This window comes from Elgaria multicarinata, chromosome 6, assembly GCF_023053635.1.
Source record: "Elgaria multicarinata webbii isolate HBS135686 ecotype San Diego chromosome 6, rElgMul1.1.pri, whole genome shotgun sequence".
Classification (NCBI taxonomy): Eukaryota; Metazoa; Chordata; class Lepidosauria; order Squamata; family Anguidae; genus Elgaria; species Elgaria multicarinata.
This window is the reverse complement of record NC_086176.1, coordinates 2,705,861-2,820,693: the sequence shown is the minus strand read 5'-3', so window position 1 is coordinate 2,820,693 and position 114,833 is coordinate 2,705,861. Positions and strand designations below refer to the sequence as shown.

General features: G+C 44.0%; 1 protein-coding gene across 1 annotated transcript; it reads left to right on the top strand.

The window, feature by feature from the left end:
- Positions 1-46,059: 46,059 nt before the first annotated feature.
- Positions 46,060-98,182, top strand: DUSP29 (dual specificity phosphatase 29). Its single transcript, XM_063128465.1, has 4 exons — positions 46,060-46,109; positions 78,292-78,516; positions 91,265-91,485; positions 97,886-98,182. The coding sequence occupies exons 2-4, from the start codon at positions 78,341-78,343 to the stop codon at positions 98,140-98,142; spliced, it is 654 nt and encodes a 217-aa protein (XP_062984535.1). The 5' UTR covers positions 46,060-46,109; positions 78,292-78,340; the 3' UTR covers positions 98,143-98,182.
- The last annotated feature ends 16,651 nt before the right edge of the window (positions 98,183-114,833 follow it).

Genomic DNA, 114,833 nt, shown 5'->3' with positions numbered 1-114,833 from the left:
TCAAACCAGCCAGTGTGGGCTGTCGGTTGGCTTTTATTTGCCGGTGCTACCAGAAAAGCCCTCAGTTCTGTAGTAATTTGTTGGAAGGCATCTAAATGATTTGCAGATTTATCCCAGAATACTTGGCGTAGGTTTATCATTTGCTGACTGTGTAATTTTTCGTGGATATCACTACTCAGTTTTATGGACCATTTTAGTCTTCTCTCTCCCAGCAATTCTCCAGTTAGAGTTACGGTTTCGGTCAATGCTGCTCGTTCAATTAGTGGGGATAATGATACTAGTATTGGGAGGTGGTCACTTTCAGGACGGTCCAGCACTTCGAAAGAGCTTACTGAAGGGAACAATGCTGGAGAGACCATTACATGGTCAATGGCACTGCCTCCTCCTCTGCACAGGTAAGTGAAGTGGCCTCTTGATTTGTCCAAGGGGCTCCCATGGAGAGTGTAGAAGTTGTGATGATATAGGAATTCTAGGAACTTTACTCCCTGCTTGTTATATTTACTATCGATGGAACTGTGAGCTATTAGAAAAATATCTTCCAACTCTATACCGAGTGGTTGCAGGAGCCCCTCTGAGACTGCTCCTATTCGTGCATTAAAATCCCCACAGATGAAGATAAGTGCACTCGGAAGCTTCTGGGATATCTGTTCCAGGAGGAATGTTAAATCCTTCCATGTTTTGTCGACTACCAGTAGGCAGTTTGTAGAGGGGAAGTAAATATTTATACAGAGGAGGATATTTCCATCTTCAGTTTTAATTTGTACGGGTAAAAGATGATTATTTTTTACTCCAAAGTCCACCATCTGAGATTCTCCTGCCAATTCTGTCGAAATAAAGGTTACTAAGCCCCCGCTCCCTCGGCCATTTTTGCTTGTCTTTATGGCTGGTTGGTTAAAGGATATATAGCCCTGGAGATGAGGGGGGTTATGTTCGCGGCACCAAGTTTCTTGCAGGCAGACTATGTCATATTGTTGGAGCATTCTAACGAATTCTTTGTCCACCAATTTATTTCCCCAGCCAGCTAAATTCCAAGATAGTATATTCAGCCCTTTTTGATTTGTGCCTAGTCAGAATTGATGTCTTCGGACTGATTTATAAGTCTCTGGCTCTTGAAAGTTTGTTCTTTTGTAACTATCCCAAGATCTGGGATTTTCTGGAGGTTTCGGCCTATGGGGATCAGCCCAGACTCTGTGGAAAGATTTTGATATGAGCTGATGATTTTGATCCTCAGGTCTCTTCAGATATCTCCCATGGCTTGTGTTTGAGTTGGAATGTGTGATCTTCCTTCCATTTCTGTAGTCGTATATTTGTATATTATTTGGGTAGGTGATAAAGGAAGGGATCTTATATCTGTGGTTCTCCCAGCTCCTGACCCCCTCATTTCCAGCTCTTGGGTGGATTTCTCTTCCTCTCTCTTGTAAAGATGGTGTGAAATTCATTTCTAGCCCACCTGAATCGTATCGAGGTTGTTTTAGTTCAAACAATAGCTCCTTGTCAGTGAACCTGTGCAGTAAGGACCAAAATTTACTCCGGATATCAGAGTCCGAAAAAGTTAATTCCAAACTGCCACTATCCCCATATTGTGACAAACGTTTACAACGTACATTACTTCCTATGTCCAGTGATGTCCCCAGAATAGACTGAATTTCTGCTATGAGTTCTTGTTCTAATCTTGTTATCCGCCCTGAGCTCCTGAGTGGCCAATTGTGTATGACTACCTGCAGATCATCTAGAGATCTCTCCCGAGGAGAGCCATTTTCCAGGGGAGAATTTGTCCCCCTATTCTCTAAGATTTGAGGTATAGCTGGTTGCCCTACCTTCTCAGCTGAGAAGGAGAGAGGCTCCTGTGAGATATCCAAGTCTAATGATGTATGATCTGGGCCTAATTGCAACATGGTACTGTTGTTCACTTGGGAAATGTCTAAATCCTCACCGGGAAACTCATCAATTAGCAGCAGTCTTGGATCGGATGGAGTTAAATTGAGAATGGAGAAGGAGCTATCAGAGCTGGCCTCGTGCTCCATTTGATTGGGGTGGGAAAGTGTTTCTGCATTGGTTTTCCAATCTTGAAATATATTATTTAGTTCTTTAGTCACTAAGTCGGTGGAGAGCCTGTCATCCTTTTGCTTGCTTCTGCCCTGGTAGTCCTCCAGGCTGTCTTCCATCTGCCTTCCCTGGGACGTCTGACCCGTCTGGGGTGCTGCAGCCAGAATACCAAGCTCTACTAATCCAACCAAAGTTCCAATAATGGCTTTCAGGCCATTACTTCCTGTTGTAGCACATCCATTCTGAGGAATATTTTCTCTGCTGTTTGTTTAGATAAAAAACATTGATCTCTTAATAACCCACACAAGGTGGTGGAGTCACTCTTTGGGTTTACTGAGTCAGCTTTGCCTAAACTCTTTCTGAGCGTGTTTAATGCCTCTTTATATAAGGGAGCTTGTATTTCTGAGGGTGAAAGACCCTCTATTCCTCTCTCTATGAGTACGGGATCATTTGTCTCATTTATTAAAAACTCATTAGAGGAATATATGGTTGAGACTTCCTCCTGAGAGGTAATGACCCCTACCATTGATTCTCTGAAGGCACCATTTGGTGTACCGTCTTCTTCGTTTAAAAATGAGACTGCGGTATCTGGATCTATCCAGTACTCATTCTCAGCTGACTCTGTTTCTCTTGACTTAAAGTCATAATAATCCAATATTGATTTCTGGACTAGGTTGGGCAGAGGTTCCTTACATGAGGCTTTCTGAAGCTGGGCTCGGGTGTTGACCATGTTATATGATGGTATTTTAATACTGATTTATCAGTTATCAACTTTCAGTATTAGAAGGAAGTAGGGGAGAAGGGAAAACAACACTAGAAACCTTCTGAATTGGAGCTGAATAGGGACAATTTATAGGACTAGAAAGTCTTGAACCACGACCACACTAACAATTCAAAGTTTGGGGCATGGCCGATAAAAACAACAACAACCCCAAAATAAACAGAATCAATAATATCAGTAATCAATAATAATAATAGCCTTAGCACAGTCTTAACACAGCTAAAACTCGAATTCTAATCTTAGGAATATGTCATATAAAATGAAGTTAAAAATTAAAAATGCATTTCTAAGTGTACATTAACCTTATTTCCATACTCGCAAACTGACAATTATAACTGAAGTGAGTCCTAGACGGGTATGAAGCATCCTGAAGCAATAATAGTTCTTAGATTGGCTCACTTCCCTCTTCCTTTAATGGTTGAGTTTTTTCTTGAGGAAAGGTCCAGCAGGAGTGAAATTCAGAAATTCCACCAGGCCTGTCCTATCCCAAGGGCTACTATTAACTTACAAGTGTGGAGTCAAAACTGACCCGTGCGAAACCAGCGATGCAAATTCAGGAAAGAATTTTCTCAGCTTCCAGATGGATAACTTTGTAACTTAATCTCCGAGGGGTAAACTGCATGAGGGTTCAAAAGGCGTTGGCATAAAACAGCCAAGAGTCTTGTCAATTCACCCCCTCTACTCGGCGTCCTGTCGTAGTTAAGATAAATGGTGTCAGGCAGCTTGGCTTGGCAGAGGTAAAACAACAAACAGTCCAACAGGTCGAGACCCTGATAAACTCCTCGGGTAGTAAATAACAGGTAACCAAATCCAAACGGCTCCTTAGGTCGGAGAGAAGGTTGGAGAGAAGGTTCCAGTTTGGAGGCAATTATTCGTTTTGACTTCACCGTCCGTTTTCGATAAGAATCCAATGGCAAAATAGCTCAATTGATAGTCATTAAATCAAAAATTCAGCCAGTCACCAAAAGACCTTGGGAGTTTGTTGGAGGGGATAAAATAATAACAAAAGTCCGGCTGGCAGATAAGACTGCGGTTGAAAAGCTCTTTCCCCAAAATGTCATTTTTGGGTGATCTCTAAGTGATTTAGATGAGTAGAGTAGATCCTTTACTCCCAGGTAGAGAGGAAAACCCATTTACCTAATAGAGTAAGTCCACTTACTCTTGTGTAAAGCAGGAGCTCCAACCTCTAATTAGACTCTAGCGCTGGAGCAGAAGTAATTGAAGGTATAAGAAGCAGGGAGAAAAGGGCAGGGGACGGAGCGCACGAACGCTCATGCACTGAAGGTGAGTTTTTAAAAATTAAATTTGCTTTCCCCGCCCCCCCCTCTAACCCTGATGGGCACAGCGCTCCTGAGGGGTGCTGCACCCCGTGCACGGCTCCTGGCTCTGAGGAAATGGGCCACACGTTCTGCGGTCTCAGGCTCAGCCCCAGACTGTGGAAAAACCGGGCCCAAATGGGAGGGCTCTATCCCGGGGCAAGGGAGTGATGATCCCTCCCTGATCCCGGGATCCCCTGTGCAATGCACAGGGACGCACAGGGACAATCCCAGGGTTTGCCCCGGGATGTAGCCTGGTGTAGCTAAGGCCTCAGTCAAAAGATGTGACTTTCCATCACAGGCATGTTCACAGCTCCCAGTTTAAAAGTGCCCCAAGGTTCAGGCCACAATCTGAATCTGAGGTCTTCTAGGATCTTCCCAAAATATGAGCCTGGGATCTTCTAAAATACTTATTTTACCATCACAGGGCAAGGTTAACCATGTCAAGACCAGATTGGCAACCATTGTACCACCATTTGCCACAAAAAGAACCACCCAGAACTGGGGGGAGGGGAGAAAATGTAGTTTGCAAGTTTGCTCTTAACTTTGTTGCACAGCAACAAAAATGACTTTCCCCCAAAAAACAAATTGACAAAAATACAAAGTTACAAAAGGTATTGTACAAAACTAATCATATAATATCTCAGATTATATTTGGCACGACCTAATAACAAAGCTAGAATATAATTCACCTCATAGACTATATGTTCAGGGGAGTAGCCTTGTTAGGCTGTTGTAGCAAAACTACAACAAACTACAACTTGTGGTGCTTTAAAGAGTAATAGATTTATTGTAGCATAAGCTTTTGAGGACTCCCAATGTTTTATGCTTATTATGAGTGTTGGGGGACAATGGTTTCCTGTCCCAATGCAGGTGTTAATTAACATAGTAAAACTGGAGTGATGGTGTAATCTCCAATTACTGCTGTTGAGCAGTAATTGCTTATCTTTAGCTTTGCAGTAAATTGTCACAGACTGTACTTTTTGCATTTCATTGCCATTTGGCCCCAATTTCCCCCACCCCCATATACCTATGTTTATATATATTTACCAATGAAGAATAATACTTTACACATCGAATGAAGTCAGATCTGAGGACACTTACGCTACAATAATTTTATTTGTTTTTAACTTACAGGTTTTATTATATCTCCTCCTATCTCAATATTGAACAAATGGAATCCAACTCGTTATAAAGAACAAATGGTCCTTTCCCTTAGTTTTATGTTGTACATTTTCTTAGTCAGTTATAAAATGTCCCAAACATTTCCCATACAGAATTGTTTCTTTTTGTGATCAGTTAAACACTTTCAAGATGAAGGCTGCAGTCCTATGTACCCTGACTTGTGGAGTAAGTCCCATTGTACTCAGTGGGATCTATTCCTGAGTAGATATGGATCAGGCTGTGTAATACATGATGTATTTTATGGTCTGGCAAAATAATGCTTGAGTTCATCAAGGGAAAAGCTCTCCATTCCATTTGGATCTTACTCAAGGATGCTTTTCTGAAATTAAAAAGAAAACTGTTCTATAATCAGGACATAGGCCTTATTTGATGTCACTGAAACCAACAGACAAGCACAGATTTGCTCCAGGTTGTCAAAAAGATTTGCCATAATCACTTGCAGACAGAGTAGATGCTCAATTGTTCACCCCCTTCTGTAAAAACCAAAATATATTCACTTGCTCTTCCTCAATAATACCCTCATATTTTGCTTCTAATCTCTTTGAGAAAATTACGAGTGGGGACCTTTGATGTATGTGCCAGCCGAAGTAACTAATTCCTTGTTAGTTGGTGGAATTGTGAGCATCTCCCATCTTTGTGTGGGTAGCTGATAATTACTCCTTCAAAGCACCCACAATGATGTTTAGCTCTTTGAAATTCCTATGCAGAGCTTCTGCTCTTTCAGCCGCTCTCCTAAGAGGTATTAAACATCTGTATGTATGTGAATGCCATCGCTTCATGCAGTTTTGCTGTCTTTCACAATCAACATATTTCTTTACCACTTCCAGTATTTATGGTATTTAACAAGGGAGACAACACCACTACTGCCAATCCCCAGTTGCAGACTCAACAAAAAAAATCCAACCCAGAGCTAGTTTGAACTGGAGATTCCACTAAAGTTCAAATATAAATGGCTTGTGTTACCATGAGTTCTTGATCACAAATACACATAAACATACACCTGTAAAATATGCACACTGATGAAAAAGGGTGAAAAAATACATATTTTATTTTTACACAAGAATTTACAGAAAGTAAAGACGAGTTAATACACTACCTCCAGGACTGGACTGGCAGACTATTGCCTTATGGTAGAGCAAGAAAAGACAGTGCCAGGGAGTTATGGCCTGCCAAACAAAGAGTGGGAAGGACGCCAAGTGATAGTGAAGCAGTTATTGGAGGCCTTTCCCCTAAGAAGAAAACTTGAGTTTCAATTATGCAGGGTGAGCCACTGGTGGTGCAGAACTGACAGATTCTGAGAGCTTTTCTACACAAGGCTGTTAATTGGCTGTTAATCCACTGCATCTACTTTCAGTTTCGTTGCAGAATTGAGATCTGAGCACTACATGAAGAGCACTTCCTTTCCTGCTTTACCACTAGGATGAAACTTTTGAGAAACAAATTGCCAGTCTTTCAAGGAAATGTAATGTAGTCGTGATGGGGGACTTCAATTACCCTGATATCTGTTGGGAACTCAATACTGCCAAAAGCGGCCGTTCCAAGAAATTCCTGACGTGTGTGGGTGATAACTTTCTCCTACAGAAAGTGGAGGAAGGAACTAGAGGATCAGCAATCCTTGACTTGATATTGACCAATAGGGATGACTTAGTGGATAAAGTGGCAGTTACGGGAACTCTGGGGGAAAGTGACCACGTCATTCCTGATTATGAAGGAGACAAAAGTTGAGTGTAGCCATACATGTACTCTGGATTTTAGGAAAGCTGATTTTAATAAACTCAGAACTATGATAAGCAAGGTCCCGTGGCAAGGGAGCCTAATGAGAAAAGGAGTGCAGGATGGGTGGGAGTATTTAAAAAAGGAAATTTTAAAGGCACAGTTACAAACAATTCCAACAAGGAGAAAAGATAGAAGACAACAGAGGAGACCAATGTGGCTCCACAAAAAGCTTAGAGATGACCTGAAAACAAAAAAGGATACATATAGGAAGTGGAAGGAAGGCCAGGCTACAAAAGAAGAGTACAGACAGGTGGCACAGAAGTGCCGAAATGGCATCAGGAAGGCTAAAGCTGAGAATGAGATGAGATTAGCAATGGATGCTAAAAGCAGTAAAAAAGCTTTCTTCAGATGTGTGAGTAGTAAAAGACAGAGGAAAGAAATGGTGGTTCAACTGCTTAATGAGGATGGCAAATTGATAACAGATGACAAAGAAAAGGCTGAAGTGCTCAAATCCTACTTTGCCTCAGTCTTCTCCCAAAAGCGGGTCTATGACCCCCCTGGAAAAAGTGAAGCAGAAGTTGAGGGGGCAGGATTGCAGTTTCGGATTGATAAACAAATGGTCAAAGAACACCTAATTTCCTTGAATAAGTTCAAATCTCCAGGGCCCGATGAACTGCATCCTAGAGTAATGAAGGAGCTAGCAGAAGAACTCTCAGAACCTTTGTCTATTATCTTTGCAAAATCATGGAAGATGGGTGAGGTGCTGGACGACTGGAGGAGGGCTAACGTTGTCCCTATCTTCAAAAAGGGCTCCTGGGTGCTGGGCTGCTGTGGACCTAAGGGACCTGGTGGAGCTGAGTGTTTGTCTGCCCCGCCCCCTGCAGGTATTAAAGTCTTCTGGCTGCTGGGGAGAAGCTGCTCCTGGGTGCTGGGCTGCTGTGGACCTAAGGGACCTGGTGGAGCTGAGTGTTTGTCTGCCCCGCCCCCTGCAGGTATTAAAGTCTTCTGGCTGCTGGGGAGAAGCTGCTCCTGGGTGCTGGGCTGCTGTGGACCTAAGGGACCTGGTGGAGCTGAGTGTTTGTCTGCCCCGCCCCCTGCAGGTATTAAAGTCTTCTGGCTGCTGGGGAGAAGCTGCTCCTGGGTGCTGGGCTGCTGTGGACCTAAGGGACCTGGTGGAGCTGAGTGTTTGTCTGCCCCGCCCCCTGCAGGTATTAAAGTCTTCTGGCTGCTGGGGAGAAGCTGCTCCTGGGTGCTGGGCTGCTGTGGACCTAAGGGACCTGGTGGAGCTGAGTGTTTGTCTGCCCCGCCCCCTGCAGGTATTAAAGTCTTCTGGCTGCTGGGGAGAAGCTGCTCCTGGGTGCTGGGCTGCTGTGGACCTAAGGGACCTGGTGGAGCTGAGTGTTTGTCTGCCCCGCCCCCTGCAGGTATTAAAGACTTCTGGCTGCTGGAGGCGCGAGCCGAAGGACGAGAGCCAAAGGGCTCTCGGCCTGAGGCCCTTTGGCGTGGGCGCGAAGCCAATCGAGTGGAACATTTACTCTGGAGGAAGAAACCCAGCCTTGGACCGATTCCTGAAGCCTAGCAAGTAGGGTGCTCAGGCATACTCCCTCTGATACAAATGCTCAAATAACCTATAGGACTGAACAAGAAGGAAAGAGGATTTTGTTGGCAGAGACGAAGCTCCAAACATAACCTCCCAAAGATAAGAGTTTTTAACTTCAATTTTATATGGACATTTTAACTTACTTTTTTCTCATTTATTCAATTTTAATGGTTCATCAAACAGGGAATCTGCTTGGCACTTAAGTGTGTTTTTACTATAATTTTTAAACAATTTTTAACAATTTTTTACAACAAATTGGAGGAGGTGAAGGGGAGGGTGAGGGAGCGAACAAACGAAGGGGAGTAAATAAGTTCTCCACCTTAGACTGGGTGAAAATTGGAATCATGGTGTTTACAAGAAGGATTTATAAAGATTTGGGTCTTACCCCTTGCCAACAATATCGTTCTCCAGAGCCACGGAAGAGACAAATTAAAATCACTCAGTTTTTTAAGCATGAGGAGGAAGGGGGAAAATCAGGAGAACTGTTTAAGTCCATGCAGGATGATTCCTCGCCAGAACTTAAAATGCTGGATTGGTCAGTAGATCTTAAAGGGGCCTTACAAGAACCTAAATCTACGATGTCTATATTAGATCTAGCATCACAGCTGGCCCTGGCTGAGATCCATGACTCCCTACTTGAAGCACAGCGGGTCGTCGAGGGAGAGGGAGAAGAAGTAATTAATGTAGAAGCTGAGGAAGAACCTGTGCAGAATCAATCATTTAATTGCGTAGCTAATATCTCAAGAAAGAATTACAACACAATCTCCTTGCAAACAGAGGATACAGGAAAGGAATTTCTTCAGATGGAAGGGCAGTTACTTATGATATCTAAAGAACTAGCCCTCATTAAAAACTTTTTGGCAGAAAGTAACAGGTTGTTAACAACTCTGACTGAATGCTTTAATTCGCAGGAGAGGAACCAGCTGGTAAAAGGTAATGATGATAGCAAAACTCAAATAGAGTCGTCAAACAAGAAGTTATGCAACTCCAGAAAGAACCAGTCTAAAGGAAATAAAAAAGTGGCTCAAAATGGGGAGCATAAGAAACAAAAGAAAAGCAAAAACATGAAATCATCTAAAAAGCAGGAGAAAAAAGTACGGTGTTGCCGGAGAAAGGATTTTCAGAGGTTGTTTGATTTGCTGGATGTATCTAAAAAGGCCAACCCTATCAAGCCTCGACAGAAAGAGCAGGAGGAAAGGGGAAAAAGGACAAAGAGCAAAGGATCACTTAAAGCCCTTACTAAACAATGTAGTGGTGAAGTAGATCTTGCTTTGAGTAATGTGTCCAGTGATCAGGATTTGGAACTGTTGCGAGATCCCTGGGAAGACGTTCTTTGTAAGGCTCAGGTAAAGTTGGAGGATGATATTCAAGGTATTAAGCAGGGTGCTGCTATTTTTCAGCCCGAACCAGTGCTGGTCTCTACTGTAAGAGCCAATTGGAATTTGGTGATGATCCCTTATAAGCTGGTGTTTGTGAACTATCCCAAACCGTGGGGCAATCTTGCCCAGTCAGCTCGTGTCTCACATTTTTTGCATATGGTAAACAGTATTATGCCAGGTGCATTGCACTTTAACAACATTGTGAATATAGAATACTTATATTATGATGGAATAAGAGCACGTGCTGTTGTTACATTTAGTGACCAGGGCATAGCAAGTTGTATTTATAGAGCAAAAAGGGAATTTTTAGTAAGTAATATAGTTTTAGCAAGATTTTTTGAAAATCAGGCCCCTTTGGCCCCTTTATTTGATGCTCTAGACAGGAAACCCAGTGAGAACATAATGGGAGTTAGGAATCACACTGAAAATCTAATTGATCTAAATTGGTCCTGTGACATCAATCAAGCTCCTACTCAGTTAGAGAAACAGGATAAATTGAGGATTAAAGTAAACCCAACAATGGGATCACAGCATTTTGATAATGGAAAGTTAGGTTTAGACATTGCAGAGGAGACTGCTCTCCTGAATTCTTTTCAGGTCTTGCCAGATTTTGCACAGGAAGAGATTTTGGAAAGGTTAGAATCATTGAAAAACCATCTAAGGGAAATAAATCTAGGGAAACCTAAGCCTTATGATGGAGGAGGACTTCAAAAAGAAGAAGAGCTAAAAATAGTGGTGGATGCAGGAGATAGTAGGATGGCTCAGATTTCAACAAGTAATTCAATAAAAATGAGCCCAGTTAATCTTTCAGGTTTGATCCAAAATAGAAATGAATGCATTGCTTCTAAACCCAAGAAAGGTGTCGACTCAAACAGCATAAACTGGCAAGCTATGAGGTTCCTGGAGGAAGGGGAGTTGGGATGTATTAATCAGCCCATTGTGACCACACATTCTAAGACAGACATCATTCATCCTTTGAGTTCTAATGTGAGTGTATTAAGTCCCTTTATGGAGGAATTGACGTGTCTGGATACGGAGTATATTCAACCCACTAATCAATTAGAAAAGGCAGTCAAAATTAGTTGATTAGGAGAGCTAATTGATTTAGGGAGGGAGGATTCATTGTCAGCTAGATTTTCATCTCATGCATATCTTAGTCCCCACAATCACACTAGCAGGCCAGTTAAATTTCTCTCATGGAATGTATCGGGCTGGAGGTCTTGTCAGCAGGGAGTTGACCTGAAGGAATTCCTTTTTGACTTTGATGTGATTGCCCTCCAAGAAACTTGGCTCATAAATAATGAGAATATCCTCCCAGGTTATATTGTTTGGAATGATCCTGCTCGGAAAATGAAGAATAAGGGCAGAGCAGTTGGAGGATTAGCAATTCTTGTCAAGGAAGATTTAGGTTGGGTTGGTGAGCTGGTGTGTAATAGTTTTGCTCCACAAAATAGTTTAGTAATTAGGTTAAAAACCCCAGGTTTATCATTATTATTAGTAAATATTTATATACCACCACTCAACTCACAGTATTATTTTCAGGATGTCTGGCTTCTTTTGGAACATTTGGTGGAGGATTTAGGTACGAGATTCCCGAATGATTTAATTATCATGTTGGGTGATTTTAATGCCAGAATTGGCTCCAATCCTTCACAATCTGCTGAGCGTTGGGGTCTTCATGAAGACCTCCAGGAGATCTATTACTGGTCCTCCAGAGATAGGAAAGTAAATAAGGCGGGTCGGAATTTGTTGGAGTTAACCTATAAATTAGGGCTTCAAATTTTAGGTCCCAGTGATACCGGGCTTCTTTATCCATATACATATTTTACACATTCAGCTGGCAGTGTTATAGATTACATTTGTGTCCCTAGACAGAATGTTCATCTGTTCCCAGGAATTAGGGTAACAACAAGAGAAGAGAGTGACCATCAACCCATTTCAACTCACTTAATTTTAGAATCAGATTGTAGATTAGTGACCCAGTTAGACAAGTATGTGTCAAGTAGGCTAGACATTGTTAGTGAGAAAAGAATAAGATGGGAGCATGTGAATACCCAGAATCTCAAATCCTGTCTGAAATCAAATGAGGGAATAGCCCTGGGAAATCTGATATGTGCTCTGGATACAAACATTGAGTCTGTGCTGTCTGCATACCAAACAATTTGTTCACAAATTAAACCCTGGTTACTAAAAAGGGACAGTAGAAATGGTCTGAGGAATATAAAAAGTACTTGGTTTGATGCAGATTGTAGAGTTTCAAGGAATAGACTGAGAAAACAAATGAGGATTGCTCGTGATACCTTGGACAATGAAGCACATGTACTTATGCTTAAACTTAGGCGAAATTATAAGAAATTACTCATAGATAAGAAAATTAATTATTATGCAAAAAGTTGGTTAGAGTTGGAACAGGCGGCCAGAAACAAAAATTCAGCAAGTTTTTGGCGTATGGTATCTGCCAGATTTAGAACAGACAATTATAGTGTAGAGATTCCTGTATCTGCTAAAGTATGGGAAGACTTTTATTTCGAACTATTTAGGGATAAGGCAAACGGGGAAGGAATAAATGTTGCAGAAGACATTGATGCCATTCCCAAATGGCCTCCAATTTTAAAACAAGAAATAAAGCCTCTCATTCTCATGTTAAAGAATAACAAGGCTCCTGGAGAAGATTTTTTGCCGCCAGAACTTTTTAAAGACAATGTTGACTGGTGGGCTTCTGTTCTTGCAGGCCTCTACACTCATATAAGTAATACTGGTCGTATACCTAATGGATGGAAACTTAGCATAGTAATTCCCTTATTTAAAAAAGGTGATCGCAGAGACCCCAGTAACTATAGACCTATCAGTTTAATAGATATCCCTGCAAAAATCTATGCCAGATTCTTATACCAAAAATTAGAGGAGTGGGCGGAACAAAATGCTATTTTGGTAGAAGAGCAGGCAGGTTTTAGGCAGGGAAGGTCTGTTATTGATAATTGTTTCACACTATCTCATTTGATATCTAAATACACCTCAAAGGGTGGACAGCTCTTCACAGCATTCATCGATTTAACTGCAGCCTTTGATTCAATTAATAGAAGTCTTCTCTGGGATAAGTTGGCTAAAACAAACATTGATCAGAGACTCCTTTTTCTTATAAAGATCCTCTATACAGATACCCGTTTAAAGGTTAGAACAGGGGTAAACCAAGCTTTAACAAACGACATTCCCACAAGTAAAGGAGTTCGTCAGGGTTGTATTCTTGCGCCATTCCTCTTCAATTTCTATGTTAATGATGTAGTTTCCGCACTACATAGTCAAGAGCTTCATATGCCAAGGATACTGGATAAATCGTTGAATATCCTCCTTTATGCGGATGATATGATTTTGTTTTCTACCACACAGGTTGGTTTGCGGAGGCTTCTGAGAAAATTTAGTTTATATTGCAGAGAAAATGATTTAACGATTAATGGTAAGAAATCAAAAGTGTTAGTCTTTGGAAAGAAAAAGAAGCGATATAAGTGGGTTTTGGATTCTAATGAAATTGACCAGGTGGATTCATTTATCTATCTTGGCTTAGAGTTTACTTCCTCAGGTTCTTGGGCACTGCAGTTAAAAAGAAACGAACTAAAGGCAACGGTGTGTGCAAAATCCTTGAACAAGCTCTTGAATTATAGACATCCTGGTTCTCTTTTGCCAGTAATTAATGTGTACAAGGCTAAAGTGTTGCCGATAATAATTTATGGGGCTGAAATCTGGGGCTTTTCTAAAAGTAGGGAAATAGAAAGGGTCCAAAACCGTTTCTTTCGTATGATTCTAGGGGTTGCATTTGCCTGTCCAGCATACGTGCTTAGATCGGAATTAGGTATCTTGGCTGTTTTAGACCAAATACATTGTAGGCTATTTAATTATTGGTTCAAGCTAGTGTCGATGAATGAAGCCAGGCTTCCAAAGATGTGTCTTCTCGAGCAGATGGCCAAACCTTTAAAAACTTCCTGGCTTTATAAATTTAGTAAGATGCTACCAAACTATGGCTTTAGTCTGCAGGCACTTAGCATTTCAAACACCAATATAAGAAATGCCATTAAACTCAGGATTTCAGATATTAGAAGGCAGTCTGATATAGCGGCAGTGTCAAAATCAAGGGCCATGAAATGGCTAGCCAAAACAAAATTCCATTTCAAAGAAGAAAAATATTTGTTTTTTGTTATGAAACGGGCCCATCGAGTAGCCTTTACCCGGCTTCGATTCGAGCTGATGGACACAATGATGTTACAGGGTAGATTCCAAGGTATTCCATCGAAAGATAGGCTATGTATATGTGGCAACCCTGAAATTGAAGATTTAACTCACTATTTACTTGAATGTTGTTTATATTCAAAATGTAGAGAACATTATCTATCTATGTTTTTAATACGCATGAGAGACTGGTCAGCCAAGGATAAATTGGCCTTTCTCCTACGCGGTTCTAACTATTTTGTGACCCAGAGGGTTGCTCTCTTCGCTCTTAAAGCAGCCAGTATAAGGAAAAAAGAATTAGAAAAAATGGATTAATTAATAAGTTTTTATCAAATGTTGCAATATATGTGGGGTTTTATTAACTGTTAGTCATATATAATGTATTAATTATGAACTGTATATTGTTTTAGAATTTTAAATCATAAATTTTAAGTATTTGTTTGTTTTTAATAATATGTGATTTTTTTGAAATGGTCAGTAGACTTATTCAATAAAGGTATTCATTCATTCATTCATCCCTATCTTCAAAAAGGGCAAAAAGGAGGAACCTGGGAACTACAGACCAGTCAGTCTATATCCCTGGAAAAATTCTGGAGCAGATTATAAAGAAGTCAATCTGTAAACACCTTGAAATCAATGCAGTGGTTACTAGAAGCCAACATGGATTTGTCGGGAACAAATCCTGTCAGACAAATTTGATCTCATTTTTTGATAGGATAACCTCCCTTCTGGACTGTGCGAATGCTGTGGACATCATATATCTTGACTTCAGCAAAGCTTTCGACAAAGTGCCCCATGATACTCTGATTAACAAACTAGCTAAAAGTGGGCTAGATGGAACAACTATTAGGTGGATTCACAGTTGGCTACAAAATCAGACTCAAAGAGTGCTTATCAATGGAACCTTCTCAAACTGGGGAGAGGCAACGAGTGGGGTACCATAGGGCCCAGTGCTCTTCAACATTTTTATTAATGATTTGGACGAGGAGGTGCAGGGAACGCTTATCAAATTTGCAGATGACACCAAATTAGGTGGGATAGCTAATACCCTGGAAGACAGAAACAAACTCCAAAGTGATCTTGATAGGCTGGAGTGCTGGGTTGAAAACAACAGAATGAAATTTAATAGGGATAAATGCCAAGTTCTACATTTAGGAAATAGAAACCAAAAGGCACAGTTACAAGATGGGGGATACTTGGCTCAGCAATACTACAAACGAGAAGGATCTTGGAATTGTTGTAGATCGCAAGCTGAATATGAGCCAACAGTGCTAGGGCGACCGTATGACCGGATTTGCCCAGATTTGTCCGGGTTTTTGATGGCAAATCCGGGAGGAGGAGGGGAAATCCGGGTTCTAATGCAAATTAACAAAAATGCTTATAACTCCATCATTTTTTAAGATGAAGACATGAAACTTGGCACAATGGTAGCTCTTATGAAGGGCTTTAGTTGTACCAAATTTAAAACAGATTCGTTCATCCATTGATTTTTTAGGATTTTTTAAAAAATTGAGGTTTTTTTAAAAAAATTAAATTGTCATTTTTAAAGATAAAGAGATGAAACTTTGCACCATGAAAAGTTTCATGGTGCAAAAGTTTCATGGTTGGTTATGTTAAGTAACCTTAAATAGTATATATACTTAAAGGTGTGTGAAGTAAAAGGTTTTAATGTTGTGTTGCATTATACCATGCCCTTTAGTTCAAAATGATTTGCGTGCCAAAATATTTTCTTTTGTATTTGCGAAAGTTAATCAAAAATTGATTATTACTTATTCTTGCAAGTTTTGTGCTTTTTGTTTTTTCTACAAAGCATCTGCTCTTAAAAATCGAAGGTGGCAAAAAAAAATTGGGTGTGTGTGCAAGTAGCTCTCCTTGCCTAGGGTACAAAATAGTCTGGCACCGGCTCTGCTCCCCCACCATCACATGTATATGAACCATGTCCCGGCTAATCCCTCAGTTCCTTGAGACCACAATTTTTGATTTCGAACTTAAGGATTCAGCTGAATCATCGGTACCAAAGCATATCGACACCGAAGTCAGGACAGTGACTGCACAGATGACCACTCGAAGATGACCACTCAAAGCAATCTGTCATTCTTCTTTGTGGTCTCTGTGCATCACACTTAATGGGGCAATTAGCAAGCTGACTTACTGGAGGTGGGTAAGGTGTCTCACTGGAGGACTGATGCCAGCATGGCCCTTCCGAATCGAGAGCTGGATCTGTATATTCATTTTATAATGACAGGTGAACGTCGATTTTGAAGCCCAAGTCACTGCTTTGCATGTCTGACAAGGAGACTCCTCTAGCAAAGGCTGTTGAAGTTGCCACTGCTCGAGTGGAGTGGGCTTTAACCTGTGGCAGTAGGACCCTCTTGGAGATCTGGTAGACTGGTATTACAGTCTGTCTGATCCATGCTGCTATTTGCTGCGACAAAATGGGTGAGCCCTTTTTCGGTTCACCATAACAGACAAATAGGCATTTAGTGGATCTAAAGGGTTCAGTCCTAGATTTGGAGAAGGCTAGTGCTCTCTTCATGTTCAGGATGTGGAATTTCTTCTCTAGGTCGGTCTTTGGTTCTGTAAAGAATGACGGTAGCAATATTCATAGAATCATAGAATAGCAGAGTTGGAAGGGGCCTACAAGGCCATCGAGTCTAACCCCCTGCTCAATGCAGGAATCCTTGGTTCATTGAGATGAAAGTCCATGTTACCTTGGGCAGGAAGGTAACGTTGGAGTGTAAGGATGCAGATTGCTTATGAAAAATTAGGTATGGTGGATCGATTCGTAGTGCTGCCAGTTCGCTAGCTCTTCTAGCTGAGGTAATTGCGACTAAAAATATTACCTTCCAGGATAGGAACTGGAGATTGCACATGGCCAAAGGTTCGAAAGGTTTGGTCATGAGTATTTTTAGTACGAGGGATAGGTCTGATGGTTGTGCCTGAGGTTTGAGCGGTGGAGAGAGGTTGTTTAGACCTCTGAGAAAGGAGCGTGCCAGCGGATGCGAGAAGATTGTGAAGCCATTGACTGGAGGGCATGAGCTGGAGATGGCTGCTAGGTAGACACGGATGGATGAGAGTTGTAGTCCTTTGTGGAACAGGTGAGTGAAGAAGCAAAGGACATTTGTGATAGAGCTGTTGTATGGGTCAAATTTGCTTTGAGTTGCCAATTTTCAAAAAGCTGTCCATTTAGCTGAGTATGACCTCCTAGTGGAAGGACATTTTGATGTGTTGAGGATTATTTGAACCTGTACTGGAGTGGGAGAATGTGTCCCAGGCCCTTAATCCTCCATGCCGTGAGTTTCAGAGCTGTTGAGTCTGGATGATGGACTCTGCCATTGCTGTGTGACAGTGGGTCATGGAGTGGTGGGAGGCAGATGTGGTGCCCCTGGGATAGTCTGAGGAGTGTTGGGAACCTGGTTTGCCTTGGCCACCATGGGGCGATGATGATGTAGTTTGTTTGGTCCCTGCTGATCTTGGATATTATCCTTGTTAGCAGAGGAAAGTGTGGGAAGATGTAGAAGAGTGTCCCTGTCCATTGAAGGGAAAAAGCGTTGCCTAGTGAAGATTGTCCAGTTCCTGCTCTGGAGCAAAGGCCTGGCAAGCCCAATTATCTCTTGTTGTGAACAAGTCCACTGTGGGTGTGTCCCATTTGTGAAATAGGTTGTGTAGGATGCATGTTGGAAGTTCCCATTCGTGGGACAAATGTAGCGATCGACTGAGGGAGTCGGCCAAGATATTGCTTGTTCCTGCTATGTGCACCGCAAACAGGCAGATATTCCTGGGGAAGATTTTCAAGGTGAGCTTCACTAATATTGAGGAGTGGGTTCCCCCTTGCTTATTTAGATACCAAAGTACCCACGTATTGCTGGTTAGGATCTGTATCTGCTTGCCTGAGATTTCCTGTTTGAAGGCAATCATTGCTTTCCATACTGCAAGGAGTTCTAGGGCATTGATATGGAGCTGACTTTCATGGTCTGACCAGCAGTCTTGTATTTGGAGGGGTCCACAGTGGGTTCCCCAGCCTTGTAGAGATGAGTCTGTCATTATGACTTTGTTGTGTGTGGCGTGAATGAATCGGATGCCTTGATTTAGGTTGCTTATGTCCATCCACCATCGTAGGGAATGGGCAATACTGGTCAGTATCGTTAGTGGACATCAACGGCCATCAGATTCGAAGTCAGCCATAGTTGGAGGCATCTCAGCCTCAGCCTGGAGCATTCCACCACAGACACTGTCGCTGCCATGTTCCATTTGTCTGTTCTTTCGAGGGTACATTGTGGGCTCTCCCACACTAGAGGCCTTCAAGAGGCAGCTGGACAACCATCTGTCAGGGATGCTTTAGGGTGGATTCCTGCATTGAGCAGGGGGTTGGACTCGATGGCCTTGTAGGCCCCTTCCAACTCTGCTATTCTATGATTCTATGATTCTACTCTTGCAAAGAAGGTATGAGGTTTCATTGATTAAGACCTGAGTTGGTGCCGTAGTCTTTACATACATACATACATACATACAAAGAATAAGAAAATGAAAAACAGAAGAATAAGAAAGAACAAACAATCTCAGCAGGTCGACGATAGACTGAGGAAGTCCCTGAAGAGGTAACCTTGATGGCGGTTGAAGAGGAGCTGAGGGATTAGGTGGGAACACAGTACATATACACACGACGGTGGGGAAGGAGTTCCCGCCTAAAACATTTCTCAGCTATCGGAAGCTCTAGATGAGACTCCGTGCAGGCACAGAGCCCCATTAGGCCGCATGAAGAAGAAAGACAGGTGCTGTGTTTGTACATGCTTATTGCTGAAATTTTATGGAAATGGGATTTCCTGGTGACTTTTTAAAATCTCCTGAGAGATATGCATGACTGTTAACCATGGCCCTGGCTAGACGAGGAGGTTGGAGGGCGATTGTCTCACGATTTTATGATTGTGAGATCGTCGCCCTCATCTACACATGGCTTGTGACATCGTGGCCACCATTTTGGATTTTTTTAAAGGAAAAGGAGTGCACAAGTGCTCGAACGAAAGGTAAGGTGTTTTTTGTTTTGTTTTTAAATTCGCCCTACCCCTACCCCACCCCTGATGGGCACAGAGCTCCTGAGGATGCTTTTGCAGTTAAATGATAATGAGCTCCATCCCATGTGGGAAAACATGCTCCCCACCGTCGCTTCTGCGTTCCTGGTTTTGTTGCTCAGTTACTTCCTGTTTCAAAACAGGCCCATTTAGTCAGGTGCTCTAATCATGCTGCTTCTCCTGCACACAGCAAGAGAGAGCAGCAACTTCTGCATTCAAAATTATACCAGACTTCCTTGAGAGATTTTTTGTCATGCAAGGAAAACCAGAAGGGGTGGAAGACGAGCAGGAGGCAGACGACGTCATATGAGGGACCTGCAAAAAATCCATGAGTGCCCAGTAATGAGTGTGCAATAAAACGCTAATTGGATGGAGCCCAATTTGGTACCTGTTTAAAGCATACACAGTCAAGATTTTAAAAGTTGAAAAGCTGCTCCAGTGAACTGAGGGGTGGCTAAGGTGGATTGCTGATGTCATGTGGACCAGCCAATCAGCACTGTGCACAGCTGGCTTTTGCTACAAACTGGCAAAAGCAGTTCTTTCTGAGTTCTGATTTGGAGAGATCATATATGTCTGAACAAAACATGGTGAATGAGTCTCCGCAGTGGCCCCACTGCTCAAATGATGTATATCTGGATGTACCCCAAATCCCAGAGTAAAGTTCTGATTGCAGAGATTATTTTTCTCTGGCTAGCAGATTTCCCTTTTTTATCACAAAATATGCTGTTATTGGGGACAGAAAGTTTCCCCCTCTCCCAACTGCATGGGAAGTTTTACAAGTACAATCACATAAGATTATCTTAATGGAGATAGCATGCCAAAGCCATTAGCTTGAAAAGCATATGTATACATTCATTTCCTTATCTTACGATAAACAACAGTCAAGTTAAATGTAAAGTAAATCCATATGGCTCTCTAGCACAGACATGCTGGCTTTAGATTCTTCATTTTACTTCTAGCACTGCTATAACTTTCCTGCATTATTGCAGATGTATCCAAGAGCAAGAATATTGGCTTTCAAAGAGCTTTACAAGGTACTCACAGCTTTCCATCTGGAGGATGTTCATTGCCCTCCACACCCGGCAGCGTTTCCATTAAAGTTCTGCCTTAGTGAATTGAGAATTTCTAGATTTAATTGAATTATGCAAAGCCATGCTACCCATACCTATGGAGAGCTGTGAGGCATATTTTATTTTGAATTAAAATTGGAGGCATATGTAAGGCCATTTCTACACCAAGCAGTATGAAAGCAGTATATGGTACAATATGTGTCATGGGCCCCAACAGTTGTCAGTGCACTTAAATACCACTATAAAGCAGTAGTGTGGCTCCTGCCTCTTATATACTTCTTTCATACCATTTTCATAGTGGAATATCCTGCTTGGTGTAGATGAGGCCTAAGTCTCCCAAATCAGATTAACTTCTGCAGAGGGGCAGCAGCCAGCCTCTTGAAAGTTTGGTCAATTCTGCTGTTGTCTCTCTGCGTCTGGGGTGATCTAGAACATCATCTCACAGGGGAAAACAGTGTTTGCTTACCATCGCTTCTCCACCCGTGTGTTTGTCCCTCATTACTTCCTCTTTTGAAAGAGGAGGTAAACAACTTGCACATGCCCCATTCAGTCAGCCATTTTTGTCACGCTGCTTCTGGGGTGGTTTGTTGTTGTTGTTGTTGTTGTTGTTGTTGTTGTTGTTACACGAAGAAGGCTAGAAGAGGTGGGAGGCGCACAGGAGGCAGATGACGTCATGAGAGTGCCAAGTAATGAGTGTGCAATAAAACACTCGTCTGATGGAACTCTTAATCAGTCAGTCACACCTGAGTGACTGCTGGCATCTGCACCATATTTATTTACGATCATGAAACCATATGTAGCAGAGGAGGCAGCCATGGTGGCAGAGGCAGCTGGGGTCATGACAGTCTCATCTGCCAGATGGGTGGAAAGGCGCAGCCTATTAAGAAGCTATTGCTACAGTGTACCTCCTCCATTTCTCCCAAGTCCTTCCTGTGTCTGGGAGGAGCCTTAGCCCCATCCCAGTGTGTATAGTCTGTGTTCCCAATAGGTAGGACTTGACCAGGCTATTATAGTGGGTCTTAGCCACTATATTGGGTTATTAACCTCACCCCAACATCACAATAGGAGGATTAAAGAATAAATAATGGATTGCACAGCAGTTTGCTCCTGTTAGTACAAGGATGGTTGTGTAATGTTAACTGTCCCCATTTTGTGCATGAGGTGGGTTGAAACTGACAGGCACAGCAACAACAAACAGCATTTGCACTGACATGGCAATTCTTCTAAATGCTTAAAAACATTATAATCCCATTTTCCCCATACAATAAAACTTCACAATCTGAAAGTGCATGCACTCCTCCTCCCTTGGCCCTTTGTATTTCATAGGAGGCAGGGACACAGCTGCTCTGCCAAAACACTGGATTTCTCCATTGTTTCTTATGGGCCATGGCTAGACCAGGTGATATCCCAGGGATCACCCTGGGATCATTCCTGTGCATCCACATGATGCACAGGGCATCCTGGGAGCAGGGAGGGACGATCCCTACCCTTTCTCCCCTCTTTTTCCATGGCCTCGGGATGATCATGAGACTGCAGAAAGTGTGGCTGGTTGTCCCAGCTCCTTGTGAGTAATTGCAAAGAGCTGAGAACCAGGCCAGGATCTCTTCTCGATCATCCCAGGGTACAGGACATGGAATAATGGGCTGAAGTTACAGGAAGCCAGATTCCAGTTGGACATCAGGGGGGATTCTACAGGTCGTACTGAGGGCGCTTCCATGCGCCCCCAGTGTGCCCCCAAAGCAATCGTGTAGCTTGCCTGGAAAAGAGATGAGGAAGAGGCGTCTTTGCCACCGCCGCCACCCACCTACGAGGAGGTAGGTGGGTGGCGGCGGTGGCGGCAGCAAGGACGCCTCTTCCTCGTCTCTTTTCCAGGCAAGCTACACGATCCCTTTGGGGGCGCACTGGGGGCACATGGAAGCGCCCTCAGTACGACCTGTAGAATCCTCCCTGGAAAAACTTTCTGACTGTTGGAAGAGTACGACAAGCCTCGTTCCCTGCTTAACGGGGAGCAATGAATTGTGAGGCCCGCTGGCCCGCAGCAAAGGGAGAAAGGCTGGTGGAGAGCAGTGCGGTGGTCCAACCACTGCAGCAGCACAGACCCAGCAGCAGCATTGCCTTCCGAGGAGGGGACTGCTGAGCAGTGCGATGGTGGGTGTGGCCGAAGAGGCAGACTCGGTAGAGTTAGATCTCTACTTTGATCTGCCTCCAGTTCAGTCTCAGGCAGTCCTCCCATGCGGTTTCAGGATTGCAGTTGCTTACTTTCCCAAGAGTAAATCCATAGGAGAAAGAGATCACTGAGCTCTCAAAAGAGCTCCAGAAAATGGGCTCAAAAAGGAGTAAACCACCACACACACACCCTGCTACAAAACAGGATCAGGCAAAAGACCTCAGAAAGCCAAGCGTGTAAGAGCAGCGCTGCCTCCGCCACCATCAAGATAAGGAGCATGCCTTCTGGGATGAAAAGCCGTGGAAGAGGAGCAAACTGTTTGCTGGGGGGTTTGCAGATCCAGGAGCAAGGGATGGAGGTGGTCCTGGGAGGAAAGGAAACCCTCGTGGGGGGAAGAAAGGAAGCAGGAGGGTGTGAGGCTGCAAAAGTTAATTAGGGCAGCAAAAAATTACAACTTTCTCTCCCCACCCCCGCTCAGGAAGCAACATGCTCCTTTCCCCCTTTTAATTTCTCACCAGCTCAGCCATGCTTAAACAAAGGGTATAATTCCCCCTGCTTGATACAGCATTTGGGAACTAATATTGGAAAGGGATAGGACACATGGCAGTGGCCATTTTAAAATGAAACCAGCCCCATGTTGATGGCAGCACAAGTACAAACAACAACAGTAACAGAGGCACGAGTTACTTTTAAGAGCTGCCTTAAAGTAGGCCTTCACCCCTAAGTAAGTTACCAGTCCCAAGCCCCACTGTTCTGCCCAAAAGGCTGGTAGGGGGCTGCCAGCTTTCACCACTCTGAGGAGGTGGCCAAACAATCCATCTCATGAAGCCTAGGCCATTCCTTTCCCCTCATGCCCCAAACTGTTTTCTGGGATTTAGTGGCTGCTCTTATTAGAAGCCCAAATGGAAAGAAATTATCACCCACTCTAGAGACAGGGCAGGCAATAAAGGACCCATATAAATCGACATTGCTGCACTCCCAATCCCCCCCCCCCATTAAATCCTCTCCTATAAAGTTTACTGGAGGGGCTGTGGATCAGTGGTAAAACACATGCTTGGCAATTGGTAAAATGGGGTAGGGTAAAGCCCTCAGGCTTAGCCACAACTAGGCACAAACCTACACACACCTGGGAATATACAAAAGCAACGCTCCTGCACCCCATTGTTGAGAAGAGAGAACTTGGAGGAGCTTCAGCACTCACTCAGACATAGGCGTGCGCAGCACATTTCATTAGGTCATTCGGCCAGGGATTATTTTTTTAAGGTAAACATTGGATATACAGTAATAAAGGACTTTTTTTCCATTCATCAAACAAATGAAATAAATGAAAACTGAAGTAAATTGTATTTTTTTTAATTAATAAGTAATCTGTACTTTAAAAATACACATTTTAAAATGGAGACTCTGAATACTACTTTTTTGCTGTAGTGATAAACAGTCAATTTTCACCATCTTTAAATTTAATCAGATAATGATCTAATCCAAACTTACTAAAACAGATTCGGGTTTCTTGATCTTCCTGTCCTAAAGAAGGAGGTGTGGCTCACCAGGTGTTATGGACTTAAATTCCTCAATAACATCATTATAATTAACTGACAAAACCAATTCTTGTTCAATGTACAAAACCATGAGTGAGTCAAGTCACTGTTGGGACATTGTACTTCTTAGTTTGGTTTTTACATGTGTTGGTTTCGAAAATGCTCTTTCTCATGAACAGCTTGTAACAGGTAAGATTGCAAAACATTGAATACATTTGTCAAAGGCCTGGAACATGGAAGACTGATCCGATTCCTTTAGCCCATCAAGCCATTCTCTGGTGGTGTTTGTAGTGCTACCTTTAGGAACAGATCCTTCATAACCCCAAAGCAGTCCAACTTCAGTTTCCAACTTCCAAGGACACTTTAAATTTTTTGGAAATGATTCTAATATCATCCCTGCCAATGTCTAAGCTCAGCAGCTTTCCCACTGAAGTCACAATTTCACAAGTCTCCTGTTCAAATCGCTGGCCAGTGCAAGTAATCATTGAGTCTAGGGGCTTTGCTAGACCTACCAGGTGTTCCGTCGTTGAGGAGCGGTGAAAGTGGATTTCCCCGTTCAGCCGTTACGCCTCATGATCCACACCTTTGTTAGATTTGTGGCGGAAGTTTGCGCCGGTTGTGCTGCTGCCGCCGCCTCGAGCATGGCTGCACAGCCACACCGGCCTGATTTCCGCGTTTTTTTTCCCCGCTCACCGCATGGTTTCCGCAAGTCCGAAAGACCGCAAACAGCGTAGATCGCTTGCGCAGCCATCAGCGATGCCGCCGCGGCACCAGCGGTGCCAGCTGAAGTGCTGCTGCTGCTGGTGGTGTTGCTGCTGTGTACCAGCCCCCTCAGGGGGTGTTGAGGGTCAACATTGATGCAGTCACTTCCTGATGGGGGTCGTGGCAGGTGTAATATGACCCAAGGTCAGTCGTCTGCATGGGCACTCTGTGCCTACATCTCCCATCATGCCTCTGAAGTGTCGGTTGCGATGACCACCTCTGTGCCCTCCCCCCATCCCACTGAGCCAACCCACATCTGGGCGTAGGCATGGCAGCAGCCCAGAAACAGCTGTGCCCTCTTCCAGCCGCGTACCCACACCAACAGGCACACAGCCCTTCATGCCTGGAGTGTCCCCCTCAGTCCCCGCTAGCCTTTACATCTTCGGCGCAGCGTACAGCACTGCCATTATGCGGCCGCTGTGGCTGCCCACCCGAGGAGTCACCAACTTCCCATGACTGTGGGATGCCCGCCTTTCCGAAAAGTGACCCACGCAGAGGTTGAAATAAGAAAAACAGGTGCACATCCCCCACCCATCCCCCACCCACCCCCAGCAGCACACCAGCCACTTTTCTGGTCCTCCGTTCCTGCGCAAACTGTCACTGTGGGAATAATAAAAAAAAGCTGCTCAGCTGCGCTGCCCCAGCTGGCAGACTGGGCGCAAATGGCAGAGGCGGCTTGACCGAAGCCGCTGGCCACTCCCCTTAGCACGCCTTTTCCTGACCAGTGTGGACCGCAGTGACCTCACATCCTCCCACACCTACTCCGAATTACCGCGGGCCGGCAGGAAAAGGCGCACTAGAACTCACTTTTTTAAAGTCGGGAGAAAGAGGCTTCACCGCAGGATAACGACGGATCCTCGTGAACGTCATCTGGAAGCCTCAACACGACTGCGGAAGGTAACGCGCGCTACAGCCTCGTCTAGTAACGCCCTAGGAGTGGGTAAAATGAAATTATTCTCTCCTGCTCCTCTTTTGTATCAAAGTGATGCTGGGACTCAAACGTGTCATCAATCCGAGTGGATATTCTTCTCTTCTTAACTGGGGGAATAGATTGTCATTGAAAATAGATTTAAAATGTTTTAGGTCACTTCTCATCGCAGCCAAAGAGTTACTCAAACTTTTCACCTCTGTCATTGCAGTCAGTAAGTTGAGTTCTGGAGCTTGAAGAGCCTTACTCACTTTTACCACCATCTGGAGAATAGGGTGCATCATATGAAGGGCAAAGATGAACTTGAATGAATTTAGTTCATGGATAAGGCCCTTGGCTTTTATTTTAGCATCAGCAAGGCGAGTTGTTTCATTTAACTCTTTTAAAGCTTGTAAAATGATGGAGTAGTTTTGTTTTGCAGCAGCCACTGCTTCTGCTCTGCATGCCCATCTTGTGTTTGACAGTGACTTCAAAGTCTTCAACTGGGATCCTACGTCTTGTGCAATTTTCTCCATTATTGCATGTCGCACAGCACTCTCCTCCATGAAAGCATAAAGAGTCTGAATAACACCAAAAAAATGAAAGACAGTTCTGTTTTGTTGACTTGAAGTGCATGCATCTACTAGGATGAGATTCAAGCAATGTGCATAGCAGTAAACATAGAGTATTTCACTGTTTAAATTTTTACATTTCATTTGAACTCCTGCAGTACATCCAGACATAGTAGATGCACCATCAAAACAGACAGACATCACTGAAGACCAGTCAGTTTTAAGAATCCCAAGGACGCGATCTAACGGGTCAAAAATAGATTGAGCATCAACTGCTAATAATCTCTGAACAGATACAAAACGTTTAACTGGACCATGTTTTTCATTGTCAAAATATCGCACCACAATGGACATCTGTTCATGGTGTCCACAGTCAGTAGTGTCGTCAGCAATTATTGAAAACATTTTTCCATTTAGTGAAGAAAGAATTTGTTGCACAACATTGTGACAGGCCACAATTAAATCATTTTGGATGTGATTGCTCAGATAGGTAGCATTTTGAGGAGAATGTTGCACATGCTCTGCCATTACGGGATCATATTTTTGGAGCATAGTGACAAGATTTAGAAATAAGCCTTTCTCAACACTGTCAGCTTTTTTATTGTGACCCCTGAATGGTCTCCCACCTTTTGCCAAACCCAGAACAATGACAATCAGACCCTCCATTATTCTTCAGTTATGGCAACGTTCTTCTTCTTGCTTAATCAGATAAGCCTGCTTGCTCTCATCCAACAATGCATCAACAGGTTTCCCTTCATTAAAACTTGACCATGAAGAAAGCTCAACACATGAGATTTTGACAGTTAGTGGTTTTTAAAAGTTTCGCTTGCCTTATACCAATTTCCAAAGCCCTTATGAATAAATGCTGAATCAGGGTGACCTTTGTTTGCTGGCCTATTAGAGGAGAAGCAAGGGCAGTAAAAACAGAATGCTGCATCCTTTGATGGGCTGTATTCTAGCCAACTATACTTTTCATACCAATCAGAATGAAAACTTCTTTTACTTTTTGCCATTTCAGTTTTAGGAAATATGCTCAATCTAGGCTGATAAGGATCTCTAGATAATTGGGACTGGCGTCCTAATCTATTTTTTGGAATATCACAGACTGGGTCATCAGGTAAAATGTCTGATGGCTTTGAAGAGGAACTACACTGACCTAAACTAACAGAGAAAGTCTGTTTCTGTTGTTCATTACTCAGTTCATTGCACACACTAGAACTAGTGGCAGCAATAACTTCATCTTCATGTAAGTTCTTCAGTAAGGAGTCAGAGCTATTTGCACTAGTATCAGCACATTCATTATAATTCAGTTTGTCTGTTCCTTTTTTTATCTTAACCACTAACCGATCCATATTTTAAAATTTGCTACTGTACCCCACGATTTCAGTGCACAAGTTGCTACACTTGATGGTCCTGAGTGCTCAGGACTGCAACTCCCATCTCTCCAAATCAGTCAGGGATAATGGGAGTTGTAATCCAAAGTCATAGGAGGCTGCTATATACTGTCAATAGGTCTCACCTTTTGAGTAGACCTGCATAGGACGGCACGGTAGACTAGTTTGCTTTCTCCATGCCTGTCCAAAGATCCAATTTCCTGGGCTGAATCTCCTGGGTCCCTTTAAACCCCCTGGCAAGAATAGCCTCTAAACACAGAACAGCATTTTACAACCTGGAACAAAATTCACAAGAGCTGAGAAAGGCTCTCACTGTTTGACCATTTAAGGGTTAAAGGAGATGAACTGCATAGTGTAAGAGCTAAGAAAGGCTCTCACTGTTTGGCCATTTAGCTCTTTCACTATCTTTAAGGGTTAAACTGAAAAGCCAACATTTTCTCATTGGAGTGCCTGCCCACAAATTCCTGCACACAGGAGGAAGCTGGCATCTGCAAATCTCGCCGGGCAGGAAGGAACCCGTAAGTCTATGGGATGGGAGCAGCAGCCGGCAGCAGACATTATATGGGGGGGACGGGACAGAGTGCAGCAGCCATAGAGGAGCTCGGGCCAGAGCGGCGGCGCCTCACTTGTCCTCTCTCCCTCAAGTTGCTCACGGCGCGGGCGGGGCAAACATGGCGGTGGCGGCGGATTAGGATGTTCAGCTGAACCCCTTGAACCTGTTGTCTGCATACCAATGCACTCAGACTTCAGTTTCCTAGAAGGAGGGAACTGGAGATTTGTGGCGTTTTGTTTACACTGGCCTCTACAGCGTCCATAACATTGCTTGTTCAATCAATCCCTGCACCCTATCAGCAGTCTAGGGAATTTCTTTGGTCTTAGATTCACCCTCCTACCCACCAGGCCTCACTTGGCCCCTCCCTTGGGCCTAGTAGAACAAAGGGTACCAAATCAGGAATCACAGAATTGGGGGGAAATCCTCAATCTCTTTGTACTCAGAAGCACTGAGTTGTAAAGGACCTCTGGAGGTAATTTAGACTAACCCGAAGAACATCACATTCTGGAGGAGTGCATAAAAATAATAGCAGCAGGGTTTAGCATCTGCCTTGAAGGATGCATCAGGTCCCAGGCGCAAGCATCCCCTCAATATGTAGGTATATAAAGATTAGGCATTCTAGATAAGAAATTAACAACAACGGTTTTTGTGAACAACCCAGAGAGCTTTGTCTATTGGGTGGTATAAAAATATAATAAATAAATAAATAACCCACCCATCCCAAATGCCATAGACTACATCTTATAGAAGATGTAGTCTATGGTATTTATTTATTATTTATTATTTATTTATTACATTTCAAGTATGGCCACACTTGAAATACTGTGTACAGTTTTGGTAACCACACTTGAAACCAAATATAAAGGGGCAATGACAAGGATCGGGGAGATGGAGCAACTCCCTTATGAGAAAAAAGATTTCAACTCTTTGGGGCTTTTTTAGGTTTGGAAGGAGGCAAGACATGACATGCATGGTGTGGACAAGTTAGAGGGGGAGGCAATTTCCTCCTCTCCTATAAGAGGAGAATGCAATAGGGTCATCCCATGAAGCTAATTTTGGGAGATTCAGGGCAGATTCAGGACTTCTCAACACAGCATATACTGTGTTGAGAAGTCCTATATACTGTGTTGAGAAGTCCAACACAGCATATAGTATGGAATTCACTTCTACAAAATGTAGTGATGAAAACCAATTGTGGATGGCTGTAAGAGGGGACTGAACAAATTCTTGGAGAGGATGACTATCAGTGGCTTCTAGCCCTGCAGGCAACTGGTTGGCTAGTATGTGAGTAGAATGCTGGACTGGATGGATCTTGGACTGATCCAGCACAGCTCTTAACATGTTCTTATGCAAACATTATAGGTATGGGTCAAAGGGGTATAAGCTTCAGAGAATCCAGACCCCGACACAGGCTCAGTACAGAGTCCACCTCAGATGAGGAGGCAAGGGCAAGTGAAAAGGAACAGCACCAGCCTTCCATGCAGTAGGTCCCTGAGCCAACTCTGACATTCTGCAATAAAAGTAAGAGATAGCAGAAGGCTGCACCTGTTGATAATTTGTGTCACAAAGGAAGAACAAGGTTTCTTCGTCCAGTTGCTGACACTCTGTCTAACCTATTTTAGATAGATAGATAGATAGACAGACAGATAGATATAGATAGATAGATCCACCTTCCCTCCATGACTTCTTCTCTGAATGCTCAGGCAATCAGCCTGCATAGGAAGTACAGCCCTCTGTACTGTTGGGCAACATAATCCCACATATCAGCCATGGAACTGAGCAAATAAGAAATGTCCGGAAGGGGCAGGGCTCAGACCAAAAGGGTCAGGAAGAGCCAGAAAATCAAAGAATCATAAAATCATAGAATAGCAGAGTTGGAAGGGGCCTACAAGGCCATCGCTTCCAACCCCCCGCTCAATGCAGCGATCCACCCTAAAGCATCTCTGACAGATGGTTGTCCAGCAGCCTCTTGAATGCCTCTAGTGTGGGAGAACCCACAACCTCCCTAGGTAACTGATTCCATTGCCGTACTGCTCTAACAGTCAGGAAGTTTTTCCTGATGTCCAGCTTCCTGTAACTTGAGCCCGTTATTCCATGTCCTGCACTCTGGGAGGATCGAGAAGAGATCCTGGCCCTCCCCTGTGTGACAACCTTTGAAGTATTTGAAGAGTGCTATCATGTCTCCCCTCAATCTTCTCTTCTCCAGACTAAACATGCCCAGTTCTTTCAGTCCCTCTTCATAGGGCTTTGTTTCCAGACCCCTGATCATCCTGGTCGCCCTCCTCTGAACACGCTCCAGCTTGTCTGCGTCCTTCTTGAATTGTGGAGCCCAGAACTGGATGCAATACTCTAGATGAGGCCTAACCAGGGCCGAATAGAGAGGAACCAGTACCTCACGTGATTTGGAAGCTATACTTCTATTAATGCAACCCAAAATAGCATTGGCCTTTCTTGCAGCCATATCGCACTGTTGGCTCATATTCAGCTTGCAATCTACAACAATTCCAAGATCCTTCTCGTTTGTAGTATTGCTGAGCAAAGTATCCCCCATCTTGTAACTGTGCCTTTGGTTTCTATTTCCTAAATGTAGAACTTGGCATTTATCCCTTGGAATTTCTTGGAAGGGCCTCTTTTGGCAGTATTTGTCTTCCAACAGATATCAGGGTAATTGAAGTCTCCCATCACTACTACATCACACTTCCTTGAAACACTGGCAATTTGTTTCTCAAAAGTTTCATCCTCCTCTTCTCCTTGATTGGGTGGTCGGTAGTAGACTCCGATTATCATGTTCTTTTTATTCCTTGCCCCATTTCTTTTAATCCAGATGCTCTCGATGGGGCTCCCAGTCTCATCCGCCTGTATTTCTGTGCAGGGATAGGTATTTTTAACGTATATTATTATTATTATTATTATTATTATTGTTATTATTATTTATTTATTTATTTATATAGCACCATCAATGTACATGGTGCTGTACAGAGTAAAACAGTAAATAGCAAGGCCCTGCCGCATAGGCTTACAATCTAATAAAATCATAGTAAAACAATAAGGAGGGGAAGAGAATGCCAAAAGGCACAGGGTAGAGTAAGCAGGCACAGGGTAGGGTAAAACTAACAGTATAAAGTCCGCACAACATCAAGTTTAAAAGCTTTAGGAAAAAGAAAAGTTTTTAGTTGAGCTTTAAAAGCTGCGATTGAACTTGTAGTTCTCAAATGTTCTGGAAGAGCGTTCCAGGCGTAAGGGGCAGCAGAAGAAAATGGACGAAGCCGAGCAAGGGAAGTAGAGGCCCTTGGGCAGGCGATAAACATGGCATCAGAGGAACGAAGAGCACGAGCGGGGCAATAGTGTGAGATGAGAGAGGAGAGATAGGAAGGAGCTAGACCGTGAAAAGCTTTGAAAGTTAACAGGAGAAGTTTATATTGGATTCTGAAGTGAATTGGAAGCCAATGAAGAGATTTCAGAAGGCCAGAGAGAAGAAGGTTGCAGTAGTCCAACCGTGAAATAACCAGCGCATGAACAAGCGTTTTGGCAGAAGAGACAGACAAAAATGATCGAATCCTGGCAATATTACACAGGAAAAAACGACAAGATTTAGCTACTGCCTCAATATGAGGAATAAAGGAGAGCGAGGAGACAAATACAAAGCCAAGGCTACGAGCTTCCTTGACCGGAGTAAGCGTAACATCATTGACAGTAAGAGAGAATGAGAGATGAGGAGAAGGTTTAGGAGGAAAAACAAGCAATTCAGTCTTTGCCATATTAAGTTTCAAACGACGATGAAGCAGCCAAGCTGAGATATCTGAAAGACATGCCGAGATACGATCGTGAACATCAGGAGAAAGTTCCGGAGATGACAGATATAGTTGTGTATCATCGGCGTACAGATGATATTGGAGGCCATGAGATTGAATAAGCTTGCCCAAGGGCAACATGTATAAGGAAAACAACAACGGGCCAAGCACTGAGCCTTGCGGAACCCCTACTGAAAGGGGAAAGGAGGAAGACGAGCTGCCATTAGCCAACACGCTGAAAGAGCGACCCGCTAGATAGTGCAACTCCGCATCCCTTTCTTTCTTCTGTACTTTTTGAACAAGTTATATCTCTTAATTGCTATATTCCAGTCATGGGAGTCATTCCACCAAGTTTCAGTTATACCTATCAGGTATTTGCCTTCATGTAATTAAAGTTCAAATTCATTCTGTTTGTTTTCCATGCTCTGGGCATTAGTATATAGACATCGAAGACCATGTGTTTTATAGTCTGGCTTTGTTCCTACATTGTTGCAGACACTATTTTGGGGCACTATTGGAGCTGTTCTCTGTACTGTGGTGCATTGGCCTTCATCCATTGTTGCCTCAAGGTTTACGTCTCCCGCCCCCGTAAGATTCAGTTTAAAGCCCTTCTGATCAAGTTCTTCATGCTGTTGCCGAGCACATTCTTTCCAGCCCTTGTGAGGTGCAACCCATCCCTTGCCCGCAATCCATCTTCCAAGTAGTGTAGCCCATTGTCCCAGAATCCAAAACTCTCACGTCGGCACCACCTTCGTAGCCAGTCGTTCACCTGGAGTATTTTTTTCCCCCTTTCTAATCCTCTTCCAAGAACTGGGATGGATGAGAAAACTACCTGGGCCCCAAAGTTCTTCAGTTTCCTTCCCAGAGCTTCAAAGTCTGAAATGATTTCTTCGTAGCTCTGCTTGACGACATCATTTGTTCCCACATGGATGAGAAGAAAGTGGTATGTGTCCGTGGGCTTTATGAGTTTCGGTAACCCTTCAGTCACATCTCTAATCTTTGCTCCAGGGAGACAGCACACCAGGCGAGTCCATGGGTCTTCAGCACATACATGAGTTTCAATCCCACACAGCAGGGAGGCTCCCACAACAACTACTCTTCTCTTCTTCTCGGTTGACCTACCTTCTGTCTCTTGTTCACTGTTGCACGGTGTCTACAGTAATTCTTCCTCTGCAAACTGTCCTCCAGTCTCATCCTCCAGTAGCTGAAAGCGGTTGCTTAACTTTAATGGTTCCACTGGTGCAGAATGCCTTCTAGCTATTCTGCTCCTAACTGTCACTCTTTCCCAGGGAGTTTCCTCTTCATTGGCTTTCCTCCCCTCAGCATACTCCACTTCTGCTTCAGCTGGCTGTTGCTCTTCAATCTCATGTGCTTCTTGTTGCTGTTGCAGTTCCACTGTTCTGTCTAAGAACTACGGGTGTGCACGGACCCCCCGCTCCGCTTCTCTTCCAGATCTGCGATTTGTGGATCGGGCCGCTTTGCTCCACCCTCGCTCTGCCTATGTCCGCTCTGCTCTGCTGCTAAGCTCCGGATCCGGATTGGAGCTCCGTTTTCCCCCCATAGGCTTGCATTAAGCTGAAAAAATTTACAAGTTTTTTTCTGTTAAAGTTAGAAACCTCAAGTTTGGTACCATGACACCTCATGGATGTATACACACGGACGCCAAGACTCAAGGCAATCCCATCATCCCCTGATTTTTGGGGAATTTATGAAAATTGGGCACCCTATTCATACCCCTTTCGATAGCTCCGTCAATTTGCACATTAGAAACCTCAAACTCACCACCATGATAGCTTATCCAGGGATACACATGCATGCCAAGACTCAAGGCATTCCCATCATCCCCTGATTTTTGGGGAATTTATGAAAATCGGGCACCCCATTCACACCCCTTTTGATAGCTCCCTCAATTTGTACGTTAGAAACCTCAAACTCACCACCATGATAGCTTATCCAGGGATACACATGCATGCTAAGACTCAAGGCAGTCCCATCATTCCCTGATTTTGGGGGAATTTATGAAAATCGGGCACCCCATTCACACCCCTTTCGATAGCTCCGTCAATTTGCACGTTAAAAACCTCAAACTCGGCACCATGATAGCTTATCCAGGGATACACATGCCCGCCAAGACTCAAGGCAGTCCCATCATCCCAATTTTTGGGGAATTTATGAAAATCGGGCACCCCATTTGCAGACGTGGACTGTTCTCTGACATTTGGACAGATAAAAAAAGGGAAGTGGGCACACTCACAGATGCCATCTAGACCCACAATCATGCCAAGGTACAAGGCAATCCCATCATCCCCTGATTTTTGGCAGAGCTTAAACCTGCAGACAGCTCAATGTGGCCACTTCAAAGTGAATCCCAACATGCCATGAATTGGGGAGTAGAGATCAACCTAAATATGAATCTTCTTCCACACTTGAAAAATGGATTTGGAACTTCCAAAAGTCTAATTGAGCGCAGGAAGGACTTCTCCCATGAGTCAAAGCCAGACACAAACCATCCCTGCGAGGCGGGCAGGGGAGGAGGGAGGGAAGGCAGGCAGGCAGGCAGCAGACATTTCTGGGGGCATAAGGAAGTGAGCCAAGGATAAGCCAGTAATGCATATAAAATGGAATAAATAAATAAATAAATAAATAAACAAAGGAGGGGTGGAATTAAAAGCAGCAGTGTTGCTGAATAAACAACAAGAAGAACTTTTTTAAAAAGGCTATATCTGTCTTTTACCAGTAATGGGGGGGGAGTGGATGTGCCCAAAGGGGGAAGCATCAGCCAATTTGACTGGTCCTGTCTAGGTACCAGTCTTTTAAGAAGCAAACGCTCACTTCAACTCATGATAGGCATTGCTCCACTGGGTTACTCTTTGGAGGGCTCTGATGGCCCTCCAAGTACAGGAGAGTGAGGGCACGTCCACATGCCCTCGGGGAGCTCATCCCCTTGCACCACATCTATTCAGTTGTTCTCCAAAGTTAGGGTGGGTAGCAGTGCTGTGTTTTTTCTATCTCTTATTATTGGCTTAGTATATGATTTCAGGTTGTGTTTGTGCATTTGGTGGGGCTACTGTTTTAAAAAACACTGGGAAAAGTCCGTTCAGACTAAGAAAGAGAAGTTCCCAGAATCCCAAGTTACCCGTTTTGCCTATCCCCTCCTCCAACTTTGGGATCATGTGATCATGACTGGGAGTTGACTGCCCCTCAGCAATCGAAAAGGTAATCTTTTCCCCGCCTTTACCCTACTTTTTTTAAAAAATCTAGCAAACGAACTGCACCACGCAGAGAGCTGAGAGTAGGCTCAAAATGACCTCCAGCCATGACTCTCTAAGCACAAGACATTTCAGAAAGATAGCTTCAAAAACAACATAGTTATCCCCTTTTCTTTTCCGCAATGCAATCCTATGGGCAAAATGTTTCAAAATGGCGATCGGATCGGTCCGCAGAAAGAGGATCGCTCCCAAAATGGGAGCTTCTCCTCGCCTTGCTTCTAGGGGTCCGCGGTCCACTTCTACTCCGCCTCTGGGCAAGGCAGAGCAGGCCAATTCGCTTCTGATTCTCCGGTTCTAATCGGAGTGGAGCACATGCCTACTAAGAACTCCTCATCTTCACTTATTCCTTGGGGGGTGGACACTCGCCGCTCAAGTCCTCTCACTTTTTCTTCCAAAAATGCCACCAGCTTGCACTTGTTGCAGGTGTACCTCATGTCAATCTCAGGCAGGAACATGAACATTGCACACATTTTGCAGGTCACCACCACTAGAGACTCCTTTCTGTCCATATTGTCTATTTCTGTTTTGTTTTTTCCTTTCTGATTATAGTGGAATTCCACTTGCCTGTGCTTTGTCCTGTCCTCTCTGAAGGTGCACAACTATATTAGTATGTCTTAAGAGAGAGAGAAAAAAATTAAAAAAATTTGTTGGTGTTTTTGTTTTCTGCTTTCTTTTCTTTTTCTTTCTTTCTTTTTTTATGGTTTTTAATTTTTTTTCTTTGTTTTTTTCGCTTAGAGACCTCCCCTGCTGATCTCCCGCATCAAAGTCCTGTTTGCTCCCCCTGTTTGCTTGCTCTCTGGGAGCTGGCTTCCTTTTCTAGCTTCTAGTTCAGCTGGGCCAGATGCTTTTCTCTGCTTCTGCTCAGCTCTGAGTCAGGAAGCAGAATGGACGAGTCTCGGATGGAGCTCCTGAGAGACAAGTGTGGAGGTGGCCAAAGCCCCAGACAGTCAAGGCAGCCAGGGGGAAAATGAATAAGGCCATGTGGCACCTTGTGCAAGCCCTTGTGGTTGGGAGACATCTGGCAGTGTCTAGAATTGGCTGCAACCTGAATAAGTGTGGCAGTGAGGCGGGGTTGGTAAGGGACACCCTTCCCCCACCTCTTGTGGCATGATTGGCATTGGGCTGGATCCACTGGTGAGGGGGAGCGGGATTGGCTTCCCTGCTCCCCCACGGTGAGGATTCCCATGAGGGATCTCGGGGACGTGGCGCCAAGACCAGACCAACATGGGGGCTGCGAGCTGGCCACGTCCGGGGAGGTGGAAAGGGTTTCACACTAGCGGTCCATGCCGTGGTGTGTCCCTGGCCCTACCATCCACCACCAGTGCTCCTGGCATGTGGGCCAGGAAGGGGAACCGGTCAGCAGGTGGGCTGGCTGATTACAGGATCCACATTCTATGCTGCTGCCAAGCCTATTCAAGTGAGTCAATAAAGTTGTGGCCAATTTATTATCCAGTTATGCCTGTGTGTCTAATTTGTTCTCGTCCCTTTGCCATCCGGACCCAATAAGTGCTGCTCTCACAATGGAACCAATTACCTAGGGAGGTTGTGGGCTCTCCCACACTACAGACATTCAAGAGGCAGCTGGACATCTGTCAGGTATGCTTTAGGGTGGATTCCTGCATTGAGCCTTATAGGCCTTATAGGCCCTTTCCAACTCTACTATTCTATGATTCTATGGTGGGAGTCTCCCTGAGAGAAAAACTCAGACACCAACTCCTCTTTTTAGATACATTTAGATGCACTCTTTATTTTAAGATTTACTATCATTATTAAAGCCTTTTAAATTATGCACTTTGCCTAGGAAATTTGTGATCTAGTCAAACTATTACATTGATCTCCACTTCCTTTTTCCTTTGACCATACTAGTCACATATCATGAGTGGGATATCCCAAAGGAATGTGTGAGTGTGTGTGTTTGTATTTCAGCTTTAGAAGCCTGAGCTGAGACTTAAATACTTGGCTACTGCTGGAAACAGCCACCTGCCCCGCAACCCAAGAGAATAACCACCAAGTTCCTGTGCCACAAGTTCAAAACTGCTCATCTTTTCCTAGATAGCTGATACAATAGTATCCTCTAAGCTAAAGAAGACAGATGCAATTTTAAGAGTGATAAAGGCAGTGCTGTCCCCTACCTTGAGAAAGAAAATAATCTTCCCTGTAGCAAGTTCTGAAGGAAAAACACAAACGGTTGGGCAGGTTTTTATGTGGATCTGGAAAAGCTGGGTGCATTGGGTCTCTATTGGCTGTTTGGAAATTGGAGAATGAATTCATATATCTTTCCATGCTTTTTATATAAACTGAAAAAAACTTTAGTCACCTCAACAACAGGGAAGGAAAGCAGTAAGACTGAGCATTGACACACTTCCTTGGGATAGAAAATAACTCACTGATCCAGTGAAGCAACTTGTGGACACCTACATTTGCAGCATTAGTTGCAAAGCCAGATTCAAACTACAGGAGTGGAGCCCATAAAAGCACATTCCTGGGCTGTGTCTTTGGCTGCTTGTTCACCCAAAACCCCATTGCCTTGCAGCTGCTGGGTGGGGGCAGAAGGGGGTGGGGGCTTTCAGCAGCACAATAGGGTGGGAAGGAGCTCATGGTTGCCTGTCAACAGATGCTTTAAAGAAGCCCTTTAAACAAAGGGCAGTCATTTGGAAAGAAAAGCGAGGGAAATGGAGCAAAATAAACATAATCCTAGAGCAGCTGCTATTCAGTGAAGTGTTTACAAGCCCAACCTCCACCTGGCATTCCCACACTTCCCACAACCTATCTGTGGCCGTGATCTGCTCCCAGAATGCCACAGGTCACTACGGACAGACAGAAGGAAGAGGGTGGTGACCTTGCAGCAAAGGGAAAAGTCACAATAAGTTTCAGGGAAATGCCCAATGGTGGCTGTGAGTTGACAGCTGCATTGTATAACCAATGCAGTTCACTGCGTAGCCACTTCAGGCTAAATAGGGCATACAGACAACCCATGGTTCAAAGGCTGCATTACATGCTTGAGACTTTGGTGAACTATTGACAGTCAGAAGAAACGATCAGTGGAAGCTGTTGGCTCCAATGTCAGTGGGGGTGGTGAATCTGTTCCAGGGTTTCAGTCAGACCCAGTCAGAACTCTAAAGGAGCTATTGAAGGTGCTTTGGCAAATACAGAACAGATTCACCACCCCACTGACATCAGAGTCACCAGCCTTCAGTGGAGATACTACTGAAGTAGTTTGAACAGGAGTTTGACAGGGGGAGTGTAGGGGAAGAGGAGACCAAGGAAAGGGGAAGAAGAGAAGCCTCAAGGAAACCCAGGAGGCTGCCAATTCAAAGAGGCCATGTGCTTGCCATGTGCTCCTGAGTGCTGAGTGAAGAGGGTCGGTGTGGATAGTTGCTGCAGGAGCTGAAGGGGGAGTGGCCTGATTGCTGATTGTACTTTGTACTTAGCAATCTGTGGCCTGATTGCTGTTGGCCTCCCAGTGACCTCATTCTGGTTCCTGACTTGGAGCTGAGCAGAAGCAGGGAAGAGCAGCTGGCCCAGCTCAAGTAGAAGCTAGAAAAGTAAGCCAGTTCCCAGGGAGCGAGCGAACAGGAGTTTGACAGGGGGAGTTTGGCAGGGGAGGTCAAGGGGGAGGTCTCTAAGAAAAAAAGAGGGGGGAACAAAGAAAAACATAAAGAGAAAAAAACCCCACAAAACCACTACCAAAAACAAACAAACAAACAAAAACAAACCAAAAGATCTTACTTTCCCTTAAGACATACTCATATAGTTGTGCACCTTCAGAGAGGACAGGACAAAGCAAAGGCAATTCCACTATAATCAAAAAGGAAAAAACCAAAGCAGAAATGGACAATATGGATGGAAAGGAGTCCCTAGAGGTGGTGACCTGCAAAGGGTGTGCAATGTTCGTGTTTCTGCCTGAGCTCAACATGGCATATACCTGCAACAAGTGCAAGCTGGTGGCACTTTTGGAAGAAAAAGTGAAAGGACTTGAGCGGCGAGTGTCCACTCTCCAAGGAATAAGAGAAGTCGAGGAGTTCTTAGACCGAACGGTGGAACTGCAACAGCAACAAGAAGCACATGAGATTGAAGAGCAACAGCCAGCTGAAGCAGAAGTGGAGTATGCTGAGGGGAGGAAAGCCAATGAAGAGGAAACTCCCTGGAAAAGAGTGACAGTTAGGAGCAGAAAAATTAGAAGGCATTCTGCACCGGTGGAACCATTAGAGTTAAGCAAACACTTTCAGCTTCTGGAGAATGAGACTGAAGGACAGTTTGCAGAGGAAGAAGAACAGGAGACACCATGCAACAGTGACCAAGAGGCAGAAGGTAGGTCAACCGAGAAGAAGAGAAGAGTAGTTGTTGTGGGAGACTCCCTGCTGCGTGGGATTGAAACCCAAGTATGTCGTGAAGACCCATGGACTCACCAGGTGTGCTGTCTCTCTGGAGCACAGATTAGAGATGTGACTGAAGGGTTACCGAAGCTCATAAAGTCCATGGACACATACCCCTTCTTCTCATCCATGTGGGAACAAATGATGTCGCCAAGCAGAGCTACGAAAAAATCATTTCAGACTTTGAAGCTCTGGGAAGGAAACTGAAGAACTTTGGGGCCCAGGTAGTTTTCTCATCCATCCTCCCGGTTCTTGGAAGAGGATTAGAAAGGGAAAGAAAAATACTCCAGATGAACGACTGGCTTCGAAGGTGGTGCCGTCGTGAGAGTTTTGGATTCTGGGACCACAGGCTACGCTACTTGGAACATGGACTGCTGGCAAGGGATGGGTTGCACCTCACAAGGGCTGGAAAGAATGAGTTCAGCCACAGCATGAAGAACTTGATCAGGAGGGCTTTAAACTGAATCTTACGGGGGCGGGAGACGTAAATTTCGAGGCAACAATGTATGAAGGCCAATGCACCACAGTACAGAGAACAGCTCCAATAGTGTCCCAAAATAGTGTCTGCAACAAGGTAGGAACAAAGCCAGACTATAAAACACATGGTCTTCGATGTCTATATACTAATGCCCAGAGCATGGGAAACAAACAGAACGAACTTGAACTCTTATTACATGAAGGCAAATACGACTTGACAGGTATAACTGAAACTTGGTGGGATGACTCCCATGACTGGAATATAGCAATTGAAGGATATAACTTGTTCAAAAAGAACAGAAGAAATAGAAAGGGAGGTGGAGTTGCACTATATGTTAAAAATACCTATCCCTGCACAGAAATACAGGCGGATGAGACTGGGAGCCCCGTCGAGAGCGTCTGGATTAAAATAAATGGGGCAAAGGAATAAAAAGGATATGACAATCAGAGTCTACTACCGACCACCCAATCAAGGAGAAGACGAGGACGAAACTTTTGAGAAACAAATTGCCAGTGTTTCAAGGAAGTGTGATGTAGTAGTGATGGGGGACTTCAATTACCCTGATATCTGTTGGGAGACCATTACTGCCAAAAGCGGCCCTTCCAAGAAATTCCTGACATGTGTGGGTGATAACTTTCTCCTACAGAAAGTAGAGGAAGGAGCTAGAGGATCGGCAATCCATGACTTGTTATTGACCAATAGGGATGACTTAGTGGATAAAGTGGCAGTTACGGGAACTCTGGGGGAAAGTGACCACGTCATACTTGAATTCTTGATTATGAAGGAGAAAAAAGTCGAGCGTAGCCATACACGTACTCTGGATTTTAGGAAAGCTGATTTTAATAAACTCAGAACTATGATAAGTAAGGTCCCGTGGCAAGGGAGCCTAATGAGAAAAGGAGTGCAGGATGGGTGGGAGTATTTAAAAAAGGAAATTTTAAAGGCACAGTTACAAACAATTCCAACCAGGAGAAAAGATAGAAGACAACAGAGGAAACCAATGTGGCTCCACAAAAAGCTTAGAGATGACCTGAAAACAAAAAAGGATACATATAGGAAGTGGAAGGAAGGCCAGGCTACAAAAGAAGAGTACAGACATGTGGCTCAGAAGTGCCAAAATGGCATCAGGAAGGCTAAAGCTGTGAATGAGCTGAGATTACCGAGGGATGCTAAAAGCAATAAAAGGCTTTCTTCAAATATGTGAGTAGTAAAAGACAGAGGAAAGAAATGGTGGTTCAATTGCTTAATGAGGATGGCAAATTGATAACAGATGACAAAGAAAAGGCTGAAGTGCTCAATTCCTACTTTGCCTCAGTCTTCTCCCAAAAGCGGGTCTATGACCCCCCTGGAAAAAGTGAAGCAGAAGTTGAGGGGGCAGGATTACAGTTTGAGATTGATAAACAAATGGTCAAAGAACACCTAATTTCCTTGAATGAGTTTAAATCTCCAGGGCCCGATGAACTGCATCCTAGAGTAATGAAGGAGCTAGCAGAAGAACTCTCAGAACCTTTGTCTATTATCTTTGCAAAATCATGGAAGACGGGTAAGGTGCCGGACGACTGGAGGGGGGCTAACGTTGTCCCTATCTTCAAAAAGGGCAAAAAGGAGGAACCTGGGAACTAGAGACCAGTCAGTCTGACATCCATCCCTGGGAAAATTCTGGAGCAGATTATAAAGAAGTCAATCTGTAAACACCTTGAAATCAATGCAGTGATTACTAAAAGCCAACATGGATTTGTCAGGAACAAATCCTGTCAGACTAATTTGATCTCATTTTTTGATAGGATAACCTTCCTTGTGGACCGTGGGAATGCTGTGGACGTCATATATCTTGACTTTAGCAAAGCTTTTGACAAAGTACCACATGACATTCTGATTAACAAACTAGCTAAAAGTGGGCTAGATGGAACAACTATTAGGTGGATTCACAGTTGGCTACAGAATCGGACTCAAAGAGTACTTATCAATGGAACCTTCTCAAACTGGGGAGAGGCAACGAGTGGGGTGCCGCAGGGCTCAGTCCTGGGCCCAGTGCCCTTCAACATTTTTATTAATGATTTGGATGAGGAGGTGCAGGGAACGCTGATCAAATTTGCAGATGACACAAAATTGGGTGGGATAGCTAATACCCTGGAAGACAGAAACAAACTTCAAAGTGATCTTGATAGGCTGGAGTGCTGGGCTGAAAACAACAGAATGAAATTTAATAGGGATAAATGCCAAGTTCTACATTTAGGGAATAGAAACGAAATGCACAGTTACAAGATGGGGACACTTGGCTCAGCAATACTACGAACGAGAAATATCTTGGAATTGTTGTAGACTGCAAGCTGAATATGAGCCAACAGTGCGACATGTCTGCAAGAAAGGCAAATGCTATTTTGGGCTGCATTAATAGAAGTATAGCTTCCAAATCACGTGAGGTACTGGTTCCTCTCTATTCGGCCCTGGTTAGGCCTCATCTAGAGTATTGTGTCCAGTTCTGGGCTCCACAATTCAAGAAGGATGCAGACAAGCTGGAGCGTGTTCAGAAGAGGGCAACCAGGATGATCAGGGGTCTGGAAACAAAGCCCTATGAAGAGAGACTGAAAGAACTGGGCATGTTTAGCCTGGAGAAGAGAAGATTGAGGGGAGACATGATAGCACTCTTCAAATACTTAAAAGGTTGTCACACAGAGGAGGGCCAGGAACTCTTCTCGATCCTCCCAGAGTGCAGGACACGGAATAATGGGCTCAAGTTACACGAAGCCAGATTCCGGCTGGACATCAGGAAAAACTTCCTGACTGTTAGAGCAGTGTGATGATGGAATCAGTTACCCAGGGAGGTTATGGGCTCTCCCACACTAGAGGCATTCAAGAGGCAGCTGGACAACCATCTGTCAGGGATGCTTTAGGGTGGATTCCTGCATTGAGCAGGGGGTTGGACTTGATGGCCTTGTAGGCCCCTTCCAACTCTGCTATTCTATGATTCTATGAAGTAAATAGACCAATAACATGCTATGAACTGTTGCTGTTACTGCTGCTGCTGCTGTTGTGCTACTATTACTACTACTACATAGAAGAACACTTAATCTGAAGTGGAAGTCAGAGGTTCCCTGACACAACCCAGACACAAGTTTTCTGCCTTAGTAAGAACTTGGCTACAGTGTCTTAATAGTTAGCATCTAAATGTAGGACATGTATTTCCTGATAAAGCAGATTTCTGTGTTATTTAAAAAAATGGGCTTGGCATAACTGTCACTTAATGAGTTTCAGCTTCTAAAATGTTTATATTTTTAAGGGAGCAAACAACAAGAAGAGAAAAAGCTTGCTGTAATAAACAGCACTGTTTCTGAACCAGAATATTTGTTCCTAGGAGCCAAAATCAACTCTGAAACATTTGGTTTAATTATAGCGAGGCAAAAGGAATATGTATTATTTTGACAGCAAGAGATAAACAAGATTATCCATTTTGGTTTCATATTCCAGACACTGAAAAAGATATAGAAAACCAACAAAAGGTCAAAATCTATTCATATAACCCATCTGGTCCCAAAAACTAAATATACTGGAACTTTTAAAATGGGACCATTTCATAATTCACATAAATGGAATCTTATGGCTGGAGGGTAGCTAAAGAACACCCAGTCTGACTATGGCTGGACCCTGCAAACAACCTAGCAAAAATAATAATCCCAGCAGCTCTTTATATGACATTTGACATGCTTCAGCCACTCAACAGAGCCTAACTATATTTGTGAAGTCCATCCAATTCTATCAAAAAGTGATAGCGCTTTGTTCATTTCCACATGTTATCAACAGGAAAGCATGCGAAGCCCTGTATTTCCAAAGCGAGGCTCTCTTTCAGATCCAAGACAAAGTGGGTTTATGAAATGGGATCCAAACAGAATCTTGACTTTGGTGCACACTCCAAATAAATTGTACATTTGATGAGATATTAATTTTCCTTTACCACTTTTATAGAGTGGGAGGAATGGTGACTTTCCCTATTGATCTTAATAGGGTCCCCCCAAATTACTATTAGGCTGCTACCAGTCAGGATGAACCTGAGATAAACTGAGATAAAAGTCTGAAAGTATGGGAGAGGCCCTGGAGCTTGACCATGTCATGTAAAGCACCCACAAACTTCCATGAATAATCAATCTCGATCACAGAATAAAAGCCTCATGCGAAGAGGCTCTCTTGTTCATAATGTGCACCCCTGTTCTAGACAACTTGTGGTTTTCCAGAAGTTTTGGCCTATAAATCCCATCAGCTGTAGCCAACATAGCCAATGGTGAGGGATAATGGGAGTTATAGGCCAACCCATCTGGAGGACCATCAGTTGCCCACCCCAGTCTAGAAAAACATATCTACTTATTTTTATGCAAGAGCAGCAGTTTCAGAATATTGATAATGGAGGGGAATCTTTATTTTTATATCTTCCTTGCAAGAAGTCTGGGAGCCCAGATTTTAGCTTTTAATATATATTTTCTCCCAGAAGGAGCACAAGTGTACATTTTGCAGATTGTGTGTGTTGGGGGAGGAGGCAATTATTCTGAAGTAGAGAGGGAGGGACGACATAAATTTTAATCCCAAAGTTTGGCACTTTTAACTACTGTGACCTGGGATTTTAAATCTAATTCTCCCATCAACAATTAACCGCAACTAAGTGCAACATATGGGGGAATTATATTTCAGTTTGTTTATTCTTAAAATCTCATTGTATACATTGTAGAAATACAACTATTTATCATCTCTGTTCCAGTAAAGAAAGAAACCTGGCAGAGGGTCCTATAAGTATCCCTAGCTTGAGCTCTATGTCGAGCAGGGGGTGCATCATCTCTTTTAGACAAAGGGCTGAATTCTATTTGGAGAAGATATCAGGGGCCCGTGTGCACAGGACCAAAAGCAAAAGAAGTGGGTCACCAAAATAAATAAAAATACTAGCATATTTTACCTTAAAACTCTCACAGCCATGAACTAAAGCTAAGGAGAGGCATTTCAACATTTTAGAATCAGGGGAAATGCTGCATAAATGCCAGAAAGCCAGCAAATGATAAGTGGTTGAAGGAAAGGGGAATCCTCCCATTGAAATGTCAGCCATCTTATTCAGTGGATTTGCATAAAGAGGCCCATGTACTCAGCCATGTGTGTACACCACGCTGTGGTGAAGGGGTGATTAAGGTCATCCATCCTGCCCACTCAGCAGAAGCTATTCATTGTGGCTAATAACAAGCCATCAAAAAAGGGCTACCTCATTTATTCACTCCAGATGATAATAAATAACCCTTTTCAGCCCCCACACTTAACATCTAGATCCCATCAATGGCACCTCTAGTTCAAAGGATGAAGACACAGGGCTTGCGGGGGGGGGGGGGAGGGAACCTTGGCCAATGTCCTGGAGAGCCACTGTCAATCAGAGCAAACAAGAGCGCGCTAGATGTTCAAGTAGTTTATCCTTCTTGTGTCCAAAAGAGTGCAAGGAGATGCAGACCCAGGGGCAGTGAAGGGAGCTGCGTAGGGTCCCTTCCTGGTTATATCTGCCCCTGAGTACCGTAGTTCATGTCCTCTAGGAGATGCAACCTGTTTGTACTGTGAAAGGGGGAATTGGCCTGGCCTCTGACCCAGGGCAGAGGGAGGCCCTCTTAGACACCATTACAGCCTGTGCAGCACACACGAGGCTCACCGACTGGAAGCGCAATCTGCTCCTGCAGCCTAGTTGTTGCTTTGCCAAGGCCAATGGTTTCAGGTCACATCAGGGAATAGTTTTAGTAGCAGATGTAAGGATTCTCCCCTTTGAGTGGGTATCACACAAGGTCAGTCAGCAAATCCTGCTCTAAAAATAGATGCCAGTTTCAAAGTTGGTAAGATTTCCTTTGTCGTCCCTGTCACACTCCAAAGATCCACGCTACCTACAGCTTCTGAATAAGCTCGCAGGTAAGCCAAGATGAGAGAATGAGGGTCTGCCTTTACCCAAATGCTCATCCTTTCGAGGATAGAAAAGCAGGGCCAAGGACAGAGTGTTTAGCTGTCCTTCCACAGCAGCTGGTGGCTTTTTAAAACAATTTTCAGGCAGCAGTAAGATTAGCATTAGATATTTATTCTCTGGGAAATAAAATGAGGTCATTCAACATTCCAAATTATTATATAATGAGCTGCTTTTTTATCCCATTGGCTGAAGCTTTTCAACGTTTATGTTCAGTTCATTGTTAAGCTGAAATCTGTCTTTGAGATTCTTAAATCTATGGGTTTGTGTGTGTGTGTTGTATTTGGATACCTTTTCCCTCTTCCATACAGCTCAGATCATTTTCTTTCAGTGACCCTTCACTTGCATCCAATCCTGATTGTTCCTCTTCTATTATAACTGGTTTGTGTCAGGAAATTTTTATGCCTGAAAAACCCTTTTTTCAAAAAGAGAGAGAGAAAAGAAAAGAAATTGGGAAAGGGTAAGGGAATAGGGCTTTAAGAGAGACTACGTTTGGCATTGTGTGAGTCAGTTAAAAACTGCAGCTGCATGAGACAAATAACCTTCCAGATTTGGGGGGGGGGCAGTCAATATCTGAGAAATTTCAAGAAGATGGGATTAAATTAATATTTCTTGGGAAAGTAAGAGGAAGCTGCATTCTAATGAGGCACTCTGATGGAATCAACCAGGATCAGTCTAAGAGGATTTCTTACTTATAGATTTTCAGTCATAGTTCTTACTTTAATTTCCAGTTCAATAGGGATGTCTTGGCTTTTATTATTATTATTATTTATTTATATAGCACCATCAATGTACATTGGGCTTTATTGGGACATCTAAGGGGTAGCCAGCTCCATGAAATAATTTTTATTTTGCTTTTGGAAACATTACATCTTTTGAATGGATAAACAATTTAAAATATAAACCAAGTGCTTTCCTCAGCTCCTAATGAATGTCAGAAAAGTCTTAAGGCCGTTCTTGGTGGCTGATAGGATTTGCAGATATCATGTGGTGGGTAACAAGAGTAGTATTTTAAGTTCTCCACAGCATGAGTGCCATTTTGGGAAGGGGAGGGAGTCACACCTGCTCTTACCTCTCTTGCCATGTTCACACTGACTATTGGTTTGCTTTTTTAAAAAGTTGGGTGACTGATCTGGATAGATAAACATAATGTGAGTATAAACAAAACAAAGGCTTTGGTCCTTCCTGTAGAAAATCTTGAATATATCCACAAGCAGCCCCTCGGATCTTATTAAGAGTCCTCCCCTTCTCCCCATCTCCTTCTCTCCATCCCCTGGAAATCTGAAATGGTGCCTCAGCTTCACCAACCAGAGCAGCCTGATCTACAGAATTAATCAGCTCTGGCAGATCCTATGGCCGTGTTCAGTCCCTGCCACGACAAAACCATGGCTCCCCAGCACCATCTAGAAGCTAACACACATGGCACCAGACACAATGGCACCACGTGATAGCTCCTCGCCTCAGCTCTTTCCTCTTGAAACTGTGTACAAGTTCATTAAACAAAAAACCTACAGTTTACAAAACCACGTTAAGGCTCTACAGTTTCCCCACCAAAAAGTAGGGAAATTGCGAGTTGAGTATCACAAGGCTTAAGGAGGCAGGAAGTGCCAGTGAAATTCTCATTCTTCCAAAGCAGATAAACCATGAGGACAGTATGGAGAATAGGATATGCAGAGGTGACTGTGGGGTTGTGGGAAATGGATGACAAACAACTTAGGGCTGCCTACTTCTTTTTTTGTTTACAGCAGCCCTTCCCCAATCTGGTGCCGTCCAAAGGTGTTGGACTACAACTCCCATCACTGTGGAGTGAGCCCTTTCAAAACAACCTGAACCACAAGACATTTCTCCTAATGCCTTGTGGGTCTGGAAAGCCAAGAGATGCTCATTTATTTCATTCATTCCTTGACTGTCAGCTAGTTTTTGACAGGGGGACCTCTTGAGGAGAGAATGCAGTGGAGATGCCAAGTCCTCTCTACGCCCAGCTCTCCAAAACTGCATGCAGAAAATCCCATTTTATTATCACAGTTCAGGTCAACACTTTGAGGGGTGGTGTCACAACTTCTGTGCACTTGAAGCAGAATTTCAGCAGGTGCAGTGATATAAAAATACACCACCAGTTGGATTTCAGCCTGATCTGTAAGACTCAGGCCTCTTGTGAAAAGCTCTGGAGAAAAACAGCAATTCTTGCATGTGTACTACTCTCCCCTTTTCTCTGGTATATACTTCCCTGCTCCTGTAACTAGAGGAAGCTGGAGAAACCTAGTTATGTGGAGCCAAACTACAAATTATGTGAAATGTGCTTCTCTGCCCTAGCTACTATCTGTCCTGGATAGAAGCTACCTTAGTGCCGGTAGGAGCTTTCCTCCCAGTGCAAATAGCAGCTTTAGAAGGGGGAAGATTTTCATTGGGATGCAGGGATGGGTGGGGTAGGGAGAGAATTACTCCTCTCCACACACACCCATAGTCTCACTCCAGATCACATATACCCACATGGCTTCAATTCTTAGAAAATGTGAAAGCCTCACATAATGAGCATAATGATTCCCCCGCACAGGGGGAAATCACATTTCCTTACCGTCACTTCTCCACCAGAATGTTTATCCCTCATTACTTCCTCTTTCTAAAGAGGAATTAAATGACATGCATGTGGCCATTCAGTAGGCCATTTTGATCGTGCCACTTCTCCTGCACACAGCAGGAGCAGCAATTTCCGTCTTTAAAAATAAGTTGAACTTACAGGGGAAGTTTTTTGTTGCGCCAAGAAGGCTAGAAGGGGTGGGAGGGTGCAAATGATGTTGTGAGAGGGACCCGCGAGTGCCCAGCAACAACCATGCAATAAAATGCTGGTCTGATGACGCCCAATGTGTAGTTTGATCCTTAGCATATACACTGCTTGTAGTAAGTCGAATAATTCAGGCCAAACTACTGAACTATTTATCTGGATTCACATAAAAAGAGGTTATATTCTCATTGACATTGTCTGGGCATCAAATGCCATGCTATGCCAAAATTCAGAGAAGCAGCTGTGTTTTCTATAGAAAAAAAAGTAGCACTCTTTATGCTGTTCTTTTTTGACATCCCTTAATACCAAGCCAGTAGCTCCATGGCTTGGCAGCTGCTAAATATGATACATTCCTGCTCAGTATCTTAAGGAAAGGCATTTTTCCTTAGCTAGTCTTCCTTCTTTCATGCACATAGACCCGGTTCACATAATCATCGCAGCCCACCATGTGTTGTTTAAGCTGCTGTGGTGCATACCAAGCAGTTTTTGAATATTCAAACAGCACCATTTTGTGTTGTCCAAACCAAGGCTGCAGGGATTGTGCAAGGGTTAAACCCTCGCATAACCCTGAAACAAGCCATGGGTTATGCGAGGATTGCTTAACCCTCTTACAGCCACCACTGCCTGTGTTCAGATGATATGACCAGCTATCGCTGTGGCTTGGATATTCAAAATTGGCACCCTCATGCACCAGGAGCATGCACCACAGCCCACTGTGGCTTAAATAACCCATGGCGGGCAGTCTGATGATGAGAACCAGCCCATAGTTTTAAAAGCAAATTTGCAGGCAGAGATCTGCTTTACACACATGTTTGGTTTTGAACAGCAACAATTGGCTCATTTGTCTTCAGAAAAGGCATAAAACAGGAACCATCTTTTGAAAGATTTCTTCTAAGCAGGGAAGGAAACCTCCAAAGTAATCCCAAGAGTTTTTGCTTAAGTATAGTATGTTGGGTTATTGTGCCAGAACTTTTCTCTCTCTGGAACTCTGTTTGTGCTCAGAAACAAACACACATCACGCAGGTCTTACACAGCAGAGCTGGTTTATTTCCTTCAGGCTTCTGTGCAGTTCAATTCAGATCAGTTCAGATCAGCACACTGAGGCATACACAGAGAGCAGTGATCATAGAGCAGTGATCGGAGAGCAGTGATCAGTTCCATTTTACACAAGTGAGAAACTATATACACATCTTACACAATTCTTATCTACATTACATACAGCTGTGATGAGGCTAACTTAGAATCTTGGCAAGGTTCCCAGAACAGCCTCTATCTCAAGGTAATTGCCCACAGATAGACTTTCTCTGTTTAACCCTGAGATAGCCATACACACACAATTTTAATGACTAAGCAAGTATTTCTTTTCATATACTTAACATAGTACTCCCCACTTCTTGCTGCAGTGAAAAGTTCCTGGGGTAGACTATTTAGTTTCTTTGGATGAGAGCAAACTGGAGATTTATGATGTCTTTAATATTTGCTTTATTTACAAATAGTCACACTGTGTCAGGGTCTGGGGTGTGGGTGGAAAGACCTCAGCGCGGGAACACCAGGACTGGGATGGATGGCAGTGGAACCGGCAAACAGAGTCCAGGCAGGACAAAAGGCAAGGTCCAGAGGCAAGCAAGGTTCGGATTCCAGAGGCAAACAGAGTTCAAGCAGGGCCAGAGGCAAAAGGCATAGTCAGGAGAAACAGAAGGTCAGGCAAGGCAAGGTCCAGGATTTGCAGGTAGTCAGGTACTTCAGCAAGCACAGGAGACCATGTTGCTGTGGCAAAGCTGGAGTGGAAATGCAGTTCTTATATAGCCCTTTCCTGGCTGCTCGATATGAGCCTGGATCCTGCAACTACTCTGTGGCCGGCAAGGTGCACTGCAGCCACCAGGTGGTGCTGCAGGACAGAACCTGAAAGTACCCCCTCCCCCAGAGGACAGGGGTTCCATCCCCCATTTAGGGTCCAGGCTTGTCTAGGTGTCTCTGGTGGAATGCTTGGAGTTTAGCGGGTGCGTGGATGTGGTCCGCCAGTTCCCAGGACTGTTCCTCTGGACCATAACCCTCCCAGTCCACGAGGTAGAACAGTTGTCTGTGGCGCCATTTGGAGTCTAGGATCCAGGCTACCTGGAACTCCTCGTGGTCATCGATCTGGACGGGTGGCAGCAGCGGGTTGGTGCGCTCGGGAAACGGATTTGCAAAGTAGGGCTTCAACTGGGATATGTGGAACACTGGATGGATCCTGAGAGTGTGGGGAAGATCCAATTTGTACACGTCCAGGTTTACTTGTTGCAGAATCGTGAAGGGCCCCTGATATTTGAAGTCCAGTTTGGCAAAGGGGTGGCCGGATCGGCGGTGCTCCATGGAGAGCCAGACTTTATCTCCGGGCTGAAGCGGGGGGCCTGACTGGTATCATCGATCTGCGTGCTCCTTGTAGGCTGCCTTGGCCTTCTCCAGATGCCACACGAGTTCTGCTTGTGTGATGGAACAAAGGAGGCTGCAAGCATGCAGGGGTAATCCTGCAGGTAGTATCCTAAGTTGGCATAAAAGGGACTCTGTCCCATGGAGGCATGGCAGGCATTGTTATACGTGAACTTGGCTAGCGGCAAAAGTTCCACCCAGTCATCCTGGTGGTAACTTAAAAAGCAGCAGAGGTATTGCTCCAGGACCTGGTTTACTCGCTCGGTTTGTCCATCTGTCTGTGGATGGTAGGCCAAGGATAGTCAAAGAGTTCGAGGAAGGCTGCCCAGAACTGTGAAGTAAACGGCGTTCCTCGATCAGAGACTACTGCTTCAGGGAGACCATGGAGCTGGAACATGTGGTTGAGTACCAGGTGTGCAGTCTGGCGGGCGCTGGGTGTTGGATCCTGGAATGGATCCTGGTTATGTTTTCCATTGATTTGTTAATTGCTGAGGATCTGGAGGAACAGAAGACTCAGCAGAAACTTAAAGGTCAACTCTACACCTGGACATTGAGTGTCATAATTGAATAATTGTCTAACTGATTGTCTTCAATTAAGGGTTGCAAGGAGTTGCATCATTGTACAGGTTGTCTATAAAAGTAAATGTATTTTCAAGTTCCTGTATAACTTCCATGTCCCTCATGTGAGCTGTATTGACTGACCGTTTGTAAGTATTTGTATCTGTATTGCCATAACTAAATTATATATTTATTTGCCAGTAAAAAGGTTTATTACTGTCTTAATTCTCTGTCTTAATTCACGTCTTTGCTGACTTTGCTGAGAACCGCTGTAATCTCTGCTAGTTTCTGTAAGGGCCCAGACAGAAACTTAACACAAAAGGTTATGTGCCAGAAGCCCAGTCTGTGCAATAACTAAACAGCTTATAAAGCCATAACTCAACAGGTTATGGGCCCAGTACCCCAAGCTGAGCCATAACGCATGAGTTTTTCTCAGCAAGTGCAGTACGACTGAAGAATTAAGCTGTGGTTGATTAAATTCCTGAGTGTCTTTATAAAAGTCGTTGGAACAGACAGTGAGAAGCTATTTCGGATAGCGGTGTCTGGAAAATCACATGGAAAAGGACTGGCAAGAGTGGTTTGAATTTAAGAGGGCACTGAGGAATCTGAATCTGGATAGCCGGTCAGGGCCTGAGAGAAATTAAACCACTGAAGGGGTTGTAAACCAGAAACAACCTGTTAAATTGAAATTATGGCAGTAAATGTTGGGAACACTGTCCCTATTGAGTTACTTACAGACAAAAATTATATGTCATGGTCATTTAAGATAGAAATGAGGCTAAGAAATCTTGGTCTGTGGGAAGTTGTAATAAATGCCCCAGCAGAAGATTTGAATGCAGCAGAGTTATGCGAGTGGGGACGTCATGCTGAGAGGGCAAAAGCTCACATTGTTTTGTCTATGAGGATCGATCAACTGTCTTATATAAGCAGAGAAGACACTGTTGACGTTATCTGGCCTAAACTCAGACTTGTATATGTCAGAGACCGCAGGAGCTAGAATAAGCTTAACAAGAAAGCTTTACCGTACACTTATGAAAGAGGGAGAAGACATAAAAGCTCATTTGCAGAAATTAAGAGACTGCTTTGAAAGTTTAAGTGCAGCAGGCTTACCCTTAACAGATGAAATGAAAGTGTATGTGGTTTTGTCCAGTTTACCACTGTCTTGGGACGTGCTGGTGACAACGTTAGAAGCATTGCGAGTCCAGGACATGACATTAAATACAATATCTGGCAGATTGATAGAAGAACATCAAAAGAAAAGTTTAAGAAAGCAGTTCATGCAACAAACCAGATGCATTTTCAAAATGGTCTGGGTATGAAGGGGTTAAGGCTTCGGTGAAGAAGGAGGAGGATGAGTCAGCATTTTCAACTTCGGAAAAAGTCCAAGCCTAAAAAGTTTCTTCGATCCTTTAGATGTCAGAAATTGGGGCATATTCAAAAAGATTGTAGAGTCAGATTACAATCAGAGCCCAACAAAGAAGAAAAACCCCGAGGGAAGAGTAAATCAGCGCAGCTAGTTACGGCAGGAGTGAGAAGTCAGCTCTGCAGGCAAGCGGAAGGAAAAAGCAACAATTGGCTCATAGACTCGGCTTGTTCTACCGTGATTTCTAACAGACGAAGTTTCTTCCAGAACTTCAGGGATTCCTCTGAAAAGTCTATAGCGCTGGCTGATGGGACGAAGATCCAAGCATCTGGGGAAGGAACGTGCTTCTTCCCTTTTTTGAAAGAGTGCTTTGAGAATGCATTGTTTGTTCCCAGTTTGAATTTTTCCCTTCTAGGAGTTTCCAATATGACAGAAAAGGATTTCTGTGTGTCTTTTGAAAAAGACAAATGCTTTATTGGTAAGCATGGACTCCTAAGAGGAATGGGAAAGCTGAAAAATGGATTGTATTTCATAGATGGCAATCCTAATGAGGAAGGAGTTTCAGAGATACAAGCAGGTTGTATGGAAACTAATGAAAATGTGCCTAATCATGACAATTGCATCCATTTATTTCATAGAAGACTTGGACATTCAAGTTTTAAGGTTCTGAACAAAACTCAGTTTTTCAGATGGAGTAAAAGTTTAGGGATGCAAGAAGTACCTTGATTGTTCTATATGCAAAATTGCTAAGTCAAAGGTTATGAATATTCCATGTGTCAGAGACTGGTGGCATAAAAATGTTCTGGGATTGATTCATATGGACTTGGCTGGCCCTTTTCCTGAAAGCTATGGAAAAGCCAGATATGCATTAATCATTTTAGATGATAAGACCCGTTTCTTGTGGGTGTATTTGTTAAAGCATAAATCAGAATGTTTAAGCATGGTGAAAGAATGTGTTAAATTTATAGAGAGAAATCTGCAGAAGCAAGTCCGGGAATTTTTGACGGATCAAGGAGGAGAGTTCCAGTTGTTGGATTTCAAGCAGTTTTGTAAAAAGACTGGCATAAATCATAAATATTGTAATCCGAAGAGCCCGTGGCAAAACGGAAATATAGAAAGGAGGATCGGCGTTTTAAAGGAGAAGATGGAATGCCTGATGAAAGACGCAAAGGCAGAGCCACAATTATGGGGAGAAGCGTTTGTGGCAGCTAATTACCTTTGCAACAGGACTTGGTCTAAATCCATTAATAACATTCCTTTTTCTTTACTTTACAGCAAAAGACCAAACCTCAAGCACTTAAGAACTTGGGGGAGTTTTGCTATTGTAAATGTTCCACTTTCACAGAGACAGCAAAGTTCTCCAAAGGGGATCAGAATGAGATTTGTAGGTTATGAGTACAATAGCTGGCAGTTCCTGTGTGAAGTGGGTAGGATAGTGGTCTCCAGATCAGCTAGATTCAGTGAGCAAAACTGGAGAGAGGTGCACGACAACCCGGAAGTCCTGGTGGAACTAGATAGCAGGCAAGAGCCTGAGTTGCTAGTGACCAGTTCGAGTATAGAGGCTCAAGAGTTAGCAGAGCAGGAGAAGCAGGAAGAAGTTCCTAGACGTTCTCAAAGAGCAAATAAAGGCATACCTCCTAAAAGGTACGGCTTTGACGCTTGTTATGTAAATTATGAGCCTAATGTAAATTATGAGCCTAATTCCTATTCTGATGTGAAGAAATTGAATTCTTTAGAGAGATAACAGTGGGAACGTGCCATGCAAAGGGAGCTAGATAGCCTTAGAGAAAAAGGAGTCTTTAAGGAAGAAGCAAGTTTGCCAGCAGGGCAAAAATCTCTAAACTGCAGGGTGTTTAAACGCAAGCAGTTAGAGACAGGGTGAAGAAATTCAAGCCTCGGCTGGTCGCCAGAAAAATTAAGGAGGCAGTTTGAAATTGATTTTTCTTCCAAACTGTTAAATCCCGTGTTGTTGAAAAGAGTTTTTCCTAGGTATTTTAAAAAAAATGATCAAGCAGATGACAGAAGTTTTTGCTAAGCAAAGTGAATGCAGGAATGCAAAGGGGGAAAAGCCCCATGGAAATGGATATGTGAAGCAACCTGCAAGGAAACAGCTTTAGCAACTTCAGGCTTGTATCATTTGGTGGTGAGAAATGTTATGTTCAGTGAACAGTTTTGTTTGTCTGTTTTTGTTGCCATTCTCAGCAGGTTTGTGATGACGTTTGAAAAGATAGGGAGCAAGAGTTTGTGGCATTTTCCTATGAGGCTAAGTATTGTGCTGGTGTGTGGTGAAGTTACTTGGCTGATCCAGTTAATAAAGGACTTTAAGGTCTTGGTGGAGAAGCCAGTGACAGTTAAAGTTGAAGCACATAGTCATAAAGTTTCAAAATGTGAAAATCACATAGAGAGTGGAGTTTTGAGGTTAGCTTATTGTGAAACAAAAGAGAATCTTGCAGACATTTTCACAAAACCACTAGGTCCCACCAAACACAGAGAAGTTTGTGAAACGTTAGGTTTCAGGGAGGAAAAAGTGTAAATAACTGTACAATGTGTTATTGTAAATCAATGTGTAAACATAAGAAGCGGTGTTGGATCCTGGAATGGATCCTGGTTATGTTTTCCATTGATTTGTTAATTGCTGAGGATCTGGAGGAACAGAAGACTCAGCAGAAACTTAAAGGTCAACTCTACACCTGGACATTGAGTGTCATAATTGAATAATTGTCTAACTGATTGTCTTCAATTAAGGGTTGCAAGGAGTTGCATCATTGTACAGGTTGTCTATAAAAGTAAATGTATTTTCAAGTTCCTGTATAACTTCCATGTCCCTCATGTGAGCTGTATTGACTGACCGTTTGTAAGTATTTGTATCTGTATTGCCATAACTAAATTATATATTTATTTGCCAGTAAAAAGGTTTATTTTAACCTACATAAATCTCTGTCTTAATTCACGTCTTTGCTGACTTGGCTAAGAACCGCGGTAATCTCTGCTAGTTTCTGTAAGGGCCCAGACAGAAACTTAACACAAAAGGTTATGTGCCAGAAGCCCAGTCTGTGCAATAACTAAACAGCTTATAAAGCCATAACTCAACACTGGGGGCCCCACGGGTTGGAGCAAAATGGGCCACTTTAGTGAGGGAATCGACTACTACCAGGATGGCCATGTGACCCTTGGAGGATGGCAGGTCGACAATAAAGTCAAACGAGATAGTAGACCACGGCTACAGGAGTCGTTGGGGTCCTTGCTGGGGCACCTTGGTCCTGGAGCAGGTCTCACAGGAGCGGAGGTACCTTTTGACATTTGCTCGGAGGCTCGGCCACCAGAAGGCCTGGGAGAGTAGTTTCAGGGTCTTCGCATACCCCCAATGCCCTACGGTGCGTGCGTCGTGGCATTGGTGCAAAACCTAGAGCCACAAGTGCCCTTCCAGGATATAGAGCCAGTCCTGGTGATATAGGCAGCCGGCCCATACATCCGGCAACTGCTGCCCGGAGTCGTCTGGCGGCACACCATGGCCCAGCTGAGGGTCCAGGGCAGGGCTTGGCAGACCTGGGAGAGGAAGTCCTGATCCCAGGTTCCCAGGAGGAAATTGGCCTTCGGGAGTATGGGCGCCGGATCTGAGTTTTCTCCCACCAAGGCTTCTGTTGTGGCCAAGAGCATATCAGCTTTCCCATTCTTGGAGCTGGGCCAGGAGGTTACCCGGAAATCAAACTGGGTAAAAAAACAAAGCCCAGCGCGTCTGACGTGGTCTAAGGCACTTCATTGCTTGAGAGTGATTCAGGTTTCAGTGATCTGTGAGGACCTGTATGGCTCCCTCAAGAAGATGATGCCACTCTTCAAATGCTGTCTTGATGGCCAGGAACTCCCTGTCCCAGACGTCACAATTTTTCTCCGCAGGCGTGAGCTGCGAGGTCATAGATGCGTCCAAAAGGGATCTCTGTCCCAGGTTGGAGGTCGATGGGACAGTCATACAGACGATGCGGAGGCAAAGCCTCAGCCCCTTTCTTGTCGAAGATGTCAGCCAGATCAAGATGTTGGTCCGGAAGGGCCGCCAGGTCCAAAGCAGAGGATTCCTCCATCGTGGCGCCGCTTGGAACAGGGCTTTTTGGGCAGGCTGGGGATTGAAGGCATCATCGGAGGCTGGGCACAGACCTTCTGGCAGTGCGGGGACATAAATTGAAAGGTCCTCTGGCTCCAGACGATGGTGGGGGTCATGTCGGGACAACCACGAGATCCCCAGAATAATGGGACAATGGAGGGGGGACTCTGGACCAGATCGAAAGTGAGCACTTCTTGGTGCCTGGGCATGATAAGCATGGCCAGGGGGCAAGTCTCATGAGCCACTGGTCCCGAGGTGAGCAGAGTCCCATCGAGGTCCTCTACTGGAACTAGGACCAGCTTGGAGCAGCAGGGCACCTGATATTTCTTGGCGAAGCCCAAGTCCATAAAATTGGATGAGGCCTCTGGAGCAGGATAAGGCTGATGGGCACTAGGAATTGTGGTTGGGAGGTTAAAGGCCCCGGCCAGGCTCCCCCTAACACCGCCGGGGCTGGCCGTTTCCCTGCAGTGATGCTTTGGATGGGCAACCAGCTGCATAATGGCCTGTCTGGACACAATACAGGCAGAGGTTCACCAAACACCATTGTTGCTTTTTAGCATTCGATAATGGCCATCAGGCACCCTCGACCAGCATGGGCTCAGGGCCAGGTCCTGGGTCTGGCATACGCTGCTCCCCCAGAGAGTGCCCATCCTGCTGTTCAGCGCTTCATTCAGACAGACAAGCGTCAATGTTGAGGCAGAGGATGATGAAGGCAGGTAATGCAACCAGCAGGCTTACTTGGGCCAACTCATCCTTGATGTGGGGGTGCAGACCCAGCTGGAAATAAAACCTCTGGGTAGCCTCATTCCACATGGTGTCTGCCGCAAGGCAACGGAACTCAGCGATGGATCGTGGCCCTTGCCGCAGTGTCTGCAGGGCCAGCTCAGAGGAATGGACCCCATTATGGTGCCCGAATATGCCCTCCAGAGCTTGTATAAAGCCGTTAAGGTTCCCCAGTAACGGGTCGTTGCCCTCGAGGTATGGAGAGACCCAAGTGAGAACGGGGCCAGAAAGCAGACCGATTACGAGACAAACATGGCTCCGCTTCTGGACAGGTTTAGAAGAGCAACTGGCACTGGTTCACGAACACTCAAAGAGCCTTCCGTTCCCCGTTGAATCGCACAGGTACTGGAGCGGCTGGCACTGGGCGAGGGGATGGTGGGACTGCCGCTCGGGCAACTCACAGGGATTGCAGCTCAGCATGGAGTGTATTCACCTGGACCTGCAAGGCGTGCAGTACCCCAGAGAAATCCCTGGCTTGGGCACCATCCATGTTGTTCCCGGTCAGGGCATGGTGTTTCGGGCCACAGCAAACTGTCAGGGTCTGGGGCATGGGCAGCAAGACTTCAGCGCGGGAACACCACAGCCAGGATGGATGGTGGTGGAACCGGCAAACAGAGTCCAGGCAGGGCCAGAGGCAAAAGGCAAGGTCCAGAGGCAAGCAAGGTTCGGAGTCCAGAGGCAAACAAAGTTCAAGTAGGGCCGGAGGCAAAAGGCATAGTCAGGAGAAACAGAAGGTCAGGCACAGCCAGGTCCAGGATTTGTAGGCACAGGAGATCGTGTTGCTGTGGCAAAGCTGGAGTGGAAATGCCGTTCTTATATAGTCCTTTCCTGGCTGCTCCCAGCTGGTCAGCATCAGCCCACCTCTGAGTGCTCAATGATATGAGCCTGGATCCTGCAACTACTCTGTGGCCAGCAAGATGCACTGTGGCTGCCAGGTGTTGCTGCAGAACAGAACCTGACACACTGGGTCTATAAGAAGGCTCTTAAAACACAGGCAGTGGCCAGAGGGCTGTCTATATGCAGCCAAAGCCCCACAGTGGCTACAAATTAGGGTTGTGCACGGACCACCCGATCCACTCCAGATCCTGATCTGCAAATTCCAGATCAGGTTCACTCCACCCTGCATTGATCCACCTATGGTCCGTTCCACTTCACTGCGGAGCTCCGGATCCGAATCGGAGCTCCATTTCCCCCCCATAAACTTGCATTGAAATCCAAACACCTGTAACTTTTTTCTGTTAATGTTAGAAACCTCAAAATCACCATCATGAGAGCTTATCCATGTGTTCAACTTCATGCCCAGTTGGAAGCAAATACTGGGCTCCGGTATTTTTTGGGACATTTTTGAAAATCCTACACCCCATTTTCAGAAATTGGATTTACTTTGACAGTTTTATAGATACAAACTTGCAAATGGGTACCTTCACAGATGCCACCTAGATCCACATTCATGGCAAGTTTCAAGCCAATCCAAGTATGCCCTGATTTTTAGCGATTTTTAAAAACATTTTACGCATCACCCCTAAACCCAATTCACACCCCTTTCGATATCTCTGTCAGTTTTCACGTTAGAAACCTCAAAATCACCACCATGAGAGCTTATCCATGTATCCACCTTCTTGCCCAGTTGGAAGCAAATCCAAGGCTCCAGTGATTTTGGGGGAATATTTGAAAATCCCCCACCCCATTTTCAGAAATCCAAATATCTCAGGGATTTTTAAAGCTGCAGACAGCTAAATGGGCTTTCCTTATTCATGGCCATTTCGAAGGAAATCCCAACATGCCATGAATTGGGGAGTATTTAATGATAAACCTAGATATGAATCTTTTTCCACACTTCAAAAATGTACTTGGAACTTCAAGAAGTCTAAACAGGATGAGCGCAGGAAAAACTAATCCCCTGAGTCAAAGCAAGACATGCACAAACCGTCCCTGTGAGGTGGGTACAGAGGAGGAGAGGCAGCAGCAGGCAGCGGCTATGCCCTGGCCTGAAGCACTGGGAGGAAGCATGCAAGCGGCTTGTGGGGCTGACCCACACAGCCCATCTACATCTCCCAGGCACTAGGAGGGCAGAGAGGCAGGCAGAGAGGTGCTACACACACACACACACACACTGTGCCATAGATCTATGGGGAAGTAAGTCCCAGGCAGCAGATCCCAATACCCCACAAAGACAGCACCCAGGCGGAGGCAGGAAGGCGGGCATGCAGCAGACATTTCTGGTGGCACAAGTAAGTGACCCAAGGATTGTTTCCACATTTCCAGGCCATCAAAGCCAGTAATGCAAACCAGCCCTGTGAGGCAGGAACAGCACAGAGAGATGCCTTTTACATCCCATAACTAATAGGGGGCTAGGAGGATAAAAGTAAACCTTTGTCTTCCTTGCTTCAGAGTTGATTGACTGTACTGTGATCACACAGCCATTAGTAAACAATGTTAAAAATAGCAGTACTAGTAATATTAATAATAATAATAATCACAACCACAAGAAGCAGTTGAACCACAATGAAAGCCTGCCTGACTTCACTGAAGAGGGAAAGCCAGGAGAGCTTGGGCTATGGGGTGGTATATAAATTAAATAAATAAATAAATAAATAAATAAATAAATAAATAAACACAAGAGGGATGGAATTAAAGCAGCAGTGTTGCTGAATCACAACAACAACAAGAAGAATTTTTTTAAAAAAGGCTATGTCTGTCTTTTACCAGTAAGAGGAATGTGCCCAGGGGGAGAGGGAACCGTTGTGCCAATTTGATTGGTCCTGTCTAGGTACCAATCTTTGAGAAGCTGCATCACACTTCAACTCATGGTGCTCCTTGGCTTCTCCAATGGCTAACCTTTGGAGGGTTCTGATGACCCTCCAAGGGCAGGAGTGTGCACTGGGCACATCCACATGCCCTATGGACCTCATCCCCTTGCACCACATCTATTCAGTTTAGGCATGTGCTCCGCTCCGATTAGAAGTGTAGAAGCAGTAGCGAATTGGCCTGCTCCGCCTTGCCCAGAGGCGGAGTAGAAGCGGGCCGCGGACCCCTAGAAGCAAGGCGAAGAGAAGCGCCCAAATTCTTGTGCTCAGAGAGTCGTGGATGGGGGTCATTTTGAGACTACTCTCACCTCTCTGCATCGTGCGGATCGCGTGCTATATTTTTTAAAAAAATCAGGTACATTTACAATACAAACGGTAGGGTAAACCGGCTGTGGCGGTGAGGTTTATTTGAAGCGATGACAGGCACATTCAACTCCCAATCCTGATGAGAATTGATCACCTCATGAAGCATCATCCTCCAATCCCAGCGTTTGAGGCGGGGACTAAGCCAGAGTCACCCTCACAGTCGGAGAGCTCTCAGCCTCTTGTGGGTTTAGCGTTCGTTGGGAGAGGGTCTACTTAGTGAGCTGCTGCTGTGTACTTTGGAGATAGATTAGGACTTTAGCTTGGTGCGTGTGTTTGTTTGCTTCTTTCTGACTTTTAGCTTAGTTTGCTCTGTGTTTTTCCCTTACTTTGATTTAATATAAACTTTATTTTTTAATTTTGGAGTGTGTGTTTGGTTGGTTGGTTGGTTGTCCCCCCCTCCCCTCTCTTAAAGCCTGATTGTGTTTGATCTTCCTTCTGCTTTTGTGAAAGCTTTTTTTTTGAAAGCATACACACACTTCTTGTCCCATTTCCCTACATTTATTAGTAATATTCTTAAACATATTCTTATATTCTTATACATATTCTTAGTAGTATATTAGTATATTCTTATACATATTATTAGTAGTATTAATATTTTATTCTTCTTATACATATTAGTAGTAGTGTTTGGTTGGTTCGTTTCCCCCCCTCCCCTCTCTTAAAGCCTGATTGTGTTTCCTTCTATCTATATACCAAAAAATACCAAAAAATACCAAAAAAATATTATTCTCTTTTTCTTCTCTGTGTAACTTGGACTGTGAGTGTGCTGCGTGTGCACTGCTTTTGTGAAGTGCAACAGCCACAGATTGAGCATTTTGGGGAAAGCATACACACACTTCTTGTCCCATTTCCCTACATTTATTAGTAATATTCTTAAACATATTCTTATATTCTTATACATATTCTTAGTAGTATATTAGTATATTCTTATACATATTATTAGTAGTATTAATATTTTATTAGTCATCATGAGAAGAGGGAGCAGGCGTGCTGAAAGCAGCAAGGCTCAGGCTGGCACCAGCAGTAAGCAGCAGGCTGCCTCTTTTGCTGTTAAAATCAAACGGGCAACTCCTTGGCTGGCTGCTCCGCAACAGAAGCAGGAGAAGGAGCAGGCAGAGGCACTCTCTTCTGCAACTTGTGCCTGGCGTTCTCTTTTTGAGGGTGGGAATGGGAAAAGTGCCCCTTTACAAGAGGCAGGTGGCATTAGAGGAGGAGGAGTAGGAGTATCCCCAACTCCTTCATTATCCTTTGAGCCCACGAGCCCGCTGATGGACCTAGACAAGGTCCTCAGCACAGTGGAGGGGGAGGAGGAGGAGGTGTTGGTCTTCCAGGATGTGGGGGCTGAGGAGGAGCAGCAGCAGGCCGAGGCTCTCTCCCCAGTCTCATCCCACCCCTCTTCCGCTGCTACCCCTGTTTCTGTGGCAACACCTGAGAGCTCAGGCGGGCAATTGGTGGTGTCACCACGGAAGCGAAAGACAAGCATAGTGTGGGACCACTTTGAGGTGGGAGCGGATCCCCGCTTTGCTGTCTGTCGCCACTGCAAACTCACCCTAAGCAGGGGTTCATCTACAGGGCATTATGGAACCAGCAGCATGAAGATGCATCTTCAGAGGCAGCACCAGTCGGTCTTGCTGGGGAAAGAGGCGGGCAAGGCGACTGGTTCCAGGGGAAAGCTGAAGGCTGCTGCTGGCACTGCCACTCTAAGCTCTCCATCTCCCATCCCCACAAGGGTTAGGCAGGCAACCCTGCCGGAAATGGGGTGGGGGAAGTATGGACCCACAAGATGGCGTTTTCCAACGCCCACCCAGATCGCCACCTGCATCGGTGAGATGGTGGCGTTGGACGACCAGCCATTCAGCCTCGTCGACAACGCAGGCTTCAAGAGGCTGATGGCGCTTGTGGTGCCATACTATAAGCTGCCGTGTTGCACCACCCTGAGCAGGCGGGTGGTGCCTTCCTTGTACCGTTCCTGCAGGGAGTTAGTGCTGGGTCGTCTGTGCCAGGCAGAGGCACGGATGGTGCACTTCACCTCAGACATTTGGTCCAGTGAGGGTGGAGTGCACGCTTACCTGTCCCTGACGGCACACTGGTGGGCAGCCGTGGGGCAGGAAGCATCCAGCACTAGAGGGACTGGCAAGGAGGGCTACTGCTGGGCCCTCCTCCACACGCAAGTGATGGACCAGTCCCACACGGCAGCGGAGATTACGGATGCCATGAACCGCATGGTGGATGGGTGGCTAGCTGGGCAGAAGGTCACCCGCGGTTACATGGTGACGGACGGGGGAGCCAATATGGTGAAGGCGGTGTGCGACGGCGGATTCGAGGGCATCCGCTGCATTGCGCATGTCTTGAACCTGGTGGTGAGGGATGGCCTTGGGATGGGCAGCAAGGCCAACCTCGGTCCCCTGTCCGGTATCCGTAACCTCCTGGAGAGCTGCAGAAAGGTGGCAGGCCATTTCCATCACAGTGTCAAGGGCAGTCGCTTGCTGCGGCAGAAGCAGGAGGAGTTGAATCTCCCGCAGCACAGGCTAGTGCAAGACGTGGTGACACGCTGGAATTCCACCTACCTGATGCTGGAGCGTATGGTGGAGCAACAGCGTGCCATCCACGACTTGTTCAGGGTCAGGGACATGGGTGTCCACCCAGCCCTGGGCAAGCAGCAGTGGGACGCCATGTCCCAGCTGGTGGCGGTCCTCAAGCCGTTCCTTGAGGCCACCGAGACCCTGAGCACTAGCTCTGCCCTCCTTAGCCAGGTGATCCCTGTATGCAGGCATCTCCAGGAACAGATGGGCGAGTTTCTGGAGTACAGGGATCCCGTCACCGGCAGGCGCTTCGAGCCCGAGGTCCGCGAAGCAGTGACCAGGCTGAGAGACGGCCTGACGCGGAGGCTGGAGCCCATCCAAACAGACAGGGTCCACATGTTGGCAGCCATGTGCGACCCTCGTGTGAAGGATGGGCTTTGTGGGCCAAATACCAGGCAGCACTGGGTGGAAATGCTGGTGGGTGAAGTGCGGGCGGCACGGGCCAAGAGGGTGGGGCAGAGTGAGGCAGAGGAGCAGGCCACCACTCCCCGCAGCAGCACCAGCAGCAGCAGCAGCCGCCTCACCTGCATCCCTCCCAGCAGGAGCACAGGCCAGGGGATTTGGGCACAGGCTCTGCACGCCGTGGTTGGGCAGAGACCCTCCCCAGCCACCGGCCAGGATAACGCTGCAACCGCCGTGCAGCGTTACCTGGCAGAGCCCATGGAGGAGTGCACCATGGACCCCCTGGCCTACTGGCCAGACCTGGCGCGGGTGGCCATGGATCAACTCAGCTGCCCACCCACCAGTGTTCCAAGCGAGAGGGTGTTCTCTATGGTGGGCGACATAGTGACCCCTCACCGCTCTCGCTTGGAGCCGGACTTGGTGGAGCAGCTGGTCTTTCTGAAGGGCAATCTGCCCCTGCTGGGATACCCCACCCTCAAGCCCTCATGGGAGTGACAGGCAGGCTCCCCTCTCTTTAATTCCACCCCTCCTTCAGTTGGCAGGCAGACTACAGTTCAGGCAGGCAGGCTTTTTCTTCTTCTTCTTCTTCTTCTTCTTCTTCTTCTTATTATTATTATTTAGTGGCTGTGTTTCAGTTCACAACATCAACTCTGAATCATTCGATTCGTCTCTCTCAGTAAGGTCATGCCTTCTTCGTCTTACATACAGGCAGGCAGACTGTAGTCCTTCTACAATTCAGTTCACTCCGTCAAATTCAGGCTATCTCTTCCTTACTACCACAGTAGACGACGTAGCAGGCACTGCCAGGCTGAATATTCCCCAGAATACTTCCTGCCTGGTGGGGATCATGAGCCTCTACAAAAGCTGTAGGCAGAGTTTGTCACCGTGTGTGTGTGTGTGTGTGACTGTGAGGGCAAAGCACCGCACTTGAGTTCATTTCATTTCTGTGGCGTCCGGTACAGCTTAGTCAACTCATCCGGATAGTTTTCCACCCAGTTCCAAAAGACTCCATGATTGACTGCACGTGTTTGGGTGAGGTGCAAGCAGGGGGCAAGGCAATGCCTGGCACCACCACCACTAGCCAGGCTGCCTCTCTCCAGCAGTCCACGGGTCGCCCTTTGGAGTGCCCTGGCAGTGGAAGACGTACTCCCTGATCCAGAAGTATGGTTTTGAGAAGCAAGCTGTCACTTCAACTCATGAGCCTCTGTGCAAAAGCTGTCATTGTGTGTGTGGTTGCGAGTGTTACTGCAGCTGCCTATCTTGCTGCGAAAATGAAACAGGAGAGTCCTCGCCTTTGAGAAGCAACCTTTCACTTCAACTCATGGAAGTCATTGACTTCAGCACAGCCACTACATAGAGGCTGTGGTCCTCCAGGATGTGGGTGACTCGATCAGTGTGCTGATTTTGAGAAGCAACCTTTCACTTAAACTCATTCACTTCCCCAATTGAGGGAGGTACTCCAGCAGTCGACCGATCTCCCATAGCACAGCCACTTAGTGCGTACGGACAGTTTAAGTTTTCTGAGAAGTGAGCTCTCACTTCAACTCATGACAGCCATTGACTTCACCACAGCCACTCCTGTGGATGCTGTGGTCCTCCAGGATGTGGGTGAGGATTAGTCGCAGAAGCTGGTCGAGCTTCTCTCCCCAGTGTTGTCCCACCCCTCTTCCACTGTAACCCCCTTTTTGAGAAGCAAGCTGTCACTGAAAGCCATAGACTTCCGAAGCCACCTTTCACTTCAACTCATTGACTTCCCCTTTGAGAAAAAGCTAAGCTCCAGTAATGCACCGTTTGTCCGTGGGACAGCTCTCGTAGGAGAAGCTGCAGTGCATACGCAGCAGTGCCATGGCTTTGAGAAGCCGAGACCCATCCCAGCCACCGGGAACCGGAGGAAAACTCCAGCAGTCCACGGGTCGCCCTTTGGATAGCTCGGGGATCAAATGGAGTACTTGATCTGTGTGCTGATTTTGAGAAGCAACCTTTCACTTAAACTCATTCACTTCCCCAATTGAGAGAGGTAAACTCCAGCAGTCCACGGGTCGCCCTTTGGAGGGCTCAGCAGCAACGTTATTCCTCCAAGCATGCACACAAATCTTCCATACTCAAAGTAACTGCTTCAATAACTAGTAGCTCCTTTTTGCCCGCCTGCCCGCCTGCCTGCCCATGCCCGCCTGACCGGGAGCCATCCTTGTGAGGTAGCTGGATCTGCTGGGACTCACTCCCCCAGAGATCTATGGCATACCTGTGCAAGGTACCAGCTCCTTTGTGCCCACCGGCCCAAGCCTGCCCGCCTGCCCGACCACCTGCCTGCCTGCCTGCCTGCCCATGCCCGCCTGCCCGGGAGCCGTCCTTGTGAGGTAGCTGGATCTGCTTGGACTCACTCCCCCAGAGATCGATGGCATACCTGTGCAAGGTACCAGCTCCTTTGTGCCCACCGGCCCATGCCTGCCTGCCCATGCCCGCCTGCCCATCACTCCCCAATTGAGGGAGGTTAACTCCAGCAGTCCATGGGTCGCCCTTTGGAGAGCTCAGGGATCAGATGCACTATTCGTGATCCAGTCTGGTGATTTTGAGAAGCAAGCTGTCACTTCAACTCATGGACTTCCCCTATGTGCGCGAGCCAAGCTCCAGCAGTCGACCGATCTCCCATAGCACAGCCACTTAGTGCGTACGGACAGTTTAAGTTTTCTGAGAAGTGAGCTCTCACTTCAACTCATGACAGCCATTGACTTCACCACAGCCACTTCTCGGTGGATGCTTTGGTCCTCCAGGATGTGGGTGAGGAGGATTAGTTGCAGCAGCTGGTCGAGCTTCTCTCCCCAGTCTCATATGGAGCAATTAAAGTTATCTGAGAAGTGAGCTCTCACTTCAACTTCAGACACTTGAGCACAGCCCCTACGGTGGAGGCGCAGCTGGCCGTGCCTCTTTCCCTGGTCTCGTCCCACCCCTCTTCCGCTGTAACCCCTCTTTGAGAAGCAAGCTGTCACTCACTTCAAGTCATGGACTTCTGAGAAGTGAGCTCTCACTTCAACTCATGAGAGTCATTGACTTCACCACAGCCACTCCTGTGGATGCTCTGGTTTGCCAGGATGTGTAGCAGCAGCTGGTCGAGCTCCTCTCCCCAGTGTTGTCCCACCCCTCTTCCGCTGTAACCCCCTCTTTGAGAAGCAAGCCGTCAGTTCAGTTTATTTACTTCCCCAATTGCGGGTGGTACTCCAGGAGTCCACCGATCTCCCGTAGCACAGCCACTTAGTGCGTACGGACAGTTTAAGTTTTCTGAGAAGTGAGCTCTCACTTCAACTCGTCTTGTAGTGCGCCGAGTTGAGCACAGCCACTACAGTGGATGCACCTGCCTGCCTTCCTGGGAGCTGTCCTTGTGAGGTAGCTGGATCTGCTGGGACTGACTCCCCCGCAGATCTATGGCTTACTTGTGCAAGGTACCAGCTTTTCTGGGCCCGCCAACCCATGCCTGCCTGCCTGCCTGCCTGTCTGCCCGCCTCCCCCGGGGTGCTGCTGTGGTGGCACATCTGCCAGGACTGACTCCTCGCCTGCTCTGCCTGCCTGGTGCCTGGGAGATGGGCTTTGCAGTTCGTGCCCAGCACCCTCCGGCACGCTTGCTCCCAGTCATCCTCCTCTGTGCCCCTCAATGCGTAACTGCTGGCTTAGAAAGAAACAACCAGCCATCTTTGCCTCACTTGCTCCTTGCGCCCGCTTACGGGTTGGTTTGCTATGTGTTAGTGCTGCCTGCCTGCCTGCCTGCCTGCCTGCCTTCTCTCCCTTCTCGCCTTCCCTCCCTTCTCCCTCACCATCGCAGGGATGGTGTATGTGTCTTGCTTTGACTCAGGGGAGAAGTCCTTCCTGCGCTCACTTAGACTTTATCAAGTTCAATAATCCATTTTTCAAATGTGGAAGAAGATTTAGGGTTATCTCGTGGCATGTTGGGATTTCCTTTGAACTGGCCCCATTGAGCTGTCTGCATTGCAACTTTAAATCCCTGACATACTGGAGTGCCTGATTTTCAAAACTTCCCCTAACATCAGGGAATGATGGGATTGCCTTGAAACTTGGTGTCCATGGGGACACATGGGTAAGCTGTCATGGGACCAAAGGATAGGTTTCTGACGTGCAAATTGATGTAGTTGTAGAATGGGACAATTTGGGGTGAGTTAAGCCGCGCCAAAAATCAGGGGATGATGGGACTGCCTTGAGTCTGGGCGTCCATGTGGACACATGGATAAGCTGTCATGGTGGTGAGTTTGAGGTTTCTAACGTGCAAATTGACAGAGCTATCCCAAGGGGTCTGAATGGGGTGCCCGATTTTCATAAATTCCCCAGAAATCAGGGGATGATGGGATTGCCTTGAAACTTGGCATCCATGTGGACACATGGATAAGCTATCATGGTGCCGAGTTTGAGGTCTCTAACATGCAAATTGACGTAGTTGTAGAATGGGACAATTTGGGGTGAGTTAAGCCGCGCCAAAAATCAGGGGATGATGGGACTGCCTTGAGTCTGGGCATCCATGTGGACACATGGATAAGCTGTCATGGTGCCGAGTTTGAGGTTTCTAACGTGCAAATTGACGGAGCTATCCCAAGGGGTCTGAATGGGGTGCCCGATTTTCAAAAATTCCCCAAAAATCAGGGGATGATGGGATTGCCTTGAAACTTGGCATCCATGTGTATATGTCCATGAGGTGTCATGGTGCCAAACGTGAGGTTTCTAACTTGAACAGAAAAAAAGTTGTTTACTTTTTTAGCTTTCAATGCAACCCTATGGGGGGGAAACGGAGCTCTGATCCGGATCCGGAGCTCCGAGCGGAGCGGAGCGGAAATGGGCGGAGTGGGGGCAGGGTGAAGTGGCCCGATCCGAAAATCACGGATCTGGAAGTGAAGCGGAGCAGGGGGTCCGTGCACACCCCTAATTCAGTTGTTCACCAAGGTTAGGGTGGGTAGCAGTGCTGTGTTTCCTATCTGTTATTTATTTACTTAGTAGTATATGATTTAAGGTTGTGCTTGTGCATTTGGTGGGGCTACTGTTTCAAAAAACACTGGAAAAAGTCTGTTCAGACAAAGAAAGAAAAGTTACCCAGTATCCCAAGTTACTAAGTATCTCGTTTTGCTTATTCCCCCCCCCCCCAACATTGGGATTGGAGGATGCTTCATCAGGTGATCACGATTGGGAGTTGAATCTGCCTCTCATCGCTTAAAAAAAACCTTACCCCCTCCTGCTTTTAGCCGTTCTAAACTAATTAATTGCAAGCAAACCGCACGATGAAAGAGTCTGAAAATCGCCACAAATGACCCCCAACCACCACTCTCTAAGCACAGTGACTTTCAGGGATGTGAGTTTCAAAACAAAAAAAGTTATACGCTAATCTTTTCTGCAATCCAATCTTATGAGGAAAAATATCCAAAATGGCAGGCAGAGAGCTCTGCGAAAAGCGGATCGCTCTGCTTGTGGTCGCTTCTCTTCACTATGCTTCGCTAGCCCCCCGACTTGCTTCTCCTCTGCCTATAACAGAGGCGAAGCCCCCAATTTGCTATTGCTCCTCCGAACCGAAGAGAAGCAGATCACAGCCCTACTGCAAATCAGTTATATGATGCAGACACAGATTTGTTAGATCAATGTTCTTTTCACCCAAGGACGAAATCCAAACAGCCTTTAAGCACGACTCCACCATTCCAGCGACAGAGGGTTCAAAAGCGCTTTATTGATTAGTAATCAAGGCCTGGTCTCTTCAAAGGGAGCAATCAGACAAGAGACATTGGGAATTCAGCACAGCATTTGAGCCTGCAAGGGGCAGGGCCCAGTAGCAGCATTAACCAATCAGAACATAACACTGGGGCATAGCTAATTATGCTAAACAATTCTCTCTGTTCTATAAACAATACCTTTGGCCTTACAGTAAGTTACAGAAAGTTAACTTTGACACAGGAATACTAGAGCCGGAGCTCTTGTTTATATTAGATAAGACAGATAATCAAGGTCATCCATTTACTTACTTGCAAGATTTATACACTGCCTAATCACCAAGTTTCTTTGGCTAGTTTACAGTAAAAATGTAAGAACATTTTTAAAAAGTAGTAAATTACAAAGACTAAAACAGAACAAAACCAGAAACACCATAAAAAACAAAATCAAGCTAACAACAGGAGATAACAGTGCAAAGAATTTTTTAAAATGTTAAGATTGAAAAGCTTGGTAAAATAAAAAGACAATGGCTCAGTTCAGACATTTCTCTACGCAGTGGGAGAACTCCACTCAATGGGTGAGAGTTTGTAGAGGGCACTCACCACACAATATGTCCTAACTCCACCATTGTGTGACTCTGGGCTACACTGTGGAGTTGAGCAAAAGGCAACACAATGTTTGATTGACAGTTCCTCCACCTTCATCCCCCCCCCAATCCTCCTGATGGTATCCCATCAGCCATTGCTGCAAAAAAAAACCACAACAACAATCCCTCTCCTAGGGCAGCACTCGCTCCTTTCACCGCTCTTCACAGAGAGCTCTGTAGCCAGTGAGTCAACTTCATGGGAAACTCCACAGAGCCCTCCACACAACACAATGGTTGTGCAGGAACTCTCCTTGCACATCATGGATATTCAGCGTGGAGTGTTTTTGCAATGCGAATCTGGTCACCTATAGAGTAGATAAGTCCAGATGATTCAAGGATATAACAAGCCACTTGGAAATTAAATATGTTTAAAAAGTCTTCTTGCCATTTCAGCGTATTTCTACATGAGTCTTTTATACTGCATCTTTACTGGGGCTTCTGCTTTTGGATTATGCTTCTGCTTCTGCTTCAGCTTCTGCTTCTGCTTCTGCTTCTGAAGGAGCTAGCAGAAGAACTCTCAGAACCTTTGTTTATTATCTTTGCAAAATCATGGAAGACGGATGAGGTGCTGGACGACTGGAGGAGGGCTAACGTTGTCCCTATCTTCAAAAAGGGCAAAAAGGAGGAACCTGGGAACTACAGACCAGTCAGTCTGACATCCATCCCTGGGAAAATTCTGGAGCAGATTATAAAGAAGTCAGTCTGTAAACACCTTGAAATCAATGTGGTGATCACTAGAAAACAACATGGATTTGTCAAGAACAAATCCTGTCAGACAAATTTGATCTCATTTTTTGATAAGGTAACCTCCCTTGTGGACCATGGGAATGCTGTGGACATCATATATCTTGACTTCAGCAAAGCTTTTGACAAAGTACCACATGACATTCTGATTAACAAACTAGCTAAAAGTGGGCTAGATGGAACAACTATTAGGTGGATTCACAGTTGGCTACAGAATCGGACTCAAAGAGTACTTATCAATGGAACCTTCTCAAACTGGGGAGAGGCAACGAGTGGGGTACCGCAGGGTTCAGTCCTGGGCCCAGTGCTCTTCAACATTTTTATTAATGATTTGGACGAGGAGGTGCAGGGAACGCTGATCAAATTTGCAGATGACACAAAATTGGGTGGGATAGCTAATACCCTGGAAGAGAAAACAAACTTCAAAGTTATCTTGATAGGCTAGAGTGCTGGGCTGAAAACAACAGGATGAAATTTAATAGGGATAAATGCCAAGTTCTACATTTAGGAAATAGAAACCAAATGCACAGTTACAAGATGGGGGATACTTGGCTCAGCAATACTACAAACGAGAAGGATCTTGGAATTGTGGTAGATTGCAAGCTGAATATGAGCCAACAGTGGTATATGGTTGCAAGAAAGGCCAATGCTATTTTGGGCTGCATTATAGAAGTATAGCTTCCAAATCACGTGAGGTACTGGTTCCTCTCTATTCGGCCCTGGTTAGGCCTCATCTAGAGTACTGTGTCCAGTTCTGGGCTCCACAATTCAAGAAGGATGCAGACAAGCTGGAGCGTGTTCAGAAGAGGGCAACCAGGATGATCAGGGATCTGGAAACAAAGCCCTATGAAGAGAGACTGAAAGAACTGGGCATGTTTAGCCTGGAGAAGAGAAGATTGAGGGGAGACATGATAGCACTCTTCAAATACTTAAAAAGTTGTCACACAGAGGAGGGCCAGGATCTCTTCTCGATCCTCCCAGAGTGCAGAACACGGAATAATGGGCTCAAGTTAAAGGAAGCCAGATTCCAGCTGGACATCAGGAAAAACTTCCTGACTGTTCGAGCAGTGCGACAATGGAATCAGTTACCTATGGAGGTTGTGGGCTCTCCCACACTAGAGGCCTTCAAGAGGCAGCTGGACAAGCATCTGTCGGGGATGCTTTAGGGTGGATTCCAGCATTGAGCAGGGGGTTGGACTCGATGGCCTTGTAGGCCCCTTCCAACTCTGCTATTCTATGATTCTATGGATTCTTTACAGGACTCACATTATACATGCTTTTTTCTGGGGGGTATCTTTCTCTGCCTTTCTATACGTTTCTTTACACAGCCATTGGAAATTCCTGTAAGCTAAAAATCTAATGTATACCCTGGAATTTTATATGCCAAAGTAGGGAAAGCTTTTCCAGAGAACTCCCCACATTATATGTGTTTTAATTTGCTGATTAGTTCAAAAATGTCTTTCTTATTACACCTCTATTTAAGAGTTATTTTATGTACTCTCCCAAAACAATGGTTCAGGTAATTCTCTCTCTCCAATATCATGTATAGTATATAGATGGAGGCAAATAATTTATTTTGCATTTATGCAATTTCCATGTCTTCTTTCAGTATTTCTTTTCTACATTATTTATAAAAAGATCCCACTGCCTTTTGTGCTAGTTTCCTGTTTCTGATGCATATTTAAATGTAAAATTTACATTTGGTTTGGTATTGTCTTTTCACCTTTTATAGCATCTATGACTCTGCTATTTATTTAACCTTGCTGGCATCTTTTTGACTTTGTTTCCTTTCTAATTGACAACACCTCCCATAGCCATTTGAAATAAATAAGATTCCTGAAGGAATTTTTCCCTACTGACTGTCTCTTTCACCTGTCTTTCAACTAATCCTCCAATTTTGAAAAACAAACACACATTTTCTTCTGAAATTAAATAGGACTGTATCAAACTGTATGAACAATTTCCCATTCATTTATGTTTTGAATCCAGTACCATTCAAGTCATTGTTCGCAAGAGATCACTTATTTTTCACTAAATCCTGGGTACCATTCAGGATTGTGTTGTCAGCTCCATAATTAATTGTTCTCAGGCACATAATTTGCTGTGACTAGACATTTTGTCTCTGCACCATGACTTGAATTTACATTGAACCAATCAATCTGAGGATAGTGAGAGCCATCCATTAGAGGAAGATGTCTCCTTTGTCTGCCTCTCAGATTTCTTCCTGCAACTCTAAATCTCCATCAGAACTTTGGTTTGGGAGCAACATTTTGACCCCATTATGTATTATTATTTTGACCTGATGATTCTATAATGAAATTTGTTTCTTCTGCGATTTCTAATTTGTGCCTTTGTTGACATATAGAGCAATGGCACCCCTAATACAACGTATTTTGCACTTCCAATAATTTTTCAATCTAGGCGGTAAATATTTCCTGTTCTTCTCCCAGGGTTCTGATAAGCTCAGTAATGTCATATTATCTGAAAGTAAGTACCATACACTATTTCACTCATCTTGACTTTCAGTCTTCTTGCATTACCATAAAAACACATACATGACATTATCCTTCTTGAATTTTTTTCATGGTGTGTCATTTCTCCTAAGACACAGCCATCTTTTCTATTGTCTGCCATTAGTTTCCTTGTGCTCATTGTCAACCTCTATCCTCTCTACTCTTTATTTATTGCCTGCATTTAGATACCTACTTTCTTTCAAGTCACTCGGGGCTATAAAGCACTAATGACAGTTTAGGACATTTTAGATCATAATGCCCAGAATTTGAGTCCTCCTAAACTGGATGCTATTCAGCTTCTGTTAAACTCTTCTCTATTAGCTTAAAAGCTGCTTTATAATCTTGCTGCCAACACTGATTTTAAGGACCAGCAATAGGGTTTCATTAAAGGAGTTACGGGTACAATCCACCAGGAGGTTACACAACAATGCCCTTTGAAATTAATTAATTGAAACCACACAAGACTGCTACCCTGGAATATTATTTTTTTTAAAGCCTATCCTTTAACAATGGCTCTGACCAAATAAGGGGTTTTCTTGCCTTTGCAGCTTCTGAAGTCCAGCCATGACTTCTGAGAATCAAGGGCCACAGCTAGACCTAAGGTTTATCCTGGGATCATCCAAGGTTCGCTCCTGCCTGAGCACTGGATCCCCTGTGTGTCACCTAGATCAACAGGTTTGAGCCTTGGACGATCCAGGGATAAACTTTAGGTCTAGCTATGGCCATAGTTTTAAAAGCCACACTGCAACCCTCACAGCCCCTGCCTTTGAGCTCCATCACGTTTGCCCTGTTTTGCCCTCAAAGTATCCGCCTTTGTTTCCATAGCATATGAAAGCTTGAGCACTTATACTTTTGCACTTTTACGTTTCATTCATCTTTACACCTTTCCTCTCCTGCACACCAGCGAATCACTGTTGTTCCATTGAGATGCACTCTCAGATCTCCTTTGTACCTTCCCCTACAGTTCATTGGTTTGTGGTAGTTGGACATGTCACCCTCCCTAATAATCAACATGGGGCAACAACATGGTCTTGCACTGCTTTTTCCTAGAAAGTAGCTGCTCTTGTTACTGAACTCACTTCGGGGGAAAACTCTCCTATGTACTTCCGTGGTTATTCCCTGTTGCTTAGGCTACACCGGTTCCCCTCACCCTGTCTGGAGGCTTTGGAGCCTGAACTGGAGAGGGTTGCAGGGTTGTGTAAATCCCATTGATTTCTACTGCATTTACATCCAATTCATACTAAAATCCCATGCATGCTTACCTTTGAGTAAACCCCATTGAACAGAGACAGACTTACTAAAATGGGGTTTACTCAAAGGTAAGCATGCATGGGATTTTAGTATGAATTGGATGTAAATGCAGTTGAAATCAATGGGATTTACTCTTGGGTAAGGTAAGGGAACCAGCAGATCACTACTTTATAAACTTGGAAATGGACAGCTTAGCATCATCAAAGGATCAATCCTTTGCACTTGCAGACTATCAGGAAAAGGGTTTGGGAGGAATTTTAAAAATCCTAAAAAATCAAGGGATGGGCTGATCTCATTGAAACTTGGCATGCTGAAAACTCTACTTAAGAGCTATCACTGTGCCAATTTTGATCTCTTTATCTTTAAACATGAGGGAGCTGTGGGCAAGGAGGGTGCATTTTCCATATTTTTTTAAAGTGAATGAACCCCTGCTCATGCCTAATCAGGAGTAAGAACATAGAGTTAAATGGGACCTCTCTGGGCACTTCCACATCTGTGCATTGTTGTGCTCTTTCAGCTCATGTATCTTTTCACCTGGAGTGCTACTATGCTGGTGAAATTTCCCTCCCTGCCCCTTAGGACAGTTTTACAGGGGAGGAGATGTGAAGGTTTGTTTTACTTGTTTCAAAGGGTGGGCAGATGAACAATCATTTTAACTCATTTCTTTTGTAAAGGTGGTCAGGTCTCCTCTTTTGCTCCAAGGTAACCAAACTGCCTACATCTGAGTAAGTTTGAAAGATAAAGAGATCAAAATTGGAACAATGATATCTCCTAAGGAGGGCTTTAACCACCCCAAGTTTGAATCAGTTCAGTTCAACCCTTGATTTTAAGAATTTTAAAAAATTGAATTAACAAAAAAGATTACATCTGTGTAAATTTTAAATATAAAGAGATAAAAATTGGTACAGTACTAGCTCTAAGTAGAGTTTCAGCATGCCAAGTTTGAATGAAATTGGTCCATCCTTGATTTTTAAGGATTTTTTTTAAATTCCCCCCTTAAATGCTTTTCTGGAAGTTCACAAGTATGGAGGATCACTTTTCCTTTCCATTGATCCTGCGAAGCTGTGCATTGCCAAATTTGTTCCCTTACTCAATAGTAAATCCCATTTATTTCGACTGCATTTACATCCAAGTCATACTAAAATCCCATGCATGGGTTACCTTTGAGTAAACCCCATTGAACAGAGGCAGGCTTGCTAAGGAAATGAAAAGTGATCCTTCATTCTTGTGAACTTCCAGGAAAAGGATTTAGAGCTCCATCACACCAGGCCTGGTATGCAGTTTTTCACTCACATGATGTCATCCAGGTCCTGCTCTCATTTTGCCTCTTACCCTCCATGTTTGGTTTCTTTTTGGAGCTGGGAAAGTCTGGATTATTTTCCCTCCCTCCTCCTTCCCGTGTATTGCTGTCATTGCATTCTATCCGAGCATCCCGTCCTTTGTTGGGGATGTGTGTGTCTAAGGGCAATCTCGCTAACAAAAGAGGAGGGTGGTGCAGTTCTCCACTCAACCATGAAGGTGGAGGGAGAGAGGTCCCATTTAACTCTATGTACTTACTCCTGAGTAGGCATTTTCACCTTAAATGAAATGCAGAAAATGCACCCTCCTTGCTGCAACTCCCTCATTTTTAAAGATAAAGAAATCAAAATTGGCACAGTGATAGCTCTTAAGGAGGGCTTTAGCTACATCAAGTTTGAATCAGATTGGGTCATCCCTTGATTTTAAGGAATTTTTAAAATGAAAATTAAAAATGCTTACATCTGCGTAAGTTTTAAAGATAAAGTGATCAAAATTGGCACAGTGATAGCTCTTAAGGAGGGATTTCAGCATGCCAAGTTGGAATCGCATTGGTTCATCCCTTGATTTTTTAATGAATTTTTTAATTTCCTGCCTTAAAACCATTTTCCTGGCAGTCCACAAGTGCGAAGGATCAATCTTCCATTCCTTTGATCATGCAAAGCTGTGCATCTTCAGGTGCATAAACTACAGATCTGCTGGTTCCCTTACTCAAGGGTAAATCCCATTGATTTCAACTGCATTTACATCCAAGTCATACTAAAATCCCATGCATGCTTCCCTTTGAGTAAACCCCATTGAACAGAGAAAGACTTACTTCTGAGTAAACAGAAGTAAGACCTCAGAAGTAAGCATAGGCTTGCAGAGCACTTCTTTCCCATTTGCTGTTAGACTTAAAAAAAAAAAAGCTTCTGAGTCACCACACTATTAAAAGTCAGTTCTATATGTGTTTACTCATGGATACATGAAGCTGACTTTTGAGCCCATCTCATCCAGTGTTTTCACTAACTAGCAATGGCTTTCAGTAGCCATTATCAAGACAATTTTTACTAGAGATCACAGGGAATAAACATGAAGCTTTTGAATGCAATGTGCTTGCTCCACCACTGAACGATGGTTCTGTCCCCATTTATTTAAACAGAAGCACTTCAAGGCACTTCACAATCATTGCTTTGGATCACAAGGTAAGTAAATGGGAGGAAGGACGTAGTAGGACAGCCTACCCTCCCCTGAAAAGCCTAGGGTAGGGTGGGGTCTCTAGAACAACTTGGGATAGGATGTGTGGGGCTGCCAGCCCCAAATCAGGTAGACTTCCAATTCTAATAATTCTATTTTTATGCATCTTTCCATTCAAGTATCAAATATCTGCTTCCTTTAAGCAAATGAAGCAATATATAAATGTTAATAATAAATAAGAAAATACATAAATAAAATAGTGGGATTCACATGTCAATGCCATTTATCTTCTACTATCCCTATTTTACTTAGGCTTCAGCAGTGGACTGTTACCAATTAGGCTTTGTAATGACATCCCTTGATGGAAAAGCTGATTGACAGTCATGAAAATGCTCCCTCGATCAACATTGCCCTCTCTTGGAAGGTGAAAACACTTTCACACCCTTTTAGAACAGCCTCCCCCATCACTCAAAGAGAGATGCTTTTCACCAGAGTGAAAAATTGTCTTATAAGTTGTCTCTCCCACCTCCCAACCTTCATTTTAACTCAGTCCTTATAAATAAGCTAAGCTCTAAGGTAATACAATGACAGCAACGTCTTCAGGGAGAACTGTTTGCTTGGACGCTTCCCACCAACCTCACCTTCTGCTTGTCATTGTGTTGCAGGGTTCTTTTTTAGTTTCTTCACCCATCGAACGTAAACTCTTGAGACCAGATGTCTTCGAATGCCCTGAAATCTGGAAAGTTAAGTGCTTACACAGCAGTCAAAGTAGACCCCGATGGGGACTATTGCACCCCTGGAGCATTTGACCTGGAGAGGCTCTTCTGGAAAGGCAGCCCAAAGTATACACACGTCAATGAAGTCTGGCCCAACCTCCACATAGGAGATGAGTAAGTTACGCGAACATACATCACAATACAAAAGCCATGGAGATCGCGGCTTGTAATAACTGGATCAGAGTGAAGGGGTATCTCTGACTTCATAACCTTGTGCTGGGCTGTGTACATGCAGGAAGGCAGTGTGTGAATTAGGACAGCCATAGATGAGCTACTAGAGAAGATAGTGTGTGTGTGTGTGAGAGAGAGAGAGAGAGAGAGAAAGCTTAGCAGACATGCAACCAGGGTGTGCGGAGCTTTGCTGCTTTCTGGCACCTGTCCTTGGTAAAGCAAACGCAACTCTATTTCTCCCCATCCCCCATATGTCACAGGTTTGAAAAATGTTAGCGATGCCTTTTAACTATACACAACTAGATTCCAGCACTTCCCCCAGTTTTTGGCATGTTTGATCTCTGAAGGCATGTATGTGCATCTGCAGCACATTGCCTACCAGTTTGCACACTGCAGTTTGCACCTGAAGCCCAGAAGTTGGTGTCAGGCCAAAAGTTTCATCCCCCGTACCTGTTTCCCTCGGATTATCCCCGTAGCGCTACGCTTTCGCGGTTGTTGTTATTTTTGCTACCGGGCGACAGCAATCCTTGGCATACCAGGAAGTGAGTTTAAGGGGGGAAATGTAAAAAATCATTAAAAAATCAACAGATGACCCAATTCAATTCAAATTTGGTATGCTTGAAGCTCTCCCTAATATCTAGGGAGAGCTTCAAGCCAATTTTGGTGTCTTTATCTTTAAAGCTTACGCTTCAAAGCATTTCTTTAAAATCCTGCTCCTGCGCCCCTGCAGAGGCTCGGAAGATACGCTCAAAATGTAGGGGCTTTTTGTTGTTTATTCATTCAGTTGTTTACGGTGAATCTTTTTGCTTTATTGCACAATTAAGGCAGGATGCATGGGAGTACTTCACAATCAAAGCAGATTATAAGGTGGAAAACTTCTGAGTCCTTAGCATGCAATTCGCAGTGATTGCACAGTATAACGCTGGTGTGATAAAGCTCCAACTGTCTATTAAATGCAAGGGGAGAAGGGCAGCTTTCAGCAATGTGAAATAAAGCAGAGGAAGGGGAGAGAGGAGGTGGCCCAAGCAGGTGAGAGTCAGGGGGCTTAACCAGTACAAAAAGGCGTCCCCATCTCACTTGTAACATGTTGGAGAGAATGCCATGGCACAGTAGAGGCACAAGAGTTGCGCCTTAGACAAGGGCAGTGGCGGCTGGGGCTCACTGGGGCTGGCAGGGCTGAGGGCAGGGCAGATACACAATAAATACCCCATTGAGATTGTCAGCGGAGGGCAGAAGAAGATCATGCGTGGCAATTGGCAACTGCAGGCCATGCGGTGGAGCAAATGTCCTCCAATGCAGGGGGTCTTCTCTGCCACAAGTGGTTGGGGGAGAGGCAGAGGGCCACCACCCCATTTGCCCCAAATAAAGAACTTCCTCTGGGACAGGGGTGTTGAACCTCTGTCAGCTCAAGGCTTAAACCAATCTGGGAAAAACTCCTGAGGGCACCACATTCTAGTGGTAGACAACACAGGAGAAGGACAAAGACAAAGGGGGCAGGGGGGCACGATCCAAAACACCTCCGCCCTTTAAAGCTCTCACTGCCAGCAACGCAGCCTTAGGAGAGGCATTTCAACTATATAGAAGGGTGGGGGCGGGGACATAGCATGCCAAAGGCAGGAAACCGCTTAATGATTTGGGGCAGGACTGTCTGGGGAATCCCGGAGGGCCAGCTTGGGCCCTGGCTTGAGGTTCTGCACTTGTCTTAGACCTTGATCACCGTAGGGCAAAGGAAGGGAGATGGGAAAGGCTGTCTGTCTGGCTGGAAGAGTAGAGCCTGGGCATGGCTGGCCTTGTCAAAGGTACTCGCAGTCTGGGTCAAAGCCTACAAAGGTCTCCTCAGTCTGTGCCTGTCCATCCAAGCGGAGCTTTGAATGGATTCTCCACGAAGCTACAGCCCTGTCCACGATGGTGCCTCAGCAGCATTGCCTGGCCAGGTGGCCGTGGTGGTGAAGGCAGAGGTCCAGCGGCAGGGTCTCTGGGCCCCGACACTTGCCCCAATATGCCACCTGCTGGTTCTGCGCATGCTGAAGTCCACTTCAGGAAAAGCATTTTTTCTTAGAGTGAGCTCTGTGTTGAAAGTGTGTTAAAAGAACACAGAGCTTTTAACTCACTTTTGGATAAGCCCCTTCTTCCATATGCTTTTTTCCTTGTGCATGTGCTCTCTCTGGTGCACTCTCTTTCTCCAGCACCACCATCTCTCACACATTCCCCTGTTTTTTCCGTTTCCCGGCTTGCAGGACTCCTAGCATTTGCTCTACAAGAGAGACCGGGGCAGTCAATATGTTCTGGAAGCCCAGAGGTGCATTGATTATATGATGCAGAAGCCCCCTTGAAGCCATCCTGGGGCTTTCCAGAGAAGCTCCTGTGGAAGGAGAGGGAAGGGCCTTCCGGGGGTGGTGTCACAGTGTACGTGAAAGAGGGCATGGCATGGCATCAAAGAAACTGAAAACCTTGAAAGGGCAGACTCCGGGGGGGCAGAGCTTGACGGCCATGGAAGGGTAAGATTTCTTATAAGGCTCTAAGATGGCTGAGCCGAAAAATTCAATTACCTCACTTAAAAGGGCATAAATCTCTAATGAACATTTTGGAAAAGGACTATGAATAATTACTGACGGTGTTGTTGACTTTTATGAAAGTGGAAATGATATAAGGAGTGGGGAAATCAACGCGGCTTAAGGGCTTCCAAAGCAGCTTTCAGAGTGGGGAACGATACTAAAACTAAAGTGCTTGTTATGCCGGCGCTCCCACAGCGATCGCTGACTTGATTTACGGTGTAGCTCACTCCTTATCTGTGTAGACTGAACTATTGCTAATAAATCTAATCATCGGGAAGTTCAGAGAGAGAAAAGCCGTCAGGGCAAGCAATGAGAGACTGTTTTTGATTACTATTCGGGACACTAAGAAATAGATATATGCCCTATGTCACATATCAGAAAAATAAAAAATAAAATTGCAAAGGTTACCTGGTTGCGTCGGAAACGCCCTAGCAATCACAATCTCCCCCGCCTAGAAAAGCTGTCTTCAGAAGAAGAGCTGGTTAGTGCTGACAGTGCGAGCAAGATAGAGACAGAGACAGAGACGGAAGAACCCAAGATGGCGAAGAAAGCTGGCAAGGAGCCAGCCACGATGATTGAAATAAAAAGCTTCATACTGGAAAACAATGAAATAATTTTTAAGAAAATGGAACAGCATGCTGAGAGGGCAGATAAACGGATGGATGTGTTGGCTGATAAGATTGCTCAGAATGATAAAAGTATAAAGAATTTGGAGGCAGGAGTAAATTTGCTGGAGAAAAGACAAGATGTTTTTGAAAAAAGTTCCAATGTGCAATTCCAGGACCATGAATTAAGGCTGATCCAATTACAAGACCAGAATCGCCGTTCTTCTATTCATATTAAGCATCTCACTCAAACACCAAGAGAAGAGTTGAGGAAAATAATTTTACAGTGGTTTAAAGAAATGATGCCTGATTTGGAAATAGAGGATTTGGACAGGATTCATAGAGTGGGAGGACTAAATTATAAAGGACTTAATAAAGACATTCTGGTAAAATTTGGCAATTTTTACAAAAAAGAGCAAGTTATGAAGAAATTGAGATCTATGCCTCTGCTGCAATATAAAGGCAAATCAGTGCAAATTTACAATGATCTTTGCCAGCAAACACTTAATTGGAGACGCAGTGTCAAGCCGATAACGGAAATATTAGCAAAGAATGTAATAAAGTATGCTTGGGGTTACCCTGTGTTTTTAAGATTTACACATGCTGCGAGGCAACACAGAGTAACCTCCTTGGATCAGGGCAAGGAGTTGCTGAAGAGTCTGGGTCTGTATGATGGTGCAAGTTTGAATGAAGCAGGCGGGAGTGGAAGTGAAGCGGGGGCGTCTGGGACGCAATAAAACTGATAAATTTGTCATGAGATAACAGTTATAAAATGGTTAAAATACAGAAATCTTGCCAGCCAGGCAGAGCACTGCCTCCCCCCCCCTTAAGGGTAGTAATGGCCGGAGTGATAGACTTACGGGGATTTGGGGGGGAAAGAGGTGGGGGGAAGGGGTTTGAGGTTTTTTTTATGGTTTTTGAGGGTTTTATGTGTGTGAATTTGAGTTGCAGAGCACAAGGGATCGGAAGAAGTATCAAAAGGTTGAATATGGATAAGAAAATAAAAGTACCAACGCTCAATGTTAAAGGTTTGGGGGCAGTCATGAAAAGGAGGAGAATTGAACAAATGTTAAATAGAGAAGGATCTGACATTATTATGGTGCAAGAAACACATCAGGGGTTCGAGGGCGTAAATCAGATAAGGACAAAGTGGTCAGTTTATTATGAAAAGTCATTGGGGACTTCAAAAAAAATGGAGTGGCTACTTTGATTTTTTTTAAAAAGCGGATTCATATTAGAAACTACAAAAAAGGATGACAATGGTAGATACCTTATGATAAAGGGTCAAATGGAAGGTAAAGCATATACATTAGTCAATGTTTATGCCCCCAATGAGAGACACAGAGAGTTTTTTATAGAATTATTTAAAGAAATAGAAGAATTTAAGGAGGGGTGTGTTATCTTAGCTGGGGATTTCAATATGGTTATGGATAATAGATGGGACAGGTCAAACCCCACTAATGTTGAAAAGAGAAATAATATCACTATATTGAATAAATTGGTAAAAGAAAATGATTATGTGGATTGTTGGCGTTTACTTAATGGGGCGAACCCTGGCTTTTCTTATTATTCCCCAGTTTATCATACATACTCTAGGATAGACTATACATTTGTTTCAAAGGAGTTTGCAACTAAAGTTTGTAAAATGGAAACGGGGGTAATAAAGGAAACAGATCATGCATTGTTAACCTTAGAGTTTACAGTTAAGAAGAATGATAAAGAAGCGTATAGGTGGAAAATGAATACAAAAATATTGAAATACAATAAAGTGGTAGAAAAAATGCAGAGGGAACTGTCAGAATCTTGGGAAATTAATGAAAAGGGTGGAACGGCTGGGTCAGTGGTTTGGGATACCATGAAGGCTGTAGCAAGAGGGATTTGTATTAGACAAACCTGTAATTTAAGAAGACAACAGTATGCAGAGCAGGAAAAGTTAGAGACAGAGATTAGGAGATTGGAGAAAGAGTATTGGCAGGATAAAAATAAATACAAATTAATAGAAATACAAGCAAAGAAAAAGGAATTGGAGATTATTAATATAGAGCAAGAGCAGAAAAATATAATTTATATGAAAAGAGAGTATTTTGAAAATAGCAATAGAAACTCTAGACTGTTTGCCAGACTCACAAAAGGAAAAAAGCGAGGAATGGGATAGGAACATTGAAGGATAAACAAGGGAATCATTGTCATACAATGAAGGGTAAAATAAAAACATTTCAAGAATTTTATCAAGAATTATATAAGGGAAAGGATATTCAAAAAATGAAGTTGGAAGATTATATAGAAAAGTATATAAAGAAGGGAATAAAATTGAACATAAAGAGTTAATGGAAAGGGCAATAACTCAAAGAGAAGTTGAAGAGGTAATTGAGAATTTGAAAGTAGGTAAATCACCGGGAGTAGATGGTTTAGGATCGGAATATTATAAGGTCTTCAAAGCGTTTTTAGTACCGAAATTAGTGAAACTTTTCAATGCTATACTGGAAGGAGAGAAGACACCAGAATCATGGGAACATTCATTGATAATATTAATTCCAAAACCAGATAAAGATTTGACTGTCCCTGATTCATATAGACCTATTTCATTAATAAATCAAGATGCTAAAAAAATTTCAACTATTTTGGCGAAACGGTTAAACAATTTTATAGCTGAATACATAGGAGAAGACCAGTGTGGATTTGTGGTGGGCAGACAGATGCACAATTTAGTGGGAAGAGTTTTAAATGCAATACAGGTAATAAAAAAATCAAAGATTAAGGCAGGAATTTTGGCATTGGATATTTTTAAGGCTTTTGATTGTGTGAGCTGGCAGGCACTAAAGATTATATTGAATAAAATGGGATTTGGAAATAAATTTAAAGCTATAATAGAACAGCTATATTCTCAAAATGCAGCCGTAGTGGTAGTGAACGACGGACTCACCGATAAGATACGACTAGCCAGAGGGACAAGACAAGGATGTCCACTCTCGCCGGTCCGGTTTGTAATGGTTATGGAAGTATTGGCGAATGCAATAAGAGATTATGGGGAGATAGAAGGAATTGGTGGTATAAAAAAAACAAAATTGAATATGTTTGCAGATGATACCCTATTAACTATTAAGAACCCATTAAGTAAGATAGATAGAATTAAACAGCAATTGAGAGAATTTGAAGAAGCTACTGGGTTAAGAATAAATTGGTCCAAATCAGAGATTATTTTATTTAATTATACTGAAAAGGAATGGGAACGAAAGGGAATAGAAATGAGAGTTAAGGAACAGATTAGATATTTGGGAATTAAAATTACAAAAAAATTAGACAATTTAGAGAAGGAGAATTTAAATAGGTTAAGAAAAGAGGTTATAGTAAAATTGGAAAAATATAAAAGATTGAATTTATCCTGGTTTGGAAGAATAGTATTAATAAAAATGAAGATTTTAGCTAAAATTAATTTTGTGTTTAGGATGCTACCAATAAAATTTTCAGAATTAGAGATAAAAAGCTGGCAGAATATTATAAATAATTACTGTAATGGGGATAAGAAAGCAAGGGTAAATAAGAACAAATGGTATTTAAGCCAAAAGAAGGGAGGAATGGGTCTCCCAAATATAAACCTATATTATGTAGCGAACAGGTTAAGACATATTGTAGAAGCAATTATAGGAGTAGGAAATTTAGATTGGATGGAGGATAAAACTACAAGCAATATAGAGATGAGGTTGGAAAATGTTTTTTTTAGGGAAGGAGGGAGAAAATGGGCTGAAAGTATAGGTAATCCGCTCCTGAGGTTTCACTGGGAAATTTGGAGTAAATTTAAAGGGGAGCTGCTTCCGAGCAGCTCCCCTTTGTCACCGGTAATAATGTTAAAGAATTTCCCGGAGGAACTGAAGGGCAGATTAAGTAAATTATTAATAGAAAAAAATAAAATGAAATTAAAGGATTGGTTGAGAGAAATGAATACAAGAGAAGACATGGAAGAGGTTCTAAAAGATAAAAAAATTAACCTGGTTAGATTATAGGCAATTGGAACAGTGGACTAAAAAGTGGGTAAGAGAAAATAGAGATTGTAGAGAAATGACGAAGTTTGAGGAACTAATAGTTAAAAGAGAAAAATGTAAGGGAGAAAGTTCAGCGTTAAAAGGGTTAATGAGTGAAATATATAAAATATTGCTGGAGAAAGGGTCAATGGATAGTTCAGGAAAAATGGTATGGGAGACAGATTTGAATGTACAAATAGGACAACAGAGCTGGGAGGGACTTTGGAAACAAAGAGTGTTGAGAAATATGTCAGTGAGAATAAAAGAGAATTATTTTAAAATTATATGGAGGTGGTACCTAACCCCGATTAGATTGAATAAGATAAATAATCAGCATTCAGCAAACTGTTGGAGAGGTTGTGGGGAAAAAGGAACGTATTTACATATGTGGTGGGAATGCAAATATGTACAAAGATTGTGGAAGATAGTGTTTTTGGAGATTGAAGAAATAGTGGGAATGAAGATAGAACAAACACCAAAAGTTGCATTACTGTCACTATTTGAAGATTTAAAATGTGGAAAAGAAATTAAAGAATTGATATCGAGTTTGCTGACTGCAGCACGATTGATGGTAGCTAGGAACTGGAAGTTTCAAGGGGAATATTCTATTGAAGAATGGTACAAAGAAGTATAGGATATAGCTATTAATGATAAATTGACTTGTAATATTAAGTGGAGAAGAGGTATAGCTAAAACAAATGATTCTGAAGGAATTTGGAAACAGTTCCTAATATTTGTGTTTTCTAAGGGAAGTGGGAAACCGTCAGCAGAAGAAAGTATGAGATTTTGGAATCAGGAATGAGATCCCGAGGTTGGGGGGGCGTGCACTTATATGTTAAGATTGATTATGTTATGATATGATATTTTGTAATCAACATTTATTCAATCAAATAAAAATAAATAATAAAAAAGGGCAGACTCCTCCACAGAATTACCATGAGGCCCAAAAAGTAATTTAGTATTGGAGGTATCTCTCTGATCAAAAGAAATCAGCAAGACTTCCAAGGGAGAAAGGGGAGACTTCAGTTACTTTCATACAGACTGGATATATCTGCATGTTTCATTTGGCTTGCCATCGCTTCTCTGCCCATGTGTTTGTCCCTCATTACTTCCTCTTTTGCAAGCCCTCTTGAATGCCTCTAGTGTGGGAGAGCCCACCACCTCCCTAGGTAACTGGTTTCATTGTCATACTGCTCTAGTAGTCAGGATGTTTTTCCTGATGTCCAGCCGGAAGCTGGCTTCCTGTAACTTGAGCCCATTATTCCATGTCCTGTTCTCTAGGATGATCGAAAAGAGATCCTGGCTCTTCTCTGCGTGATAACCTATTAGATTGTAAGCCTATGCGGCAGGGTCTTGCTATTTACTGTTTTACTCTGTACAGCACCATGTACATTGATGGTGCTATATAAATAAATAATAATAATAATAATAATATTTGAAGAGTGCTATCATGTCTCCCCTCAATCTCCTCTTCTCCAGGCTAAACATGCCCAGTTCTTTCAGTCTCTCTTCATAGAGCTTTGTTTCCAGAACCCTGATCATCCTCATTGCCCTCCTCTGAATATGCTCCAGCTTGACTGCATCCTTCTTGAGGTGTGGTGCTCTAGTATACCTCCTGGAGCTTTCACAGTTGTGATGAAGAGGGAATTTCACCAGGTGCTGCATGCACACAAATGACGCCTGCTGTAATTCCCTTTTCTATGCAAGATGCAGGAGTCCTGTCCTCCTTTTCCTATGGTCAACCTACTCCATCCCCAGTAGAAATGAGGGGGGCAGGCCTATAATTTGGCCTACTAATCTTCCCTGGCTTCAAACTGTGCATGTTATTTTTTCATACTTTAACTTTTTTTCCCCTTCAATATTTGGGGCTTGTTTTCCCCCATTTATTTGTATAGAAATAAGATTCCCACCCTTTCCCCAAAGGCCAAACTAGACACTGAGCACGCTTATTTAGGGTGACCATATGACCGGATTTGCCCAGATTTGTCTGGGGTCTTGATGGCAAATCCGGGAGGGGGAGGGGACATCCGGATTTTCTTTCAAAGAGCAGTTCTAATGGGAATTAACAAAAATGCTTATAAATCCATCATTTTTTTAAGATAAAGACATGAAACTTGGCACAATGGTAGCTCTTAGGAAGGGCTTTAGTCATACAAAGTTTGAAACAGATCCATTCATCCATTGATTTTTTAGGATTTTTTTAAAAATTGAGGTTTTAAAATTATTATTTTTAAAATCGTCATTTTTAAAGTTAAAAAGATGAAACTTTGCACCACAAAAGGATTTAGGTAGAGCTTTAGCCACACCAAATTTGAAACAGATCTGTTCATCCACTGATTTTTTAGGAATTTTTTAAAAATTGAGGTTTTAACATTATTATTTTTAAAATCGTTATTTTTAAAGTTAAAGAGCTGAAACTTTGTACCATGATATGATTTAGTTAGAGCTTTAGCCACACCACATTTGAAACAGATCTGTTCATCCATTGATTTTTTAGGATTTTTTTAAAAAATGAGGTTTTAAAATTATTATTTTTAAAACTGTCATTTTTAAAGATAAAGAGCTGGAAGTTGGCACCATGATAGCTTTTAGGTAGAGCTTTAGCCATACCAAATTTGAAACAGATCTGGGGGCAGTAGCAAACCCTGTTAACAACAACAGCAGCTTGCAATGAGTGAAGATACAGTCAGAAAAGATATTTGAGGGAAGGGGAGAATGTAACACACAGAGTATAGCAAAAGCTTCAAAGTACAGCAAAACCTACAAAAGTAGGAGTGAGTGAAGTTAATTTCAGATACATTGAATGTCTCACTTGTTCTTTATTTCAGTGATTTTAACATTAAGATGTTATGTAGAATAGATTTGTCTTAAATGTGTGCTGTAAAATCAGACATGTGACCAAGGCTATGTTTGGGTGGGCATGCCCCCTTGGTACTGGACATGCCCCCTTGGGGGCGACCATGTTGTCCTCCTTTTTGGTTTCCAAAATATGGTCACCCTAGCTTATTCCTGGGCAGGCATGGATTTTCGTGGGTCCCTCTCACAATGATGTCTGCCTCCTGCCCTTTCCAGCCTTCTTTGTGTGCCAAAAAAACACCCCAGTAAGTCTGACTTATTTTTAAAGTTGGAACTAGCCACTGTGTTCTGCTGTGTGCAGCAGAAGGAGCGTGAACAAAATGGGCCACTGAATGGGCCATGCCCAAGTTATTTACTTCCTTTTTCAAAAGAGGAAGTTATGAGGGACCAATGTGGGGGCAAAGAAGCAACAGTAAGCAAACACAATTTCCCCTCATGTGATGATGCTCATTACCAGAGAAACATGATTTCCAATCCCATTCCCCCTGTCGTTCTAAAGCAGGAGCTGGGTTTGTGCGTGTCGAGGGGGGGTGGGCAGTGGCAGGCAAGAATGTTTGGGCACAGAAGGGGTTAAACACTCTTGCCTGCTGATTCTCTCATATAAATGCTCTCTACGTCTAGATTTCCCATTATCTTAGCAAACAAACACATATCTCCAAAACGTATTTTGCTCAGGCTGTATCATCTTTGAAAACAGGATGCATAAATGGATGAATAAGAAATCAAATTGCTTCTTCACAAGGCTACTAGTCCTGAAGCCTATGTGCTACCTTCAGTAAGCCTATATGCACCAGTTGCTGGGGAACATGGGCAGCAGGGTGCTGTTACACAGTGTTCTGCTTGTGGGTCCCTGGTCGACAGCTGGACTAGATGCCCCTTGGTCTGATCCAGCATGGATGTTCTTATGTTCTTACAAACATGTATTGAATTCTGCCCCAGCCTTTGCCCAGCCGTGACCACTGCCCCAAGGTCCTTTTTTAATTACTATTCACTGAAGGAGATGCCCAGTTGCAGAGATCAAATTCTAAGCACAAAAAAGGCATCAGGCCACAGAACCAGAAGCCAGTGAAATGTTAGGTCAAATGCTGATGCTCCAATCTACACCAGACACCAGCAAATTTCTTTCAGTGGCTGTTCACATCTGCAAAGTTGGAAATTTGACACATTCACATGAGCCTGTTAAATGTTGGCAGATGAGCCAGGATGAGAGAGTTCCACTGAAAATAAATTGACGGAATGATAAGCTTTTGAGCAAAGTTTATTCTCTATCTCGTAAGAGCCTCTATTAAACTAAATTCCCTTTCACCATCTGCTCCACTTACTCAGTAGGTGTTCAGACCCTCACTGTATTAACACTGGGCAAAGTTAGACATAGGTGAGAGTTGTTACAGCAATCTCAAATACACTTTTCGTTCTAATTTGAAAATCTCGTAACAAAAAAAAGGCTGGCTGGGGCTTGTTAGCTTCATCCCACATACCTGTTTCCCTTGAATTATCCCCTACAGCACTTAGCTGTCATTGTTGTTGTTGCTAGCTAAATCACATCCAGGGCAGCAGCGCTCCTAAGATCCTTTGCATACCAGGAAAAGGGTTTAAGGGGGGGAAATGTAAAAAAAATCAACGGATGACCCAATCCAATTCAAATTTGGTGTGCTTAAAGCTCTCCTTAATATCTATTACTGTGCCAATTTTGAAGTCTTTATCTTTAAAACTTATGCAGATGTAATCATTTGTTTAATTTGAAGCTTAAGAGTATCAAATCCTGCTCCTGCACCCCCAGTGGCCGCTCAGAAAAGAAGAAATGATTCGCTCAAAAACTACTAGCAAAATAGCTTGATTCTTTTCCTTTTATAGCACAATTAAAACAGGATGCATGGGAGTATCCTGCTTTATAAGGTGGGAAACTTCAGAGTACTTCACAATAAAAGCAGATTATAAGATGGAAATTTTTGGAGTCTTTTGCACGCAATTCGCAGTGATTGCACAGTATAACGCTGGTGTGATAAAGCTTTACATGGGCAGGACTCACTGTGGCTGTGAAGCAGCTGGGTCAGACCATATTCATCCTAGCTCTCAAAACCTAAAGTCATTCCTGTTTCCCAGTAATTTATGAACCAGCCCTGAGACAATGGGTTGGATCCAGATTTATGCCTACGAAATCACAGCCCAGGAGTCCTGGGTCATCACAGTTCCCAGATGCATTTTTAGACGCGTGAATGCTCCTCAGCCACCACAGGAAAAAATGCCATTGACTTTCAGTGGAAGTACAGTTTGTTTCCTGTAACATGCAAGGCAGCAGCTGAGTTTTACCAATAGGGACCACTGCTGTTTGATGCATTGCCACAGAGCTGCTGCAGATACACTCATGGGCTTCCTTTCTCCATCAAGGACTTGCTCAGCTGTGGATTCTCAGGGACATGACTGAAATTGGCTATGTTGAAAACCATGGGCTACCCACGCCATCTCAGAATTAAGTACATGTAGGGCTCCTTCTTTAAAGTCAACCTAAGCATGCTTGGATCAAAGGGGTGCGAGTTTAAAGTTCTGTAAGTGTGCAATTCATCACTGGATGAATCTGCCCTGTTCTTGGGTTCCTGAAAATAACCAAGGTGTTTCCCCTGCACGTGTCAAACAGACTTTTCTGCTTTGAAAACAGGAAAACGGCACTCGATCGCTATAGTCTCGAGAAAGCGGGCTTCACTCACATCCTCAACGCAGCCCACGGCCGGTGGAACGTGGACACGGGACCAGAATACTACAGCGACATGAGCATTGAGTACCACGGGGTGGAGGCGGACGATCTCCCCACCTACAACCTTAGCCAGTTCTTTTACTCATCTGCTGAGTTCATCGATAAAGCACTTCAGAACGACACAAGTAAGGAAAATGGAATGCAAACCTGGAGTCATGTTGCCTAGACTTTCCTCACGCAAGACCATAATCTGACAAGGATATTTTCTGCAACTTGTGATCAGTGGAAAAAGTAGCGGGGGGTGGGTGGGTTGGAGATCTCATGCAGCTGTTGGTGAAAGCAGTTCTCTCATTGGAACTGGGAGGGGTGATTTCCCCCCCCCCCAGCTTACTCTCAAAATTTATTCTGGAGGGCTGGGAAGCCCCCTGGAGCAGATTCTTTGGGCAGTCCAGAGGGCTACAGTGGTGGGGAGGAGAGAGGAGGAGAGTCCCGGTGTGCTAGCGGACTTCCACTAGCACAATGTTGGATTTAACCCAATGTCTGTGGGCATGGTGTTGGAGAGAGAGAGAGAGAGAGAGAGAGAGAGAGAGAGAGAGAGAATACAAATCCTTTATTTAAGAATCCACATTGCAAGGCTAGCAGCACTAGCAGTATCCCTGACTAAGCCTGCTAGTTGCTATTCCCAATTTCCTCTTATAGGCTACTACCCTTCAGCTGGGTCTAATCCCAGCTCTCTTAAAGATACAATGCCTATACATTCACCAGACATGGTAGCGTGTTTAAAGCAAGGGCCGGAAAACTGGTGCCCTCCAGGTGGTTTGGACTACAACTCCCTCCATCCCTGCCCTTCGGCCATTGTGGGCAGTTGTAGTCCAAAACATCTAGAGAGTACCAGGTTGATACTAGTTTAATGTGTCAGCTTATGTCAGGGCCAATGTCTTCCTGGGGACCAGATACTCTACAGTCCATCTCACAGGAAATGGAGGAGTGGTGTACAGCATACACATCTCAGTGCACAGCGGGCTCTCCTGGAAATGTACACATGGGAAATAGCTCGGGTTATGTCTATTCCAAGTGTAGTAACCCTCCCTTCCAGCCCCTTCCAATCTCCCAAACCTTTCCCCCTTCCTTGAATGTACTTAACCTGTTGGGGCAGGAGCAGGGTGACACTGGGGCCAAGGAAAAAGGGAACCATTCCCTCTCTGGCTCCTGGAGTGCTACATAGCAGAATGCCAAGACCCACCGATCTAGTCAATGCCTGGCAGTGGTCCAGTCAAGGCCCAAGCAATATCTTATACATCATAGAAAATGTAACAGGCAGGGCTTATGAAAAGACATTCGGAGAAGTTTATGCTAACTGCAAATAGTTTTGAATTAAGCACACTCAGAAACTATTACTGAGCCAAGGAAAGACCACTTTTCTAACTTAAACCTCTCTCTGCTAGGCTAGCTCACTCTCTCCAGAGCATTTAAGACTACTTAGATGTGAGTGAGCAGCAATAAACTATTATTGATTTCAATCAGGATGGAAGAAAAGTTAGATTTTTGCTGACTTGGTTATATTTCGTGGCCTCCCAAAATGGAGTTGCAAAAATCAGTATAGTCTTGTCTGGTGAGCCAAGATGATCACAGATGGAAATGGACAAGTAACTAGGGCAAATGGAAAAAGGAAGAGCTACGCTGGATCTGACCAAAGGCCTTTATAGTCCAGCATTCTGCCCCCACGGTGCCCTACCAGATGTCCCAATGTAGGACATGAGTGAAATAGCACCTTCCCAGCAATTGGTATTCAGAAGCATCCTGGCTCTGATATGGGAGGTTATAGTTAGCCAGCATGACTAGTAGTCATTGTTAGGCTTATCTTCCATGCATTTGTCTAACCCCCTTTTAAAGCCATCCAAGTTGGTAGATAAGAATCAATGTAGGATTCTGGTATTTAACTTCTTGTTTTGACCCTTGAGCATACAATCAAAACATCATATATAAAAATACAATAGTGTAAGGCTTATTACTAAAGATCTTTCAAACTGATTTTGCTCATTTTTGTTTTAAACTAAAGCTTGAGAAGTGTAGGCATGCTGAAAATTTTGAAACGTTGAAAAAGTTCAAAGCTTGAGCTTTGGGCAGCTTGGGAAAGGACAGCAATGAGGTAAAGGGGAGGTTAATGCATTGCATACGCCCCACACTGTGGATGTAATGTAGCATATGACAGTCTGTGTCTGCACATGTATTAAAGTTCTTAGAGTTCTGGGCCAATGAAAGGAAAGGTACAGAATGTTGGGAAAAGGGCCAAAGAAAAGTCAGTCAGTGGTAGTTAGAGGAGGAGGAAGAGAAGTTGAGGAGAAATAGCTGAAAGGACACCAGAGGAAGAAGAGAGAGAAATCTTATGTGTTTTCGACCTCAAACATCAAGAAACGGTAAATGGACATTTTAAAAAGAACATTTTTTTCATCTTTGCTGATTTACTTTAAAAGTGTAAAGCTGTTCAAGTCACAAGGGAAATGGGCAAAAATATTTTTATCCAATCGTTCTCAGAGTACTAGCCCCCACGGCGAGATGGGATTTGCATTAGTGTTCTGAAGATTGCGCTCACAAATACAATTGCTGTGGAAGGATAGGAAAGCTCATGATTCATGTACTATTTGCTGCTGCAAACATTTCAGAACCATGTAACAATTGAATGAAGTGTGTAACAAACGAAGTTTACTTAACACTGTGTAAACTGCCCAGAGAGCTTCGGCTATGTGGTGGTATATAAATGTAATAAATAAAATAAATAAACAAACTTTTACGAGCCCTAGATTTCAGTTCTCTGCCAGTATTTCCCAGAACTACTTCCCTGGTTATGAAACTCTTTGGTTCCTACCATCATGACAATGGGCTTTTCTGCACGACGCTGTACTACTGCTGTGACTGAGGGCCAATTTGCACATTATATCAAGCAGAGAATCCCAGTTCTGCTGCAATCTGCAAAGCCGGCACTGCCACATCCAAGAACTGCAGATGAACCCTGGAGAACATGGAACTTGGGGGTGGTGATGTTTACAATCTTACAGGAGAAGCAGGAGTGCAGTGCTGCTAAGGGAGTGTTTGAGACAGCCTTCAGAGAAGAGTTAGTGGGGAGGCAGGAAGTGGGGAAGAGGTGGAGGGGTAAGGAAGCATGAGAACTCTTTCCTCCCACTCCTGTCAAACTTTGACTGTCTTTAGCTCATATACTATCAAAGCAGGTTTTCCCCTCACATGATCCAATCAGCTCTACGTTTGCAACTGAGATTTATTGTTATCTTCACACAAGCAGGAGGAGAATGAAGTAGAAACATTAAAGCCTTTCTGATATCACTGTTTGATTGCTGCTACAGCTCATCATTTCCTGACCGGCAGTGGTGCTCTAGTTCCAAACTGAGGCCTTTAAAATTCTACAAACCCCTTCAGCCTCAACTGGCCTTTCACTTCTCATTCCTCTCCTTCCACAAAATAGCCTCCACAAAAGGTTTTTTGCAGCAGAAGCAAGCAGAGAAATGCAAGATGTCACCTGCTGACCTATAAAGCTCTTAATATCTTAGAGCCACTTATCAGGTTTCCAACCTCCTGTCAATGCAGGTGCCCCTCTGGTCAGATCAGATGCCCCCTGTACAAAAAAGCTGTCTGGGTCTTTAAAGGTCTTCTGCCTTTGCCAATTGCAAGATAGTGCTACAAGTTAATCCCTTATTAGGACTAGAGAGAGAGAGAGAGAGAGAGAGAGAGAGAGGTGGTGGTGGTGACATATATATAATTCCCCCCCCCCCAAGCTTGGTATAGACAGCATTTGCAAGGAAATAGTGGGAGGGGACACACACACACCACAATTCTGAGGGTGAATCTGGTCTGGCCAATCTATGGCTCCTCCTCTAACCTTTTGGTCCCATTTCACTTCCAAAATTATAAATGCTCAACCACCTGACTGCAATCTTACAGAGGAGATATTTATTTTATTTTCATAATTTCCCTATGCACTCCTGTTGCAAAATGTAGAATTGTGTGTTCAGGAGGCGATAGAGCAGTTGAGGGCATATTTAGCACTTGTCTTGTTGGCCCAAAAGATTAAGAGCAAATTTATTTGATAACCTCAGTTATAAGATTCACCAACGACTCTTCCTCCTCCAGCCACTGACAGCAACAGCTTCTTAGCCTCCCACCAAGCTTTAGCAGGTATCACAGTCACGACCAGCACTTGCCTAGTTTGGTTTGTTACTGCACTTCCAGGATTGTAGCTATTATCTGGCAGGCGCAACATAGCAGCAAATGCAAAACAAGAAAGAAAGAAAGAAACAAACCTTGGAGTGAAACCTATGAGTTGGCAAACACTGGCTGTTGCTAGACAAGGGTTTCGCCTGTGCGTCCAGATGATGCAGAAGGGATCCCGGGGTCAAGCAGGGGGGGGTGTCAACCCTCCCTTGGCCCGAGATAACCGGCACCGGTTGTGGCCCGGTATTTCCCGCGGTCTCGGGCTGAGCCCAAGACCGCGGGCGTGTAGCCCATTCCACCGCTTTTCCCAGCTACCGCATTTACTCGTGAGTAGCCAGGAAAAGCGGTGGATGGAGCACAGCACTCCACAGGAGTGCTGTGGCCATCAGGGCAGGGTGGGGAGATGGGGGGAAATGGAGCCAAGGGGGATGGGGAGATCAGAGTTCGCGGGCAGGCGGGATCAGAGATCGTGGGTGGGGGGATCGGAGATTGGGGGCCGGGGGGGAAATCGGGCCAGGGGGGAGTGGAGAACCCTTTAAAATAAAACCTACCTTTATCATTGGTGCACTCCTGCACATATGGCCCCTTTAAGATATTAAACAAAATGGCCAACACGACGGGGCTTTCTTTTACCCCATCGCGTCAACGTGTGGATAGGAGCAACAGCCTGCACTACTTCTAGCGTGGGCTAGCCCCTCCACACGCCCAAATTTTAAAGTAGGTCTAGCAAGGCCCATTGTCTTTCTTTTCCCTGTAAGATTCCTCCCCCACCTCCATGCATCTCTGGCATCTTTGTACCTTTGTGGTGGATAGCAAAGCTATAACCATTTTGGCTGGAAAAAAGCAGGGTACATTATATAAAAAAATGAAAGGCTACTAGCATTATTCAGCACTGATCATTGCCTCATGTGTCACCTAGCCCCCATCTATATGGCAACGAGATTGTTCCTCATTAAATATAAACTTGAATTTTCATTGATTCGAATGTAGGTAAAAGAGCATCACACTGTAGCAGCAACACCGATTTATTTCCTGAATTTATTTATTTTATAGTGAGTTATAAATGCACACATGTGCATTATTGCATATACAATGATACGAAGCTACGAAGGAGAAAGGAGCAAAGCTATAAATTTTATATGTAGAGCTCCACAGATTCATATAACAGACAAACTGGGAGTGGGGGCGGAGGAATGAGGCAGCAGAGGGAAAGGAACAAAGCAGCAGAACACTTCTCCATCATCTGGCTGCCCATTTCCCACTCTTTCTTTTTGTGAACTGCCCAGAGAGCTTCACATATTGGGTGGTACAGAAATGCACTAAATATATAAATACATTTGTTTTAAGAAGCTTTCTCTGTGGAGCTCCACAAAGAGACTTCAAACTAAAATCGGCGCGAACAAACAAGGCAGATGATTGGTGTGAAATTGGGAAATCAGCCAATCACATTGTCCTACCTGCAAAGCCCTGCCCACATGTCAAAATCCAATTTAACTCCTCCCAAAGACACATAGCCATAACGCGGTGCAAACTCGGATGTGAACTAAAAGTCATGGTAAATCACGAATGCGAAGATGGGCATTATCGGGTTAAAAACCCAGCGCTGCGGCAAATGGACGGCTGCGTCAAGTAACTTAAAACACGGACATGCACATTTAGGTTGGGGTAAACAAGCCATATAGACAAGCCCATTTGTCTATAGACAAGCCCATATAGACAAGCCCATTTCCTAATTAGATCAAACTGAAAACTGGCAATAATAATAATAATAATAATAATAATAATAATAATAATAATAAGTTATAACCTGAAAAGGGGGATATCATTGTTGTTAAATTTTAGAGAACTTTTTTCCTTTTTAAAATACAAGAACTTGCATGTAAATTTCCTTTATCTAAAGTTCTTATAGCTTCCCCCACACCATTGTAAGAATGTGCTATATTTGATTGGATGTTCATTTTTATCATTGCAATGCATGCCTGAACCTATGCATGTTTCCATGGAAGTTTCACTGTGTTCAATAGCACTTATTCTTACACATTTGTGAATTGGATTGCAGTCTAAAATATCTAAGAGAAGAGACAGTTACACACACATTAAAATGGACTAACATAGGACATTTTTAAAAAGCTTCATTTTTACTGAGAAGGAAGTCCAACAAAGTTCAATACATTTGGATTTACATATCAGCAGATACCTGTCCTAGGCTGAGCTGATTTCTCAAAAGTTAGTCCAATCCTGAGGGGCTGGTTTTGACTAACATCAGTGCATGAGCATATTACTGAATAAGACTTGCCCAAGAAGGAGTGCTTGTGGTACAGATACTGAATGGGTTCTCTGTCTCTTTTCTTCACTTTACAGGCAAGGTTCTAGTGCACTGTGCCATGGGCCGCAGCCGCTCAGCTGCCTTGGTTCTCGCATATCTGATGATTTACAAGAATATGACAGTGGTTGACGCCATAGATCAAGTGCTCAAACACAGGTGCATTCTCCCAAATCGCGGCTTCCTGAAACAGCTCAGAGAACTGGATATAAAGTTGGCCCTGGAGAGGAGGAATGCCACAAATGGGATAGACTCTAACAGAGACCGGGAGACCAGCACAGAGATGGAGATATAACATTCCCACTTTTCCAGAAAACAAGTAGCAAAAAAAGAATCAGGGGTTTTGAAACAATCAGGTCAAGAGAGTAATTTGTTACCAATTAAGGGGGGAAAGGGGGCAGGGAGAGAATCAATAATACTTCTGTTGCCTTGAGGGTATTTTCAGCTTGAAAATCACAGAGAAGAGAAGAAAGAGCACAAAGCAACCTTAATAAGGAACTTGTAGTATACAGAGAAGGCAGCTCTGCCCTTAATGCTGCTCTTCAGAGCTGTTTCACAGAGAAGAAGGTTAGTGATCAAATCTGGCGACCCGTGTTCAGTCACCCGAGTGCATAAAAATAAAATATCAACTGGGATTTACATGGACCCACCGCTGGACAGCGTAAGATGATGATGATGATTTATTGCATTTTTTTATACCGCCCAATAGCTAAAGCTCCCTGGGCAGTAGTTTAATATTGTGGGGTTGGAGGCAATGCTTATAGCAAAAACAGGACTACATGTGCATGCATGCACACACATGCACATGCACACACACACACACACACACACTTTTTCTATGCAACACCCTCACCACCTCCAATACATGTTGATGGGACCTAACTAGGTCATTTGTCTCATGGCTAGATTTTTTTCTGATCTCATCTCCAGTAAAGTATAGGGGACTATTTTGTTCATTGTGATCTATGCAAATACATGTGCCAGTGGCCAATGGCCATGTTCTTTTACCTTAAGGGAAATGGCAACCGCTCTCTAAAAGCCTGTTAGCAGCACAGCCCCTCTTTTATCTACAGGTGCTTCCAGCCAGAGGGCTCCTAGTACTAACTGTCAAAAGGCATTTTGCTGCTCTTCCATCTTTTCTTCCTTAACGCTATTTTTTCTGGTAAGAAAAAACCCATGGAAGAAGAGGCAGGAGAAACCATAGTAGGGCTAGACACTGAAGATGCTGTTGTCCAGACGCGACCCCCCTCCCCCCCATACAACTCCATGAATGAGACAATGAGACAGCACAATAAAGGCCTTGGCTGGAAATAATCCATAAACTGCTCTGCATACATCTTCTGATGCCAAAGTAAGATATCAATCAGTATTCAATTCTGAAAGTTAAGGAACATAATTGGATGTGGCTGAGCTACCTGCCCTCAACTACTCCAGTTTGTGCATAGATAAAAAAAATCTATGGTAGCCTTCCCCAACACAATCCCCTCCAGATGTTGTGTACCACAACTCCCATCTGCCCCAGTCATTCATTTTTCCCAATGTATTATTTATATATTTAAAACATTTATATCCCACCCTATATCAATAAGATCTCAGGGCAGCGTACAGAAGTATTGCTTGCCTTATAGCTGAAACTCTCAGGAAGATGTACATAATAAAATTAACACAATAAAAACAATAATCAACCAAATAAAAGTACTTTGAAAATAATTTAAAAGCAGCAACACCAACATTAAAAGCAGAAAATAATTATCAAATAGTTCAAAACTCAGGTCAATGATAACAAAGGGATTCCTCTCTCCAACCCAACCCCAAGCCCCTGGTAGCCTCCAGGCTAGGGCACAGAAGGAGCCCAAACCTCCATGGGCTGGATTAGGGCTATGGGCTCGAAGTCCCCCATCCTTGCTTTAGCAATAAAGATGGAACTATAAGCATACCCAAGCTACAAACTCGATCCTTTGGGATAAGGGTGCAAAACCTGTTTGGCCCCAAAAGCTGCATCCAGAGTTTGCTGGGGGATTGGGGACTGCACTTGTAGTTCCTCCACTGCCACTAGTGTGGTGTGGAATCTTTTTCTGCCTAAGTAAGCAGGCCTGAATCATTCAGCAGCACTTTCAAATATCACCCCAAATTCTAAACCTCAGCAGTATGTCTATTCAGACATAAGCAAGACAAGCTTCTGAAGTAAGCAGGACCACGTGTCTCGGCAGCCTCTTCCCCAGATTTTGCTCCCTTCTCCCTGGCAGGGAAAAGATTTAGCAGCAGCTGATCGGAGATAAGAGCTTTGTACAAAGCGCTCCTCACACCTAATATCTTCTTTAAAATATCTTGCCTCCCCTCCCCTGGGAGCTTCAGTCAGTCACTCTTCACCCACCTTCCTTTCTGGCAACTAATTTAGAATTTATTTATTTTAACTCTATGCATTAAATCACACACACTATTTATATATCATTAAACAAACAAACAAAAACCCCTACAGTTTACAAAACAATGTTAAGGCTCTAGAGCTTTCAACCAAACACCAAAAAGCAGGGAAATTGCTGTCCGCGTTTGGATTTTTAGTGTCCATAGTTTCTATGTTACCCAGTCTAGTGCAACTATTGCAAGAAGTTACATCAGCCACTTAAAGGTCAGAAGATAATTGGTTAACGACCTGACAAGTGTGATTGATTGGTGATTAAGCTGTAAATTGGTAGAGAAAGATACTGCTATGTATATAAGTCTTGTGTAAAGAGTGTGTCTTTAACTCTCCTGTGTGAATATGATGTTGTTGTGAGTATACTGTATAATATTGTAAATATATGATCTCTAAGTCTTTAACTCAGTAAAATATTGCTGAAGAAAAATACTGTTGCTGTCGATTATCTCTGTGGCTGTCTTTACTTTCTCTGAGCCTGCCTGGAATGCTGCATACTTTGCTAATCTCTCCACCCGGAGAGGATTTTTTCCGGACGACCCAACAATTGGGAGTTAAGGCTCACATACTCCCTAGGGAGGCAGAAAATGCAAGTGAAATTCTCATTCTCCTAAAGCAGATTATTATTATTATTATTATTATTATTATTATTATTATTATTATTATTTATATAGCACCATCAATGTACATGGTAGGATGGAGAATATGATATGCACAGTTGACTGTGGGGTTGTGGGAAACTGATGACGAACAACTTAGGGTCATCTAAGGCCACAGCAAGACCTAAGGTTTATCCTGGGATCATCCAGGGTTTGCCCCTGCCTGAGCACTGGATCCCCCTGTGTGTCACCTAGATGAACAGGTTTGACCCCTGGACGATCCAGGGATAAACCTTAGGTCAAGCTATGGCCTAAGTCTCTCTTTTAGAGTGTCTCCTCATGTTGAGAGTTGCAACCAAACACATCTAACAGGCACCAGGTTGGGGGAGGCTGTCCCAGAGCAAGGGCAGGCAGAATGTAGATCTCCAGATGTTTTGGAGTTCAACTCGTAAAAGCCCCTACCAGCATGGGCAGTGACCAGGAATGCTGGGAAATGATATCCAAAACATCAGGATAGATCTAGTTTCTCCCCACATCTGTTCTAAAGTTTTCCAGCATTAAGATATGTGATCCATCAAGGAACTCTAAAAGAGGTTCATCTAAGAAGACTGTCTCAAACCAAATGAAGCAACAATTAATGAATCTTAAATACCTAATCCAGACAGTTCTTCAGACATTAAAAATAATTTTCAACAAATGGCATGGGTTGTCTGTTTGTTGAATATCAGCTATATGGTGTTGGGGGACTAATGCAAAGGATTTTTCTTACGTGTTCAGCAGTGTGAGATCAAAGGCAGAGCTAGCACCTAATACCTTCATCCATAGAGACTATTTAAAAATTAATGATGAAAATTATTTTTGTCTTCCCCATAACACATAACGTGGGAGTTGCAGTGCAACACATCTGGAGAGTACCAGGCTGGGGAAGGTTGGTTAACATTTGAATGCTGTACATGTCTTCTCAGGAGTCAGTGCCACTGAGTTCACTAGGGTTTACTCCCAAGTGGTATAGGATTACAAACTAATCTCATCTGAAAGGCGTCCAAGACAGCCAAACTAAACCTTTTCTGCTCCTCTGTCACTTTGATGAGATGATGTATTGTGGAGGGATTGTGGGGAGTGAACAGAATATTTTGTATAAACACATTTTAAGAAAAAAACTTTGGTTCTTGATCTGTGAATATAGAAGAGTGTTCCCTAACCTGCTGCCCTCCAGATGTTTGAGATTACAAGGCCCAGCATTCCTGACCATGGGACATCCTGACTTGTAATGATGGGAGTTATAGTTCAACATCTCTGGAGGGCACCAGGTTAGGGAAGGGCTGCTCTAAAAAGATAGAGAAATAGGTGGCTCTAAGTTGTTCATCATCAATTTTCCACAACCCACAGTCACCTCTGCATATGTGTTGAGCCCACTTTTCAAATTAATAAATGACCTCCAGAAGTTATGCTCTGATGAGGACTTTTTAATAGCCAGTGTCCAGAGATAAAAGCTTTTTATCACTGCCTCATGAAAAGGAAGCATTTCATGTTCTGCATCTGTATTTGGAGACAACCTGAAAAAATGTTCTACTGGAATTAAAAATCCCTGATAAATTTTGCAAGCACACAAGATGATACAGGAAAATATTCTATATTAGAATAAGTTACAGTTTATTATGTTAATTATTATAGCTCATTTTTTTTCCCTGTTTGGATCTCAAAGTAGCTTGTGATCAAATTTGTGGTCAAGTTTGAAGCCTACACAGGCTACATTTCCATCCATAGATATTTACTCAAAAGTAAGATCCATGGAATTTCCCTGGTTCTTGAAAAACAACTTACATGCTTTTAGATTTGCCAGTCTCAGCATTCTATGCATGCTATGTAAGCCTGCTTCATACATATATAGTTCCTATAGTTCCCTGCAAAGCCCAGCCAGGAGAGGCCAGTAAATTAAACCCAGGGGTGGAAGGTGGGTTTCCATCAAATTCAGCTGAGAGCAGTTGCTGTAGAATATGGACTTGCCAGGAGTGTTGAGGCCAGATTTCTGGCAGACCCAGCCAGGCAACTCTATTGCCTGTTAGTCCCTTTGTTTGGTAGCCTGCAGGAGCATCTGTCTCATAAAGCAAATGGGCACATGAGAACTGTTATTATGGTCTGCCACTTTGTTTGACTTTAGTGGTCTGTGGTCCATAACCCTTCAGAAGGGGGTTATGTGGTTGGGGTCAGTCTAAATTATCTCCAGGGGTCCCTTAATCAGTGTGTCTGATTGCAAAGAGATTGAGGATTTTCCCCAACTCCGTAACACTTGCAGTTACTAGGCTTGTTGAAGATAGATTTTAAAACATAAGCAGGAAAACAGTGAATACCCCTTTTAACTTGTTAAACCAATGAAAACATGCCACACAAGAAGTCTTAAAATATGAAAGGTTTATAAAGAAAACTAAATGCAAAAGAACATCAGATACAGAAGTGAAATGTGAAACATGCAATGACTAGAAAGAAAATACATGTGTACACTATACATGTGTACACCACGCTTTAACTGTTTCTATTAGAAAAAGTGTGACTAGGCCAAAGCCTATGTTATAGGCCCAGAAGCATTTTGAAAGGTTTCAAAGTTGTACTTAAAACTTACACTGGCCCAAGCTAGTTAAATGAAGTGTTCGAAACTTTCAACTTTATAGCAGTATGGTCCAAACTCTTAGAAAAAAGAAAGGGAGCAGCAAAGTGTGTATTAGGTAGGGGGATTAAAAGGGTGACGATATGAAAAGGAGGACAGGGCTCCTGTATCTTTAACAGTTGCATAGAAAAGGGAATTTCAGCAGGTATCATTTGTATATATGGAGAACCTGGTGAAATTCCCTCTTCACCACAACAGTTAAAGCTGCAGGAGCTATACTAGAGTGACCAGATTTACAAGAGGGCAGGGCACCTGCAGCTTTAACTGTTGTGATGAAGAGGAAATTTCACCAGGTTCCCCATATATATAAATGACACCTGCTAAAATTCCCTTTTCATATCATCACCCTAGTGTAGTTACCTATTCCAAGGAGAGATCTGAAGACAGGGCCGGTGCTACCATAGAGGCCACTCAGGCGGCCGCCTAGAGCACCAAGCTAAGAGGGGCGCCGCGCAGCGCAGCATTCACACGCATTGTTGGCTGTGAGCCAGCCCGGCCCAGCCCAAGGATTCAGCTGAGCCTGGGCAGGCAAGATGGCACCCTACGCCCGCCCAGCCAAAGCGAACCCAGGAACGCTGGGGTGGGGGAGGCAGCTCCATGTTCTGACTTTTGCTCAGAAGCCACCCTCCCAGAGTCCAAATGTGGAGCCGCCCCACCCCCACCCCAGCGTGACCCAGGGACGCTGGGGGGGGCGGCCCCATGTTCGGCCTTCCACCCAGAAGCCACCCTCCCAGAGCTGCTCTAACCACACGGAAGCCAACGGCTAGAGCGGCTCTGGGAGTAGGGTGACCCAGATGACCCAGAGACCTCGAGAAAAATGGAGATCTCCTGGGCAACCGGGACTGGCCCCCATTTTACTGGGGGAAAGGGCCAAGGGGAAGGCTTCCATCAGCCCTGGACTTCCGGGATTGTGGCCTCCAGTCCTCCCAGGACCGCTCTAGGTTTCTCCTGGGCCAGCATGATGGTGCTGGCCCTGGAGAAGGCCAAGGGGAAGGCCTCCATTGGTCCTGGAAGGGGTTGGGGGCCGTGTTCCTGGACTTCTGGGATCGCAGCCTCCAGTCCTCCCAGGGACATGTAGACTTCCCCTGGGCTGGTGCAATGGTGCTGGCTCTGGAAAAGGCCGAGGGGAAGGCCTCCGTCGGCCTTGGAAGGGGTTGGGGGTTGGGGGCTGCGTTCCTGGACTTCCGGAACGTGGCCTCCAGTCCCTCCCATGGCAATCCTCAAAAGAGCGGGCAGCAGGTCGCAGCAAATGTCCTGCACACGGGAGGCCCTTTGAAGCCCTGGCCCAGCCTGGCCTTGGAGCTAGTGGCAGGTGGGCACAGCAGCGGGCAGCGTGGCCCAGAGGAGAAGCAGGGGCTGAAGCAGCAGCAGCACCAGCGGGGTTAAGGTAAGTTGGTAGCTGCTGTGTTAGTTATCCAGGTGGGGTGGGGGAACCACGCAATCTTGCTCTCCTGTGCTGTCTCCCTCTTGGTTACCTCTTTCCCCCTCTGAGCTGCTTCCGAGCAGCTCCCCTTTGTCACCGGTAATAATGTTAAAGAATTTCCCGGAGGAACTGAAGGGCAGATTAAGTAAATTATTAATAGAAAAAAATAAAATGAAATTAAAGAATTGGTTGAGAGAAATGAATACAAGAGAAGATATGGAAGAGGTTCTAAAAAATAAAAAATTAACCTGGTTAGAGTATAGGCAACTGGAACAGTGGACTAAAAAGTGGGTAAGAGAAAATAGAGAGTGTAGAGAAATGATGAAGTTTGAGGAACTAATAGTTAAAAGAGAAAAATGTAAGGGAGAAAGTGCAGCGTTAAAAGGGTTAATGAGTGAAATATAGAAAATATTGTTGGAGAAAGGGTCGATGGATAGTTCAGGAAAAATGGTATGGGAGACAGATTTGAATGTACAAATAGGACAACAGAGCTGGGAGGGACTTTGGAAACATAGAGTGTTGAGAAGTATGTCAGTGAGAATAAAAGAGAATTATTTTAAAATTATATGGAGGTGGTACCTAACCCCGATTAGATTGAATAAGATAAATAATCAGCATTCAGCAAACTGTTGGAGAGGTTGTGGGGAAAAAGGAACGTATTTACATATGTGGTGGGAATGCAAATATGTACAAAGATTGTGGAAGATGGTGTTTTTGGAGATTGAAGAAATAGTGGGAATGAAGATAGAACAAACACCAAAAGTTGCATTACTGTCACTATTTGAAGATTTAAAATGTGATATCGAGTTTGCTGACTGCAGCACGATTGATGGTAGCTAGGAACTGGAAGTTTCAAGGGGAATATTCTATTGAAGAATGGTACAAAGAAGTATAGGATATAGCTATTAATGATAAATTGACTTGTAATATTAGGTGGAGAAGAGGTATAGCTAAAACAAATGATTTTGAAGGAATTTGGAAACAGTTCCTAATATTTGTGTTTTCTAAGGGAAGTGGGAAACCGCCAACAGAAGTATGAAATTTTGGAATCAGGAATGAGATCCCGAGGTGGGGGGTGCACTTATACGTTAAGATTGATTATGTTATGATATGATACTTTGTAATCAACATTTATTCAACAGGTATGTAGTATGTTATTGTTGTTGTTGTTTTATTATAATGATGTATGTTTAAGTAATGTGGAAAAGCAATAAAAATTATTAAAAAAAAACCTCTTTCCCCCTCTCTCTTTCTGTCAGCTCCTTCTCTCTCTCTCTCTCTCTCTCTCTCTCTCTCTCTCTCTCTCTCTCTCTCTCTCTCTCTCGTTTCCTTTTCTTCCCTGCCCTGCAAGATGCCAAGGCAGGCAGATCTCTCGCTGTATCCCCATTCCCCCCCTTTTTTCTCCATTCCTCCCTGCCCTGCAAAGTGCCAAGGCAAGGAGAGAGATCTCCCATTTCCCCTTTCTCTCTCTTTCTCTCAAGTCCTGGTGAATTCCAGATGGCTCAGTCCCAAATCGAAGTGAGCCAGTCCCAGCTCTCCACTCGGCGCACACGTTCGGACTTCCGTGCAATTTGGGGGCGGGTGCAAGTAGCTCACCTTGCCTAAGGCGCAAAATAGTCTGGCACCGGCCCTGTCTGAAGACCAGGTTATCATGGATCCAGAGGAATCGAAAGAGATCTCTCCTAGAATCCAGGGTATAGAACTCAGCAAAGTCTAGATAGGGAAAATTTATCCAGGTAGAAAGTGTAGAATATATTTTAAAATGAGAAGTGCTGTGAAGCCCAACATTCACCAGTGAGAAAAAGCAAATAGGGGGTGAAAACTGCACCAAGTTGCTCAGGAGCCAGGTGCCTGGGGCCAGATATACAGCAAGCAGGATATAAGACTTTGAAAGCAGTTTGAAAACTGCACAAGAAGCGTTTTCTGGGCTCCAACAGTTGTCAATACCATTATATGTTTTAAAGCAGTAGTGTAGATCCTGCCTGGGTCAGAGAAACTGGCCTTGGGAAAAGATAGCCCAAAATAGTCTGAAAGCCAAAGGAAAACATGTTCCAAAATATAAAAGAGGCCTCATCTTCTCTTAAAAGGGAGGCCTCATCTACACCAAGCAGGATATTGCACTATGAATGTAGTATATAAAAGGCAGGAGCCACACCAAGCAGGAAATAGCGGTATGAAAGCTGTATATGGTAGGTGTCAGTGGGCCCCAACAGTTGTCAGTGCATTTCAATACTGCTATAAAGCAGTAGTGTGGCTCCTGCCTCTTATATACCACTTTCATAGTGGAATATCCTGCTTGGTGTAGATGAGGCCTGAGTCTGCTTCTCAGACTTCAGGCAGCAAAACTCTCTGCCCTCAAGGAAAGCCAGGCCTGCTTATGAACTAAAGTTTCACTCCCATTCAATTCCATAGCTTCCTTGTGGTAGGGTCTGGTCACACTGAAGGGATTGCTTGTTCACACACACAGGTCACAGAAATTCATAGCTGCTGTTGTTTTCTGCGGCAGTTATTCCCTCCTTGTCCAGGAAAGCTGCCAAAGGCTGACAATAAACAACCAACTAAGGAGCTGACAGAGATAAGAACAGTGTCTGGGTAATCTGCCAACTTTATAGCAACAACCAAGAAATTAGAGCTAAGCAGGTAACACTCAAAGTAACAGGCAGAATTCAGTCTCTTTGGAAGCGGCCAGATGCAGGCAAGGAGACACACAAAGAATAGTCCAGGTCACAAAGCTTACAGCAGGCAGGGTAGTCTAGAACAGGTCCGTGGTCAAACAGGATTAGCAGGCAACGTGGTCAGGAACAGGTCCGTGGTCAAACAGGATTAGCAGGCAACGTGGTCAGGAACAGGTCCGTGGTCAAACAGGATTAGCAGGCAACGTGGTCAGGAACAGGTCCGTGGTCAAACAGGATTCTAGGCAACAAGGCTGAGAAGTCACAGGCAACAAACACTGGAGCTTTCGCCAGGGAAATCAGTTAACCTCTGACAAACTCTCCCCAGCTCCCTGAGGCATATATATGCAAGTCACTGCTTCCCCCAGGTGCTCCTTGATTGCTTGGCGTTTCAGATAAAGCCTCTGGCAGCGGCATCTGGCTTCCTTTTCTGCTCTCTGCTGGCTGAAAGATGTTTGGTTCTTCCCCCTCTTGGTTATCTAGATTGGCAGGACTCCCTGCTGACATAGATGCTGAGACACTTGTACTCGGCTCTTCCTCCTCTTGGCTCCCTAGGTTGGCAGGACCCCCTGCTGGCACAGGTTCCACCCCCCTTGAGCTGGACTCTTCAGCAATGGGTCTGGGTTCCTCCATGTCCCCTGACTCCATGCCTACACAGGGTATGACACTCCTTCCCCTCCCCTCATCCTCAACATTATGAGCTTCCACAGGCTTTCATTAGCAAAAAAAAAAAAAAAAAACTAAATTGAAGTGGGGTTGTTGTGTGTGTGTTTTTAAAAAAACCATTCCACCTAGTTAGAGTAGAAAGGGACTCCAGAAACAGCAAAGCTTAACACATGGCAGCCATCTGAGCTTTTCCCCTCTTAAATGCCCTTTCTCCCTCAGTCTTTAATAAATCTTCCTGAAATGTTCAGGTTATATAAAATAGGCATTTCTCCCTGGCACATGTAAATTTCAGGAAGATTGGTGAAAAAACTGTCATGAATGTTAGAATGACCAACCCCCCAATTACCCCTTTATAATGGTAGAATGCTCCCCCCCTGTCATACCTTAACTAAGAATGCACTGCCATGTACTCTTGAATACTATCTGTACTGTTATGCTGTTAAGAGTAGGATTACTGCTACTGATGCAGCAGCAATTCCAATACTTGCATCAAAAGTCACTGCTACTGATAGATGTCAAGATCTCAGTAAGAGCTGTAGTTATTTCAAGTTGTAGGTGCAGTTGTGAGCTTAGTGAGTTTCACAATCAGGACAGATGGGATGACCAACCCTGAGGCCCCCTGGGATACAATGACACCCCCCACACACACATTTTGAAATGCAGCGATATGGCAGAATGCTCGCTTGGTGTATATGAACCTTGTTTTGGTTTCTCCTGATGTGTAAAACTTTGCCTGTGCATCTGGTATTTAAGGGCCCATTTAAAAGCTATTTATGTCCTCTACAGCGTTTTGCATTAGCATGCATTAGAATTGAAAAGTACTCAACTGTATTGAAGTGTTATTTAACTTGTCAGCAGGCCAAGCAATTTATTGTTTTCCAAGTAATAAATGCTTAGTAGAAGGGTCCTACCCCTCTACAAAGGCAGAGAAATGAGGGATCTTGGACAAGTGCCAAGGAAAGCTCTAGAGTTTAAGTTTAGTTTATTGTGCACAGTTTACTATTGAGCACAGTTTACTATTTGAGCACAGTTTACTATTGAAAAGTGGTATATAAATATACATTTGATTAACATATATAACATTTGAAAAACCCACACACTATACAGTATACATATATATTACAAAACATAAATAAACTAAAAACAAAATCAACAATTTAATAAACATAGGATAAATTCAACATTACAAAGAAATAATCTAGACTTGATACATAACAAGTACAAAGCAAATAAAAAACAACAGGCCAATAAATAAATAAATAAACAAACAAAACACGTGACTAGTTCTGGTCTTGCTCCAAGGGGGCACAGCAGCCTGGCTTAAATACAGTTCGGGGGGGGATCTTCTTGCTGGGCTGGAGAGCTCAGAGCTGGTCCCTCATATCCTCTTCAGAGAAGGGGGACAAAAGGGTGCTGGAGAGTAGCAGGGATTTAAGTCCTCTTCCCCAGCCCCCCAGATGCTATGGCTACTGCTAAGCACTGATCTTTACATAGTCCACCCAAAGTCTCATGAATGATGGAAGTCTGTAATAGCTAAAAGGCTATTTCTATTATTTATGTAGCACTTATAACATTGTCAGCACTCCCAATCCACAATACATTTCTCTTCCCAACTGCCCAGTGGAGTCAATGGAGATATTATTCATATCTCTCCCACATTTCTGCTTAAACAGATTATAAGCATTTATAAGCCATGATCATTAAAAATACAATAAAACATAAGAATCAAAACCAAATACAAAAGATAAAACCAGCACTAAATAAATGAACAAATCAAAGCAGAAGATTGTATTCTTTAAAATGTCACCACTACAGTATTCTTTACAGTTGTGTGTCTTGGATAGGGTGACCATATTTTGGAAACCAAAAAGGAGTATAACACAGTCAGCCCCCAAGGGGCCGTGTCCAGCACCACCTGAACATAGCCTTGGTCACATGTCTGATTTTCCAGTACACATTTAAGACAAATCTGTTCTACATAACATCTTAATGTTAAAATCACTGAAATAAAGAACAAGTGAGGCATTCAATGTATCTGAAATTAACTTCACTCACTCCTACTTTTGTAGCTTTTGCTGTACTTTGAAGCTTTTGCTGTACTCTTTGTGTTACATTCTCCCCTTCCCTCAAATATATTTTTTGACTGTATCCTCACTCGTTGCAAGCTGCTGTTGTTGTTAATGGGGTTTGCTACTGGCCGGGCAGATGGCTGGCTTTTTTTATTTTTAAATTTCAGTTGTTTCAAAAAACTTGTGTATGATTGTCACACGTTTCTCTACTCTAACATTAGGGTGGATGTTGTGGCAGTGAACACTACTTTGCCCATTCACACTTTTCACTTATATACATTAGCTTCTAAAGGCTTGTGCGTTGGCACCACTTCGCACATCCAGACTTTGAACTCCTGTCTACTTCCTGCACAAACACGCGACTCTGAGACCCTCTTCCTAATGCCCTGCATTGCATGCCAGCACCATGGGGCTAAGTTACAATAGATGTCTCTGGGTTGTCTGTGCAGCCTCTGTTGTCTCTCACTCCAAGTCATTGCAGACAAACCAAAGCCTCCAGCCTCAAACAATCTCTCTCTCTCTCTGCCAGAGTCTCGCAATGGTCCAGCTAGGCTGCGCACTTGTGGCTTGGGATATTGTTTATTGCAGGTTATTGCTTGGTTATGTCTGGTGACTCTTACATTATTGTTGTTGTTGTTGTTGTTATTATTATTATTATATCCCGCCTTTTGCCCAATACTTTAAAAATCTCTGCCACCAGCCACCTCTACCTCCTCTCCTTCTGCACAACCGCTCAACTCTGATGCACTTTTAAAACACTCTGGGTGGCAAGCCAGCCTCAGGGCCAAGCTACAGGTGCATCTGGGTTGCCTTCAGCCTCTCTCTGCCTTATGCCAGCCAGCCAAAATCTCCACCCTCAAATAATCACCCACCCCATCTCTCTGCCAAAGTCTCCCAACGGTCCAGCCAGGCTGTGCACTTGTACCCTGTGGCTGGGGCTAGGGAGACAGCTTATAGCTTGGTCGCATCCGGTGACTTGTTTTTTTAAAAAAACTCCACCGCCAGCCACCTCTGCCCGCACCAACATTGAGACACTCTTAAAAAGGCCCTGTGTGGCACAGCAGCCTCTCAAGGCTCAACTACAGCCATCACTGAGTTGTGTCTTCAGTCTAACTCTGTCTCTAAGAGATATGTCAGCCAGCCAAAGCCGCAAATCTATCTATTTTTCTTTGACATGCACTTCAAATGTTCTGCATTGCATCCCAGCAGTGCAGACAGAGCCTAGCTCACAAGTGTACAAAGTGAAGTGGAAGGGAAGCAGTACCAAAGCAAAGCAATGATATGCCAGGTTCCAACATCCACAGCAACAGGGCATCTGCAAAGAAGAGAGCCTCTCTCTAGACTGGCACCTCACTTTGGTCATGAGAGTTTTTCTCTAAGGATGACCCTTCATTGCCCATGACGTGGAACTTTGAGAAAAAGGCCTCTGGCCCATTCTGTTTTGCCCTGTGGGCTGCTTTGACTGACCCCTCCCTTCCCACACTTTGATTTGTGGACCCCTTGCCTCTGCTGAGCTCCAGGTACCCGACTGCCCACCAAATCTGCAATAGGAAAGGTGCTCTGCTTGCCCAGCACTTCTTACCTAAAGACTGGAGTTCCCCTTGATGCCAAGGGCTGAAACTGCTCAATGTGCAAGACCCCAAAGAGGAGGTTTGACAACCTGAGTTTGAAGGATATAGCTCCAGCGGTTTTTAAAAACAATAATTTTAAAACTTTGAACTTTAAAAAAAATCCTAAAAAATCAATGGATGAACGGATCTGTTTCAAACTTGTTATGGCTAAAGCCCTACCTAAAAGCTATCATGGTGCCAACTTTCAGTTCTTTACCCTTAAAAATGTCAGTTTTTTAACAAAATAATTTTAAAACCTCAAACTTTTTTTAAAAAATCCTAAAACTCAATGGATGAACAGATCTGATTCAAACTTGGCATAGCTAAAGTCCTTCTTAAGAGCAATCATGGTGCCAAGTTTCATCTTTATCTTTAAAAATAACGTTTTAAAAAATAATTTTAAAACTTAATTTTTTAAAACAAAATCCTAAATATCAATGGATGAATGGATCTGTTTCAAACTTGGTATGGCTAAAGCCCTACCTAAAAGCTGTCATGGTGCCAAGTTTCATCCCTTTATCTTTAAAAATGACAGTTTTAAAAATAATAATTTTAAAACCTCAAATTTTAAAAGAATTCCTAAAAATCAATGTATGAATTAATCTGATTTAAATTTGGTATGACTAAGAGCTACCATCGTGCCAAGTTTCATGTCTTTATCTTTAAAAATGATGGAGTTATAAGCATTTTTGTTAATTCCCATTAAAGTAGAGCTGCCCTTTGGCTGGGGAAGATGGGAAAAATCTGGATTTTTCTTCAAATTTTGTAATTTTCTTCCCTTCCCAGATTTGTTACCAAAAATCCTGACAAATCTGGGTTTTTCCTGTCATATGGTCACCCTAGGAGGCTACGAGGACTGCATTGGGTTTGTCCCTTCTGAGTCTTAAGAAGTGCAGGACACAGAATATCGGGCTCAAGTTACAGGAAGCCAGATTACAGCTGGACATCAGGAAAAACTTCCTGACTGTTAGAGCAGTATGACAATGGAATCAATTACCTAGGGAGGTTGTGGGCTCTCCCACACTAGAGGCCTTCAAGAGGCAGCTGGACAACCATCTGTCAGGGATGCTTCAGGGTGGATTCCTGCATTGAGCAGGGGGTTGGATTCGATGGCCTTTTAGGCTCCTTCCAACTCTGCTATTCTATGATTCTATGAAGTCCAGCACAACCACAACTTCTGGCCTGAAAAGCTCCAGAGTCAGGAACAACAACTCCCTGAGAAGTGCCACCTTTCTATTCCTGTCTTCCTTTGAGCTTGAGGGTGGATGGGGGAACGAGACTGGGGAATAGGAAACAAATCAAAGAGAACAGAGAAGTCTTCAAAAGATGTCTAAAGACACAGATGAAAGAAGGCTGGTGGATCTCCACAGGGAGGGTAGTCCCATAATTTTGGTACTGCCACTGGAAAGGCCCTGTCTCTCATTTTGCATAGGAATGGGGAAGAGGGAGCAGGGCTGTTGATGCCCATCACTGCCTTCTCCCACAGGCAGGCTCCTGTGGGAGAAGGCAATTTCTGAGGTATCCTGGTCCCAAAACGTTCAAGACTTCAAAGGATAATATGTGCAAACTGAGACCAGAAATTAATAGGTAACCCAAGAAAATGGAATAAGACTGGAGATGAATCCTCTGATCTTTGGACCACAGGGAACACAATCTGGCAGCTGCATTTTGGACCAATAGAAGTATCAAGATTGGTTTTAAAATCATCCCCACATAGAGAGCCTTGCAACACTCCAGCCTGGAAATAACTCAGGCATGGATTGCAAGGTCTGTCTTCTCCAGGAACGGCAACAACTGGTAAACCAGCCAACGCTCAAAAATGTTGATTCCCATTGGCTGGGGAAGAGGGGGGGAAATTCGGATTTTTCTACAAATTTTGTAATTTCCCCCCTTCCCGGATTTGTTACCAAAAGTCCTGACAAATCCGGGTTTTTCCAATACTTCTTCTGCTGAAGAAATTTTATTTATGGAATGTCCTAAAGGAATAATAGTAATTTGGTGGCAAGATAAGACTCTTGGAAGTTCCACCTAAGGCATGCTGGGAGTTGTAGGCATAAGCCTTGGGTTTTTATTAAATTCTTTAAAAATATTTTAAATCCAAAATTTCATGTATTTATTTATTTATTTATTTATTTGTTTGTTTGTTTTTGCACTTATATACCTCTCCCATAGCCAGGGCTCTCTGGGCAGTTTACAGAAATTCTAAAATTAAGATTAAAACAAGTATACAAAATTTAAAATTCTAAAACACAGAACATACACACATAAAGCATTAAAAACTGTTTAAAAAACCTAAAACATGTGGGTAATTAAGATGTGCAGCCATATGCCTGGCCAAAGAGGAAAGTCTTAACCTGGCGCCGGAAAGATAGCAGCATTGGCGCCAGGCGAGCCTCGTCAGGGAGATCATTCCATAGTCTGGGGGTCACCACCGAAAAGGCCCTGTCCCTCGTTGCCACACTCCAAGCCTCTCTTGGAGTAGGCACCCGGAGGAGAACTTTAGATGTTGAACGTAGTGACTGGTTATATTCACATCGGGAGAGGTGTTCCGTCAGGTATTGTGGTCCCAAGCCACGTAAGGCATTATAGGTCAAAACCAGCACCTTAAATTGGGCTCAGAAACATACAGGCAGCCAGTGCAAGCAGACCAGAGCAGGTGTTATATGGTTGAACCTTCTGGTTCCTGTAATCAATCTGGCCACTGCATTTTGCACAAGCTGCAGCTTCTGAACCATCTTCAAAGGCAGCCCTACGTAGAGTGCATTGCAGTAATCTAACTTGGAGGTTACCAGAGCATGGGCAACTGAAGCCAGGTTATCCCTGTCTAGATAGGGGCGTAGCTGGGCCACCAACTGGAGTTTGTAAA

What these genes read in the sequence shown, in the direction of transcription:
- DUSP29 (XM_063128465.1), top strand. Translation starts at nt 78,341, where the DNA reads ATGTCTTCGAATGCCCTGAAATCTGGAAAGTTAAGTGCTTACACAGCA. An exon ending in AACCTCCACATAGGAGATGA is followed by an intron (nt 78,517 to 91,264) that starts GTAAGTTACGCG and finishes CTTTGAAAACAG; the next exon opens with GAAAACGGCACTCGATCGCT. An exon ending in AGCACTTCAGAACGACACAA is followed by an intron (nt 91,486 to 97,885) that starts GTAAGGAAAATG and finishes TTCACTTTACAG; the next exon opens with GCAAGGTTCTAGTGCACTGT.